Source organism: Mauremys reevesii, unplaced genomic scaffold (assembly GCF_016161935.1).
Source record: "Mauremys reevesii isolate NIE-2019 unplaced genomic scaffold, ASM1616193v1 Contig21, whole genome shotgun sequence".
Taxonomy (NCBI): Eukaryota; Metazoa; Chordata; order Testudines; family Geoemydidae; genus Mauremys; species Mauremys reevesii.
The window spans coordinates 399,748-520,934 of NW_024100831.1; the positions used below are offsets into that span (position 1 = coordinate 399,748).

At 53.1% G+C, this 121,187-nt stretch overlaps 3 protein-coding genes, 1 long non-coding RNA gene and 1 pseudogene across 5 annotated transcripts; 4 read left to right on the forward strand and 1 right to left on the reverse strand.

Annotated features, from left to right (window-relative positions):
* Positions 1-9,974: 9,974 nt before the first annotated feature.
* LOC120393508 lies at positions 9,975-27,431 on the reverse strand. Of its 2 annotated transcripts, XR_005592055.1 has the most exons (3): positions 26,949-27,431; positions 11,847-14,606; positions 9,975-10,279 (listed from the first exon to the last, which is right to left on the reverse strand). XR_005592055.1 is itself a non-coding variant. In XM_039518105.1 (2 exons), the coding sequence occupies exons 1-2, from the start codon at positions 27,249-27,251 to the stop codon at positions 13,284-13,286; spliced, it is 1,626 nt and encodes a 541-aa protein (XP_039374039.1). In that variant the 5' UTR covers positions 27,252-27,431; the 3' UTR covers positions 11,302-13,283. The 2 variants fall into 2 exon arrangements, 1 of the variants encoding a protein (XP_039374039.1); XM_039518105.1 differs by lacking the exon at positions 9,975-10,279 and having other exon boundaries at positions 11,302-14,606.
* A 9-nt stretch (positions 27,432-27,440) lies between these two features.
* On the forward strand, positions 27,441-28,382 carry LOC120393498 (annotated as a pseudogene).
* A 22,097-nt stretch (positions 28,383-50,479) lies between these two features.
* LOC120393516 lies at positions 50,480-55,827 on the forward strand. Its single transcript, XR_005592057.1, has 3 exons — positions 50,480-50,870; positions 51,383-51,565; positions 55,711-55,827. It is a non-coding gene; the product is annotated as an uncharacterized LOC120393516 (long non-coding RNA).
* Positions 55,828-58,798: 2,971 nt separating this feature from the next.
* LOC120393512 (zinc finger protein 250-like) lies at positions 58,799-76,460 on the forward strand. Its single transcript, XM_039518110.1, has 5 exons — positions 58,799-58,839; positions 59,884-59,977; positions 68,793-68,919; positions 70,535-70,648; positions 75,024-76,460. Exons 2-5 carry the CDS (start codon positions 59,954-59,956, stop codon positions 75,956-75,958), a joined length of 1,200 nt encoding a protein of 399 aa, XP_039374044.1. The 5' UTR covers positions 58,799-58,839; positions 59,884-59,953; the 3' UTR covers positions 75,959-76,460.
* A 16,632-nt stretch (positions 76,461-93,092) lies between these two features.
* LOC120393511 (E3 ubiquitin-protein ligase TRIM39-like) lies at positions 93,093-105,151 on the forward strand. The gene is made up of 6 exons (XM_039518109.1): positions 93,093-93,485; positions 95,040-95,135; positions 102,279-102,509; positions 103,372-103,394; positions 103,483-103,586; positions 104,330-105,151. Exons 1-6 carry the CDS (start codon positions 93,099-93,101, stop codon positions 104,887-104,889), a joined length of 1,401 nt encoding a protein of 466 aa, XP_039374043.1. The 5' UTR covers positions 93,093-93,098; the 3' UTR covers positions 104,890-105,151.
* The last annotated feature ends 16,036 nt before the right edge of the window (positions 105,152-121,187 follow it).

Below are 121,187 nucleotides of genomic sequence, written 5' to 3' on the forward strand. Positions count from 1 at the left end.
CCGCCTATGGCAACATGAGGCAGAGCTAATCCCTCGACAGGCAGGAGAGGTGCCACCAGCAGTGAGTGAACCCCCTGAGAAGCGCTACAAGAACTGGGGAGGAGAGGAATGAAAATTGAGAACACATAGAAACTGTGTCAACATCTAACTCAGAAATGCAAACAATCCCAGGCCAACCGGCTGAGCCCACTGGTGGTCGGCTCAAATACAGGAATAACCAATGGGACACTGCTACTCCTGCTCCTGCCTCAAGGCAGAGTGATAAGACACCTGCTAGAACAGAGGTGAAGAGATCCAGACTCTGAAGGATTCAGATCAGCGTTATAGAAGCCAAATTGAGCTGAGAGCGTTCAGTATAAAAGTTGCAGTTCAGTGAAATGTCCCGTCTCTAGTCTATATACTTGTCTCCAATGCAGGGACCGTGGGAGCTGTGGAGTAGGAACCAGAGTTATCCATTGTGTTGGATGCGGGGGGGATCATTCTGTGTGGAGCCTTATCAGCCGAAGCCCCCTGTTTGCAGTGGGAGCCAGGCAGGGGAGCCAGCAACAGCTACTTGTCTAGCACTCAGGAATAAGTTACGCATTCACTGCTACCTAAAGTCTCCAGTATCTTTTCTGGTGTTACAGTGGCTCTGAACAAGACTTGGATAATCAGCTGAACATGAGCTCCCAGGGCAGCACAGTGGCCAGAAGGGTTAATGTGATCCCAGGATGTATAAACATTATTGTCTGTATTATTGCTAGTTATTGTCTGTAACAAAGGTATAAATGCTTGCTGTAATTGTTTACCTGTTAAGAGACCTGTCCGGGACTGGGGCAACCCTGTGTCCTAGGGCACTCTCTCCCTCTATTGTAATTACTAAAGAAATAAGAAAGTATTTGATTTTGCTGCACCCAAAGAAAAAGCGAGAACTGAGTTTTTCTCCGACAAGGGTAATTAACCATTGGAACAAGTTACCAAGGTTTGTGAGGGAAAATTTTTAATCAGGATTGGCTGTTATACGCTGTAGTTCTAATGGGAATTAGTCCAGGGAAGTTCTCTGGCATGTTACACAGGAGGTGAGACTAGATTAGCGCAATGGTACCTTAGAATCTATGAATCGGCGAGTCATCGTTTTCTGGCCTAGATTTGCAGCCTGAGATGCAGTTTAAACTCCAGGCTCTGGGAAAACAGGTGTGGCTGGAAAGTGGCTCTCTGTGGATCTGACCATTCTGCCCGATCGCGGAGTCACTGCTGTCTGGAGGCGCAGGGAGAGGTCTCAGGTTAACTGTGCAACCTCCATATGATCACAGCAGGGCCGTCCTCCTACCCATACGCAAAGCATGCAGCTGCGTAGGGCATGTTGCCTCAAAGGGGGGAACAAGTAACCCTTAAAATAAATCAGGTGTGGTAGAGGGAAAGAAAATGGATACCCCTTTTCCTCAGAAGTGCAGATACAACCCACTCTGATATCTGATCACCCAGTGGACCAATACCCCAGGTGTGGTGTGGTGTAAAATGAAGAGGAGACTGGTAAGTAAGGTAAAAACAAAGAGATGTATTAGGGATAAAAATACAATTCATAGGGATGGGGAAGAAAACCACAAATGCAAACAGCACTAGAACCAATGACAATAACAATAGTGACAGTGACTTCAGTGGGGCCCGGACCCAGATAAATCCCTCCCTTGGCCAAATACCCTATAACATAATAGATGCCTTCCTACTCTGTTGAGGTGCTGAGTTATGTGCGGTGGTGATTCTCAGGACCTCTACTCTCGGGCTAGTGGAAAGCCATCAAGGAGGAACTCTGAGGAGCCCAGCGGATGGATGATGAACTCTGTGGAAGGGTGGATGGGTGGTGATCTCCGTGGAAGGGCGGATGGATGGTGATCTCCGTGGAGGAGTGGATGGATGGTGATCTCCGTGGAAGAGAAGCCCTCTGGAGATGGAACAGCAGGATAAGGTGGGTGCTGAAGGTCGTCTCCGGTGTTTTCAGGTAGGTGTCACTCTCGTCTATTTGGTCAGAATCACGATGAGAACCACACCGCACCGCGCACAGGCTGCCGCTCGGATGGACGTCAGCCTCATTCGCACAGGAATCACTGATGTCAAGGCAGGGAAAAGTGGGCTTTCTGACTGGCCATGCCAAACATACCTGAGGCAACTCTGCGGTGATAGACCCTATGACATTATTGATATAATCTGGGACCATATAGAACATGGTTGCAATCAAGGTCCTGTAGTGGCACCAAATCTTACGTAAAGAGGGTCATATAAGGTGTCTAAGACCAGGTTATGGGTTGCTGGTTATGATTGTGCTGTCTGTATGAATGTGTCATTTTGTAGTTGAAGTTATGAGTATTGGCTCTATACTGTCTGTATTTCAAATTTGTGCTGTGTTTCTGGGAAACATCCCAGACAGGTCGGTGTTAGCTCTTCTTCCTGTTGGCCGTGGGCCATTAAGGACCATCACATCAGCAATTGAATGGAGAGAGGAAGACACGCCTAACTCAGCAGCCAGGTAACTCAGCAGGGTGTGTGTGCAGACTCCATTTTGCTGTAATTTTTTTTTTAGTAAACACAGAGAGTCTTACACCTGGGTTCTATACAAGGCTGATGCCTCATCTCCATCTTGTCTTCAGTCCTGCTTCTTACCTCTGGAGGGACTTTGCTACAAACTGAAGCTCTACACACAGTACTGAATGACCCATCCCAGCTGGGGATGTACCCCAGAGACTTGATTTGAACCTGCAGTTTATTCTATCACTGCTACAAGCCTGAACTAAGAACTTTGCCATCATTGTATGTAATTGATTCCATTTAACCAATTCTAGCTCTCATCTCTATCTTTTTCCTTTTATGAATAAACCTTTAGATTTTAGATTCTAAAGGATTGGCAACAGCGTGATTTGTGGGTAAGATCTGACTTGTATGTAACCCTTCTGCCGGGCCGAAACGATAGCAGCAAGGGCTGGATTCAATACATAGGGGTCCCTTCCCCTCAACATAATGCAAAACCAGCTCGAGCCCCCACCCAGTGACCTGGGAAAATCTTACACACACTCCTGGATGCCTCGAGGAGGCAATACTTCCCCTCTTGCAAGCACAGAGTCTTGGTGTAGCAGAAAAGGTTTAATTACATGATAAACAACAAACATTAAATTGGGAAAATACCTCAGCTAGAGTTCATAGGTCAAACCGCGAGCAAAGACCCACCCCAGCAAATTGGGCCATGTCCTTCTCTCGGGGCCCTTGAGTCCAGCAACCCCCAAATCACCCACAGTCCCAAAAGTCCCACAATCCCAAGTCTCTGTCCCGGGTCAGTGCAGCCCCAGAGTTCAAGAGTCTCTCTGCAGAGGTCCCCCTCCCCAGCCTGGGTAGAAAGGGGCACCTTACGTGGTTTCGGGGCCAACTGCCCTGCCTCTTTGTGGGGTTCTGCTTCCACTAGTCGTCCCCGCAAACAGCTCAGCTCCACTTGCTCTGTGGGCTGCTCCGCTCTGCCAGCTGCTCTGGTCCACCAGCTGTCCTGTGAGCCACTCCAGCCATCCTCGCGAGCTGCTTGGCTCCACTCACCCAGTGGCTGCACCAACTGCTCCACTCCGCTCTGCCAGCTGCTCTGCTCCACGGTATTGCTTCTGGCTCCCCCACTCATTAGCACAGTACTCAGTGCTCTCAGCTCAGCAAGTCCAGCTCTTCAGTGATTTCAGCTCTTAGTGATTCCAGCTCATAGTAGGGGAGCCCCAGTGCCAGTGAGTTCAGCTCAGTAACCTGTATCTAGATTCTTAAGGGAATCAAAAATTAACTCTGACATTCTACAGTGGAGAGAGGCATAGGGGGGAACTGGTGCTTCTGGCTCACACAAGAAGCCTGCACCACCAAGTACAGATATCTGTCCCCAGCCTCTCTCTCCTGACTGGGTTTTGGAACCCATGTCCCTTGTCTAGCAAGTGCTACTTAGTTGATAATGAAACCCTCTAGCATAAGACGGTTTAGTAGTTCCTCATTTACTTAATTGGGGTGACAACATTTTATTGCTCCTGCCCCAATAACAATGAAATTGGGGCTCCCATAGCTGTGAAAATAACCATCCCAGGCTGCTGTGCGGTATACTAAGTGGGGTGGGAGTGCCAATGCAAATAACTGAAATGCTAATGTGACTACTTGAAACTTCTTTCTGCACTCCCCATAATCTACCACCAGATGTCAGGGTAGAGCTCATCCTGACTCTGTTTACATGTATATTGACCTGGGTCTGGGGCTTGATTCTTTGGGATCGAGAGAACCTTTTTCCTTTTGTTGGGGTGTTGGTTTTCATAACCATTCGTCCCCTGACAAGTGGCGCTGGTGGTGATACTGAGAAACTGGAGCGTCTAAGGGAATTGCTTGTGTGACTTGTGGTTAGCCAATGTGGTGAGACCAAAGTCCTCGTTGTCTGGCTGGTTTGGTTTGCCTTAGCGGTGGAAAAAACCCAGCCTTGGGCTGTAACTGCCCGTTTTAAGTGATTTGTCCTGAATTGGCACTCTCAGGCAATGGCTACACTTGCAAATTTGCAGCGCTGCAGCAGGGTGTGAAAACACACCCTCTCCAGCGCTGCAAATTGCGGCGCTGCAAAGCGCCAGTGTGGTCAAAGCCCCATAGGGATACGTTATTCCCCATAGGGAGGTGGAGTACGGACAGCGCTGGGAGAGCTCTCTCCCAGTGCTGGCGCTTTGACTACACTTAGCGCTTCAAAGCGCTGCCGCGGCAGAGCTTTGAAGTGCAAGTGTAGCCATAGCCTAAGTTGGGTTCCGCCAGAACCACACCGTCACAGTGGCATAGTTGTGCTAGGATCCACAGAACCAGGCCAATTAAGTTTTGGGTCAGAGCCCCACGCTATCCAAATTTGAAATTTGGGATTGAGAGTTTGGTTGGTTAAAGATCAGTGACCATGAGCCAGAAAGCATCAGCAAAAGCAATGAAATTGCAAGCCCGGATGGACTGCTTGCAATTTGAACATGAACAAAACCTGGCAGAAATTCGAATGAAAGAGACGCAAGCCTTGGCCCAGCTGGAGAAAGAGGCTGCTGAGAGAGAGAAAGAAGCTGATAAAAGAAAGAAGGAGGCAGAGGAGAGAGAGAAAGAGGCTGCTGAGAGAAAGAAGGAGCTTCTGGCTGCTGAGAAGGAGATGGCTAGACCCTAGCTCCACGTCAAAAAAGCAATGGCAGAACAGCAGAAACTGTATCCTGTTGAAAATCCAGTTTATAACTGTGTTGATATGTGGTATTACTCTGGGCAGTTTTCTCTGTTTAACCAGTTTTGCTATAGCCATGGAGAGGGGGATTCTAACCTGGTGGGTAATAGCTGTTTGTCTGTGCAAGAAAGCAGTGTGTCTGTGAATGGAGTTTCTGAATGTCTGTCTAATGTCTCAGAAGTGAATCTGGAATTAGATCAAGCACAGAAAGATCTAATTGGTCAGGAAAATGTTTCTCAAGAGCAGATGAAAGTAAATGGTTGGGTGGAAGCCCTAACTGAGGCAGGAAAGGGTAGATTTTTGATGGGTGATGGATTGGTGGCTAGTGCAGCTTGTAAAAGTGGACCTGAAATGGGTAACTGTGATTTGCTGGAAGTAGCTCAGTGTAGTGAAAAAAGCAGCAGCTTATCCATCAGGAGTGGTGATGTGCCTGGTAAGGAAAGTTTGGAGGAGCCTAGGCAGCCTGGTGAGCTGATGGCTTTGTCTAGTCAGCAGTGTGGAAAGACAAGGATGGTGGAAGATGAGTGTCCCTATCCCTTGTTACCTGTGTGGAGAATTGTGACAGTGAAGGGAATGTGCCTGTGTCTGTCAGGGGTATTGACTTGCCTATGGAGGGATCTACCTCGGTCTCCAAGCAGTTGTCTGTGAACAGCCCTGTGTGCTGGGACAAGGGAAATGAGATCCCAAGCTGTGTGTCTGGGGAAGGAGAATGTGTCTCCAGCTCTTCTGTGGAGCAGACAGAAGGTGCCTTTCAGCCTGTGAGGGTTGAGAATAGTGCAGTTGTCTCAGAGTTGGTTGTAAATACAGCTAAAGCCCAGGAAGGGAATGGTCCTGAGTTTGTGTCTGCTGGGGAGAATGGCACTGTGACTAGGTTGCATCCAGTTAGTGTTGTAGCAAAATCCCAGAGACCAAACAATTCTGGTGCTTGTAGTTTGCCAGTTGCTAATGTGTGGTTGGAAAAGGGTGCAGCAACTCTGTCTGATCAGGGTGATACCCCAGCCAGGGCACAAGGAGAGCATGAAGGTGATTTAATTGTGTTACCTACTGACAGTTTGACAACTTGTAGCAAGAAGGAAAAGATTCCTGAACTTATGTGTGGCAAAGGGAAGGAGAATGCTTCTGACTTTTTATCTAGAAAGTCTATAGGTTTGCCTGAAAGGGGATTGTGTAGAAATCTGCCTGATGGGCCAGAGGTGATTCTGAATGTAAGTGAGACCCAGAAAGCGGCTGTGGTTGCTCAGGGAAGTGTTCCTTTAGAACAAGCCCTAGGTGGAGAGGGGAAGGGCAAAATTTCTGAGAGGGGTGAATTGCTGCTTAGAAAAGCTCATAGGGAAGAGAATCCTCATGGTAGCCTGTGCAAGCAGTTTACTGCAACTGAAGGGTGTGAAAGTGATTTAATCAAGAAAGTTTCAGTTCCTAACAGCCAGAAATTTTCTGTTGTGAAGGGATCCACTGACTTTCCTTTTGAAAGATCCAATGTGGCTAGCTTTGAGAAGGTCTCAGATGGAGTATCAGAGGGGTAGCCGTCTTAGTCTGGATCTATAAAAGCAGCAGAGAGTCCTGTGGCACCTTATAGACTAACAAGTTTTGGAGCATGAGCTTTCATGACTGAATACCCACTTCGTCAGATGGAGTAGAAGCTGTTAAGAAAGTTGAGCAGCCCTATAACCAAGTGGCTGCGTGTGGCCAGCTTGTTGGGGAGACAATGGTGTTGGGACAGGAATGTCTCCATGCTGATTCTGTAAGTGAGCAGTCTGTGCTTCAGGGTCTGAGGACAGATTGGGTTACTGGTATTTCAGAGCAAAACAGTTTTATGGCTGAATGCTTGAAAATGCAGGGGAGAGCAAGCAAACTCTCACCCTCAGACCCTTTGGATTTGTGTAGTATCTTTGTAAGAGTCCAGCCTTGGAATTGGTAGCAGCTAAGAAGTTAAAAGCTGGTGTTTGTGTTGATGCAAATTACCTGACTGGCAGGGAGAAGAAAGACTTGCTAATAGCTGTTAGCACAGAGAGCCCACCCCATCAGCCAGTGAATTTGGTTAAGCAAGAGAAATCAGGGTTTGATTCTGCAGGACAAGGAGGAAAGGGAAAACTGAATTTTGCAAAGGGAAGCCACAGGGGAACCCTAAAATGCCCAAACCCCAATGGTACTGAGCCAAAGCTGTGGCATGACAAACATGATTGTAAATGGACACTTGCAATGAATTTGTTGTTATTGCTAATGATGAGTTTTGTAACTAATGTGTTGCTATTACCAAGAACTGTAAGAATGTACTAAGTGCCTAATCTTTTGGAAAATCCTTTGAACATGTTAAGATCAATGCATAAAGACATACTTTATGTTAAAAGGCCTTGCTATACTGATGTTTCACAGTTGAGGCCTATAAACAGTACTGAAACTTTTCACAGGGGAAAAGACATTCCAAACCTGATGTGCTATATGAAAAGGAAAACTGAGGCACACTACCATATTGCTTTCATTGCTAAATGGCAAAGTTCCTGTACTATGAACAACATTAATAGCTACATTGGTTTGCTGTTAATTGGGTTCCAAACATTGGCCAGAGCTGGTATGGATAAAGTAGCTGTTTTCTTTAGCTCTTGGCAAGATCACATGAAACATACAGGAACCATGCTGCAAAAGCTAACCAAGTTATACCTTGAGTTTGTAAAGAAATTCAATCGTGTTATTGAACATGACTTTGATAAACCATTTCTGTTGTACACTGGTACGGCCTCTAGCCCAACACTAGCTGTAGTGAGACAGACACAAGGATGGGGAGCTCTTGGGATGCAGTCAGTGATGTTTTGTCATCCATTCCTGCATCAATTTTGCATTGGGGGTGTGACGTTATTGATATAATCTGGGACCATATAGAACAGGGTTGCAACCAAGGTCCTGTAGTGGCATCAAATCTTATGTAAAGCGGGTCATATAAGGTATCTAAGACCAGGTTTGGGATGCTGGTTATGATTATGCTGTCTGTGTATGTGTCATTTTGTAGTTGAAGTTATGAATATTGGCTCTATACTGTCTGTGCTTCAAACTTATGCTGTGCGTCTGGGAGACATCCCAGACAAGTTGGTGTTAGCTCTGCCTAGCCATTAAGAACCATCAGCTACACAACTGACCCATTGAGAGAAGGCAGACACGCCTTGTGACTCAGCAAAGTATGCAGGGACTGGCCCATGGGACTCCAGACTCCATTTTGCTGTAATTTTCCGCAGTAAGGACAAAGAGGTTCTTACACCTGAAAAAGCTTATATAAGGCTGATGCCTCATCTCCATCTTGTCTTCAATCCTGCTTCTGACCTCTGGAGGGACTTTGTGCAGAGCTTCAGCTTGTAGCAAAGGACTGAATGACCCATCCCAGCAGGGAATGTTCCAGAGACTTGATTTGAACCTGCAGTTTATTCCATCACTGCTACAAGCCTGAACTAAGAACTTGGCCATTACTGGATATAATTGAATCCATTTAACCAATTCTAGCTCTCAGCTCTACCTTTTTCCTTTTATGAATAAACCTTTAGATTTTAGATTCTAAAGGATTGGCAACAGCGTGATTTGTGGGTAAGATCTGATGTGTATATTGACCTGGGTCTGGCGCTTGATTCTTTGGGATCGAAAAAACCTTTTTCATTTATTGCAGTGTTGGTTTTCATAACCATTCATCCCAAGGACGAGTGCACTGGTGATGATACTGGGAAACTGGAGCGTCTAAGGGAATTGCTTGTGTGACTTGTGGTTAGCCAGTTGGGTGAGACCAAAGTCTTTTTTGTCTGGCTGGTTTGGTTTGCCTTAGAGGTGGAAAAACCCCAGCCTAGGGCTGTGACTGCCCTGTTTTAAGCAATTTGTCCTGAATTGGCACTCTCAGTTGAGTCCCACCAGAACCGCATCGTCACAGACCCGTCCAGGATTTGGGTGGGAAAACATATGGAGTGTCCGGAGCCCAAAGATGGGAAAATCCAGTTCTAAGCAGTTGGGGCTAGCTGAGGTAAAGAAGGATTGAATCCTGAAGTCACATGTCACAGACTCCATTTTGTATTTCTTACTTTTCATTATCCCATCAGGCACCAGGAGATTTGAGGCACCTGCGCAGCTGGTGCTGCTCCAGCCCCAGCTCTGGCTCTTCCCCATGGCCCCCACCCCTGCTTTGACCTGCCCCACCTCTTCCAGACCCTGCCCAGCCCCACGGGCCCCACTCCCCTCAGCTCTGCATTGCTTCCCACCTCACATTGCCTCAGTGCCTGGCCCGGATCCTGGAGCTGGCAGCCAGTGGCGGGAAGTGCAGACCCGGCCCCAGCTGCGCCGCTGGTGAGTGCTCGGGAGTGGTTCTCTCCTCTTCCCCAAGGCCCCCCATCCCATGGAGGCCTGGGACCCACCCCCCACCTTGCGGAGGCCTGGGGCCCCGCAACCCGCTGCCCCATGGGGGGGCTGCGTAGGGCCCCAGAATAGCTAGGGACGGCCCTGATCCCAGCATAGCTGCCAGCTCCAGGATCCGGGCCAGGCACTGAGGCAATCTGAGTTGGGGAGCGATGTTTTGCAACCTGGCAGCGTTAACGCATTATTAGCATTGCTGTTATTTAATGTATTAATTGTTCAGCTGCGTTAAGATGGAGGAGAGGTGACAAGAAGAGTCGGGGCAGGGACGAATTCCCATTGGAGTGGAACTGGCCAAGTCTGTCCCAGCTCTCAGACTCCTCGGCAGCAATAGAGACTCCTTGGGAGCCGGCTGAAAGGCCATTGGGCCTGGAGAGGAAAGCTCCAGGGAGGTTGGGATGGGAGTGAAATGGAGTTGGGCTGGTGATGTGAAAATGTCCTGATAGAAAGAGCCATGTGAACAGGTGACTAGTCGTGCTGGTATAAATTGTACTTGGTTATGTTATTTCTTTTCTTCCTGTCTAGGGAAAGCCAGTCATGGGGGCATCATCTGAACCTCCATCAGGACAGTGGGTGGAACCGGTGGGGTGTTGTTATCCTGAAATGGGTTAGTGGCCGTCTCTAATCACCAGCAAGTGTTTGATCCCAGGAGGAGAGGTGCCATCGAGGGCAGCTGAGAAACATGTTCTGTAAAGATAGGATGGTAACAAGCATGGAGTCGAGCTGGAGACGATATGGGGAGCGATGTCATTTTGCCTGCAAGTTCCATAACTGGGAGGGACTTCGTTATGTCAGCGATTGCTGTGCTAATGGATGAAGAACTCCCTAGTGTGGAAGGTGATGCCGTTCTGAGCTTGGATTTTGGAATTGTCCAAAGCAGGACAAATGTGATGGGAAAGGTCACTTTCCCAGTGATGGGCTGGGATCGTCAACACAGCCTAAGGAAGCCGGGCATCCAGCTGTTGCTGAATTGCAATGATTATTGGCCCCTAGCTCAGAAAACCACACAGTCAAAGTCATAGAATTTATCCCCAGAAGGACCCACCAGCTCAGCTAGTCTCACCCCCAGTAGGCCTCCCCCCAGCACCCACACACTACACCCAACAATCAGTGTCACAGCTCACAGAAGACTCAACTGACATGCCATGGGGAGTGGCTAGGGGGAACCGAGATGCATCAGTGCCTGAGTTCACTGCAATGGCAGGGAACTGGTTAAGGGAGAGATGCCCAGATAATCCTGGCAAGTGACCCTCATCCCTTGCAGCCAAGGAAGGGAAACTGCTCCCAAGGTCACTGCCAGTCTCACTTGGGGGGGAGGGGAATTCCTAGCCATCCCCAGAGAGGATGATCAGTCAGACCCTGCGCTTGTCCCACCAGGTGCTTGTTCTGCTGGAGGAGCGACACTGGATTATGTTGTGGTAACTGGGCCCACGGCCGGCTCCAGGCACCAGCATCCCAAGCATGTGCTTCCGACGACACTTCTCAAGGGGCAGCACCTTCGGCGGTGGCACTCCAGCTTTTTTTTTTTGTGCTTCGGCGGTGGCGGCACTCTGTGTTTATTTTTTTGCTTGGGGGCAGCAAAAAACCAAGAGCTGGCCCTGCTGCTCAGACCCACGACAGACACACTAGCAAATCCATGCCACGGTTAATATAATTGATTGATTAAGCTACACATGAGAAAAAGGATTGAAATCATTCTGGGACTGAAATGGAGCATTAAGGACGAGAAGCCTAAGCAAGCCCTTCTTTCAGCGTGAGGATCTGGGTTACAGTATCTCGTCCTGGTGAGCAACCCTTTGTATTGGGGACAAAAGGACTAGTTCTGTGGTGGGACTCTGAGCTGATTCTTGTGAATGACGGTTCCCTGTCCTGCTCTTGGCAAGACAGACAGACAGACACAATGCGGGAGAAGAGACAGCACAGTCTGAGTGGGGGAAATGCAGCTTTGGTCGATGCTCTCAGCACTAGGTGCCTGGTCAGTCACAGACGTAGGCTTTGGCGCTGGGCTGGCAGATTGGCCATGTTACTCGTTGTTCTTGCCCCTGGCTCAGGCACCTCATCTGACTGGTATGGCCTGGTCCCTCCCCTTCACTGGCCCGTCTCAGACAGGGCAGAGGCTCCTGTCGTGCTGGTGCCCTGTCATGCAGCTGGCTGCAGGGTCAGGGGAACAGCGGAGAGAGAGATAGCAGAGGAGGAAGAGAGTGGAGAAGGGAAAGAGGGACGTGAGGGGAGGGCAGACAGAGCAAGAGCTCACCTGTCTCAGGCAGGGTGTTTGCTGGTCCAGCAGTGATGGCCAGGTGTCCTCGCCAGGGTGCTGGCCTGGATGTCCTGGTGATCCAGGCTCACCCGTGAAGGAGAGAGTCTCTGGAGTAAACCAGGGGCCTGCTGGCCTTCCCCCCAGGAGTCCATTCCACACTTCCTGGTCCCCAAAGTCTCCCTTTGAAGCTCTAAAAAGGATGTGTGGGGGAGGCGGAATGGAGAATCCCCTCATTAGTTCATTCAATAATTATCCTGATTTCTGACATACCATGTTTGGTCAATTGACCTCTGAGTCTGTCCTCTCTTGCTTTATCAGTCATGAGCCTAATACAGTGCTGGGACTGCATTTTTCTTTGGACAAGTCCTGTCTTTCTGAGCCCTTCTCATAACCCTCCTATCAATTATCACTGTTACAGGTTATTGCAATGTTTTCTGAACTTCCACCCACGCCACGTCCCAGCACGTGATCTGCAGGCCCCAGTTACTCAAGAGTATCTTGGTAAAAGCGAATCTGATTGATAAATTAATGTACAGCAATGAGCCAGAAGGGACCTTTCTAACCATCGTGTCTGAGCTCCAGTCCCACACAAGCCAGAGAACTTCACCTAGTGATTCCTGCACTGAGACCAATACCGGGTTGTTGAATGAGAACAGATCTTTTACAACGATATCCTAGCCTGATTTAAAGACCTGAAGTGACAGAAAATCCATCACATTCCCACTACGTTGCTCCAATGGCTAATCCTCTCACTGCTTAAAATTTGAGCCAATTTTGATTTTAAAAAAAAATCTGTGGAAAATTCCTGCACAAAAGGACTTTAAAAAACCATCTGAATGATGCCATCATTGACTTTACCGTCTTTTCCCCCCAACCAATTCTAATGACAAAGCTGAGATGCCTGTGTTTTGGGTGCACAACATGAGAAGCTTTAAAGGGGATACATTTCAAACCATCTGGGAGATTTAGGAGCACCACTTCCAGTGACTTCTAATGAGACTTGTGCTCCTAAACTCCTGAGGCACCTTTAAAAATGTCCCCCTATGGTGGCTTGTGTCGGAGAGGCCAGGTACTCAGCATTTTGTGCAAACCCACCTTCTTTATAGTGTCTGAAGTCAGGCATCCAAAGTCTGTAGCTGGTTTTAAAGATGGAGCCCAGTCCTGTTACATGGAGACCTTTGAACCCAGGGCAGGTGGTGGAAGAGACTCTCCTGTGGAAATTGCTGTCTAAAATTCTGGGTGGGAGGGAGATTTTTTTTTTAATGGCATTTTAAAATCTAAAGAGACAGATGGAGGAAATGGGCGGAGTTGCTGCAGCCGAGGGGTGGGGCCTGTAGCACTAATAGATGAAGGCAGCTGATTCATTTCTTCTCGGCTTTGGTGTGAAGGCGTCAGACAAGCATCCACTTGCCCCTTCCCTCCCCAGTGGGCATGTCACAGGGTGCAGTACTGCCAGGACTTCTCCGGGTCCCGGATGTAACACCACAGGTAATCATAGCCATGTTTCCCACATCGGTGCTGTGGGGAGCAGCAATAGTCCCAGTTTTTTTCATCATCTGTGTAGCACCAGAAGTATCTTTTCCCATAAAGGCCACATGGATGGTCAGACCGACAGGCCTTCCTGGAGATGGTCTGCATAGAGTAACCGTGGGGTGAGCATTTTGTGATGGAGCCATCTCCTCGTGAGCACTCATATACTTTAGACACTGGATTCACTGTGCACTCCTCTGTACAGCAGTAATCCCAGTCATTCCTGTCAGATGTGTAACACCAGCTGTAGGCGTATCCTTGACACTCACAGCGGGTCTCCTTAACACAGCTCCACCCTGTGGCTGTTACTACAAAGTTCAGCTCCTTGAAGGGGCAGACTCTGTCCAAAGCCTCAGCAGCTCTTGCCAGTCTAGCTACAGCAGGGGCCAGGTTGTCCTGTTCGTACGTCTTCTCAAACTGGCTGTGCCCATCTGCCAGCCTGGAAATACCCACCCGGAACCCAAGGCCCATCAGCTGCATCTTCTTCTGATCCAGGGTCTGGCTTGTCATCATCTGGCTGGTCTCCCTGTCCAGTTTACTCCTCTTCACTAGCTGGGAATAAGGGTCTGTTAGCAAGATCTGGAAGGTATTGTACAAGGCTTTCTTCATTGCTGATAAAACCTCTTGTCCTTTCTGGCTCTTGGAGCCACAGTCATCTGCAAAGACCTCGACTGGCCCAGGAGTCTTGTACAGACGTGATAGCTCTGTGTTTAGCTGCTCCACAGGGATGATTTGAAGACGGGATGCCTCCTTGTTCTCTCCTATGAAGGCGAAGGAGAATTTGCGGTTGTTGTCCCCATGGTCGCAGCAAACAGCTGTCCAGATGTGGCTGGGCACCGACACCTGGTTGTATGGCCGGTTACGGTCCCCTTCTTTGTCCTCCCCCTCTATGGGGATTTTCTCACTGTCGCCGGGAACAGCCCCTGTCACCAGGTAGGGTTTGCCTCCCACATTTCTGCAGCTCCCAGTTAGCTGTGCCTTGAGGGTTTTCTCCAGCTTGGACCAGTGGACAAGGTTGAAGTAGGGGTTCATGGGGATGGCGTTGGTGAGGGTGAAGGTGGCTGTGCGTCCGACATTACACTGGAAAGCGTTTGGGTTCAGGTGGCCCCGGTCGTATGACATATCTTCATAGTCCTTACTGATGGCCTGGCTGGATCTCCACTCCACCAGGCTCAGTGCTGACTCAGACTCCATTGCCATTTCTGGGGACTCATCTGGATGAGCCAGCTGGGGACACACAAGGTCAAAATATCTTGGCTTTGTTTGGGCTTCTCCTGCCTCTTGTGGGATCTCACACACACCCTGGACCCTCCTCTCCCCTAGGATCTCACCCCTGTCCCTCCCTCCCTGGGGTCTTCCTTCCTTTCCTCCATCCCCCAGGACCCCCCTTCCCATGCCTCATCTGCCTCTCCCCCCTTTCCTCCCGGAAGATCACCTCCTGCCCCTCACATCCCCAGGATCTCATCCCACTGCCCCCATACTCCATGCAGCAGGGCAGCCCATGCCAGGGTGTAGTGTAGGAATGTGCTACTTAGGGTGCACTGAGCATGCTCACACAGACTGAGCATGCTCAGTAATATCTGCTGAAGCCACTGCCCTTCTCATTGCCCTTAAGTGGCATAAGTTTCTGCTGACGGCTTTTTACAGGGGTTAATAAGGGGCAAAGGAGGAAATCAGAGGAGAGGGTGGCCAGGGTCTGAGCAGGGCGTGGAAATTGACTGGCCCGGGGGGGGGAGGGGGTCAAGCAGCTGGAGGCAGAGTTAGGGTAGGGGCTGAAGGCAAAATTAGGTATGGGGGCGAAGGAGCTTGGTTATGCTCAGGGGTGAGGCACTGCCCGAGGGTGACCCAGGGCAAAACCTGGCACATGTGGGGCACAGCGGGCAGCAGTTACCCCAGTGGACCGAGACACCCGTGTTTGCAAAAATAGTGTGAGTGGAGCAGAGGAGCAGTTTTATTCCCTTCCCACAGTACGGTGCATCTCAGCCTGGGCTTCCCAGGGCTGGGTTCTTAGAGGCGCTGGCAGCCCAATGCCTCGTGACTGCTGCTCCGCTCTGTCTGATCTCACCTACTGAGGTGCGGCAGGAGACTTAATTCAGTGAAACCGGGCCTTCCCTACACCCCCACAAGGGGCTGTACACATCCCCCCCCCAAATTTCCCCAAGGCCCCCTCCCCTCATGGTCAATTAGTTACATGCAGCGTTGCCAATATAGTCATTGGTTGGAAATTTGAATTGAAATTGAAACATTAATACACATTATAAAAACATATGCAGTGTATGATAAAATACTTGTTTCTGAAAAAGTATAATAGGTTTGGTGTGAACCAAGACTAGCTTCCTCACACAGCTGTTGTTTTTTCTGACAATGTTGGCACATTCATTTTGGCAACGTTGGCCAATATTATCATTTAAAATTATGTTTTGTAAGTGTAAGCCTTCTGCCCGTCTGAGTTGGCAGCAGCAAGGGCCGGGTTCAGTCTCCAGGGGTTCCATTTCAATAACACAACGCAAAACTGGCTCGAGCCCCCACCCAGTTACCTGAGACAATTACATACCACCCCCACCCCCAGGCACCTCCAGGAGGCAACACTTCCCCTCTCGCAAGCACAGAGTCTGAGTGTAGCAAAACCCTTTTAATAAAGGAGGGAAACAATGTGGCATTACGTTGGGGAAACACCACAAACAGGATTCATAACACAAACCATGAGCAAAAGACCCACCTCCAAGTAAGTTTTGACAGTGTCCTGTTCCCCTCAGGGTCTTAAGTCCAAATCACACCAAAGTCCAACAACCCAAAAGTCTCTGTCCCTGGTCAGTGCCACCCCAGAGTTCAAAAGTTCATCTGCAGAGTTTTACCTCCCCAGCCTGGGTGGAATTGCAGGCGGGGGGGGGGGCACACACGGTGTTAAGGGGCACCTTACTTGGTCCAAGGCTCACTGCCCCGCCTCTCCGTGGAGTTCTCCTGCAGCCTTCACCACAAATACCTCTGCTCCACCAGCTGCTCCACTTGCTGTTCCGTGGGCCGCTCCAACTGTCCCACAAGCTGCTCCACTCCACCAGCCATCCCATGAACTACTCCAGCTATCCCTGCAAGCTGCTCTACTCCAACCACCCTGCAACTGCTCTGCTCCCCCACTAGTTAACACAGCACTCAGTGATCTCAGGTCAATAAGTTTAGCTCTTTTAATAATTTGTGCTGGTGCACCATTGGCCCAAAGAGAATTCTGCTCAGCACCCTCTAGCTAGATTCTTAATGGAATCAAAATTAGCTCTGCTATTCAGCTGTTGAGAGGGAGGTACAATTCATAGAATCATAGAACTTAAGATCAGAAGGGACCATTATGATCATCTAGTCTGACCTCCCGCAAGATGCAGGCCACAAAAGCTGACCCACCCACTCCTGAAATAATTTTCTCCCTTGACTCAGCTGTTGAAGTCCCCAAATCCTGATTTAAAGACTTCAAGTAGCAGATAATCCTCCAGCAAGCGACCTCTGCCCCATGCTGCAGAGGAAGGCGAAAAACCTCCAGGGCCACTGCCAATCTACCCTGGAGGAAAATTCCTTCCCGACCCCAAATATGGCGATCAGCTGAACCCCGAGCATGTGGGCAAGACTCTCGAGCCAGACACTCAGGAAAAAGACTTTCAATATCCCAACATTGACCCTCGGTACTAATTACCAGTGGTGGCACGTTATTGACCTATTGACTAAATCACGTTATCCTATCAAACCATTCCCTCCATAAACTTATCAAGCTTAATCTTAAAGCCAGAGAGGTCCTTCGCCCCCACTGTTTCCCTCGGTAGGCTGTTCCAGAATTTCACTCCCCTGATGGTTAGAAACCTTCGTCTAATTTCAAGCCTAAACTTCCCGACTACCAATTTATATCCATTTGTTCTCGTGTCCACATTAGTACTGAGCTGAAATAATTCCTCTCCCTCCCTGGTATTTATCCCTCTGATATATTTAAAGAGAGCAATCATATCTCCTCTCAACCTTCTTTTGGTTAAGGAAAACAAACCGAGCTCCTCAAGTCTCCTTTCATACGACAGGCTTTCCATTCCTCGGATCATTCTAGAGGCCCTTCTTTGTACCCGTTCCAGTTTGAATTCATCCTTCTTAAACATGGGAGACCAAAACTGCACACAATACTCCAAATGAGGTCTCACCAATGCCTTATATAACGGGACTAGCACCTCCTTATCTCTACTAGAAATACCTCGCCTAATGCAACCCAAGACCGCATTAGCTTTTTTAACGGCCACATCACATTGCCGACTCATAGTCATCCTACGATCAGCCAGGACTCCGAGGTCCTTCTCCTCTTCCGTTACTTCCAACTGGTGCGTCCCCAGCTTATAACTAAAATTCCTGTTAGTCATCCCTAAATGCATAACCTTACACTTCTCACTATTGAATTTCATCCTATTACTAATACTCCAGTTTACAAGGTCATCCAAATCTCCCTGGAGGATATGCCGGTCCTTCTCCAAATTGGCAATACCTCCCAACTTCGTGTCATCCGCAAACTTTATCAGCCCACTCCTACTTTTGGTTCCGAGGTCAGTGATAAATAGATTGAATAAGATCGGACCCAAAACCGAACCTTGAGGAACTCCACTGGTAACCTCCCTCCAACCCGACAGCTCACCTTTCAATACGACCCACTGCAGTCTCCCCTTTAACCAGTTCCTTATCCACCTCTGGATTTTCATTTCGATCCCCATCTTTTCCAATTTAACCAGTAATTCTTCATGCGGTACCATATCAAACGCCTTACTGAAATCAAGATATATTAGATCCACCGCATTTCCCTTGTCTAAAAAATCTGTTACTTTCTCAAAGAAGGAGATCAGGTTGGTTTGGCACGATCTACCTTTCGTAAAACCATGTTGTAATTTGTCCCAATTGCCATTGACCTCAAGGTCCGTAACTACTCTCTCCTTTAATATTTTTCCATGACTTTACATACTACAGATGTTAAACTAACAGGCCTGTAGTTACCCGGGTTACCTTTTTTCCCCTTCTTGAAAATAGGAACTATATTAGCTAATCTCCAGTCAAATGGTACAACCCCCGAGTTTAGAGATTCGTTAAAAATTATCGCTAACAGGCTTGCAATTTCACTCGCCAATTCCTTTAATATTCTAGGATGAAGATTATCCGGGCCGCCTGATTTACTACCGTTAAGCTGTTCAAGTTTGGCTTCTACCTCGGATACTGTAATTTCCAACCCCGCACCTTCATTCCTATCAGTCACTCTGCCACTATTCCTAAACCCTTCATTAGCCTCATTAAAGACCGAGGCAAAATATTCATTTAGATATTGTGCCATGCCTAGCTTATCCTTAATCTCCACTCCGTTTACAGTTTTAAGCGGTCCCACTTCTTCTTTCTTGGTTTTCTTCCTATTTATATGGCTAAAAAACCTTTTACTATTGGTTTTAATTCCCTTCGCTAGGTCCATCTCTACCCGGCTTTTGGCCTTTCTCACTGCATCCCTACACCCTCTGACCTCAATAAGGTAGGTTTCTTTGCTGATCCCTCCCATCTTCCACTCCTTGTACGCTTTCTGTTTTTTCTTAATCACCCCTCTGAGACGCTTGCTCATTCAGCTCGGTCTAAAACTGCTACCTAAGGACCGTTTTCCCTTTCTCGGGATACAGGCCTCTGACAGCTCCTGCAACTTCAACCTGAAATAATCCCAGGCGTCTTCCGCCTTTAGATCCCTAAATATGTTAGTCCAATCCACTTCCCTAACTAGTCGCCTTAATTTAGTAAAGTTAGCCCTTTTGAAATCGTAAATTGTTGTGCCAGGCACTCAGAAGGATCCCATATGATCAGGTACACACCCCTGTCCCAACCACCCTCCATTCACTGGGTTTTGGAACCCATGTCCCTTGTCTAGCGAGTGCTACTTAGGTGATGGTGAGACCCTCTGTCATAAAACAGTTTCATAGTCTCTCATTCACATAATCAGGGTAACAACACTTTATTCCTCCTACCCCAATAACAGAGAAATTGGGGATTGCACAGCTGTCAAAGTTACCATTTTGGGCTGCCATCGACGCATGCTAGGTGGGGTGGGTATGCTTATGCAAACAAGATCAGCCCCCAAAGTTCTTTTCCACACTTGCCATAATTCACCACCAGATGTCAGGGTAGAGCTCATCCTGACTCTACTTACATAAGCAAGGTCTGAATGAGTTCTCTGCTGACAGCTAATGATGAGCCGGGGTAGGGAAAAATCTTCAGGACCAGACTGTATTTACATGAACTCACTACTCTGCTTAGGTATCCATCAGAGAGAGCTGTGTTGTCCCAGTGACCAATTTTGGCTGGTGTTGGGAGTTCCTGGCTAATAGCCATTGATGGACATATCCTCCAGGAACTTATCTAGTTCTAGTTTTGGCCTTCACAACATCCCCTGGCAAAGAGTTCCACAGGGTGACTGTGCATTGTGTGAGGACATTCTTCCTTTTGTTTGTTTTAAACCTGCTGCCTATTAATGTCATTGGGTTTGGATGACTCCTAGTTCTTGAGTTATATGAGGAAGCTTTTCACTTTCTTCATACCCAGTCAAGATTTTATAGATGTCTATCACATCCCCCATTAGTCGTCTCTTTTCCAAGCTGGAAAGTCCCCCAGGTCTGTCTAATCTCTTCTCATATGGAAGCTGTTCCATAGACCTAATCATTTTAGTTGCCCTGTTCTGTACCCTTTCCAACTCCAACATATCTTTTTTGAGATGGGGCGACCGGGACTACATGCAGTATTCAAGATGTGAGCGTACCCTGGATTTATACAGTAAAAGGGAAGAAGTTTGGTTGGCCAGACTGATCAGCAAAGCCAATGCTGACAAACTATGTGAAAAGACTGCAACACACCCAGCCTCAGGACTGCACCAACATGCAGAAAGCCTTATAAGCCAGTCACTGTCAAAGCCAATTTTAGAATACTTAATGAGGCTGTTAAGAATTCTGGAGACACAACACAGTTTATACAAACAAACGTGGATGTCACATCAAACTTTCTATTTAAACAAGAGATACCACACACTACAAACTGGAGGCCAATGTTAAGTTCATTGTCACATATTAATCCTGAAGCTGAACACTGGTTCCGAACAAGACCGACAAATGCTCACTAGCTTTCTGCAAGAAACTCAACTGACTGGCTAGAAGCATGTGGTGCAACAGTGAAAGACTCAGCAGTTAAAAAAATGAAGACCTCTCTCGCCGCATTTAAAAAAATTCCACACATGGCTGATGAACGCACTGATGCAAATGGGTGTCAAGTATTAAGTCATTGTGTATGTTATTCTGATATCAGTGGTAGGTTAGTAGATGAATTTCCAGATGTTCAAGTTATAGAAGACACATCAGCTTCAGCTGTGATAACCCACATCTTAGAAGAGTTAAATGTTTGTCGGGTGAACCCCAAACAGATGGCTGCTTGTGCATTTGATGGAGCTGCAAACTTCTCTGGAAGACATGGTGGAGTGCAAGCTTTGCTCAGAGAAAAGTGTAACCCTAATCTCTCCTATACACACTGCAGAGGCCATCTACTCCAGCTAGTGCTAGTATGAGCTGCGGAATCTTCAAAAGGGATTAAAAAAGCTACAAATCTAACATCTTCATTATACTCTTTTTCAGCAAGAGTCCAAAAAGACTGAGAAACAGGGATTTATATAAAAATAGAAATACTATATAAACATTTTTAAATATGAAACTAAAACAAACAGCAGTCTACACAAACAGCAATGGAGCAATAGTCCTCTGGGATATTTCGGTGATGTCGTTGTGGAAGTGCTGCATCTAATTAGTGGAATTTAGTGTACTGTTACTATTGTGCATTAGACCTCTTTCTTTACAGCATCAACCAGTCCCAACTCCAAGTTCAACCCCCACTGTGTTACACATTTTAAAAAAGCGTTTGTTACTGACTGTTTCTTCGTCCGTCTGGTGTGGTGTCAGACTCTCTGTTGTTGTGTGGGGTATTGTGTAATGTCATGCATAGCCCAGTGCCAGTGCCCTTGGACAGGGTGGGCTGCAGGCAGCACAGAGCACACACACAGAGGCACAGTCACTAGGGGCAGTGGGTGTGGTGTGTGGTGCCTGCTTTCCTGTATGCTTTGTTGTGTGCAGTGCTGGTGCCTGATCCTGCCCTGGATAAAGGGCAAAGGCAGGCTTCATTCTTTCCATGAGGGTCCCGAGGATCACTGTAGGCATCTGCACATCCCCAACCGTTTATTTTGTGGTCCGGGAAGAAAGTGCCTGCCTGGGCGTCTAAACAACAGACAGAGTTCCTGACACACACGCGCGTCATTTGCCTGCCCCCCCCCGTTGATGTTGGTAAAGCAACCCCCCCCCTCCACACACACCATGCAGCACATTTGAAAAGTAGCCCTTAATGTTAATGTACTGGGCTGGGCTGGTGTGTGGGTGATAGGATGGATCTCCAGCCCCCACCCAGCCCCACCCCCGTTTGGGATTCGAAGCCATCTATGATGCCCTGGACATTGGCCCAGTCCTCACCTTTGAGAGCAGTTGCTCAGCTTGCTCGTGGATTGCGGCTGAACAGCACAGCAAACAGCATTTGCACATCGCCAAAAAGTGGTGCCAAAGTGGTTCGCTACTGACCGGTGCAAGTTTCCAGAGCCAGATGGCCACTCCAGCTGCCACAGGCGGGCTGCTCGCATCCTTGTGTCCTGCAGCTGGCAGGGCAGGGCAGGGCAGTCACAGCAGTTCAACACAGTCAAAGTGAAGTTTCGCAAGTTGAAGTTCCACTCCAGACCTGCAGACCTGCAGCCTCCCACCATATGCGGTCTTGCAGCCTGCCCCAGAGTCCAGCTCCCAGAATTCCGTCCACACCCAGAACCACACCCATTGCCACCACTTCCACTGCATGCATTGGGGTGAAATCCACAAATTCATGGGCAGCATTTAGTATGGATACACAAATTCGACTTATTAAGGTCGAATCCACAAATTCGACTTAAGTAGATTCGAAATAGTCCTGTAGTGTAGACAAGCCCTGAATATCTTGGAAAATATAGAAGATACACTGGGACTGAAGTTCAAATTAGTCCAACTTGGGAAAATCCACTGGCTTTCTTATGAGCAATCCTTGGCTGTTGTTTTAAAATTATTGTTAGGATATCGATATTCAGGCCAGTTTGCAAAGGCCTATACTTTAAGAATTTAGTTGTATTCTTATCACTTAGCTAGTTATAGAGATATAAAAGAAAGAATCAAAAATCACTGTCTGTCTGTGTAATGGTCTTCTCTTACTGTGACAGTCTGAGGCCCTGTTTAGTCATATTGTAATCAGGCAATCTGGGGCTGTTAGGAAGGTGATCCGATCTATCACCTCCAGAGAAATGGAGGAGCCTAAAAGATGTAAAAGGAAACTTAGTTTGATAGCAGCCTGTATGGCAAGAACTCACTTATCAATAGACACAGCTGGAAAAACCTTCTGTCTGTATAGATGTAGTTGTGAAATCCTCACTTCTTTATTGTTTTGTATGTTTATTTGCATGGTCTCTGTCTGGTTCTGTGATTGCTTCTGTCTGCTGTATAATTAATTTTGTTGGGTGTAAACCAATTAAGGTGGTGGGATATAATTAGTTAAATAACCATGTTACAATGTTAGGATTGGTTAGTTAAATGTCAGTAAAATGATTGGTTAAGGTCTAGCTAAACAGAACTCAAGTTTTACTATATAGTCTGCAGTTAACAGGAAGTAAGGGGGGGCGGGGGATGGGAACAGGGACTTGGGATGGGGATGGGGATAGGGGAATTGGGATCATGTTTTGCTAAAGTGGGAAATGGGAACAGGGGATGGGAACAGAAACAGGGACACAGGCAAGGCTCTGTGGTGTCAGAGCTGGGAAGGGGGACACTAAGGAAGGAAACTGGAATCATGCTGGAAGTTCACCCCAATAAACATCGAATTGTTTGCGCCTTTGGACTTCGGGTATTGTTGCTCTTTGTTCATGCGAGAAGGACCAGGGAAGTGAGAGGGTGGAGGAATAAGCCCCCTAACAATTACTGCAACTGTTATTACTGGCTTTGGAAAGTATTTACCAAGATGGGACGGATCTAAGTGAGGCTGGTGGATTATTTTTGCTACTAAGTTCAGAGAACACAATTGCCACTATTTCTTGTAAGTCTGTTGTTGAAACCCCTTGGGTCATTAAACCATGCCATCCAGGCACCTGCTACAACAGTAGTAGATCTCTGTCCAGCAATGGAAGCTACACTTGGATCAATCAGAGCTATCCATTGAAAACTTACTGGAAGAAGCAAAGACTTCAGTCCAGAAGTTGACTAATTAGGGCACTGTAGATGAGCAGACTCACTCCTGCGGCACCTCCTGCTGGTCTGTTCCAGGAATTAGCTCATTCCAGCTCTGGAGCGCCCTCTGCAGGCAGTGATCCGCCTGTCCTCTGGGCCCTGTGTCCCTCCCTGGACCCTGGTGCCCTTTTACCTGGGGTGCTGCTCCCTGGCAGTAACCCCTTTCTCTCAGGGTCTCCTCTCCCTGGGAAACCCCCACCCTCTATCCCCACCTCACCTCAGTGTATGGCTACTGCCAGTCATTGTCTAGCCCCGAGCCCTGGGGCAGGCTGCAGTACCAGCCTACTCATCACTGGCAAGGAGGGTTTGGACCTGCTGCCTTAGCCTACCCCTGGGTTACCCCCTGCAACTCCCAGTACCTGTTAGCCCAGTGCTAGGCCACAGCCTGGGGCTTTCCAGGCTGGAGCTCCCCAGCTCCTCTGCCACTCCCCAGGCCTGCTCCATTCAGGTAATTTTGCCTCTAGCTCCCTGCAGCCAGGCCCATCTCCCTCTACAGCCAGAGAGAGACTCCTTAGCGCCTGGCTCCCAGCCTCTTATATAGGGCCAGCTGTGGCCTGATTGGGGCATGGCCCAGCTGTAGCCACTTCCCAATCAGCCCAGCTTAGTAGCTCCCAGCCACAACCTTCCCCCAGGGCTGTTTTAAGCCCTTCGGGGCAGGAGCAGGGTAAGCACCGTGCTACAGGCACGTATATTCACTCCTTAAACGACAAAGACAAGAAGTCTTTGTTAAGCCAGCTGAAATATAGAATCATAGATTCATAGAAGGGACCTCAGGAGGTATCTAGTCCAACCCCATGCTCAAAGCAGGACCAATACTCCGCTAAATCATCTCAGCCAGGGCTTTGTCAAGCCAGGCCTTAAAAACCTCTAAGGAAGGAGATTCCCTCACCTCCCTAGGGAACCCATTCCAGTGCTTACAACACTCCAACTAATACAGCCCAGAATAATGTTTGCTTTTTTTGCAATAGTGTTTCTGTTCAATATATTCATCGATGATTTACATAATGGCATACAGAGTGCACTTATAAAGTTTGCGGATGATACCAAGCTGGGAGGGGTTGCAAGTGCTTTGGAGGATAGGATGAAAATTCAGAATGATCTGGACAAATTGGAGAAATGGTCTGAAGTAAATAGCATGAAATTCAATAAGGACAAATGTGCTCCACTTCGGAAGGAACAATCAGTTGCACACATGCAGAATGGGAAATCACTGCCCAGGAAAGAACACTGCAAAAAAAGTGTGGGGGGGGGCATAGTGTACAACAAGCTAAATATGAGTCAATAGTGTAGTTGCAAAAAAAGCCAACATCATTCTGGGCTGTATTAGCAGGAGTGTTGTAAGCAAGACACGAGAAGTGATTCTTCCGCTCTACTCCGCGCTGGTCAGGCCTCAACTGGAGTATTGTGTCCAGCTCTGGGCACCACATTTCAGGAAGGATGTGGACAAATTGGAGAAAGTCCAGAGGAGAGCAACAAAAATGATTAAAGGACTAGAAAACATGACCTGTGAGGGAAGATTGAAAGAATTGGGTTTGTTAAGTCTGGAGAAGAGAAGACTGAGAGGGGACATAACAGTTTTCAAGTACCTAAAAGATTGTTACAAGGAGGAGGGAGAAAAATTGTTGTTCTTAACCTCTGAGGACAGGACAAGAAGTGATGGGCTTAAATTGCAGCAAGGGAGGTTTAGGTTGGACATTAGGAAAAACTTCCTGTCAGGGTGGTTAAACACTGGAATAAATTGCCTAGGGAGTTTGTGGAATCTCCCTCACTGGAGATTTTTAAGGTTGGACAAACACCTGTCAGGGATGATCTAGATGGTGCTGGTCCTGCCATGAGTGCAGGGGACTGGACCAGGTGACCTCTCGAGGTCCCTTCCCATCCTGTGATTCTATGACCAGTTACCAGCAGATGTGCTGATGAGAAATTATCTGGATGACTGGCCAAATGGTGCCCAGAGCACCCTGGACCTTACCAGGGGCCAGAGCCACAAAGCGCCACCCAGCCCTCATTAGGGCCACAGACCGTCACGCTTGGGGCTAGCGAGCTGTCACCTCCGGCTTGGGGGAACTGTGCTTCCTGGGGCAGAACTGGATGGGGCTGAGGCTGAGACTATGATGTGGGGAAACTGAGGCCCAGGCAAGCAGTGCTGTGACTCCAGTCCCCATCAGCGAGGAGGGGAGGGATGGTTCACACTCCCTGCCCCAGCAGTTGAATTTCAGATGGAGCTGCAGAAGGATCCCTCCTCAGAGACACTGAGGGCCCTGTCTGGTTGCAGAGTGGCACGTGCACCCCCTCCCCACCCCCGCTTAAGGAGGATGGCAGGGAAGGATTCCTGTACCAGGAGTGGGGTACCACCTGAGGCAATCAACTCTTGGGGGGTCAGGAGGCAGCTGGAGGTCCCCCAGAGGTACCGCCGCGGGCCACTGTACCTGGCCCATGACCTCCCTCTCTCCAGGGGATCCAAGCAAAGGCTGCTGCCAAACTTCTACTGGCCTGGAGACTTTAACTCTGTCCAGCAGCTCTACAGGTCCTGCGACCCCTGCCAGAGGGTGGGGATGGCCCGGGACAAGGGGAACGCAGCCCTGCGAGCCCTCCGCCCTGCCCAGCAGAGAGGCACATTTTCAGAAGGTGGCTATGGAAAGAGTGGGGCCCCTCAGCAAGGCAACCCGGGCAGGGAAGAAATGCATTCTGGGGGTGACAGATTTCATCACCCAGTACCCCGAGGCGGTGGCTCTGTCCTCCAGCGAGGCTGAGACTCTGTGGCAGACGTGCTGCTGACCATTCTCAGCAGACTGGGGTTCTCGCGATGTACCTAGGGGGCTCGTTACATGTCAGCCCTGCTCCGGTGCTTGTGGGCGAAGTGTGGGATCCGGCACACCTGGATATCATCCTATGTCTAATGAATCAGCTAACACACTACCCTTCCCCCACCCTTCCCCCAGATCTCACCCTCTGCCCTTCCTCCTCCAAAATCTCCCTCCCTCCCCATGGATCTCACCCCCTCCCCCTGGGACATCATCCCCCCGTGCCTCCCTCCCCTGTCCCCTTCTACTCCTCTGTGCACTGCAGCTCGGTGTCACTTTCAATTTCTCACTTGAGGAGGGACTCCTTCCCCTTTTCCTTCTCCACCCCTTCCCCTTGCACCCCCTTATTCACAGGCTCCTGAGCGATTCCGACCCCTGAGTGCATCGTGCAGAGCGCTGGGACTGACCTGGGGCTCCACGAACCACTGGCTCCTCTTCTGGGCCTGCCCTGGGCAGTTAGGCTCACCCAGGGTGTACGCCGACCAGCGCGGGATCCGGTTGGACCTGTCATAGAGGGTCGCAAAGTGGTACAGATTGCTGTACCTCTGGCAGATCTCGGCCGTGTCGGCCGTGGCAAAGCCACGTGGCTCAGCATCTCGGTAGAAATACTTGTTGCAGCCAGAGAATGACCCCACTTCAGCCAGCGCCAGCCCCGGCCACAGCGAGACGCAGCCCAGGAGCATCAGCCAGTCCATGGTTCGATGAGACATCAGTGCTGAGTGCTGGACACCTGCAATCTGTCAGACCCCAGCTAGGTCCCCTCCTGTTTATAGGCTCCTGGGAGCTGCGCCTGATTCTAGTTCATTGCAGGCCTCCTGCTAGGGGCTGTCCAAGAAAACACAGTCACCCCCCTGCCAGGCCTGCGCCATCTGTTCACAGATCAAGGTGAAATCTGAACCATGCCAATTTTTGGAGCCAACGTTAACATGCACCCAGGGGATGTTGGTCTCTGTCCGCCTGCCCAGGCTATTGCTGGTGAGACTTCTGCAAGAAGAGTAGAAATGGATCATGGGACCAGCCTTGCTCATTGTGGGGAGACAGATCAAAGCGTTTTAAGCAATGAGGGATGTCTGAGAGAGGAACAGAGTGGCGCAGTGGCCGAAAAAGAGATCCTTAAACACAAGATGTCGCGGATCCACAGGATCAGGGCTACCCCCAGCTTTTAAACAGTCCCTTGGAGGATCCCCATGTCAGTGGGCCAGACCCCAAGGGGTCCCACTCGTCCTTCAGGATGGGTGATGTGGTCTCACCACCTCCTGGCCTGAGCTTTTGGGCTCCAGCCCTCCAGCTTCACACTGTGAGATCTGCCCGGCAAGGCCACTGGAAAGAGGAGCCATGCCAGCCAAGGGGCCCCGCAGAGCACCCAGGTCTTCAGGCAGAAGAAAACAGCTACTGCTGTAGCTCACTGCAAAAGAGGAAATGGTCTCATTAAAGTGAATGGAAGACCCCTGGAAATGATTGAGCCTAGAACCCTGCAGTATAAACTGCTTGAACCTGTTCTCCCCCGGGCAAGGAATGCTTTCCTGGTGTTGACATCCGAGTCCGTGTTAAGGGTGGTGGCCGTGTAGCAGAAATCTACGCAATTCATCAAGCTGTTTCCAAAGCATTGGTGGCTTATTATCAGAAGTATGTTGGCGAAGCTTCCAAGAAGGAAATCAAGGACATCTTAATCCAGTATGCTGGGACCTTACTGGTTGCAGATCCTTGTCGTTGCAAGTCCAAGAAGTTTGGTGGACCTGGTGCTCATGCATGCTGCCAGCATTTGCCGTTACACCTGGCAGCCCTTTCCCAACACAGCAGGGTTTATTTGTCACCTGGGACCCAGCACAGGGAAGCCCTGAGATTAGCAGAGACAAGCCGTGGTTAAGGTTAAGCCAGAGCACATCCTGGCCAATGCCAGGCCTCCCTGGAACTATCTCAGCTCTCGCTGTCTGTCCCGGTGCCTTTGTCTGTCAGTCCCAGGTGCGAGCTCCGTGTGTCTGTGAGCTCAGCACTTAGCCCCTCCACCTGGTACTTTTCCCCTTCGCCCTCCTGCTAGGGGTCATAAGAACATAAGAAAGGCCGTACCGGGTCAGACCAAAGGTCCATCTAGCCCAGTATCTGTCTACCGACAGTGGCCAATGCCAGGTGCCCCTGAGGGAGTGAACCTAACAGGCAATGATCAAGTGATCTCTCTCCTGCCATCCATCTCCATCCTCTGACGAACAGAGGCTAGGGACACCATTCTTACCCATCCTGGCTAATGTTCTTATGTTCTTATGGGTCTTTGCTGGGCTTCCCTGCACAGAGGTGGGGGGACCTCCTTCCTCCTGGTCCTTGGTAGCTAGGTGGGAATGAGAATTCCTTTGTCTCTCCCGCTCCTCCATTCACTTGTGTGCATGCTGTCTGTGTGTTAACAGCTCTGCTCTCCAACCAGGTGACTGCATGTGTCACACCCCTTGTCCCTTCCCTTCACACTCAGTACGTAGCTGTGCAAAGCCCACAGATACACACAGGAACCTGAAAAATATGACCAGTATTCTCACATTTGTCACACCTCTTCCCCCTTCCAGGCCAAACTGAGCAAAGCCCCTTTAACCAGCAACCACAGGCAGTTTGAACCCACAAGCACTATCCAGAGATGCCAACAACAATTTCCCATCCCAGGGGTGTTGTGTATTTGGTTGTCATGGGTTTGGTTACTATGGCAACTGAGTTAGACTATTAAGGGATAGCTCAGCCGGTTTCAACCGGCTGAGTGAGCTCTTTGTGTCTGTAAATAAAATGGAGGTTTTGGTTAGCTGTCTGCTCTCTGGCCTCAAGTGATTGCTTCCTACACCGGCTGCCCCAAGGATATAACAAGGGGTGTCTGTCCTACCAGGCCCTTTCAGGATGCTTACAGCCCAGTTTCCAGTGCACGGTTCAGAGCAGTTCTAGGTCTGGGCTGTCAGATAACACTTGTAGGGTGCACATGGGGAGTTTTCATGTGGCTCTTTGGCCACCCTGTGACACTGGCAGACCAGATGCCAGCTCATGCGAGAGCCCCAGGTCAATCTTCAGAGGTTCAGGAGTGGGACTCGGGGTGTCAGCCCCATGACGGGGTGGTGGGGTAGGGGCTTCTGCTCTGTGGGGTTGCCACATGGGGAGTGCCTGCCAGGGCTTGGGGCTGACGCTCCTCTCCCACTGAAGCCCCGAGCCCCAACAGTTGCCTCCCATGAGGCTGAAGCCCCAATACCCCCCTCCCTGCTGAGCAGAAACCCCTACCCCCCACCCCTGCCACAGGCCAGAAGCCCTGAGCTTCCCCCAAACAGTCTGGTAGGCAGAGAATGGGGGAGTGTGTGGGGGACTTTAACTATAAAAGAGCCGCATGTGGCTCACAAGCTGTCCCCCCCCCCCCCCATAGATCAAAGTGACTGTTAACTGTATAAAAGTGTATTTGGTGTTTAAACTTCAAGAAAACCAGTGGGGTGTTTTGTGCATTGTGTTCACTGATCTGCACCCATTATAACGCAGCAGCGAATATTTACATTGTGTTACCCTGGTAACTAAATGACCCACCAAAGATGCAAATGAAGAACATGAACAGAAAAGTGCTAATTGCAAAGCAAGTGGCCACTGTGTGTGACGCCTGGAGGTCAAAGACTCAAAATCCATCCCTCACTCTCCGTGGAGGAAAAGTCCCCGTGGGGAGTGACACTGTCGGCTTGTTCGCTCTCAGAAGAAACTAGAAGTGCGGATTCAAGGCAGGATCTGGCTCTCCAGACTGTTTGGACTCTCACAGGGAAGGGTACCAGATGCAAAGGGAGATCCCCGGGGTAGTCTGGGGACCTTGAAAAGACTGTTGGGAAAGTGACAGTTTATTCCAGCACTGCCATCGTCTGGAATTACAACCCGTGACTCACTTGTACATATATTTTACCTGCTTTAAGTATCAGAGGGGTAGCCGTGTTAGTCTGGATCTGTAAAAGCAACAAAGAATCCTGTGGCACCTTATAGACTAACAGACGTTTTGCAGCATGAGCTTTCGTGGGTGAATACATCTCTTGCATCTGAAGAAGTGGGTATTCACCCACGAAAGCTCATGCTGCAAAACATCTGTTAGTCTATAAGGTGCCACAGGATTCTTTGCTGCTTTTACCTGCTTTAACCTCTCAAGAACTTTCATTTCCTTTTCTTAGCTAATAAACTTTTAGTTAGTTTGCTATAGAATTGGCTGCCAGCGTTGTCGTTGGTGTCAGATTTGGGTACCAGTTGATCTGGGGTAAGTGACTGGTCTCCTGGGACGGGGCCAACTGGATGTGATATTTGGTATAAGTGACCTTTTCTGTCTGGGTGGCAAGAGAGACGGGAGAGTCTCAGGGGACTGTCTGTGACTCCCTGGTCAGACTGGTACTGTGACCCAGGAGTTCATGTTTGTCACTGGCGTGGTGAAATCTATAGAACCCACCACCAGTTTGGGGTGTCTACCTTGTTTTCTGACAGTGCCTTGAAGTCGGCCCTCACGGCTGTGAGCCACTGCAGACAGAGTGACCCCCGCCCCCCCCCAAAAAACACCTTTGGGTTTGAAACTGGGCTAGGGTCCTCTCACTACCTCCTCCCCCTCGTCTGCCAAGGAGTGCGAAGGGGGGGCCATGAACCCACCTTCCTCCATGTGTCAGCCGGCTTGGCTGCAGCCTGGGGGGGTCTTTACCCCTTGGCTGGGGGAAGGATTGACCCTATGAGTATTTGGGAGATTCAGTGTGGGTTTGTCCCCCTGCAAGAATTGTCTTAACCCAGTTGCAGGGGTGGCAGGTTTGTAGAAATTTTGGTGGTGCCCAGAACCCACCCCCGCCCAAACTCCGCTCCCCACCTGCCCAAGGCTCTGGGAGGGAGTTTGGGTGGGGAAGGAGGTCTGGGGTGCAGGCCTTAGGCTGGGTAGGAGATTGGGGTGCAGGGTGCAGGCTCTGGGAGGGAGTTTGGGGATGGGATGGGGTGCCGAGGTGTGGCTGCAGATGAGGGGTTTGGGGTGTGGAAGGGGTTCAGGGCTTGGGCAGAGGATTGGGGTGTAGGGGGTGAGGACTCTGTCTGGGGCTGGGAATCAGGTGTTTGGGGTGTTTGGAGCGGCTCAGCGCTCGGGCAGGGGGTTGAGGTGCAGGGGGATGAGGGCTCTGGCTGGGACTGGGGATAAGGTGTTTGGGGTGCTGGAGGGGCTCAGGGTTCGGGCAGAGGGTTGAGGATGCGGTGGGGGGCGCTGAAAGCTCTGACTGGGGGTATGGGTTCTGGAGTGGGGCAGGGCTGGGGATGAGTTTGGGTGCAGGGTGCTGCTCCGGGACAGGGGCCAGAGAGGAGGACTCCCCCCAGCCCTTTCCCTGCCGGCAGCAGCGAGCTCTGGGGGAGGAGCCCCCCTTTCCCGCCTCCCCCAGCAGCACACTCACCCCCACCACGGTCACTGCATGTGCTCCTGGGGCCCCTCTCAGGTCCAGGAATGTCCCTCACCTCCCCCGTGGTGGGTGCCGGGGGGTGCTGTGTGCGCCTCCTCCCCTGCTGTTGCCCCGCACTGTAGCTTCACTTGGGGGTGAGGGGTGGGGCTGCCTCTTGCCCAGCCTGGGGCAGGAGCAGTGACTGCGGGGCGGCGGGGGGTCGGGACACCTGTGCTGCTGGAGGGTGCTGCCGGAAAAGGGAAGGGTCTGAGGGGGAAGGGCAGGCTCAGAGTCAGTCTGCCCTGGCAGTGAAAAGGGGGCGCTAGGACCCTGAGGCTGCAGTTGCTGCAGGGCGACAGCATGGAGCTGCAGGGAAGAGGCAGCATGTCAGTTTTCAGAGTAGCAGCCATGCTCCGGGCCCCGGGGGCAAGAGGGGGACAGGGGAGGCACGGGGGGAGGGGGGGACACCCGGCCCCAAATACTGGTGGAGCTGGGCCCCTGGGCTCCAAATACTGCTGGTGCCCGAGCACCACGTGGCTATGGAACTCGCCGCCCATGCCCAGTCGTATCTCTGCGGCTCTGGCAAAGGGGCCAGCAATGTGGGGATCCACGGGGAAAACATGGTGGGTACTGAGCACCCAACGGCAGCCAGCCCCTCCCTCCTCCCAGCACCTTCCTCCCACAGGTGAACCCACCGCTCAACTCCTCCCGTCCCCTCCAGCACCTCCAGCCCACCACAATCACACTGGCGGCTCATAGTCATCCTGTGGTCAACCAAGACTCTCCAAGGTCCTTCTCCTCCTCCGTTACTTCCAGCTGATGCCTCCCCAGCTTATAACAATGGTTCTTGTTATTAATCCCGAAACATAGGCGGCGAGTTCTATGGGCCCATGGAGCCCAGGCCCCACCAATAATCCCGAGGGTGGGCCCAGCTCCACCAGTGTTTGGGCCCCAGGCCCTGTGCTCCGGGGGTCCCCGCGCCAGCAATGTGGGCGCTCTGACCTCAGCGCAGCTCTCCCCAGCCCCGGAGAGGCTCCGGGGCTGACTTGGCTCACAGCCCATTGGCCGGGAACCCCAGCCAATGGGAGCTGCCGGGGGCGGTGCCAGAGCTGCCTGGCCGCGCCTCCACAGCAGGGAGGGGGAGGGAGCCACAGGCAGCGGCTCTCAGCGCTGGGCAGAGTGAGCAGCAGGGTCTGTCGCTGTCAGACAGACACAGCCGGTGAGCTCTGGGGGCAGCCAGACACACACACACAGCTGGGGGACAGACACACACACGGACACAGCCAGGGGGTTGTGGGACAGACAAACACAGCCAGGGATGATGGAGACAGACACACACAAGGACACAGCTGGGGGTTGTGGGCAGGGCCAGCTCTAGGTTTTTTGCTGCCCCCCGTCCCAGCCCTGGGCTCCCCCCTGTACCCTCCTGCTGCCCCAGTCCTGGGCTCTCTCCCCACCCACACACACCCCCTGTCACCCCAGCGCTGGGCTTCCCCCTTTCCTCCCCACCAGTGCCCTCCCTCCACCCTGCTGCTGCCCCAGCCCTGGGCTCCCCGCCACCAGTGCCCCCCCACACCTCCTGCTGCCCCAGCCCTGGGTCACTGGTAACTCGCTCCCAGGGTGGGTCGTACAGCCGGAATTTTGGATGTGCACAAAACACAGACAGGATTGGTTCCCATATGCTTACAGAGCTGCAGTAAAGTGGAACAATTTTCAGCTTGTGTGATTGGAGGATATCTGGATGCATATTATAAGACTGTCCTCCATAAATGAGGAAAAGTTGAGGAGCCTTTATTATTCTTTTGTTCCACTCTTTCTTTCTATGGGGAATTTGCCTATGCAATATCACTGTCTTCCTTTCAAACAAACAAAAAGGCAATGGCTGTTGAAAATAGCAATTCCAGTGCTAATAAGCATTTCTTGCTCAATTTTATCCCTTTAAATCCCAGCCGCCGCCGCAAAGCCTGCGGGCAGCGCAGAGCCCTCTGACTCCCGGCCGCGGCTGGGATTTAAAGGACTCAGGGCTCCCCGCGGCTGCCAGCAGCCCAGAGCCCTTTGAATCCCAGCCCCTGGCCGCTGATTGCCCCCTCCCCAGACCCCTGCCCCAATTGCCCCTCAGGACCCCCACCCCCTATCTAAGCACCACTGGTCCTTGTCCCCCGATTACCCCCTCCCGAGACCCCTGCCCCTAACTGCCCCTTGGGACCCCAGCCCCTATCTAAGCCTCCCTTCTCCTTGTCCCCAACAGCCCCCTCCTGAGACTCCACCCAACTTCCCCCCAGGACCCCACCCCCGACATGTCCCCTGATTAACCACCTGGCCTCCCATGCCTATACAATTGCTGCCTGTCCCCAGCCTGCCCCTCCGAACCACTGCCCCCACCAACCCCCTGCTCCTTGTCCCTTGACTGCCCCCCGGAACCCCCTACCCCTTCTCCAACCCCCAAACTGCTTACTGTGCCACTCAGACCAGCGTGTCTGGCTCCATGCAGCTCCAGACAGTTGCTGCCATGCTCCCCCATGGAGCCCACAGCCCTCTCCCACCCCCAGCACCTGCCTTCCAGATTTGAACACCTCAAAATTCAAGCTCCATTTGGGCAGCTTTTACTTCATTTCTCCCAAATCAGTTTCCCCTGCAAGGTGCCAACTGAAGGTGTTGGAAAACAGAGAGATCGGGTGGCCTCCTAATGCCTGGAAAAGAGACAAAGGCCAGAGGAGGGAGTGTCAGTGCCTGTGCGGACTTCTGGGAAGTGCACGGTGTGGAAGGGGATGCTGGGATGCTTTGGAACATCTCCATACAAAGCCAGTCAGGACTCTGGGGGAGCCTCCTCTCTGAGCAGACTGTCTCCAGGGCAAGAAGCTTACACCTTCCTGGGTCTGACCTCGGAGCATTCAGCATGCCCTTCCACATCATGCACTTTCCACAGCGAGTCTGCCCAGGCGGGTCCTGGGGCAACCAGAGGTCCCTGCACCCCAACTCCGCAGTCAGATGTGACTCTCAGCCAGACAGTAAAACAGAAGGTTTGCAGGTAAATATGCCCAATGGTCTGGGATGAGATCTGAGTTACTACAGAGAATTCTTTCTTGGGTGCTGGCTGGTGAGTCTTGCCCACATGCTCAGGGTTTAACTGATCACCATATTTGGGGTCGGGAAGGAATTTTCTTCCAGGGCAGATTGGCAGAGGTCCTGGAGGTTTGTTGCCTTCCTCTGCAGCGTGGGGCACTGGTCACTTGCTGGAGGATTCTCTGCACCTTGAGGTCTTTAAACCACGATTTGAGGACTTCAATAACTAAGACATAGGTTAGAGGTTTGTTACAGGAGTGGGTGGGTGAGATTCTGTGGGCTGTATTGTGCAGGAGGTCAGACTAGATGATCATAATGGTCCCTTCTGACCTTAAAGTCTATGAGTCTATGAGATGACGGGAACACAGTTTAAACAGAGCTTGTTGGTACAGAAAACAGAACCCCTCTGTCAGGTCTATCTTAGGGGGTGGGGAGCCCAGAACCAAGTTCTGGGTCTCCCCCCATTTCCCCAGCCAGCTCCAAACTGACACTCCCTCTTCTGGCCTCTGTGTCTCTTCCGGACAAGGAGGCCACCTGATCTCTTTGTCCCCAACACCTTCAGTTGGCATCTTGCAGGGGAAACTGAGGCACCCACACAGTATTCAGAGAAAATATTAACATTCCCACTTCATCACAACAAGTGCAACAAAATATAATACTGTATATTGAAGTAGGCAAGTGCTGCTTCTGACTTTCCACTTTTAATTGACCCTTGTAATCTTGTGGCACTGACGCGTTATAGCTTCATTTTACATCGGCTTACAGGGCGGGAGCGGGGGGGGCACCACCATTTTGGGCCCCACCAAAAATTATACAAACCTGCCGCCTATGTCCCGAAATGCACGACCTTGCACTTTTCACTATTAAATTTCATCCTATTACTATTACTCCAGTTTACAAGGTCATCCAGATCTTCCTGTAGGATATCCCGGTCCTTCTCTGTGTTAGCAATACCTCCCAGCTTTGTGTCATCTGCAGACTTTATTAGCACATTCCCACTTTTTGTGCCAAGGTCAGTAATAAAAAGATTAAATAAGATTGGTCCCAAAACTGATCCCTGAGGAACTCCACTAGTAACCTGCTTCCATCTGACAGTTCACCTTTCGGTACGACCTGCTGTAGCCTCCCCTTTAACCAGCTCCTTATCCACCTTTCATTTTTTAATATTGATCCCCATCTTTTCCAATTTAACTAATAATTCCCCATGTGGAACCGTATCAAATGCCTTACTGAAATCAAGATAAATTAGATCCACTGCGTTTCCTTTGTCTAAAAAATCTGTTACCTTCTCAAAGAAGGAGATCAGGTTGGTTTGGCACGATCTACCTTTTGTAAAACCATGTTGTATTTTGTCCCAATTACCATTGACCTCAATGTCCTTAACTACCCTCTCCTTCAATTTTTTTTCCAATACCTTGCATACTACCGATGTCAAACTAACAGGCATGTATTTACCCGGATCACTTTTTTTCCCTTTCTTAAAAATAGGAACTATGTTAGCAATTCTCCAGTCGTACGGTACAACCCCTGCGTTTACTGATTCATTAAAAATTCTTGCTAATGGGCTTGCAATTTCATGTGCCAGTTCCTTTAATATTCTTGGATGAAGATTGTCTGGGCCCCCTGATTTAGTCCCATTAAGCTGTTTACTCTCCTGTGTGTGTTGGGTGGGGGGAGGCGGTTTCAACAATCCTATCAATGTGCTGCTTGTGTCCCTTGTGTTTTCACATGGAGCTCTACTCCTCCCTTCCCCAAGTCCCCTCCCGATGGAGCTTCCTGCAGGACCGAGGTCCCCCAGGGCTGGGGTCTTCCTGCTCTAGATCAGATGAGCACACACACATTAACAGAGCGTGTCTGAGAGCACTGGGTAATCAGCACTCACAAGCTGATCCCTTGTATGTTCCTGGGTTGAACAGCAAGTTCAGACTGTTACTCCCGTAGGCCTTTGGACTCAGAGGCTGGGCTAAACAGCACTTTTTAACCTGCCACCCTCGTATGCCAGGCTCAGCACCTCCTTCTCCCCACTTTCATGCCACTTGATGAGCAAACCCCACAGGATTTTTGGGCGCTGCAGGGATCTTTAGCTTAGGTACAAAGTGTGTTGCTGCAGAATGAACGGGGAAGCCAAACACACCCACGGGACGGGGATGGGGATGGGGGGGAAGAGAGACGGGGTGGGGGGGGGAGAGAAAGAGAGAGAGGCAACCAGCTTAACCATGTACGTTATTTATCTCCAGGTAGTAACCATACCAGGGGAGCCAAACAACAAAACAGTTACAATATTAAATCTAACTGAAATGTGATTACAAAAGTCAGGGCTAGCAAACCCTCACCCATCCCGTACGGCAGGGTCGGGGGCTACACCTAGAGAGCTGGAGCTCACCGCTCCGTGACGCTTGGACCGATCAGGGATCCCAGGTGCTGTTGGTAGCTGAGAGTCCAGAGGGCTGGAGACAGGCAGAGCTCCCAGCACAGTTATTAAGGAAAAGATGAATTCCCCATGGAACTGAGGCAGAGTTTGTAGCCAGGCATGAGAACACCTACTTGAGCCTGAATAGGGGTTTCATAGCTAACAAACAATGGATCAAGGGAGACGACTAGATTTGTTTATGGGTAACCTGATGACTCACGGGAGTATCCCAGAGTTGTTCTGTTCAGGCTAGATGATAGGAGCTGATCATTCCTGGCTATGGGCAGTGTTGCTTCCAGGGAGCTCATAATGCAATTAGGCAGCTTCAGTATTTTGGATACCAACAGAGGATTTATTACTAGAATTGGCCTGGTAATTACTGGGCTGGGTGCATGCAGGTGTGGGTTCATGAACTTCTGGAGCAGAGATTTCCCATCATGCAATGCTTCCCCGCTTTTCGGGTCCCAGAGTTCAGTGTGGTTCTTGCCTTGGAGTTTCTGTTTTCCATTCCGTATGCTAATGGGGATGCCTCCCTGTCCCATCTTTGATGCATATGAGACTAGGGGAGTCTCCTCAATCCTACCACCCTTGTCTGGAGGGGCTTAGGTGTGTCTCCCACCACCTTTTCATTGCTTTTTGTAAGTCTTTCTTCTGATCAAGCAGAGGCTGGGGACGGGGGGTCCTTCCTGAGTCAGACAGGCTGGGTACAATGCCCTGGTTCCCCAAGAACACAGAGCTGGTAGGTAACACACCCCAGCACCTCCAGTTTCAATGCCTCCAGACACACGGGAGTGACTGATGTGTAAATATGTCGCTGACATAGATTTCAAGGCCAGAAGGGACAGCTGTGAGTATCTAGTCTGACCTCGTGTACAACACATGCCAGAGACCTGCCCCAAAAGAAATCCCAGGGCAGATCTTTTAGAAAAACATCCCCTCGTGACTTAAAAATTGTCAGTGATGGAGAATCCACCATGACCCTTGTTGTTTAAGTTGTTCAAATATATAATTATTCTCACTGTTAAAATGTTATGCCTTATTTACAGTCTGAGTTTGTCTAGCATCATCAACTGTCAGCCTTTGGATCATGTTTCACCTTTCTCTGCTAAATTGAAGAGTCCATTATTAAACATTTGTTCCTCCTGTAGACACTTATAGACCCTATGTCATAAACAGATAGTTAAGGGTTAATGCCTCTTTTATCTGTAAAGGGTTAAGAAGTTCACCTAGCCTAGCTGACACCTGACCAGAGGAACCAATCGGGGAACAAGATGTTTCAAAAGGAAGGAGGGAAGGTTCCTTTGTTTAGTCAGTTTCAGTTTCAGCCGGAGTGAAAAAGATCAAGGAACCAGCCTCTTATCAGAGTAGTAAGTTTTAGAAAGGAATAAATAGGTTTATGTTTATTTTCTTTTGTAACTTGTCTTGGTGCAATTAGGGGAATTATTAAATTGGGTATTCTTGTGTGTATTAAGGGTTTTGCCCAGGGGAACATCCTGTGTTTTCTATCTATTGTCTGTGAGATTAGCTGGTATGCTGTCTCCCAGGTTTTTTTTTCCTTTCTTTTACCTTTCTTTTCTTTAATTAAAAGCCTTCTTTTTAAGAACCTGATTGATTTACCCCGTTTTTTAGATCCAAGGGAATTGGATCTGGACTCACCGGGGAATTGGTGGAGGAGTCTCTCAAGGCTACCCAGGGAGGGGAAGGTTTTGGGGGGAAAGAGAGTGTTCCAGGTACACAGAAATCTGGATGGTGGCAGCGAGACCAGATCTAAGCTGGTAATTAAGCTTAGAAGTGTCCATGCAGGTCCCCGCATCTGTACCCTAAAGTTCAGAGTGGGGGTGAGACCTATGACATGGTGAGCAACGGAGGGATTTTAAAGGAACCTAGACAGATTTTTTCCCCCCTCCTTTGAGATGCTGGAGAAGCAGTGAAGGAGAGATACCCTGAAGGCAAACAGATAAAGTTTTTCTAACAAGGCTTTGGTTCCTCTGGTCAGGTGTCAGCTAGGCTAGGTGAACTTCTTAACCCTTTACAGATAAAAGAGGCATTAACCCTTAACTATCTGTTTATGACACCCTAATCAAGTGACCCCTGAACCTTCTCTTGGAATGAGCTCCTTGAGTCTGTCGCTATAAGGCAGGTTTTCTAACCCTTCAGTCATTCTCTCATGGCTCTTCTCTTACCCCTCACCAGTTTATCAATCTCCTTCTCGAACTGTGAGCACCAGCAGTGGACCCAGGATTCCAGCAGCAGTCGCACCAGTGTCAATACAGAGATAAAATAACCTCTCTCCTCCTACTCGAGATTCAGGCCTAAGAGCAGGAGAACTGTGTAGTCCCATGCCAAGGTGGGGAAGGGGACAAGGTCTGACGCAGAGGAGGTGCACTCAGAGAGACTAGGGAGAGGACAGCATAGTCATCGGCCCTGTGATTATGAATAAAATGCAAGGCCTGCTCCAACCAAAACACAAGTTGAAAGCCCTGAAGTTGATTTAAATCTTACCATTTAATGAGGGCTCCTACAGTAATTGTGTCATGCTCTTTTTTCTTTCTAATGGCTTTTAAATAGTGATGATTTGAAAGCACAGTGCTTAAAAACCAACAGCATTACGTATTTTAACTTGATTAGAATTGGGTGAGTAATTGCGTTTGGGGTTCAGTGGCTGTTCCAAAAAAAATCAAAAGAAAAAAAATCAGTCCAGGTAAAAAATAATCCACATTTTTTCAGACTTTTTGGTGAACCAAAGAAGTTTCTTCAGAGTGCTCCAAAGCAGGGATTCGAATCTCAGAGCTTGTCTATACCACGCAGCTTTTAGCAATGAGGCTGTGTCGACACACCTTGTCGCTAAAAGTCAGCGTGTGTGAACACTCTGTGTCAGCACTTTGTCGACACTTTTGTCAATAAAATACTTCCAGCCCCACGAGTGGCGTCAGCAGGAGAGCACTTCCGCCAACAAACCCGCTTTCACATTGCTGCTTGCGTTGAGCAGAATGTTTGTCTTTTGTGGGCACTTTTCTAAGCACCCGCAAAAGACAAGTTTTGTTGACAGCTTGCCAGTGTAGACAAACCCTCAGGCTCCCATATCTAAGGCAAGAGCATTCACCCTTAGGCTAAAGGTCAGAAAGAGAGTGTGAAATGCCACCAGCCCCACCTCCAACTCCATCTGCTCCTCCTCTGTCAGTTTTGTCACTGGTCAAAACCATTCCTGTGAAATGTACAGATTGTTTCGGGTTGACCAAAGCTGCATTTTTTCAGTGAATAAACTATTTGTCTGGGTGTGGGAGGGGAGAGGGGAAGCACCCTGCTCTGATTGTGATACTAATGTGTGGACATGTCAGCAGGACAGGGGTGCAATGCAGAGTTACCTCTCAACAGGAGGAAATTCATCAGGAATTGTCTTGGCTGTTAATAAAGCAACACAGGCCTTGAATTTTTGTTTATTGCCTGTGATCTGTTCATGACTTCTACTAAAAATACCTGTGACTAAATCTTAGCCTTACCCAGGAATCAGTGCAAACACTTCTAAGCGCCATAGCTAGAGGGCCGAGCTCTGTTGTGGTCCCCAACCTTTTCACTGCAAATGGATTTTCTGGTGATTCCTCTGTGGGGCTGGGCTGCTTCTGACCTGTGCTGCGGCAGACATGTGCAGGGGTCATGTACAATCCCGAAGGAGGCCTGGGGTGGGTGGCAGAGGAGACGCTGCCATGAGGGGAGATGGGCCGGGCTGGGGCTTTTACGTTCCTTCAAATGGCTTTTCATGTTTTTTCATTTTCCTCAGCTTCGGCCAGGTCCTGCCCATTGACGCCCAGAACTGATCGGCTGCGATGTTCAAAGCTGTTCCCATTACCGACAGCCAGAGAAATGCCACTGAGTGGAGCCTCGGAAGGACAACACTTTCGGGGGTACAGGGTGAATTGCAGCTTCCTGCTTATAGTGCAGGGGAGCCCTGTCTGTGCCCACTCCGGGGAAATTGGTCCCAAATCACCTGCTGTTCTTGGCTGCCTGACCAAGCTGGAAAGCAGCACACTGCTGCCCACGGCCCTCTCCCCCACCTCTCTCTACCCACGGAGCAGGGCTGCTTTCGTCCTCACCCCGACTCAGACCACCCCTGGGCCGTCTCGGGGGCTGCAGGCTCAGCGCTGCACTGACACCCAGGTGGCCAGGCACTCACAAACCCACCAGTGTCAGCGGGGCCATCAGCCCTCCAGCCACTGCCTGATCTGCTGAGCCAGTGCGAACGGCTGCAGAGGGGCCCCCTCTGGGTATGTCTACACTGCATTGTGAAGCTGGATTTCTGGGACCCTGGCTTGTGGAGTCAGTTTTTCCAAGCTGGACGTCAGTGTCCACACTGCAAACCTGGGTTTTAGAATTGCTGGATCCAGGTCAAAGCCATATGAACAAGTCCATACTGTTTGGGAGGAGGGATGGCTCAGTGGTTTGAGCACTGGCCTGCTAAATCCAGCGTTGTGAGTTCAGCCCTTCAGGGATCTGGGGCAAAACCAGTACTTGGTCCTGCTAGTGAGGGCAGGGGGCTGGGCTCAATAACCTTGCAAGGTCCCTTCCAGTTCTAGGAGATTGGTATATTTCCATATATTAGCATATTAACCAGCCAGAGCTTCCGGCTTGGGTCTGTGGCGAGAGCTGTGTCCACACTGCAAAATGACAGGCCTTGGACCCAAGTCACAGTGGATCACAGGCTCTGATGCACCCCCCAGCAGGGATCTAGCACCCAGATCCCGAGTGCTCGCTGACCTGAGTCAGAACGATGTCCGTGTGTGTGGATAGAAGGGGGGCTTGGCATCAAACCGGAGTCAGAGCCCAGGCTTGGTGTGCAGTGTAGAGATACACCCCACTGGCTTAGCTTCCAGCATCCCACGACAGCTCAGGATGATCAGTCAGTTTCATTCAGGGCCCAGACCCACCAGTGGTGTAACTTGGATTTAGCTCCATTGCCTCCAGCAGAGCTACAAGCATAAACCTCTGTGTGCCTCAGTTTCCCCTATATTTATGGCAGCCGGGATCTCGGGTGGAATAGCTGCCCACCCAAAAGAGGAACTGGTTTTATTGCAGCTGCAGAAATAGTTCAATGCCCCAGAGAACACAGACATTGCTGGCCAGAAAATCAATCTTGTGTTGTTCAATTTTTGTGTTTATTTGAACAATCCACAGTGCACTTTGCTTTGTAGGGGCTGGACTTCCCCGAAGTGGGCTGGTTTACAGCCAGGAGAACTGGCACAAGCTGAAATTGCAGCACAGAGTATTTCCAAAAGAAAACATGACCCGTGGTGCCCTGGCTACGCTGCATCTGCCATGAATCGATTGCCCAGCTAAATGAACCCAACATGGAGATTTCAAAGGAACTCAGCTGGGTCTTGCAGTGCCTGAGGGGACCACAGCCTCCCTCTGATGGTACCCAGCAAAGCCTGTTTCCAAGGGGACCCATCACAGCCTCTCTCCAATGGCAGTCTTGAAACCAGCCCATGCAGCCTCTCAGTGGCCCAGCAGTAGATTGACGCAGACCAGCCATCACTAGGTAGCGGTTTGTCCCAGCTGGACATGGCACCTGCATCCCCCCTGAGCTCACATTTGGGCCACTCCCCTGGCCAGACACACTGCGGGAAAAGAGTGACCCACGGCACCAGCAGGGCTGTAATAGTCCCTGAGGCCTCAGGCCTGGTAGGGAAGTAGGCACAACGGGGCCCTGATCTCACGTGTCTGTGCTGCGCCTGGCGCCATGGGGCCCTGATCTCAGTCACTAATAATTAATTATTAACTAGTAGGGCTGTCGATTAATCACTAAACACCTGCGATGAACTGAAAACAAAACGGACATGTTATTTTTTATTGCGTTAGTCGCATACCGGTGGGTGGGGAGGGAGGCATCGGCAGCAGGGGGACTGAAGCCCCAGCCCACAGCTCTGTGGGCTTTGGGGGGCTGGAGCCCCATGCCCCGAGAGTGGCTGAAGCCACAAGCCCCACAACCAAAAGGGGCTGGAGCCCCATGCCCTGAGGGCTGCTGAAGACACAAGCCCAGCATCCTGAGCTGGGCTGAAGCCCAGAGCCCCCATCCCTGAACCTATATTTGAAAATAGAGACCCCCCCCCCAAAATATTTCAATAAATGGTATATTCTGATATTGTTTAACAGGATGATTAAAACTGCGATTAATTTTTTAATCACCTGACAGTCCTATTTACTGGTGAGTGAGACTCATAACCCTGGGACACCTTCCCCAAACCCTTGACCATGGCTTATTCCATTTTTCTCTTCCAAAGACACTGAGGTGCCCCGGTGCCATGCAGCAAATCACATCGAGGCCTGGGACTTTGCTCTTCAGCAGCCTGCTTTTTAAATGGCCTGTATACCATGGATTTCTACTGAACCTGGTCCCCATGTTAGCAGGGAGGGGAGCAGGGCTTGCAGCCGTGAGCCGTGGGTGCCAGTCACAGTTCCAGAGTGAACGTTTGTTCAGAGTGGAGTTTTGCATCTGTAACTTACCCCTGGGTTGGGTCTGGCTGCAGGGACTGAATTTGGAACTGCGTTAGCTTGAGAGAGGAGCTGTAGACACAGATAACACCTATACCTCTCCTAGCCACTAGAGAGAGTGATGGTCACCCTTGGGTACCATGGGCTCCCTCCCTCCTCCCAGTGCCTCCCGCCCGCTGCGATGAGCCATTTTGTGAAGCGCCGGAGGCTCAAGTGGGGGGGGGGGGGTGAGGATATGGCTCACTCAGGGGAGGGGCAAGAAGAGGCAGTGGTGACTTGGGGAAAGGGGTGGAGTGGGGGGCGGAGCCTGGGACAGAGCCAGGGGTCCAGAACCCCCTGACTGGCACTGGTGTCTCCTAGAATAAAGGACACGGCGACTAGCTGGTGTGGAAATTTTTAATAAAAATGTTTCTGACACCATCTAACACTGAGTGGCAAATGCAACTGGGAAAGAAAATACACCGGTGAAAATCGAGGCTTCCAACAGGAGGTGGAGAATAAGTACTTTCCCCTTGAACGTAATGGTGAGGCCGTGTGTCTTCTTTGCCACATGTGTGTGTCTCAGTTCAAATCTTCAAACTTGCAGTGTCATTTCGCTTCTAGCCATGCACGTGTGGATCAAGAATTCCCACCAGGTTCTGAACTCTGCACTTTGCAACTGAAAACTTTGAAAAAACAAAAAGATGTAGAAGCCCAGTTCTGTCTGAATTCCGTCCGTCTGCCTCCTGTTCGGCACCGTTTCCCATCAGCCTTTCCTGTAATTGGTCACTGTGACGTTTTATGATCTTTTCCTCACTTTTCACTGCTCAGCCCATGGTTAGGGTAGGTTTGAGGCCCAGTTACCACAACATAATCCAGTGTCGCTCCCCCAGCAGAACAAGCATCTGGTGGGACAAGCGCAGGGTCTGACTGATCATCCTCTCTGGGGATGGCTAGGAATTCCCCTCCCCCCCAAGTGAGACTGGCAGTGACCTTGGGAGCAGTTTCCCTTCCTTGGCTGCAAGGGATGAGGATCACTCGCCAGGATTATCTGGGCATCTCTCACTTAACCAGTTCCCTGCCATTGCAGTGAACTCAGGCACTGATGCATCTCGGTTCCCCCTAGCCACTCCCCATGGCATGTAAGCTGAGTCTTCTGTGAGCTGTGACACTGATTGTTGGGTGTAGTGTGTGGGTGCTGGGGGGAGGCCTACTGGGGGTGAGACTAGGTGAGCTGGTGGGTCCTTCTGGGGTTAAATTCTATGACTTTGACTGTGTGGTTTTCTGAGCTAGGGGCCAATAATCATTGCAGTTCAGCGACAGCTGGATGCCTGGCTTCCTTAGCCTGTGTTGATGATCCCAGCCCATGGTTAAAGTGACCTTTCCCATCACATTTGTCCTGCTTTGGACAATTCCAAAATCCAAGCTGAGCACAGCATCACCTTCCACACTAGCAGGGCCGGCTTTAGGCCTATTTCACCAATTCCCCTGAATCGGGCCCTGTGCCTAAGAGGGCCTCGTGCCCAGTGAGAATCCCTTCCCTGGCTAGAGGTGCCTTTTTAATTTTTACTCACCTGGCGGCGCGCTGGGTCGGCGGCGGCACTTCGGCAGTGGGTTCTTCGCTTGTTCTGGGTCTTCAGCAGCGGGTCCTTCTGTGCCGCTGAGGACCTGGAGCGAGTGAAGGACCCGTCGCCGAAGTGCCGCCGAAGACTCGGAGCACTGTCCAGTGAGTACAAGCCCCACATGTTTTTTTACACGTGTGGTTTTTTTTTTAAGTCATCCCTGCCGGGGGCCTGTCGAAACTGTTCAAATTGGGCCCCGCACTGCCTAAAGCCGGCCCTGGCTGCAGGGAATACATCACCTCTCTCTATGTGAGACCGATGCATGTGTATCTATCATTCTCTATAGAGATAGAAAGAGAGTCAGGTACCTTTATTTGCTATTTTTCTCACTGTCTCGGATACTATGGGATAGTATTAAAATGGAAAAGAGTCAGTGATGGTTATGAAGGAGATTAGAGCGAGACAATGGCAGATAGGAAACAGTCAGTATGAAAGTTTGAGAGTTCACTGAAATAGCTGAAGGCTAAGAAATAAAAACGATGACACAAGATGACAAAGCGCCAGGTTTAATTTTTAAAGCAAATTTTACTGAACATTTTCTACTGATGCCCAGGCAAATTTCCGTCTATGCAGAGCCCTTCCCTGCTATGGTGACACTGAATGCACGATGTCAAGTAACACACAGACTGAAACAATGTTAATGTAGCTTTTGCCTTGTGGCCCAGCTCCCCCGGCCAGAGCCCCGCAATCCTGTAGTCCTGCTTCCCCGGCTGGAGCCCCACAACCCCGCTCTCCTGGCAGGAGCCTGGAGGCCCCGCTACTCCGGCTAGAACCCCGCAACCCTGGAGCCCCGCTCTCCTGCCCAGAGCCCTGCAACCTCGTAGCCCCGCTCTCCCGGCCGGATCCCCGCAACCCCGCAGCCCTGCTCTTCCGGCCGGAGGCCCACAACGCCACAGACCTGCTCTCCCGGCTGAGCGGGGCAAGTCCTGCGGCCCTGTTACCCCGGCCGGAGCCCCGCAACCCCGCGGCCCCGGTCCCCTGGCCCAAGAGTGGCAAGTGCGGCTGCCCATCTCCCGCGGCCGGAGCCCCAAAACCCCGTGGCCCCACTACCACCGCCAGAGCACGGAAATCCGAAGTGCTGCCCAGAGAGAACATGCCCCACGACTCGGGCCCCACACTGGCTAAAGCCAGCCCTGCATACTAGGGAGTTTTTCATCCATTATCACAGCAATCGCTGACATAACGATGTCCCTCCCCAGTTATGGAACTTGCAGGCAAAATGACATCGCTCCCCGGATCTTCTCCTTCTCCACTCCATGCTTGTTACCATCCTATCGTTACAGAACATGTTTCTCAGCTGCCCTCGATGGCACCTCTCCTCCTTGGATCAAACACTCGCTTGTGATTAGAGACGGCCACTAACCCATTTCAGGATAACAACACCCCACCGGTTCCACCCACTGTCCTGATGGAGGTTCAGATGATGCCCCCCTGACTGACTTTCCCTAGACAGGAAGAAAAGAAATAACATAACCAAGTACAATTTATACCAGCACGACTAGTCACCTGTTCACATGGCTCTTTCTATCAGGATGTTTTCACATCACCAGCCCAACTCCATTTCACTCCCATCCCAACCTCCCTGGAGCTTTCCTCTCCAGCCCAATGGCCTTTCAGCCGGCTCCCAGGAAGTCTCTATTGCTGCCAAGGAGTCTGAGAGGTGGGACAGACTCAGCAAGTTCTGCTCTAATGGAAATTCGTCCCTGCCCCAACTCTTCCGGCCTCGACTTCTACACCCACGTTCTGTTCCCGCTGCCGAGCACCCTCTCCCCTGGTATTGTTATTATTTTAAATCAGTGAGCTGGAAGGTTCTGCAGGGTCACTGCAGGCCCACAGCCCAGGTGTCTAACACACCAACCCCCCCATTATCCATTGCACCACACAGCCCTTCAGAGGGACTGAGCCAGGTTGGGTTCTCCTGTCTCTCACCGCTAGATCCCACACTCCTCTCCCAGGGACCTGGTCATCGCAGGCTACAGCTGACACGTTAATGCTGAGGAACCCGCTGGGAAAACGTGTGCCGACTCCTTCTCCAGAAAGGCGCTAGCAGTGACCGCTGCAGCTCAGAGAGTCAGAGGCTACGCCACAGGATCCTGCCATTTCAGTGAGGTTTTCACAAGGATGTTTTTAGCTCATGTTTTTAGCCCAAGCTAAAAAAAAAAAAAAAAAGCCCTGGCAGCACAATCGTGCCGCACCACTCTTCGGCAAGTACTTCGCTCTGAGAGGGACTGAGGAACCTGCCACCAAATTGCCGCTGAAGACCCCGAAGTGCCACCCCTATAGAGGCGGGAGGGCCGCCCCTTGGCAGGGCTGGCTTTAGCCAGTGCAGGGCCCTATTCGTGGGGCATGTACTCTCTGGGCAACACTTAGGATTTCCGCGCTCCAGCAGTGGTAGCGGGGCCACATGGTAGCGGTCCGTGGGGTTGCAGGGTTCTGGCCAGGGGAGCAGACCATGGGGGGCTGGGGCAGCCAGAGAGAGCCTGGGCGGTTTGTGCCGGGCTCTGGCAGCGGGGGGCAGAGGCGCAGGACTTGCCGCTGCCGGGAGGCGCGACCGCAGGGATGCGGGGCTCTGGCTGGGAGAGCGGGGCTGCGGGGTTGCGGGGCTCCGACCGCGGTAGCGGGGCCATGGGACTTGCCGCGATCAGCCGGGGGAGCGGGACCGCGGGGTTGCAGGGTTCTGGCTGGGGGAGCAGACCGTGGGGTTGTGGGGCTCCAGCCAGAGAGCGGGGCTGCGGGTTGCCGGGCTCTGGCCGGGGTAGCGGGGCCGCAGGAGTTGCCGGGGTACCAGGGCCCTGGGGCTCCAGCCAGGAGAGCGGGGCTGCGGGGCTCTGGCCAGGGGAGCGGGACCGGGGGGTTGCGGGGCTCCAGCTCGGAAAGCGGGCTGTGGGGCTGCAGGGTCCCAGCCACGGTAGCGGGGCCACAGGACTTGCCACGCTCAGCCGGGGGAGTAGGACCGCGGGGTTGCAGGGCTGCGGCCGGGAGCGGGACCACAGGATTGCGGGGCTCTGGTTGGGGGAGCGGGTCTGCAGGACTTGCCGGGCTCCAGCCGGGGGAGCGGGGCCACGAGGTTGCAGGGCTCCGGCCGGGGGAGCTGGGCCAAAAGGCAAAAGCTACATTAACATTGTCATGAGGTTGTATCCCTGACCATCTTGGATAACAGCCATTGATGGACCTATCATCCCTTTAATTATCTAATCCCTTTTTGAACCAAGTCATACTTATGGCTTTCACAACATCCTCTGGCAAGGAGTTCCACAGGTTGCCTGTGTGTTGTGTGAAGAAATATTTCCTTTTGTTTGCTTTAAATCTGCAGCCTATTAATTTTCTCGGGTGAACTCTGGATCTTGTGTTATGTGGAGGGGTAAATAACACGTCTCTATTCATTTTCTCCACACCAGTCATGAGTTTGTAGGTCTCTGCTGTTCTATAGACCTTATGGTGCTCACTGTGTCTTCGCCAACTGCCCTCTGTGCTCATCTCCACCACGTCTGTACACACACACACCTGCCCAGGGGCTGGAGGAGTTTGTCACCTCTCCTCCACCTTAATGTAGCTGAACAATTAATACATTAAATAACAGCAATGCTAATAATGTGTTAACGCTGCCAGGTTGCAAAACATCTCTCCCCACCTCAGATTGCCTCAGTGCCTGGCCCGGATCCTGGAGCTGGCAGCTATGCTGGGATCAGGGCCGTCCCTAGCTATTCTGGGGCCAACTCAGCTGTGAGTGGGCCCCAGGCCTCCACGAGGGGGGGGGGGCTGATTTGGGGAAGAGGGGAGAACCACCCCCCAGCCCTCACCAGCGGTGCGGCTGGGGCCTGGTCTGCACTTCCTGCTGCCAGGAGTGCAGGCCCAGCCATGCTGGCTGCTGCAGAGCTCAGGGGAGTGGGGGCCATGGGGCTGGGCAGGGGTGGGGAAGAGTGGAGCAAGGGTGGGGGCATGCCCAACCATGGAGAGAACCCAGGAGTCCTGGCTCCCAGCCCCCCGCTCTAACCCACTAGACCTCAATCCCCTCCCGGAGTCCAGGAGAGAACCCAGGAGTCCTGGCTCTCAGCCCCCCCGCTCTAACCACTAGACCCCACTCCTCCCCCAGAGCCAGGGAGAGAACCCAGGAGTCCTGGCTCTCAGCCCCCCCGCTCTAACCACTAGACCCCACTCCTCCCCCAGAGCCAGGGAGAGAACCCAGGAGTCCTGGCTCTCAGCCCCCCTGCTCTAACCACTAGATCCCACTCCTCCCCCAGAGCCAGGGAGAGAACCCAGGAGTCCTGGCTCTCAGCCCCCCCGCTCTAACCACTAGATCCCACTCCTCCCCCAGAGCCAGGGAGAGAACCCAGGAGTCCTGGCTCTCAGCCCCCCTGCTCTAACCACTAGATCCCACTCCTCCCCCAGAGCCAGGGAGAGAACCCAGGAGTCCTGGCTCCCAGCCCCCCGCTCTAACCACTAGACCCCACTCCTCCCCCAGAGCCAGGGAGAGAACCCAGGAGTCCTGGCTCTCAGCCCCCCTGCTCTAACCACTAGACCCCACTCCTCCCCCACAGCCAGGGAGAGAACCCAGGAGTCCTGGCTCTCAGCCCCCCTGCTCTAACCACTAGACCCCACTCCTCCCCCAGAGCCAGGGAGAGAACCCAGGAGTCCTGGCTCTCAGCCCCCCTGCTCTAACCACTAGACCCCACTCCTCCCCCACAGCCAGGGAGAGAACCCAGGAGTCCTGGCTCTCAGCCCCCCTGCTCTAACCACTAGACCCCACTCCTCCCCCAGAGCCAGGGAGAGAACCCAGGAGTCCTGGCTCTCAGCCCCCCTGCTCTAACCACTAGATCCCACTCCTCCCCCAGAGCCAGGGAGAGAACCCAGGAGTCCTGGCTCCCAGCCCCCCGCTCTAACCACTAGACCTCAATCCCCTCCCGGAGTCCAGGAGAGAACCCAGGAGTCCTGGCTCTCAGCCCCCCCGCTCTAACCACTAGACCCCACTCCTCCCCCAGAGCCAGGGAGAGAACCCAGGAGTCCTGACTGTTACAGCTGCCTCCAGGCCCAGAGGCACAAGCCGCCGCTATCTCAGCGCAGGGAATTAGCTGTCTCCTGTACCCAGGATTGCCTTGTCCCGAGCGCGATTAGATGTGACCTGTGACTGGGACGAAAGTCCGCCCTCCTTGTCGCGTTGCACTTTGAGTTGTTTTCCAGGCAGCTGGCAGCCCCCTCGGAGGGAACAGGACTGAACCCAGCAGGGTGGGAGATTGCCTGGCCCCCAGCCCCAAACCTTATTCCACAAGGCCGGGCACCCAGCCCCATCTCGGCAGGCGCTTCAGGGGCTGGGAACACGTGGGGATTGGAGAAGCAGCCCCCAAAGGATCTGTACGGGCCAGGAGGGGACAGGCGGCAGCTGGGCCTGAGCAGGTAGGAAGGAATGAGGAGAATCCCTCATAATCCACAATTTGCCTGGGTGGACAGGGTGGGTCAGAGGATAGGGACTAGGCTGGGAAGCAGGACTCCTGGGGTCCATCCCGGCTTTGGAGAGGGGAGTAGTGTGGTCTAGTGGGGGCCTGGGATCCAGGACTCCTGGATTCTCTCTCTGGAAGGGAAGTGGGTCAGAGCAGGGGAGCTGGGAGCCACGACTCCTGAGGTCCATCCCTGGTTTGGGGAAGGGAGTGGGGTTGAGCAGGGGGAGTTGGGGTCAGGTCTCCTGTGTGATCATAGTTAGTCTGTCTATGCCTCAGTTTTTCCTCCATAAAATGGGTGTCGTGGTCCCATGCCCTTATACGGGGGTTGGCTAAATTTAATCTTGGCTAAAGGTGGTTGGATAGTCTGGCAGCGGGGCTGGGGTGGCTCAGAGACATACCTACAAGTACAATAGAAAGGACAGTCCCATTTGGGATGGCGGCACAGAGACTGAAAGTTCTGTCTGGCAGGTTCGTTCCCCAGCAGCGGAGATTCTCCTCCAAGGATCCACTCCGGAGAGCAGCTTTAGCGCCTGAGCCGGAGGCTGGTTGGTCACTGCAGATCCCATATCCCCCTTCGCCTGCCCACATCCGTCCTCATGGGCTCCAACTCCCGGCTGGGTTACACCAAGATGAAGATCTACGCAGAAAAAGGTAAATCCTGCATGGTACCCAGGGTACCAAAGAAACACACCCCGTGGGCCCCGGGGCAACTTCACGGTCCCTACACACCAGCTAGCCACACCGTGGAGACACCCCATTCTCCCACCCACTGCAGTTCTCACTGCACTCTGCTGCCCTGGGCCCAGGATACTGCATAGCCATCCCAAAGCCTGACCCTCCCTCTCCCCCTCCCCAACCCATCCCACCCTCTGCTACCCGGTGCCCAGGATACTGTATAGCGACTCCAAGAACTGCCCCTTCTCCACCCCACCCCACCCCACCCAACCTATGTTACTCCTAGTAACCATTATACAGTATAGCCGCCCTTCCCCACTTCACCCTCTGCTGCCCCCTAGTGCTCATTATACAGTATAGCTGCCCCATTCCCCACACTCACCCTCTGCTGCCCCCTGGTGCCCATTATACAGTATAGCCGCCCTTCCCCATCCCACCCTCTGCTGCCCCCTAGTGCCCATTATACAGTATAGCCGCCCTTCCCCACCCCACCCTCTGCTGCCCCCTGGTGCCCATTATACAGTATAACCGCCCTTCCCCACTTCACCCTCTGCTGCCCCCTAGTGCCCATTATACAGTATAGCCGCCCTTCCCCACTTCACCCTCTGCTGCCCCCTGGTGCCCATTATACAGTATAACCGCCCTTCCCCACTTCACCCTCTGCTGCCCCCTAGTGCCCATTATACAGTATAACCGCCCTTCCCCACCCCACCCTCTGCCCCCTGGTGCCCATTATACAGTATAGCCGCCCTTCGCCAGCCCACCCTCTGCTGCCCCCTAGTGCCCATTATACAGTATAGCCGCCCTTCCCCATCCCACCCTCTGCTGCCCCCTAGTGCCCATTATACAGTATATCCACCCTTCCCCACCCCACCCTCTGCTGCCCCTAGTGCCCATTATACAGTATAGCCGCCCTTCCTCACCCCACCCTCTGCTGCCCCCTGGTGCCCATTATACAGTATAGCCGCCCTTCCCCACTTCACCCTCTGCTGCCCCCTAGTGCCCATTATACAGTATAGCCGCCCTTCCCCACTTCACCCTCTGCTGCCCCCTAGTGCCCATTATACAGTATAGCCGCCCTTCCCCATCCCACCCTCTGCTGCCCCCTAGTGCCCATTATACAGTATAAGCAACTTCCCATCCCACCCTCTGCTGCCCCTAGTGCCCATTATACAGTATAAGCAACAGACGTTCTGCAGCATGAGCTTTCGTGGGTGAATACCCACTTCTTCAGATGCAAGAGATGTATTCACCCACGAAAGCTCATGCTGCAGAACGTCTGTTAGTCTATAAGGTGCCACAGGATTCTTTGTTGCTTTTACAGATCCAGACTAACACGGCTACCCCTCTGATATTATACAGTATAGCCGCCCTTCCCCACCCCACCCTCTGCTGCCCCTAGTGCTCATTATACAGTATAGCCGCCCTTCCCCACTTCACCCTCTGCTGCCCCCTAGTGCCCATTATACAGTATAGCCGCCCTTCCCCATCCCACCCTCTGCTGCCCCCTAGTGCCCATTATACAGTATATCCACCCTTCCCCACCCCACCCTCTGCTGCCCCTAGTGCCCATTATACAGTATAGCCGCCCCATTCCCACCCCACCCTCTGCTGCCCCTGGTGCCCATTATACAGTACAGCCGCCCTTCCCCAACCCCCCCCAAGGGTGCCCCTAGTGCCCATTATACAGTATAGCCACCCTTCCCCACCCCACCCACTGCGGCCCCTAGTGCCCATTATACATTACAGCCGCCCTTCCCCACCCGCACCCTATGCTGCCCCTAGTGCCCATTACACAGTATAGCCACCCTTCCCCACCCCACCCTCTGCTTCCCCCGTGGCCATTATACAGTATAGCCGCCTTCCCCATCCCCATGCTCTGCTGCCCCCAAGTGCTCAATACAAAGTATAGCTGCCCTTCCCCACCCCACACCCTGCTGCCCCCTAGTGCCCATTATACAGTATAGCCGCCCTTCCCCACCCCACCCTCTGCTGCCCTCTAGTGCCCCTTATACAGTATATCCACCCGTGCCCTCCCCACCCACTGCTGCCCCCAGGTGCCCATTATACAGTATAGCCGCCCTTCCCCACCCCCACCCTCTGCTGCCCCCTAGTGCCCATTATACAGTATAGCCGCCTTTCCCTGCGCCAGGCTCTGCTGCCACCCAGTGCCCATTATACAGTATAGCTGCCCTTTCCGACCTGTCACAATCTGGGTCTTGAGGATACCTGCTCTCTCACAAGTGCTGTCAAGGAATTGAAAAAATTGTGATTAATTGTGGAATTGTAGAATTATGTACAAAAAACCTGCACTCAAAACCAAAATAATGAAAACTAGAGCCTAAAGTCCACTGAGTCCTTCTTGTTGTTCAGTCAATCACTGAGAAAAAGAAATTTGTTTACATATTCAGGAGAAAATGCTGCCTGCTTCTTGTTTATAATGTCACCTGAAAGTGAGAATAGTCATTCACATGTGACAGTTGTAGCCGACGATGCAAGATATTTACATGCCAGTCGTGCTAAAGATTCATACGTTTCTTCATGCTTCAACCACCATTCCAATGGACATGCATCCACACAGATGACAAGTTCTGCCTGATAACAATCCAAAGCAGGACAGACCAACACATGTTCATTTTCATCAACTGAGTCAGATGCCAGCAGCAGAAAGTTGATTTTCTTTTTTGGTGGTTTGGGTTCTGTAGTTTCCATATCAGAGTGTTGCTCTTTTTAAACTTCTGAAAGAATGTTCCACTCCTCGTCCCTCTCAGATTTTGGAAGACACTTCAGATTCTTAAACCTTGGACGAGTGCTGTAGCTATCTTTAGAAACCTCACATTGGTACCTTCTTCGTGTTTTGTCAAATCTGCAATGAAAGTGTTCTTAAAACAAACATGTCCAGTACATCCGAGTCATCATCTGAAACTGCAGTAAGATGAAATATATGGCAGCATGCGAGTAAAACACAGAGCAGAAGACATACAATTCTTCCCTAAGGAGTTCAGTCACAAATTTAATCAATGCATTTTTTTTAACGAGTGTCATCAGCATGGAAGCATGTCTTCTGGAATGGTGATCAAAGCAGGAAGGGGCATAAGAATGTTTAGCATATCTAGCATGATGTTGTGAAGGCTAGGACTATAACAGCATTTAAAAGAGAACTGGATAAATTCATGGTGGTTAAGTCCATAAATGGCTATTAGCTAGGATGGGTAAGAATGGTGTCCCTAGCCTCTGTTTGTCAGAGGATGGAGATGGATGGCAGGAGAGAGATCACTTGATCATTGCCTGTTAGGTTCACTCCCTCTGGGGCACCTGGCATTGGCCACTGTCGGTAGACAGATACTGGGCTAGATGGACCTTTGGTCTCACCCGGTATGGCCGTTCTTATGTAAATACCTTGTGATGACAGCTTCAACAGTCCCATGTGAACACCTGTTCTCGCTTGCAGGTGACATTGTAAATAAGAAGTGGGCAGCATTATCTCCCTCAAATGTAAATAAACTTGTTTGTCTTAGCGATTAGCTGACCAAGCAGTGGGACTGAGTGGACTTGTAAGCTCTAAAGTTGTACATTGTTTTGTTTTGGAGTGCAATTATGTAACAAAAAACCCCAACATTTGCAAGTTGCATTTTCATGATAAAGTGATTACACTACAGTACTTTTATGAGGTGAATTTGAATATACTATTTATTTTGTTTATCATTTTTACAGTGCAAATATTTGTAATAAATAATAATATAAAGTGAGCACTGTACACTTTGTATTCCGTGCTGTAATTGTAATCAATATATTTTAAAATGTAGAAGAACATCCAAAATATTTAATAAATTTCAATTGGTATTCTATAGTTTAAGAGTGCGATTAAAACTGTGATTAATCAAGAATAATTTTTAAATCACATTTAATTTTTTGAGTTAATCGCGTGAGTTAACTGCGAGTAATTGACAGCCCTAATTGTAAATGTTTTTATGTTCTATGAGAGTCTCTGCCCAGGGTCCCTGTCCTCCAGAGCCCGAGAAAGGGACATGGAGCAGCTCTTGTTTGAGCAACTGCAGTAGGCTTTGCTGTGTCTACCTGTTTGCCTAGGATCTCACCTGCTGGGTTGTCTCTCTCCGCAGAGGATGTCACTCTGGACCCAGACACAGCTCACCCCAGTCTGACCCTTTCCAAGGACAGGAGAAGTGTGACAGTCACAAACACAAGGCTGGCTCTGGCCAATGACCCGGGGAGATTCGACGTTTACTCCTGCGTGCTGGGCTCTGCTGGCTACAGATCAGGGACACATTACTGGGATGTGGAGGTGACCGGCACGGGGGGCTGGGCTCTGGGTGTCACCAGGGAGTCCGCCAGCAGGAAGGGCTGGTTCAATTTCAGTCCTGAGCAAGGCACCTGGGCCATCCAGCTCTCCATGGGCCAGTACCGGGAAGTCACCTCAGAATGGAGCCCGCTGGACCCACCACAGAGCCCCAGCAAGATCAGAGTGTATTTGGACTATGAAGGGGGGGATGTGTGCTTCTATGATGCAGACAACATGGCCCCCATCCACGCCTTCACCTCCTCCTTCCAGGGGAAGATCTACCCCTTCTTCTGGGTCTGGTCTGTAGGGGCTTCCCTTAGACTGTAACCGTAACATGTCTGGATTTTAGCCTGTAAACCCCTCTGTTCTGCCTGCCACGCTGCCCCTTGTGCATGGATGGGACATGCCCCTTAATAAAACCAAGCAGCCGCTACCTCCTCCTTCCCCTTAATTGCCGTCTCTGCCACGATGCTTCCAGAGCTCAGGCTGGCGATCAGGGCAGGAAGGTGATCTGCTGTGACTATGACTCTTCTTCATCTTTCCTATCCTACGCTACCTCCAACTGAAAATAAATGCACCTGGTCCCCCTGGAGCTAGCTAAGCTGGTCCAATCCTTCCCTGCGCCGTGGAGACATGAGAAGTCTGGCTTAGCACAAACATTCCTTGTTTTGTTCTAGAGGGAATTGATATAGATCACATGGCAATGGGGTATAGGGTATAAACTGGCAATAAATACGCTGAGGCTGGAAATAAGGAGTGAGGTTCTGGAACAGCCTCCCAGCTGGAATCAGGGGGTGGGGAGGACAAGCTATTCAAGAAGGGATTGTGAAAATTTGTGAACAAGATTATATATGGAGTTCTCTGCGATAGCACATACCAAACCCTATCACCCAGGAGGTCCTTTCCAGTCCTATGTCCATAGGTGAAAAGCAATGAGCCATGACCTTTAACACATTGGCTGTCTCCCTAATTTAGTTACTAGAGGCAAGGATGCGACCATCTGTCATGGGATAATTACATTTCCGGCGTGTTGAGACGGTACGTGAATGGGTGAGAGCAGATGCTGGGTCGGCCGCTGGCTGTTTTTAAGAAACGACATAGGCCTATAATGGATGCTGATGGAGGTTAGAAGTAGTCCCTGCCTTCTCCTGTTTTGAGCTTTTGAGAAAACATGGCATGTGGTTGCAATGGCAGATCTTTCCAGGGATCAGTCACCCCTGAGCAGGACTTTCCAGAGTGACCTCAGGTGCCCACCTCAATGAGGATTGGACCATGGTGACTGTGTGTAGGGGTGTATGGACTTGATTGGCCCCAAGGCTATGACGGCAATGTCATAAAGTGGAGTAAGTGAGAGTCACTGCCTAGACCCGTGAGGCAAGGCAGAAGGCCTGTGTGCTTTCCTGGCCCACCAGCTACATCAGAAGGACATACCCCTCTGATCTCCCTCGGCAGGCCTCCTAGGTGGTGACGTTTCTGGTCTTTGGCTCTGCCAATCCGACCAGCCTGGTATTATCCAAGGTCCTGCTATGGGAGTCAAGCGTAACCAGGTCCTCCATTGGCTGCTTCCAGCCCCTGCAGTCACTGCCCTGCAAAGCATGAGGCAAAGATCCCAAGGCCACGAAGCAGAAGACATTCAAATCTTTTATTTTGTTAGGTAGCTGGTTTTACTTTTATTTATGGAAAGATGTTTCCATTCTCTTAGCTTCCAGTTAGAGAGAGAGAGAGAGAAAGAGAGAGAGTGTGTGTGCACCTTTTATTTAGCAAAAAACCAAACAGCCATGCCCCGCCCCTTCTCCAAGGCCTCATCCCCCACTCACTCCATCCCCCTTCCCTCTGTTACTCATTCTCCCCAGCCTCACTCACCGGCTCATTTTCACCGTGCTGGGCAAGGTGGGGGGTTGAGTTGCTGGAGCAGGGGAGGGCTCGGTCTGGGAGTGAGGACTGTGGTGTGGGGCTGGGGATGAGGGATTTGCGGTGTAGGAGGGGGCTCCGAGCTGGGGATGAGAGGTTGGGGTGTGGGGATGAGGGCTCCAGCTGGGGGTGCGGGTTCTGGGGTGAGGCTGGGGATGAGAGGTTTGGGGTGCAGCAGGGGGCTCCGAGCTGGGGATGAGAGGTTGGGGTGTGGGGATGAGGGCTCCAGCTGGGGGTGCGGGTTCTGGGGTGAGGCTGGGGATGAGAGGTTTGGGGTGCGGCAGGGGGCTCCGAGCTGGGGATGAGAGGTTGGGGTGTGGGGATGAGGGCTCCAGCTGGGGGTGCGGGTTCCGGGGTGAGGCTGGGGATGAGAGGTTTGGGGTGTTGCAGCGGAGACCCGGACACCGCCCTGGGACCCAGCCCCTGTAACAGTCCGCACTGGGGAAGGCGCCGGCCGGCGATGAGTCCCCGCATCCCTGCGCTGCGTCCCGTCCCGGCTCTGCCCTGCTCGGGTACCCGGCTCGGGCTGGATGGATCCCGGGGGTCATCACTCGCCCCCACCCGCCTGGATTCCCGGCGGGCCGGCGCCCGGGAGCGCGGGGCAGAGCTGCGGGGGGGGGGACACGGCGCCTCGTTTCGCACAGCGACTCCGCGGGCTGGTGCGGGGCACGGGGCGGGGGTGAAGGATCCTGCAAAGTTGCTCCCCCCTCCCAAAGGGCGCCCCAGCCACGCCCACTGGCTGCACCGCCCCCCCCGCTGGGGCCCGACCCTGCCCCCTCCGGGCCCTTCCTCCGCCTGAACCACGAACCCCCCCGGGGCAGGTGGGAGCTGAGCGGGGAGCGGGGGGGGGGCACCTGCAGCGGGCGCGTTCGCCACGAGGGGGCGCGGCGCTGGCTGAGCCGGAGCGCTCAGGGCTGCAAGCGGCAGCCAGAGACGTCGCCCGGCGGCCGAGCAGCTCGGCGCTCCGCTTGTCAGGCCTGGGCCAGGCGGGGGGGCGGGGCTCGGCCTGGCGGCGCGCGGCACGGAACGTTGCGGAGCGGTGAGTGCGGCCCTTCCCCCTCCCCTGCCTGGAGAGCCTCGCTCAGAGACCCTGCCCCGCCCCCCGCCCGAGGAGAGTCCCACAGTCCCCGCCCCCTGCCCCTCGCGCGGGGCGAGACTCCCTCACTCAGACCCCGCCCCGCCCCCACTCCCCACAAACCCCGCCCCTCTCCCCACAGACCCTGCCCCGCCCAGACCCTGCCCCTGCCCCTGCGGGGCAGAGACTCCTCACTCAGACCCCGCCCCGCCCCACTCCCCACAGACCCCGCCCCACAGACCCTGCCCCTGCCCCCCGCGGGGCAGAGACTCCCTCACTCAGACCCCGCCCCGCCCCCACTCCCCCACAGACCCCGCCCCCTGCCCCTCGCGCGGGGCGACACTCCCTTACTCAGACCCCGCCCCTGCCCCTCCCGCGGGGCAGAGACTCCCTCACTCAGACCCCGCCCCGCCCCCCCTCCCCACAGACCCCGCCCCCTGCCCCTCGCGCGGGGCGAGACTCCCTCACGCAGACCCTGCCCCGCCCCGAGCTCTGCCCAGCCCCCACTCCCCCCTGCCCGTAGGGAACAGACCCCCCCAGAAACCAGAGGCGAGCCAGACCCACGTGGCCCCGGAATGCGGTGCCCAGAGCTGCCCTTGTGCTGCAGACCCATCTGCACCTTCACCTGGGGATGGATGGGCAGGGGAGGGTGCCTGGAACCCATGGTGGGAGCAAGTTCACAGGGGGAGCCCGCTCCACAGCGCAGTTGAAATGAGTGAGGGTTTCCCAGGGTCTGGCTTTGTCTGCACTGACAGCTTGGTCGGTGCCAGAGCTTTCCCAGCGCTGTAGGAAAACCACCTCCAGGAGAGGCGCAGCTCCCAGCGCTGGGATCCTGTCTACACTGGCGAGTTACTGCGCTGAGACTCGCTGTGCTCACGGGGGTGGTTTTTCAGTGCAGTAACTTGCCAGTGTAGACAAGCCCCACGTGTGCAGGGCCTGGGTGGGAGAATCAGGGGGTGAACTGAAGCCCCTTCTGAAACCTCTTCAATGCCCTTCTCACCCTGACAGGCTGCAGAGTAACAACCAGGTTTCACTCCAGATTCACTCCAGATTGTCACCTTGTCCCAGGGGAAGGGAAATGGATTCTGTGAAGCAAGCTCAGGTAGGGGATTGTCAAGGGGTTGTAGAGGCGGAGCCTTTGCCTTTGCCAGACTGTGCAGTGGAAAGGGGAGGGAGCAGGACATGCAAAAGTGGGGGGAGACATCACAAGCTTTTAAGCAATAAAATACCCCCTCCTTGTTCAGCCGCCTGTCCCCTCCCCAGGTTGCCTTTCACTCCCCCTCCCACACCCCAGCACCCTCCTCAGTCTGCTGCCTGTCCCCTCCCCACTGTGCCTGTCATCACCCCCCACACACACGCATCCCAGGCACCCTCCTCAGTCTGCTGCCTGTCCCCTCCCCACTTTGCCTGTCAGCACCCCCTCACATCCCCAGCACCCTCCTCAGTCTGTCGCCTGTCCCCTCCCCACTGTGCCTGTCATCACCCCCCCACACGCATCCCAGGCACCCTCCTCAGTCTGCCACCTGTCCCCTCCCCACTGTGCCTGTCATCCACCCCCCCACACGCATCCCAGGCACCCTCCTCAGTCTGTCGCCTGTCCCCTCCCACTGTGCCTGTCATCACCCCCACACGCATCCCAGGCACCCTCCTCAGTCTGTCACCTGTCCCCTCCCCTGTGCCTGTCATCACCCCCCCCACACCCGCATCCCAGGCACCCTCCTCAGTCTGCCACCTGTCCCCTCCCCACTGTGCCTGTCATCCACCCCCCCACATCTCCAGCACCCTCCTCAGTCTGCTGCCTGTCCCCTCACCACTTTGTCTGTCATCACCCCCTCACATCCCCAGCACCCTCCTCAGTCAGCGGCCTGTCCCCTCCCCACTGTGCCTGTCATCACCCCCTCACATCCCCAGCACCCTCCTCAGTCAGCGGCCTGTCCCCTCCCCACTGTGCCTGTCATCCACCCCCCACCCACGCATCCCAGGCACCCTCATCAGTCTGCCGCCTGTCCCCTCCCCACTGTGCCTGTCATCCACCCCCCCACATCTCCAGCACCCTCCTCAGTCTGCTGCCTGTCCCCTCACCACTGTGCCTGTCATCCACCCCCCACACACGCATCCCAGGCACCCTCCTCAGTCTGCCACCTGTCCCCTCCCCACTGTGCCTGTCATCCACCCCCCACATCTTCAGCACCTTCCTTAGTTGCTGCCTGTCCCCTCCCCAGCGTGCCTCTGTGGCATTCTGTACCTCAAGGTAGCACCCTGGAACCTCCATATTCACCCCTGTGATAAGAGTAGGATCACTATTTTGTACAAAGTCTGCCTTGTGAGGTTTCATTTTAAAAGCCTTAATCTGTTGAACATTAATATCCTGTGGGATTGGATGTGCTATTGTTACATATGAAGTTATGAAGTATTGCTGTATGCGTCACTGACATATGTTGTGAAGTTGGGAACACCCACAGCCAGCCTTTCGGTTACAACAAAGGAGTAGCCATCAATACCCTGAGGACGTTAATGACTCATCAACGCCTGGGTCAGTAGCCCAGAGGAGGCACATACACTATAGGAGGAGACTAATCCACATTCCAGCAAATATCTTTCCAGCAAGCTGGAAGAAAGCATAAAAGAGACCCAGTGACATTATCACTTGACCCCTTCCCCCCATCTTAACATCTGGAAGCATGTCTGAAAGACAAAGGCCCCAGGCTGGAAGATGGTCCCAGGCTTTGCATTGAGGAGCTGTAACCTACTTTGACCAGCTGTCAGAGTGAGAAAAGCTGTTTGATTCAACTCTTCCTTAGACTAAGGCTGTGTCTACACTGGCAACTGAATGACAAAACTTTTGTCTTTCAGCGGTGTTAACCCCGCACCCCCCACCCCGAAAGACAAAAGTTTTGCCGAGAGAAGTGCCTGTGTGAATGGCATGTTGTCGGCAGGAGCACTCTCCTGCCAACAACGCAAACACAGCTCATTGAGGGTGGACGTTTTTTGTCGACAGGAGAGCCAACAAACAGCGGCTGCACTGCACGACTTTTAGTGGCACGGCTGTAGCGACACAGCCATGTTGGTAAAAGCTGTGTAGTGTAGACGTAGTCGTAAAGTTTAGGATTTAGAGTGCGTGTTTACTTTTGATTCCCTTAAGGTAACTCTCTCTGACATTTACGCCTGCCACTTATAATCACTTACAATCTCTCTCTCAGTAGTTAACAAACTTACTTTAATGTTCTATCCTTACCAGTGAGTTTGCTAAAGTGCTTGGGAAATCTCAGATTCCAAAGACTGTTGCATTTCCCCTTTCCTATGGAGAAGGGGCAAACTAGGTGATGAGTTTGCAGGCTGCTGGTTCAGTTCGGGGGTGCAAGACTGTGGAGTTGGGGGGAATTGGCTGGAGTCTGTTGATGGTTCGTGAGTGGCTGGGAGATCATTCATGCAACACAGCTGGGTGTGTCCCTGCCTGTGGGTGGCTGTGTAAATGCAGTGCCTGGCAGAGGCTTGTAGCCAGACATCAGCATCACAGCGCGAGGCAGCCCAGGCTGGTGGAACAGAGGGCTCAGCGGTCCCACAGCCCAGCTTGTACCCCAGGACCCTGTCACAGCCTCTCAACCTACCATAGGCGCCGACTTATATGGGGCTCTGGGGCTTTAGCCCCATGAATAAATCCCAAGCAGGGGCTCTGCCCCACCAATGTTTTTTCTCCCCTGCTTAGAGCGCCCCCCCGCGGCTGCCGCCGCCGCCAGGGCTGCCCAGAGCCCTTAAAATCCCAGCCGCGGCTGGGAATCAGAGGGCTCTGGGCTGCCTGCTGCTGGGATTTAAAAGGCTCTGGGCTCCCTGCGGTTGCAGGCAGCCCAGAGCCCTCTGATTCCCGGCCGCGGCTGGGATTTAAAGGGCTCTGGGCTCCCCGCCGCAGCAGACAGCCCAGAGCGCTCTGATTCCCGGCCGCGGCTGGGATTTAAAGGGCTCTGGGCTGCCTGCTGCAGCGGGAAGCCCAGAGCCCTCTGATTCCCGGCTGCGGCTGGGATTTAAAAGGCTCTGGGCTCCCCGCGGTTGCAGGCAGCCCAGAGCCCTCGTTGTCCCGGCCGCGGCTGGTATTTAACGGGCTCTGGGCTGCCCGCCGCAGCAGACAGCCCAGAGCCCTCTGATTCCCGGCCGGCTGGGATTTAAAGGGCTCTGGGCTCCGCCGCAGCGGGAAGCCCAGAGCCCTCTGATTCCCGGCCGCGGCTGGGATTTAAAGGCTCTGCGCTCCCGCGGTTGCAGGCAGCCCAGAGCCCTTAAAATCCCCGCCGCAGCCGGGAATCAGCGGGCTCTGGGCTGCCTGCTGCAGCGGGAAGCCCAGAGCCCTCTGATTCCCGGCCGCGGCTGGGATTTAAAAGGCTCTGGGCTCCCCGCGTTTGCAGGCAGCCCAGAGCCCTTTAAATCCCAGCCGCGGCTGAGATTTAAAAGGCTCTGGGCTCCCCGCGGTTGCAGGCAGCCCAGAGCCCTCTGATTCCCGGACGCGGCTGGGATTTAAAGGGCTCTGGGCTGCCTGCCGCAGCAGACAGCCCAGAGCCCTCTGATTCCCGGACGCGGCTGGGATTTAAACGGCTCTGGGCCCCCCGCGTTTGCAGGCAGCCCAGAGCCCTTTAAATCCCCGCCGCGGCTGGGATTTAAAAGGCTCTGCGCTCCCCGCGGTTGCAGGCAGCCCAGAGCCCTTTAAATCCCAGCCGCGGCCAGGCATCAGAGGGCTCTGGGCTGCCTGCTGCAGCGGGAAGCCCAGAGCCCTCTGATTCCCGGCGGCGGCTGGGATTTAAAGGCTCTGGGCTCCCGCGGTTGCAGGCAGCCCAGAGCCCTCTGACTCCCGGCCGCGGCTGGGATTTAAAAGGCTCTGGGCTGCCCGCCGCAGCAGGCAGCCCAGAGCCCTCTGATTCCCGGCGGCGGCTGGGATTTAAAAGGCTCTGGGCTGCCTGCTGCAGCGGGAAGCCCAGAGCCCTCTGATTCCCGGCCGCGGCTGGGATTTTAAAAGCTCTGGGCTCCCGCTGCAGCGGGACGCCCAGCGCCCTCTGATTCCCGGCTGCGTCTGGTATTTAAAAGGCTCGGGGTGCCCCGCGGTTGCCGGCAGCCCAGCCCCCTTTAAATCCCCGCCGCGGCCGGGAATCAGAGGGCTCTGGGCTGCCTGCTGCAGCGGGAAGCCCAGAGCCCTCTGATTCCCGGCTGCGGCTGGGATTTAAAAGGGTCTCAGCTCCCCCCGGTTGCAGGCAGCCCAGAGCCCTTTAAATCCCTGCCGCGGCTGAGTTTTTAAGGGCTGCGGGCTCCCCGCGGTTGCAGGCAGCCCAGAGCCCTTTAAATCCCAGCAGCGGCTGAGATTTAAAGGGTTCTGGGCTCCCCACGCAGCGGGCAGCCCAGAGCCCTCTGATTCCCGGCCCGGCTGGGATTTAAAGGCTCTGGGCTCCCTGCGGTTGCAGGCAGCCCAGAGTCCTCTGACTCCCAGCCGGGCTGGGATTTAAAGGGCTCTGGGATCCTCGCGCTGCCAGCAGCCCAGAGCCCTTTGAATCCCAGCCTCTGTCCGCTGATTGCCCCTCCCAGACCCCTGCCCCAACTGTCCCCCAGAACCTCCACCCCCTATCTAAGCCCCACTGGTCCTTGTTCCCCAATTACCCCCTCCTGAGACCCCTGCCCCTAACTGCCCCTTGGGACCTCAGCCCCTATCTAAGCCTCCCTTCTCCTTGTCCCCAACTGCCCTCCTGAGACCCCACCCAACTTCCCCAGGACCGCACCCCTACCTGTCCCCTGATAAACCTCTTAGACTCCCATGCCTATCCAATTGCTGCCTGTCCCCTGACTGCCCCTTCGAACCTCTGCCCCATCCAACTCCCCCTGCTCCTTGTCCCTTGACTGCCCCCCGGAACTCCCTACCTCTTCTCCAACCCCAAACTGCTTACTGTGCCACTCAGACCAGCGTATCTGGCTCCATGCAGCTCCAAACAGTTGCTGCCATGCTCCCCATGGAGCCCACAGCCCTCTCCACCCCCAGCAGCTGCCTTCCAGATTTGAACACCTCAAAATTCAGGAGTGCTCAAGCTCGGTTTGGGCAGCTTTACTTCATTTCTCCCAAATCAGTTTCCCCTGCAAGGTGCCAACTGAAGGTGTTGGAGAACAGAGAGATCAGGTGGCCTCCTAATGCCTGGAAAAGAGACAAAGGCCGGAGGAGGGAGTGTCAGTACCTGTGCGGACTTCTGGGAAGTGCACGGTGTGGAAGGGGATGCTGTGATGCTTTGGAACATCTCCATACAAAGCCAGTCAGGACTCTGGGGGAGCCTCCTCTCTCGGAGCATACTGTCTCCAGGGCAAGAAGCTTACACCTTCCTGGGTCTGACCTCGGAGCATTCAGCATGCCCTTCCACGTCATGCACTTTCCAAAGTGAGTCTGCCCAGGCTGGTCCTGGGGCAACCAGAGGGCCCTGCACCCCAACTCTGCAGTCAGATGTGACTCTCAGCCAGACAGTAAAACAGAAGGTTTATTAGATGACGGGAACACAGTTTAAACAGAGCTTGTTGGTACAGAAAACAGAACCCCTCTGTCAGGTCCATCTTGGGGGGTGGGGAGCCCAGACCCAAGTTCTGGGTCTCTCCCAATTTCCCCAGCCAGCTCCAAACTGACACTCCCTCCTCTGGCCTCTGTCTCTCTTCTGGACAAGGAGGCCACCTGATCTCTTTGTCCCCAACACCTTCAGTTGGCATCTTGCAGGGGAAACTGAGGCACCCACACAGTATTCAGAGAAAATATTAAGAACATTCCCACTTCATCACAACAGATGCAACAAAATATAATACTGTATATTGAAGTAGGCAAGTGCTGCTTCTGACTTTCCACTTTTAATTGACCCTTGTAATCTTGTGGCACTGACGCGTTGTAGCTTCATTTTATATCGGCTTACAGGGCGGGAGCGGGGGGGCACCACCATTTTGGGCCCCACCAAAAATTATACAAACCTGCCGCCTATGCAACCTACGCCTCCCATGTCCCAACATCCTCCTCAGTCTGGTACTAGAGAAATTCTCCAGCCTCCATTTTGTCTGCCTCACCCCTATTCAGAACAGACAAGAGTGGCTCCACTCTATGCTGCCGATTTTAAGCATGCTCAGTACTGAGGTAGGGTGAAAAGTTCAGCTAATTGGCAGAAAGTCCAGGGTTTCTAAGATGGGGTCCCAGCAAAGAGACAGCTATGAGTGTGCGTGTGTGTGTATGAACAGAAAGAATCACACCTCTGACTGGTAAAGAGTAGCAGCAAGTATGTGCAAAATGGATAGCTACTGAGCATGTCTAGTATGGGGTGAGGAAGAGAGCTGTTAGCTGGTCAGCTGACTGGCTACAGCTCACTCATATCAGTTTTACAGCTTGTCCTAAAATCAGAAATCCTCAGTCACAGCTCTGAGGTAGTGGTGAATACTGAGCATCTGCGAATGAGGTGATGGCTTCCAAGGCTAGAAAGGTTCACTAGAAGAGAGCCAGCGTGCAGGAGGGTTTGGATTAGAAAGAAAGAGAGAGTCGACCAGGAAAGTGGGACAAATTAGAAGCCAGCCAGGGAAGAGCTACTGGAAACATATTAGAAAAGGTGCTGCAGAGAGAGAGAAAAAACCGGAGCGGAGCAGAACTGACTGACCAGGAACTGAAAAGCAACAGTGATTAAAGAAAAATACTGAAGTATTTATAACAGTGATTTAAAGTGATACCAACGGATTTATAAAGTAAGCCTGCTATTCTTTTAATTATAGCAGAGAATAGGCACAGTGTAGGATAGTATAAAGGATTAGTGTGTGTGTGAGTTTATAAGAATGCATACGATTGTGTTACCCATTGCAAGCTAACTATGTAAACTTGAAAGCAATTTAAGAAATGCTGTCTGCAATTTGCTACAGATGGCCAGTTTGGAACAAAGTGCTTCCCTTATAATCATGTAAACTGTATGGCGGTTTCAATGCTTTGTAATTTGCAGTAGGGGATTTGTTTGATTCCTGTCTCTAGATTAGTTGTAGTGAGGATTGTTACTTTAATAAAAGGACACTTGTTTAGGAAAGAATACTGCCCCTGTCAGTTCCTTTATGTGCAGGTTATATTGTGTCCTTAGTGTTTTCCTTAGCAACCCTGGGAATTTATACCTTGGGGAGGACAGATTAAGGGAGCAATAGGCAGGTCATTTACCTAGGGGCACCCAAAATCTGCCAGGACGAGTATCTCACAGCCAGGATTTGCAGTGACATCCAGCAGCCCTTTCCAAACAGAGCAGGGTTTATTAGTGGGCTGGGACCCAGCATGGGGACGCCCTGAGATTAGCAGAGAGAAGCTTTGGTTAAGGTTAAGCCATAGCCCGTCCTGGCCAAGCCAGTGCAATCAGCCAGCCAAGCTGTGATGGATTCCATTACTGGCTCTGGCTCTTTGGGTGTGTCTACATAGCAACTAGACACCCACAGCTGGCCTGTGCCAGCTGACTCGGGCTGTGGGGCTGTTCCATTGCTGTGTAGCCATCTGGGCTGGAGCCCAGGCTGTAGGACCCTGTGAGGTGGGAGGTTCCCAGAGCTGGAAGTCTACACAGCAATGAAACAGCCCCTCAGCCAGAGCCCCATGAGCCCAAGTCAGCTGGGCCAGGGCAGCAGCGGGTTTCCCTTTGCTGTGTAGACAGGCTCTGCCAGTCCAAAGCGAGAGCTCCATGTCTCTCCAGAAGGCAGCACCTAACCCTGCCACCTGGCACCTTTCCCCTTTGTTCTCCAGCTGGGGCCTCTGCTCAGCATCCCAGCCCAGCCATGGGGGAGGAGAGGGGAATCTCCTTCCTGCTGGTTGCCAGGGGTGAGTGTCCCAGCCGCTAGGGCTCCCACTGTCCTTTCAGATTCTCCATCGATCTGGGGGTCGGTTTCCAGCCAGCCCTTTAATGGCCCTGTCATTCCACCCCAGAAAGCGAGGTGACCACACCCCCCACACTCCCGGCCCCCCCACATGTCTTCTGTGCTGCTGCGGGAGCAGTGTTAACCCTCCTGCACCCACTGCGTAGCTATGCAAAGTAGAGAGGGAAACTGAGACACACACACATAGGAATCATAAAAAATATTAAAGAAAATTTCTGCTTGGTCACACCTACCCCAATGCGCATTGGTCTGCACCCCCTGAGCCTGCCCCCACCCCAGTGACCCTGCACTGTTCTTGGTTAAGCTACTCCCCCCCACACACACACACTTCCCTTTTCATTCGTTTTCACACATCCTCTTTCCCCCTCGGACTGACTCCCTGTTGTCCCCCTCATCCCTTCTCAGTTTGCCACCCCCAACATGTGCCCTCCACTGCATCCCATCCCGCCACACACACGTTCCCTGTGACCTTCCCAGTCTGCTCAGCTCACCCCCCACACACATGCCATCCACCTACTTCTGCCTCTCCCCGCCTCTAGCTCTGTACACAGTCTGCCAACCCCAGAGCCCCAGCCACATCCCCCGAGGAGAGTCTGGCTTCAGCCTCCCTGAAAACAGTGGGAGCTGGTGGCCCCCTTCGCTAGGGGCAGCCTCTCTTCCACGCGTCAAATGGTGGGGAAATGGCAGCCATCTTGAGTCAGGGCTTCTTGGCATCAGGCCGTCCTCTCCCACAAAAGCCATGGCAGAGGCCGGCCATGTCGAACATGTGCGATTTCACTGCCAGGAATGCTGAGACCACACGTGTCAATTCACAGATAAATATTGTGAGACCCGCAATAAAATTACTGGAGTTGTGGTTTCATCACAGTAACCACATGTTTTTAAACTAATCTTTCAGAAATGACCCCCCTCCCCATCTTCCCCAAGGACTGTTCCTGCTCTCTGTGGACGTTCCCAGCTCTTTCTGTGACTGAGTTGGGGGGTGGGGGGGGCTGTGGCTGGGACAGCAGGTTGTAAGTGGGGGACTCTTGTTGTTGATACAGATGCCGGTGACCTTCGAGGAAGTGGCTGTGTATTTCACCCATGGGGAATGGGCCTTGCTGGACCCAGGTCAGAGAGCCCTGTACAGGGATGTCATGCAGGAGAATTACAGGAATGTGACCTCGCTGGGTAAGGACCCCTGTCCCCTCGGTGTTAGAAACTGGCATCTTTGACATGCCCAAGTCAGCTTCTGCTCAGGGTTCTTCCCTGATCCCTTAGATTTCAGGGGAATCAGCCCCATAGTCCCAGGCTCAGCAGGGTTAGGAAGGAGTAAAGCGTTTGCAGTGATGCTGTACCAGAGTCATAAAATCCCCCATTCAGTGGAGATCCCAGAATCAAAGCTTATTAGGGTTGGAAGGGACCTCAAGAGATCATCTAGTCCAACCCCCTGCTCAAAGCAGAACCAATCCCCAAATCCCTAAACGGCCCCCTCAAGGATTGAACTCATAACCCTGGGTTTAGCAGGCCAATCTGCTTCTGCCCTCCCAAAGGCTCTCCAGGAATACTTCCCATCCCTTTGGTTTATACAGGGCCGCCCAGAGGGGGGGGCAAGAGGGGCAATTTGCCCCAGGCCCCGCGTCCCGCAGGGGCCCCCACGAATGTTTTCCGGTTGAGCTCCCGCAGGCATGACTGCGGCAGGTCCACCGGAGCCCGGGACGAGTGGACCTGCCGCAGTCATGCCTGCGGAGGGGGCGCTCGTCCCGCGGCGCGGCTGGACCTCCCGCAGGCATGACTGCGGCAGGTCAAGCGGAGCCGCGGGACCACGGCACCCGCCGCAGTCACTCGTCCCGGGCTCCGGTCGACCTGCCGCAGGCATGCCTGCGGGAGCTCAACCGGAGCCAAATGCCGCCCCCCAGGTCTTCGGCGCGCTCGGGTCTAGAGCCGCCCCTGAGCGGGGGCCCCCCGCCGCCGAAGACCCCGGGCCCCCGGAATTCTCTGGGCGGCCCTGGGTTTATACAAGGACACTGTAGTGGGGAGACGACTCACCCCTGTGGCGCATCCTTCTGGTCATCCTCGGGAATTAGCTCTTCCAGCCCGGAGCTCCCCCTGCAGGCCGGTGTCTCACCTGTCGCTGGCCCCCGTGTCCCTCCCGGACCCTGGTGCCTTTTACATCAGGGTTCTGCCCCCAGCAGTAACCCACAATTTGGGTCTCCTCACCCAGGGGAACCCTCAACCCTCTATCCCTACCTTGCCTCAGTGGCCACTGCCAGTCACCATCCAGCCCCCGTTCACTGGGGCAGACTGCAGTCTGCAAAACACTCCTCATCGGCAAGGGGGGTTAGGACCGGCTGCCTTTGCCTATCTCTGGCTGCCCCTCTGCAGCCCTGGTACCTATTTGGCCTTTTTAGCAAGGCCACAGCCTGGGCTTTTGCCAGGCTGGAGCTCCCCAGCTCCCTCTGCTCTTCCCCAGCACTGCACCACCTCAGGTACCCGCCTCAGCTCCCAGGCAGTCAGGCCCTTCTCTCTCAGAAGCTAGAGAGAGACTGTCTTTTTGAGCTCCTGGCTCACAGCCCTTTTATAGGACCTGCTGTAGCGCGATGGGGGCGTGGCCCTAGCAGTGGGTCCTTCCCCAGTCAGCCCAGCCTTTACCCAGCCGCAGCCCTCTCCAGAGCTGCTTGTGACCCCTCTTTACTGGAGTGGGGCGGCTGCACTACAGACACCCACCCAGCCAGCGCATCTGGAAACAGCTGTCTGAGAACAATGGTAAAACTCAGCTTTCACTTCGTTTCTTTTCCCGGAGCAGGTTTTCCAATTCCCAAGCCCAGCGTGATCTCCCAGTTGGACAGAGGGGAAGAGCCATGGGTCTCTGATCTCCAGGGGTCCCAGGCTAGAGAGATCCAGAGAAACATCCCCAGAGGTGAGAAATTGGTTACACGGATGTGGAAACCGTCCGTCATTGACTTACAGTGCTGGGATTCCCATGCAGGCCCCTTGTGCTCCTCCGGTTCTAACTCATTACCCCCAGGTCAGGATTGTCCTAGCATGTGTCATGTCCTGCTGGCAGACATAATTCATGGCTTTCCACGCACCCTCACGGACTCCTGACAGTAGCTCCCTCCCCCCTGAGTTTTCAGATGGGATGTGGAGGCAAAATTGGCTGTTCTCCTTCCAGGTGTTTAAGAGCTGAGTAACCTATAGCCAGAGAGTTTTCCCTGGTGGTACCTGTCAGTTTGCCATGCATGTCTTCATGTATCCAGGCAAAGGAATAAAAGGTGGCACCACCCAGCACCCAGACAGCTACTTCTCACCCGCAGTGGCTGGTGGTCAGAGCTCTCCATCGGCTGTTGTTCACGGGTTCCCTTTTTCTTCCGAGGAAACTTTTTTCTGTAAATAATTCTAGTAGCTTATTGTGTACCCATGTTTTTCCCACGGGAGATTTGGTTCTTTCTTATTTTATAAAGTTGTTTTTTCTTGTTTTTGTCTGGCGCTCTGTTACCTGGAACTGGGGGGTGTGGTTATGTCAAAGTCTCCTAGAGTTCAGCACTGACTCACTTGCAGGGCATCTCATCCACTGAACAGCCCTCACACTCGGTGAGGGGCACATTAGAGACAAATGCTCTATTTGTAGATCTTTCAAGAAAAGAACACAAAAATATAGGGCGCGTGCTGTACATCTCTTCTCAGACCTCAGTCATCTGGAGTCCAGTACTTTGTCCTAGGCCAGGAGTTTTCCTATGGATCTTTGTTCCCCTTCTCCCACCATATCCTGTAAGAGCAGTAAGTCAGTCTCATGGCAAGACTTGACTTATCAATCAAAGAGCTTTTCTTCTTCAGAACCAGATTCTGGGAGCTGGAAAGCCTCAGCAGAGTCCTCATGGGAACTGTCAGGTACCAAGGTTAGAGCTCAGGTAGAGACTAGCTGCCCCCCAGTGCTGACAGTGAATCAGAGCAGGAAATCCAGCCATTGATTCCAGGACCAGAGCATGGTTCCTTGAGAATGGCTCTGACAATGTATTAAAGGCATCAACTTCAGTACTGCCAGAAACATTATTGTGACCCACGACACCTGATGCTCATGCAGTGTCATGAGATTTGTCATGCAATGTCTGTCTGTGGGTGCAGGATTCCCCTTTGGTGCAACAAGATCCAACTCTGACTGCTCATAGGGTACAGCCTTTATTACACTCGGTGATGCCCTCATCACTGGCTAGAACATCTGTAGGATCAATACCATCAGCCATGGCATTCTCGGCATCTTCAAAGCCTCCAGTACCAGTTTCTTCTACACAGATTGTTCCTATAGGACTCAAGCCATCAGTACCAACATTTAAACCTACTGCCAAGAGGCACAGATCCAAAGGCTGTACTCCGGTGAGTCCTAGTATCGCACCACTGATGGCCACCGACTGCCCATATTCATTATCAGATTCAGAAGAAGAACCCCTGAGTTCTAAAGAGGAGATCTAGATTTTCTCCATTACATTCCTTGGTGACAAAATAGAGCATTCAGTGGAGATACCATAACGGGAGATCTAGACATAGATCTCCATGATGTTGCTGATGATCCCCGTGTTATATGGGTCCATGCAGTAGCTGTACTGCAGCCCATGCAGCATCCCTCCAGCCTCAAGGCTGGCTTCTCCAGACTGTGTTTCAGGGAGTTGTGTGGGCGGGAGTTGAGTAAGGGGTAGGATTCACGTTATAGCTCAGGCTAATTGTGCTGTGAAGACACACTCTGCCAATAAGAAATAACTAATCTTTTTTTTCAAGTTACGGTGCCAGCTACCCTGAGATTAGTGTTATCTCCTCCACAGGTTCTCTCTTTGAGCCTATGGCTTTTGTCCTCTTCAGTACTCATCCTAGGGTGGCCACTCATGCACTCCCAGAAAATGGGACATTCTGGTACTTCCCAGAACGTCATGAGCCTGTTCTTGCTGACATGACCCCACCCCACCAGTGTGACTTCTCATGCATGGTGTGTGTGAGCTCACTGCACGTGGGGGGCAGAATTTTTAAGAACAGGCCACCGCACGCTCACCAGCATGCAAGGACACACTGGCAGGGGTGGAGTGGTGTGCTCTTCAGTATGTCGGATACTGGACAAAACCAGTTTTGTCTGAGTGCTGGATGGGGAAATGCTCTAGACAAGCAGGACTCTCTGGTTTAATACCAGACCAGTGGCCTGCCTAATTTATCAGCCAAGGTCACCTTTCCAGTGGCAGTTACTTCTACTAGAAGGGTTTGGAAGCCACAAGCATGAATTTCATATCACTCCCCCAACCCCTTGGTGTACTCTCTTTATAAGACTAAAGTTGCTTTAAGGTTTCATCCACAGTTCTTCATCAAAGGCGGTTACTGATTTCCATCTCAATCAAACCATCTTTTCCCCTCCCTTTTCCCCCAAACCACATTCACGAAAGGTTCAGGAGAAACATCATTTGCTGGACGTCTGCTGGCCCTTGCCTTTTATCTGGACAGGGCAAAACAGTTTCAGTCTTTGCCACAATGCTTTGTTTCCTGTGTGGAGAGAATGAGAGGACAGGAGGTTCCCATAGGGTGAATTTCTGGGAGGATCACCTCTCGCCTCACTACAAGTTATGATCTTGCAAAATTAAAACCTCCTTCCAAGCTGACGGCACTCTGTGTGAGAGCCTCAGCAGCTTTCCTACAGGACATTTCAATCCCAGATAACTGCAAGGCAGCAACCTGGTGTTGAAATCACACTGTTCCCAAGCATGGTGCCACTTCAGCCACTTCTAGAGACTGCGCTAGCTTTGGAAATTCTGAAAAGCAATTGCAGAGCAGCTAGACTCCAAACCCTCCTCCATAGAACACTGTTTGGGAGTCACCTGAAGTGGAATAGACGCACAGAATGGCTCAAAGAAAAATAAATACATACCTGTACTGTCTTGCACATGTCTATTCCAGCACCCGCCCTGCTCCCTTCTCCTTCAGAGTCCATTATGATAGGATGCTGGTGCAAATGAACTGAGATGGTGCAGGGGGAGCTGTACCCTTCATGTCCTCACCTGGATGCCTGAGGGCATGCATGACGCATGTGCCACCCCAGTGGGTACCACTGCAGAAACTCCAATTACAGTGCATTCAGCATTCACACCCCTTGTCAGGGGTCTACCCTCACTTGAAACTGGGGGGTTTCAAAGTGAGGACCCGCATGCCTTCCCCCACCCCAAAATCCTTAGGGTAGGTCTCCTTTGCGCTGCCACCAGTCAGGTTAAAGTGTCTGACACACTGCCTGTCCCCCAAGCTTCCCCTGGGGAACCCAGATTCAAACCCCTTGAATCTCTACACACAGGGAAGCAGCCCACTTCCCCCCTCTCTCTCTCCTAGCCACTTTGGAGAGATATACACCGAGTCAAATCCTTGACTCAACACAAAGAGGGACTCACTTCCCCCCTCCCCTTCCCTAGTCCTGGAAAGAGATACCTGATTCAAACTGCTTGAATCAAACCCAGGAGGAACTCTCTCTTCCCCCTCCCTTCTCTGCCCAGAGATAAGCCGTCTCACCACCGAGAGAGAGTTTCTCAGCCCCCACTCTGTATCCACAGTGGAGGGATTTAATCAAATCTTTATAGAAAGAATTTATTAAAAGAAAAACAAGAAAATACAGAATCTCTATGAGTCCAAGCTGGCCACTCATAGGGTATAACTCATAAGTTCTGGAGAGAATCCTCTCTCTTTCTCAGTACAACGATACAGGTAGAATTAAGAATAATCAATAACAAACACACAGAATTGCAAGCATAGGATTATTAGGTGAGGACACAAAGTATCTTTCTAATACTCACTATCTTGACTAGAAGAAAGTAGTTCAGAAACGTGGAAGCTGGTAGACTTGATTAAAACATCTAGACTCTTGTAACTCCAGACGGCTAAGAACAATACACACACACACAGAGGGAAAAAATTCCCTCCCAGGAATTTCAAATTATCTTCCCTGATTGGTCCTCAGGTCAGGTGCCTACCAGGTACTATTTTTAACCCTTTACTAACTAATCATGACACCCCTAAATTGGAATAGACATGAAGTGGAATAGACATGTGCAACATCTTGAAAGCATCAAATACAGTACATGTAGGTAGCTGATTTTTCCCTTCTCTCTTTCTTCATGGAAAGGGTTGGGGGGGGGTTGAAAGAATTCAACTCTTGATTTGTCAGTGTTCCCAGCCATTCTTTTGGTTTGTTTCTGCACTTTCCTGTTCTCCTTTTCTGCCTTCCTGTTCCCCCGGCACAGGGACTGACTCCTGTCCGGATTCTCTCCTTGTCCCAGCAGGTGATGAAACAGTGAGTGAGAGCAATGAAGAGAATTCTTGTCCCGCAGGTCCTGAGCGAATGGAACCAAAGGGGACGTTGCTGGGAAGGTGTGAAGGGGATGATTCACAGAGTCCTGGGCAGGCCAGAGAAACTCAGAGCAGGCCAGAGAAGCAGCAGGGAAACCCCCCAGGGAAGACACTGGGTGAATCCGCTCACCGAGAGGGATGTTTGGAAGATCCCAATGTGGCCACGATCCAGGCGAGAATCTGCACTAAGGAGAAGCGGTTCGAATGTGCCGAGTGCAGGAAACGCTTCAGTTCTGGATCACACCTTGTTAGACATCAGAGATCTCACACGGGAGAGACCCCCTATCGCTGCCCTGAGTGTGGGAAACAATTCAATGACCAATCAAACCTTATTAGACATCAGCGAACCCACACAGGAGAGAGACCCCATAAGTGCCCTGACTGCGGGAAATGCTTCAGTCAGAGGTCAGGCCTTATTGTACATCAGAGAATCCACACGGGAGAGAAATGCCATAAATGCCCTGACTGTGGACAAACCTTCACTCAGAGTGCACATGTAACTAGACATCAGAGGATTCACACGGGCGAGAGACCCTATGGATGCCCAGAGTGTGGAGAAAGCTTTGCTTGTACCTCAGACCTTATTATACACCTGAGAGTCCACACGGGGGAGAAACCCTATAGCTGCCCCAACTGTGGACAGAGCTTCACTCAGAGTCATCACCTTACTGACCATCAGAGAATTCACACAGGTGAGAGACCCTATGCCTGCCCCGACTGTGGGAAGAGCTTCAGACAAAAATCTGGTTTCAATGTCCATCGGAGAAGGCACACAGGAGAGTGCCCCTATCAATGTTCCATCTGTGAGGAAAGGTACAAGACCAAGACTTCCTTAATATTCCACATGAAACTCCACATCGACTAGTGCCAGCCACTTCCCCTCCTCTTCTCTCTGCGTCTGTAGAGATGGGGGGACTCATGAGGATAATAAAGAGTTGGCCAACGCCCTAGGGAGCCAAGTGGCTCCACTGTTGACGTGTGTGCTGTGTGTCTCAGGAGGATGGAGGCACCGGGAGCGTGACATTATTATTACTGTATTGCATTGTTCTCTGACCCTCTCCCGTCCCTTCCCGGCGCTCTCTGTCAGGGGCAGGCCGAAGGGTTCAGCTGGGTTTCCTGGTCCCTGTTTTCAGCTAGAGGCTCAGTTCACATTGTTGCACACTGGGATTATTCTGGAAATTGCCGCCCTGGGAGGCATTTTACCCCTGTTTCGGTGTGAGGCAGTGGGGAGAGGAGGGGTCTGAAATTTCTGGGAAGTCGGGTGTCTGTGGAGTCTTTATTGCTCATTGAATGATTTTGTCAGTGTTGTTCAGTTATTTGTTCCCTCCCCCCAAATAAGATGCAAATAAAACTTCTGGCAAATCCCATTTTCCTGAGCAGCCTGGGAATTTCATTGGTTCTTGAGCTCTGGGAGGGGGAGAGGCCAAGTGTCCCAGACTGGGCGAGTTGCCTCTCTCTGCAGGAATCACTCCTTCCCCCATGTTCAGCCCTTTCACTGATGTCTTGGCCCATCCAGCTTTAGAAGTGAGAATGCAGATGCATCCGTGTCTTGGCTCTTGCAGCTCTGACGGCCTCTGAGCTCGATCTTTGGGTCTCCCCTGCCTCTCCACAAGGGCTTGAGTTGGGGTAGGGGAGAAACAGCCTCAGAAGCAGAATCCAGGATCCCTGGCTGGGTGGCAGCCCCAGAGGACAGGCACAGCGGGAGACGATGGGTAGATTTCCAGATGGGCAGCAGCCCGTCTCCGTCTCTCCAGCAGCGTCTCCAGCATCGGTGTGTCCAGCTCAGTGAGGAATCCAGTGACATTTCCCATGGACACAGAGCAGCCGCAGGGCCAGAACATCCCATAGGTGGTCTGGCCCTGCGGCTGGCAAAGCTGGGTAGGTGGGGGTGAGAATAATTTGCCATGCAGAGTTCATATGGGAGGGAAAACACGGGCAGCACGAGTGGCTGAGGGAGACGGACAAGAGGCCGGGAGTTGGAGCCAAGGACCCAGGAGTTTGCCACGTGATAAAACAGCAGCAAAGGCCAGTGTGAGTCTCAGGCAAAGGCGGCCCACAGCGTGGAGCAGGGAGGGGAGAGTCACTCTCTGCCCAGCTCTGGGGACACCCACCTGGGAGCCTGGACCCAGCTGGCTTCCCAGGGCCCTGAGCTGCTGGGATCCTGCTAGTCCTGTTTCATGGCTCCTAGTCTGGGAGATTTCTTAATGAAACAGGATTGTGCCCAAGAACTCCTGGAAGGGGAAAGCTGCATGTCTTGGCTTGAGCCTGAGACACTCTTGCATGGGACTGTAGAGAGTCGGGAATCTCCCAGGTGTTTGCCAGATCAAATTCATTAGTGCCGTATCTTCGTAATTTACCATGCTGCTCATGAAATACGCACACTTTGCAACAGCAGTAGAAAAGGTAACATGGATAGAGACCCAACCCTGCTCCCAGGTGCAAATTACATGTAGAAACAGCCCCTGAGACAGTAAAAATACACCTACAGAAATGAATAAGTGGATCCATTTAGTGTGTGAAACTAGAATGAATTAGATTGTAAAAGTAGAATGGATTAAAGAAATGCTGTGTGTTCCTTTAAGCAGGAATGAGGAATGTTGAGATAAAGTTGTCAGGAAGAGAAACATTAAGGTATGTGTCAAAGTTAGACTCAGGACTCACAGTTTGTCAGACCACTCTGTTTTATTAGCACAGCGCTCTGCTAATAACACCCAGATAATGTGAGCACCATGCAAGACACAAACTATCTTATTTATACAGATAAAAGGGTGAGAACTTAACAAGCTAACAAAGGAAGCAGAATCAGATAAGTTTACCTGGGCTAGGCATGCATATCTTATTTCCTTACTAAATATTACCCATCTTCTGTTAATGTTTCGCCATTAGCACCATTGTTTATGCCTAATGTTTCTTTTCCTGGCACCTGTATTTCAACATTTCTTATTTCTGCTTAAAGGTACATACAACATTTCTTTAATCCATTCTTATTTTTACAATATAATTCATTCTACTTTCACATATGGAACAATGGATCCACATAAGCTAATGGTGGGACATTAGCAGGAGATCAGTAATAGTTAGTAAGGAAATAAGGTGTGCCTGTCTAGCCCCAGGTAAACTTATCAGTTCTGTTCCCTTTGTTATCTTGTTAAGTTTGCGCCCTTTTTATCTGTATAAATAAAGTTGCTTAAGCCTTGCATGGGACTCACACACTATCTGGGTGTATTGGCAGAGCGCTTTGCTAATAGAACAGAGTGATCTGACAAACTGTGAGTCCTGAGTCTGACTTTGACAATTTGGAGGTCCCACTGAGATGGCAACCGTCTTCACTGGGGCCGTGTGATTCCTGACAGTTTTTGCAGGATGACCGTGGCAGCCGGCACCTGGGCATGTGGCCCAAGCGGTCCTCCGCCGGATCGGAAGGTTGCACGATCACAGTGACGTCTATGCCATCAAACCTGTTGGTTCCCACTCTGTTCTGGTAGGGCTCCCAGGATCTGACATCAGGAATCTGGTCAGGTAATTATTTCTGTGTTTTGTCCTGTCTCTGTGTCTATCCATCCTCCCTGTGGAGTGTTTGAGTCTGGGTGCCGTCTCTGTCCGGGGATCGGCCGACCAAGGGGTTCCTGTCCCTGCAGTCTGAGTGAGTGAAATCTGCACAATCGCAGCTGCCCCGTGCCTTGGGTAAAACCCTTGGTGTGAAAGCAAGGGCGATTGAGGCAGTAGCCTGTGGGCTCCTTTTGTGTGTTGCACCGGGCATCACTCTGACGAACCCGAATTTCCTTCTTGTGTGATTGGTGTGTGTGAAGTCCTCCTGTATGGGTAACCAGACATCTAAGTCGGGACAGTTCCCTAAAGGAACGCCAGCTCATTTTATGTATTTTAGGAAGGGTCCGGACTCCTGTAAATTTCTGGAAAAATGGTCTAGGTTAACTCAGAGGGATCTCAAAACTCATAGACTTTAAGGTCAAAAGGGACCATTTTGATCATCAAGTCTGACCTCCTGCACAATGCAGTGGCCACTGTTAGGATCTTGGGACAAAGACCGAGTGGACATCTTAAAAGACAAACTCGGCCAACCTAAAACTAAATTGGCTAGAGGAGAGGTTGATTGTTTCATGCAGTGGTGGGAAGAGGCAAATCGTAGGTGGACAGAATCTAAACTCGCCTCTCTCAAAGATTCAAATGATAAGTTAAAAGCTTTATTGGAAGCCTCCTCTCCCACCACCAAACTGAGTGCTCCCCTTTACCCTGTTCTCCGAGAAGACTCGGATCGATCCCAACCCCCTTCATACTCCCATCTCATTGTGGAAGAGGATGAAGAAAGCCCCTTGTTAAATTCTGGGGACGACGATGAGGAAGACACATTAATTGGCTTGGCAGCCTTGTGTCAGATCAATAGACGGTCACCAACCTCCCCAGTTCAGGAACAAGTCTCAAAGGTCAGCAGTTCAGGCCAGTCCGGATCATCCGATACTGCCCAGACCCATTCCTCTGGTACCCTTCAGACCCCGTTCCCCCGAAAACCTCCAGTCTGCCTGACTCCTCTGATTTCCCTCATACATACGCAGATAGCCTAAATAACGATTGGGTCCACCACTTGTGCTCTGGCTCTAAAACTCTCCAGGCTCCCCTCCGAATCCTGCATACTGGGGGCCAACAAGAAGGTCCCACTGGGAGCTATAAACCCTGGACTCACACAGAGCTCCATTCAATTGTAAAAGGCTTTCCAAAGACCCTGGAAAATCCTACCAAATTCGCAGAGGAATTTTTGTTAGTGTGCGACACCTATGAACCCTCTGAGGCAGACCTCCTGCAGCTGTGCAAGCTACTTGTAACCCCTAGCGAGCATGGAAAATGGCTCACAGCAGCAAATTGGCCCGTCAGTGAGCGCCACTCTAATTTGCCAGACACCGGTCCTGATGCTGAATACCGGAAAAAGTGTAAAGACTGAGCTAAACACCTACATGAGGCCATCCCTCGAGTATTGACTCCTAAAACCAACTGGATGGCCATACACTGCTGTAAACAGTGACAGGGAGAAAACCGGAGCAACTTGCACCCAGCTGACTGATGTTTTTCTGCAATATTCTGGTATACAGCAACTGGGTGAAAATGGACAGGGCACCCTGGCTCAGGCATTTGTTAATGGCCTCCTACCTGCTATTGGCAGTATGCTAAAGCGAATAAGTGTTGGGTGGGAGACTGAAACCATGAACAAATTGCAAGCAGTGGCAGAGCACTGCCACCACACTCTGAAAGGAAAGGAAGAACAGTCCTGCCAAAAATTAATGGCCCTGCAAATACAACATTATTCAGGGCAGGGTGAACAGTACCGGGGACGGGGAAGGTTCCAGGGACGGGGACGTGGTCACAGGAGGGGCTGTGGAACTGGATTTTCGGGTTTTGGGGATGTTTGTAATTACTGTAAGCAGCCTGGACATTGGAAGAACAAGTGTCCGCACCGGCCTAATAGCTCTGTAGGCAACCAGCTAGACCCGCCGGTTGGCACAGCCAGTCAGCCCCAGCCTTACTTTGTCCCACAGCAATGATGGGACGCCGGGGAACCTCAGGAAATTTTAGCTCTTTTACTACCTCTCACTCCCACGGGTGAGTGTGTTTTGACTATCAATGATCTTTCTCTCCCTTTCCTTGTTGATACGGGAGCTTCGCTCTCTGCAGTTTGTACGACCGACCTGCCTGCGGTTCCCCGCTCTGGAAGAACCGTGTCCACTGTGGGCATTACGGGAGTCCCAGCCCCTTATCCCCTTTCAAAACCTCTACCAGTCCAGGTTGGTCCCCTTTCCGTGGATCATGCCTTCCTTCTCTCTGATTCCACTCCGGTAGACCTTTTGGGTCGGGATCTGTTATGTAAGCTTGGCTGCACCATATACTGTTCCCCGGATGGTGTCTACTTACAAATCCCCCACTCCTTTCTGAGTGATTCTGTGGCCTCCCTGCTGTCTGACACTCCCCTTTCCACTCCGGTCCCCTGTTACCCATTGATCCCATCCCTTGAACATGTAATTTCGCAGGTCCCATCCTCTCTGTGGCCAACCCACCCATCTGAAGTGGGTCGCTTAAATACTGACCCCATCTGCATTACTGTTGACTCCTCCAACCGCCTGCCTCACCTGTCTCAATACCCTTTAAACCCCGAGGCAGAGGCTGGCATTGCTCCGGTCATAACCGCCCTGCGGGAACACGGCATTATTGTCCCCTGCTCCAGCCCCTGTAACACCCCTATCTTCCCAGTTCGAAAAGCTGATAGCAAATCATGGCGATTTGTTCAGGACCTTAGAGCCATTAACTGCATTGTTATATCCGCTTTTCCTGTTGTCCCTAACCCAGCAACAATTCTGGCTTCTAAGTTCTGTCCCACCAGGTGCAACTCATTTTACTGTTGTTGATTTGTGCTCTGCTTTCTCTTCTGTCCCGGTTCACTCTGACTCCCAGTATCTTTTTGCCTTTTCTTACAAGGGGCAGCAATATACATGGACCACGCTCCCCAGGGGTATACGGAAAGCCCATCTTACTTTTCCCAAGCATTAGCCCAAGACCTCGCTGACCTTGTTTTCCCGTCCGGGTCCACACAAGTCCAATATGTAGATGATCTACTCTGTTCCCTTCACTGTCTGCCTCAGAAACTGATTCTTTAGTGTTCCTTACTGCCCTAGCAAACAAGGGTCACAAGGCTGCTCGCTCTAAGCTACAGCTCTGTCAAGCCTCTGTCACATACCTTGGCCTGCTCCTCTCCCAGGATTCCCGTACACTTTCTCCCACCCGCGTCCAGGCTATCCTCAGCTTTCCCCGACCCCGCTCCCCACGCCAGGTCCGAAAGGTTTTGGGCATGGCTGGATTTTGCAGGCAATGGATTCCCCAATATGCCTCCCTTGCAAAACCTCTCCAGGAACTCACTCGACTCTCTGTGCCTAACCCCATGCCATGGCCCCCTGAAGCAGACTCTGCCTTTGGGAGTGAGAGCACCAGGACCCTGCTGTACGGGGCGCTCTGCGTGTGTGGGGGGGGTGGGGGGAGCTGGGGAAGGGGATTCGGTGGCTGGGCCAGGGGACGGGGAGTGAGAGCCCAGCCCCAGGGCTGTGTGAGCGAGGGGCCCAGGCTGGATGTATGGAACCCACTTGCTGGAAGGAGCCCAGGCAGCTTCTCCCCGTATTCCCTTGTTCCTCCCTTGTGCCGTGTGACAAAGGGCTCCCAGCGCAGGGCGATACTGGTAAGAAATACTGACCGGCAGCTAGTGGTTGTTGCTGCCTCTCAGACTACCCCGTCCCCTGTCGCAGGGTAGCAGATGGTGACGGACAGGGATCGGTCACTCCTGTCAGAATTTCTACCCCTGTGAAATCTCAATGGAAAATATGGAGAGAAACAAAAATGAGAAATTGTTCTAATTTAGAAAATGTAAGTATGCAATTACATTCATCTGATTTGTAACTTTCTAGCTACATATAATCGGTAATCAGGATATGATCCCCCTTCCTTGTTCTCCTTCTCACATCAATTAACACACCTGGTCCCCAATCTCAAATGCTATTTTCCTATATATAGAAATCTCTTCTACCAGATCCCTTTGTGTTTGTTTGTCTTAGCCAATGTGCTCTCAGTGTCCACTGTTGATTTTAATGGGCTCTTTGTGTTCTTGGTTATCAGGACACAACAAATGTAATCTGGTAAAGAAATAGAGAAGGTGATGGGGGAAATACGGCTTTTGTTGATGTTCTCAGAATCCGCCGGCAGGTCAGTCACAGATGGATGCTCTGGGTTGGCAGCTTAGCCATGAAAGTCATTACCCAGGGCTCAGGCTCCTCTTCCGGTCTGTGGTCCGGGACATCATCTGGCAGGTCTGGCCTCTCTCCTCTCCAGTGTCCCTCAGGCTGGGCAAAGCCAGATGAGGCGTCTTCTCTTACTGTGCTGGTGCTGTTTGGGCGGCTGGTCTTAGGATCAAATGGAAAGCCAGGAAAGAGCTCGGGGGAGAGATAGGATGACAAGTAGTGGGGGTAGAAGGACCACACAAGGGAAGGGGAGACAGAGCAAGATCTCACGTGTCTCCAGCTGGTGTGTCTGCTGGTCTGGCAGTGATGGCTGGGTGTCCCCACTGATGTGCAGAGGTCTGGGCTTCATGATGATGTGATGAGTTTTGAGCTCCCTGTCTGAAGGACAAAATGTCTGAGGTGGAGTGTGACAGTTGTCCCCCTCTGGGAATTCCACAGTCCCTCCACATTTTCCTGCCCCACAAAGTATCTTTTGAAGGGCCCTGAAAGAGGGTGATGGGCAAAATTGTCCCCCCTCTTGTTATTCTGTTCACCCATTAAACCTAAATTCTGATTTTTGGCCCTTTAACTTCTGGTCCCCACACTCTTTGCCTGCCAAAGATGGTCTCAACACCATCCTTTATGTGCATCAGAAAAGCCCTGCTTAATATAACATGGAGATATGCCTATCTCATAGAGCTGGAAGGGCTCCTAAGAGGTCATTGAGTTGAGTCCAGCCCCCTGCCTTCACTAGCAGGACCAAGCACTGATTTTGCCCCAGACCCCTAAGTGGCCCCTTCAAGAATTGAACTCACAACCCTGGGTTTAGTAGACTAATACTCAGACCACTAAGCTACCCCTCTCCCCCTGCTTATTTAGGCTCATTTAGTTTTTCTGTTTTTCACAGTCTCAAATAACAGGCCGAGTTGGACTTTCGTTACCTTTTCCCTTTGGTGTTTATTATTGCAGGTGATTAAACTATTTCAGAAACTTCCACCCACTTTCCCATAGTTAGGCCTATCTCAGCTGTGAGCCTAATAGGCCCCAACTATTACAACAGCGTCACCTCACCCGTCTGGGTCCTGGTCATGGATCTACAGGATCTGTGCTGTGCACCCCACAGGAGCCCCTTCTGTGTGGCAGACCCCCAGGGGGTCTCACTCTTCCTTGAGGGTAGATCACATGGCCTCACTGCCTTTGAGATGCCACCTCTGGCTCCAGCACTCCCATTTCATACCAGGAGCTCTGCCCAGTGAGGCCAACTGAGACAGGCTCCTCGTCAGAGGCTTGTGCACTCTACAGGGACCAATGCCCCTCAGCAAGTATCTGCAGTGACACCTGGCAGCCCTCTCGTAATGGAACAGGGTTTATTAGTCAAGCAGAGACAGCAGCAGGATTCCTTAGGTTGGCAGAGACGTTGTCCACCTGGCCAAGCCAGTGCAATCAGCAGCCAAGCTGCTGTGGCCGCCGTTTCAGGCTCTGTCTCTGTCAGCCCAAGGTGAGAGCTCTGTGTCTCTCCAGAGGGCAGCATTTAACCCCTCACCTGGCACCTTTTCCTTTGTTCTCAGGCTGAGGCTTTTCTCTGCAGAGAAGTGGGGAAAAACCTGGTTCCTCTTGGTCACTGATTGCCAGGTGTGAATGTTCGGGTCCCTGTGGTTCCACTGTCTTTTTCGGGTTCTCCATGGATATGGTGGGCCTTGGGCAACCCTTCACTGACCCATTCAGTCCACTCCAGACTGCTAGTCACACACACACACACCATGTCTCCTGTGCTGCTCCAGAAGCACGTTAACCCTTTCCCCCGCACTGGGCAGCAATGCAAAGCACAGAGGGAACTGGAGACATGCATAAGCTTTATAAAAACATTACAGACAATGCCCGGGTCACCACAGACAGTCCAATCTAAGGGAACAGGGCCAGAGCCCTCCCTCCCTTCAACCCTCTCCCAGCAGCCAGGGGAGCAGAGGCTGCAGCCCGCCCCAGCCCTGCTCTGCATCAGGGAGACTGGCCTGCCCACCCGAAGGGTTCAGCAGGAGGTAAGTGTCAGGAGGTGCGTTTGTGGGGGCAGCTCAGTGTCTCTAGGGCTCCCAGAGTTTCCTTCTGTGGCTAATGGGGCCAATACGGAGGGGCTGATTCTCTGGGGACTGGCCCAAGCAGGTGGGGAATCAGGAACAATTCCCAGACTGTGCTGGGGAGTAGTTATGACACTGGGGAATTGGGAGGGTTTCCCTGATTCCTATAGGGTAACAGCTGGGGCCAATCAGGCCCAGCTAGTCCCTATAAAAGGCCAGTGAGCCAGTGGCCCAGAAGGAATCTCCCTCTGCCTGTAGTGTGAGCTGGGCCTGGCTGCAGGCAGCTGGACACAGGATACCTGAGTGGAGCAGGGCTGGGGAAAGGCAGAGGAGCTGGGGAGGCTCCAGTCTGGACAGCCCCAGGCTGCGGCCTAGCAGAAGGCAACAGGTACTAGGGGTTGCAGGGCGGCCCAGGGGTAGGCTAAGGCAGCAGGTCCAAACCCCTTTGCCAGTGGTGAGTGGCTGATGCTTCAGCCTGCCCCAGGGCGTGGGGGTTAGACAATGACTGGCAGTAGCCTGATACTGAGGTGAGGTGGGAATAGTGTGTGGGGATCCCCTGGGAAGGGGAGACCCTGAGACTGAGGGGTTATTGCCAGGGGGCAGCACCCCAGGTAAAAGGGCATCGGGTCCAGCGAGGGACATGGGGCCCAGAGGACAAGCAGATCATCACCTGCAGAGGGTGCTCTGGAGCTGGAAGAGCTAATTCCTGGATCAGACCAGCAGGAGGCGCCGCAGGGGTGAGTCCCACTCCTCTACACGTCACCGCACAGATCTAGCTGGTGGGGAGTGACCTTTGCAACGGCTTCCCTGTGCGTCAGAAAGGGAACACACCTGTGTGTAACTTCTCTGACTGTCTGGGAGTCGGGGAGCAGGAAGATAATGTTAGTTTTGCAGACGTTTATGGGGTGGTTTTCCCAGGCATAAGGGGCAGCACAGGAGAAAGCAGGAAGGAGCTTGTCTGAATATTTAACAAGAGGTCGATGGAGGCCGGGATCATGGGCTGACTGGAGGCAGGAGTCGACTTTTTGATCCTGAGTGGGAGAGGAAAGGTGGGGTGGGGACAGGGCATACAGGGCTTTGAAAATGTTGCTACAGTACAGGTAGGGGAGCCAGTGAAGGGAACCCAAGAGAGGGGTGACCTAGTCAGGGCAACTGGCTTGGGAAACGAGATCCTCTCCACCTGCCCTGGGGGGACAGGGGACTGGCCTGGGTTTGTGGGGCCTCAGTGGGGAGATGGGAGTGGGGGGCATGAAGGGGGTGGGGCTTTATGCCCCCCCACTCTTAGGCAGAATATGTCACCCCTGCTATAGAGTGACACTTTTTGCTACACACACCTCTAGCAGGGGTAACACAGATTCCTTTGCCCCAATACAGCACACAGCCCCCGCCTCAACTCTCTGCCCCACCCTCTCTCTCTCTCTCTCACACACACACACACTCTCTCTCTCTGTCTCTCTGCCCCACAATAATGCAATCCTTTCCTCTCTTTGGGACAGCCCAGTCTGTCCGTGCACTCTGCTCTGATGCTCTCATGTGATGTGAGCTCAGGATGGTGGGTCCGGTTATGTGGTCTCAGATGTCCTGCCAGCTCCAGATTGTGCATTTATAAGAGTCCCCTTTGCAAGCAGCAGCTCTCCTCCAACAGCTCCCAGTTCAGTCTGCCCTCCATCTCCCTGTCCTGCTGAACCTGCTTCTTTCTCACTCTCGGAGCCCTCTCCTGCCCCCATATGCTCATTGCCTCCAACCCTCCCGGGGCCAGAGTTAATTCATTCCCACCAGCCACTCAGCTGTGCAGAATAACAGGGAGGGGGAAGGGGAGGAACTTTCTGTCCAGCTACACAGTACATGCATTGAAATTAGAAAACAAACATAAAAGGTTCTTGCCAGCAGATTACAACGTAATGACTTTAATGTCTAGAATTCCAAATGGTAACTCACAGGCACGAACAGAGAGAACCAAAACCGTCTGCTCTCTAAGGCAGAGGGACACAACTCACCCCATCTTCCTCTGGGTCGGCTGTCTGCTGACTGACGGCTACAGTAACAGAGCCCACTAGCCCTCAGAGAGGCACCCCATCCCTGTCCTTAACATAGAGCCTGCTATTGCAACACAGTCAGCACATCACAACTGCCTCAGTTTTGGAAGAGTTACCAAGTAGAAAAAGGAAAACAGGAGAAAGTACCAGAAAAAAACCCATTCCTGGATATTATTCATTTCATTGCACTGTTTATTGTTACCCCAAAGTTCTCTGGAGACTTAAAATCCCCACTGAGCACAGTGCCCTGAGACCCCCGTTTCCAGGACCCCCTTCTCTTCCCGTGCATCTGCCCAGCTGTGGCAGGTGGGCCCACTGAACTGGGGACAAGGCCTTCTCAATAGCAGGTGCCCAGCTGCATAACCCCCTCCTTCCCCCCATGCCCAACGGTCTCACAGAAGGTGCACGGACCTAGCCACTGTCAGAGTAAACTGCCTGGCCCAGCTCGGCACAGCAGCTCCTTGCAGCGACCCCGATGGAAAGGGCAGGCTGTGTGCGCTGGTGGATGGGACCTAGCAGAGATATCAGGTGTCCTGGGCTCCCTTCCAGGACAGAGACAGGTTTGTTCCTTGACTTTGGGTAAGTCACTGCCCCTCCATATGCTCTGACATGGAGATTGGGGATACAGCCCTGAGCACAGGGGGACCCTGGGCAGAGCTGGGGTCTCTGGGTGCCCTGTAATACAGTGATAATGGAGGGGAGGTAGAGGGAGAGGAGATTAGTGCTCACGCGTCTCGGCACGTGATGGGACGAGGGGCGAATCCTGATCCTTAGACTGAGCGGGTGCTTAGTAACTTGGCAGTCGAGATCCTGCGGTGATGGGCACAGGGTCCCATAGCTAGACAGACACGGGAGGTGTGTGCTGGGATAGCCAGGCCTGTGTGTGAGAGGGATACGATACCGACATGCACCGTTGTTCCCTGTACCGCGTCCTCGCCGAGAGCAGATGGAACAACTGGCTGGAGCTGAGGAGAGGCCAAGCTGTGGGAACTGGCTGCCATTAGGATGGGACAAGGCTCCTCACCCCAGTGTCTATTCTGAACTCACCCGCGGCAGCAGGAAGTTGGCAGAAGGAAAATGGCTGGTTGCTGTTAGGGCAGCACTTTTATGGGAACAGGGAAATGAAATTAAACCTGTTATTCCTGGTTCACATGGGGGTGAGCAGCAGAAAATCAGGCCAAGTGAGCATGAGGGAGCCTGTAATGGCCTGTGTCATTTTCCAAGCCTGCAGCAGCTGCTCCATGCAGAGCAGGGTGGGGAGGACACACCCTGACAGGGGCGGTTTCTCTCCGCAGGCCCCAAGGGAGATTGGCACCTTTGGGTGGAGATGACACAGGGCTGCTTGCTCCGGGGCATGCAGAGAGGCACCGAGCTCGGGGGAAGCCCAGGGGACCTGCCAGCTCCCAGGGACAGCCAGAGCCTGGGGAGACACCGAGCCCAGAGACGGAGGGTAAGGACTGACTGGCCCCACCCCCACCAGCTCTTCAATCAGGCCTTGAGTCGGGACAGAGCCCCAGCCCCAGGGAGACGGATTCAGGCCCCGTGTGTCTCTGACTGTACCCAGGATACAGAGCGATTTGTCTCCGTGCAGCTGGGCCAGGGCTGCTGGGGGATCCCACTGCTGCCTGCACACCCCGGAGGGGGGAGAGCTTTGCTCTGGGGCAGGGAGGGGGACAGCTGGGCTCACCAGAGCCAGGGTAGGACAGCAGCTGGGCAGGGCCCGTCAGTAACTGGGGGCTGCGCGTGGCTCAGGCTCAGGGCTTGTTTGGGGCCACCAGGGTTTGTGTCCTCAGGGCGAGGGGTTTGTACAGATGGGGCTTCCCCTCTAGGTAACAGAACCCCCCCCCCAACTGTCTGAGTTGTCACATGTGGGGCAGGAGGTCACGACCCCCGATTCTGTTCTGGCACCTCGGCTGTGCTGAGAGGCTCAGCTCCCATTGACACCGAGGTGGATGGCAGGTTCAGCCTCAGAAAAATCCGGCCACGAACCATCCCTGGGAGCAGGTCCGGGGGCCTGTGCCCGAGAACCTGCCCTTGCAGCTCTCCTGACGGCAGCTGTCAATGGCTCCGGGTGGGGGGTGGGCAGGCACCGGCTTCTCCCTTGGGATCTGTGCTACAACTCCAGCCTAAGAAACTCTCCCTTGGTGGTGCTGAGAACCGTCCGACCCCATTGCGAGGGACCAAGGCACAGGCAGCCTGGCCTAGGCATCACGGATGGGTGGGGTCTGCACATGAGTGACAGCAGTTGGTGGGCAGGAATGAGAGGAAAGCAAGACATGGACAGAGTCAGGCCGGGGTCGGAGACCTGAGGTCACAGCAGGGCACAGCGAGGGGCAACCGGCCATCAGGAGACAAGGCAAAGTCTAGAGTCACAGCAAGCCAAATCCAGGGGGGTTCCCAGACAAGTTCCTGGACAACGCCGGGGTTAAATAGGGTGCTAGGCGAATCAGAGGGCAGCAAGGTGCCGTCACCCTGGCTCCCTGGGGTGGTAATTTCTGCCGCATCATCGCGCCAGTGATCCCCGGCTGTGCCTCTGCGGATCCAGGCTCTAGGTCACAGGCCCTGACCCACCACCGACACCTAATCTCTTTTGGCTTTATTACACCAATATAGATAAGGCTGAGATGAGCTTATTGTTCCATAGCTGGTCTCTGAAGTGCTCTAAAATCCACATGCTGCTTTGGGCTCTCTTGAAAGCTGCGGTGCCCTGTCGAGGTCTGCGGCAGGGCCGCCCAGAGGATTCCGGGGGCCCGGGGTCTTCGGCAGCGGGGGGTCCTTCCGTTCCGGGACCCGCCGCCAAAGTGCCCCGAAGACCCGCGGCGGGGCCCCCCCCCCCGCCTCCGAATTACCGCCGAAGCGGGACCCACCGCCGAAGTGCAGCCTGGTCTTCAGCGGTAATTCGGCGGAGGGGGCCCCCCGCCGCGGGTCTTCGGGGCACTTCGGCGGTGGGTCCCGGAACGGAAGGGCCCCCCGCCGCCGAATTACCGCCGAAGACCGGGCTGAACTTCGGCGGCGGGTCCCGCTCCGTCTTCAGCAGTAATTCGCTAGCGGGGGGGTCCTTCCGCCCTGGAGCGGAAGGACCCCCCGCCAGCGAAGACCGGGAGCAAAGAAGCTCCTGCGCCCGGCCCCGCAAGAGTTTTCCAGCCCCCCCGGAGCGAGTGAGGGACCCCGCTCCAGGGGCCCTGAAAAACTCTTGTGGGGGCCCCTGTGGGGCTCAGGGCCTGGGGCAAATTGCCCCTCTTGCCCCCCCTCTGGGCGGCCCTGGTCTGCGGTAGTGTTCTTGGTCCAAATTTAAGGTTATCTGAGCAAGGGGTTCCCAAGATTCAGTCTCTCATGTTATCTGCGCACTCTAGGGGCACCCACCATCACCCTTCCATGGGCTCAGGGTGTAACCTCACACTCTGTGGGTTTGTGGGGTCTTTTACCAGGGAAAGAGCCTTACACAGCAATATCCTACTTAACCTCTCGTTATTAACAGTCACCAAAACAGAAGACACACACTAAGCATATATTGCTCACCACTCCCAATAGACAAACTTTTTCTGCTGGCCAGTAAGGGTCTGGTCACCTGGGGACTCCAGTTTCTGCACGATATAGTTGGCAGGATGTTGAGATCTGGCAGCTCTGATCTGGGGCTGTGTCCTGGAGTTGGTTCCCCAAAGAACTTCCTTTTGGACCCACTTTAGATAGTGAAACTTGAGTCCTGCTGAGCTGGACCTTAACCAATCATTTACTGAAGTATTGCAAAGTAATTCTTTGACCAATCCCACCATATTGAGAAAAAATTCTCTACCCAACCAGACCCCACCACTTTAGCTCATTTACAAACTTGCAAAATTAGTAGCTATGTCATAAACATAAACAACCAAAGAACCGAACAGAACCATGCAGCAAAACAATAGAGAAGTAGGGACCATAAAGGCAAAACAATAGAGAAGTGGAAGTTTCACACCCACAACTGTTGCTAAGCAATTCCTTGCCAGATGGAATGCTGTCAAACAAGGTTTTCTTTAAATGTCTTAAGATCTGTTTCCTTATCTGATGATGGTGGGTGCTATGAGGGCAGGCTCACCTCCTTAACAGCCCAATATTCCCTTGTTTTAATGCAAGTTAGATAGAATGTGAGGATGTGACTTCCTGCTTTCTCCTAATATGGCTGCAGAAAAAGACCTCAGACCTTACTCACCCGCTCCAAAAAAGGGACAGGGACATTTCCTGCTCACTTCTTAGATTTTTGCACAAACCTGCGGCTCTACCTGTGGCTCTGAACTGCTCCACGTGGCTCTCAGCTGGTCAGGATTGAGCTGAGCCAGCACCCACAGCCCCTGTGGGGAAGCAATACTGGAGTTGTTAGGAGGGGTTAAAATTAGCGCTAATCGCCAGCTCAGGCCTGCCTGACACACTGGCTGCTGCTCGGTGGCCGACAAGCGTGTGGAGAAGCACAGCTGACATCGGTCCCGGGGTACCTCAAGGCACTGTGCAGTACAGACCAGAGACTGCGAGTTGGAGCCGGTCCCTTGACAGCGGTCTGAGGCTGTGTGACTGCAGTGCTCCAGGAAACAGGCGTTTGCTGGAAGTTTTGCCTCAAGGGCAGAGCTTTCCTCTCAAAGAGCCGAGAGTTCCAAGTGCTGTAAAATCCCCCTGCAAACTCAGATACTTTAAATATTGTTGTGTCGGGTTAGGGCTGAGGTACAGTGAGTGGTGCTGTGACATTGCACTCTATATGATTATATGCAAATACACTAATGAGTGTGAATATAATGTAACTGGAATATGCTTCGTGCAAAAGGTCTCTTGTAAGGTGTCATTACAAAGCTTATAATCTACTGAGTGTGATCATCCTATTTGTATAAATGTACCACTCTTGTATCTGAACCTAGAAATCTGAAATATAACTCTGAGGGCCTATTGTAATTAAGCAAAGTGTGGGCCATTAATGGTGCTTTGGAATCCTGATGACTCCCATAAACTCGGACAATTGTCTGCAGATGGGTGTGTTTGACCTGTAAGTCTTCCTGTAGACGTGTGTGCTGGCAAGTGGGCAATGAAGTCTTGCAGTGACATGTGATCTTGTCACCTGAACTGGAATCCATCTTTAACCTGGTGCCTTTCCATTGAGAAGGAGGGGTGGGAACCCAGAGAGGGACAAAGGGTTCCCGCCTTATGCAAAAGAGATATAAGGGGGTGGAACAGAACAAAGGGGGCTGCAGTCATGAGAAATCCCCTAGCTACCACCTGAGCCGGAACAAGGGCTGACCCAGGGGACAGGATTGGACCCTGACTAGGAGGAGGCTAGTCTGTCAAAGAAGCTGATTGGAACATCTCTGAGGGGTTCTCTACTGTATTAGGCGTAGACTGGCGTGTTTTATTTTATTTTGCTTGGTAATGTATTTTGTTCTGTCTATTATTACTTGGAACCACTGAAATCCTACTTTCTGTATTTAATAAAATCACTTTTTACTTATTAATTAACTCAGAGTACGTATTAATACCTGGGGGGAGAGGGGAACAGCTGTGCACCTCTCTCTATCAGTGTTCTAGAGGGTGGACAGTTTATGAGTAAAACGGATTTATTTGGGGTTTGGATCCCATTGGGAGCTGGGTGTCTGAGTGCTGGAGACAGGAGAACTTCTTAAGCTGTTTTCAGTTAAGCCTGCAGCTTGTGGGGGACGTAGTTCAGACTTGTACCTGGGTTTGCAGCAGGCAAGTGTCTGGCTCAAACAAGGCAGGGTTCTGGAGTCCCAAGCTGGCAGGGAAAGCAGAGGCAGAAGTAGTCTTGGCACAACAGGTGGCAGCTCCCAAAGGGGTTTCTGTGACCCAGCCCGTCACAGGTGAAAGTTGGAGTCATTTGGTGAAGGGGCTCCTCTGATAATAGCTGCCCAACCCCAAAATAAAGAGTTAATGTTAACAAAGTGCTGTCAAATCCATATCCATATGAGGCTCTAAAACCTGCAGAAGGTCAATAATCGTGTCTTACCTGTTCTCTTCTCTCCATCTCACTGCAGTTCACTTTCCCACCTTCTCTGTGACACACACACACACCCCGTCCTCTTCTCACCTTATTCTGGGCATGTGAAGAGCTGATTCAGGCAGCAAGGGGACCGCCCATCAACAAGACATAGAAGACAGCCATGGCCTCAGCAGTGCCCATAGGGAAAGCATTAGAAGAAGCCACGTGCTCCATCTGCCTGGAGTGTCTGACGGAGCCAGTGACCATAGACTGTGGGCACAACTTCTGCCGCGCCTGCATCACCCAGTACAGTGAGCGAAGGAAGCGTCAATCAGGCACAAAGTTCCCCTGTCCTGAGTGCCGAGCACTGTTCCAGAAAGGGAATTTCAGGCCCAACAGGCAGCTGGCCAATATCATAGAGAGCATCAAACCACTGAGGTTACAGCCTGGGCAAGCGCAGAATGAGAATCTGTGTGAGACGCACAAGGAAAAACTCCAACTCCTCTGTCAGGAGGACGGAAAAGCCACCTGTGTGGTCCCCATAGAGGAAGTTGCCCAGGGTTATAAGGTAGGAATCACTGCTGCTCATGGTGGAGGAACCCCGTAAGTGCCCCGTTGTGTTTCTCCAGAGCGGGCTGCTGGGGGGTGAGTGGGAACTCACACGATTAAGGGAGGTGGATCCAGGTGCTGCCAGGCAGGGCAGTGAGGGGTCCATCTGGGTCCATCTCTCTGCCAGGCAGGGCTTTCAAGCAGGGGCGGCCCTGTATATTTTGCCACCCCAAGCACGGCAGTCACCCCACCCTTGCTTGCTGCCCCAGGCACACGCTTGCTGTGCCGGTGCCTGGAGCTGCCCCTGCTTCCAATGGGAGGTGACCATGGCCACCTTATGGCATCTGAGTGGAGGAAACCAGGGCCTGTGCTCTCCTTCAGTGGGTGGGTGAGGGCGGAGGGGTTGGCTCAGACTGCGGGTTTGGGGCTTGCTTGTAACTTTGCAACATGCGGCAGGAAAGGCCTTGGATTCTCCATTCTGCAGGCACCTCCCGTGGAGACCCGGGCGTATTCCAGCATGGGTGTCTGTGTGGGAGGGTTGTTTGAAGAGGGGCCCAAAGGGGAGGGGAAGTGGAGTGTGTGAGAGCAGGAGAGGGAGGTATGTCCAGTGTGGGACACTGGGAGCTGGCCTGAGATAAATGACACCCCCAAACAAATGGGGAAAGGGGAAGAGATGGGGCTGGATCCTGGGCCCCATGGTCAATGCTGGGTGTTGCACCACAGAGACATAGACCTGCACCCATGTGAGGATTCCCCTTCCCACGGGAGCGCTAGGGGCTGCAGGGCCGGGGCTGGGCTCAGCATCCTGAACCGTCAGCTGAACTGCTGCGTTCCAGAGGCTCTGAGAGCAGCAGCCGGGTGGGGGAGAGTCTCCCCCAGCCAGACGATGCCCCAGGCCCTGCAGCGCTGACCCTGCTGCCTCTGCCCAGGGCATTCACCTGGCTTTGTTACTGAAATGCTCATTGCACACAGGGTTGGACTAAGGCCTCCCAGGGCCCAGGCTCCACACACTGCCACACTGGCTGCGAAAGGGGTCACCCACCCCAGGGTGTCTGCTGGGGGTGGGGCCTAGAAACCCCCTTGGGCAGACAGGGGGAACAGCTGGGGGCTCCCTCCCCTTGGGGACACTGAGGGCAGGAGGAGGGGGGTCCCCTCTCCCTAAGAAAGAGAGAGACAGGATCAGGGAATCCCCCCTCCCCGCAGTACTGTCTCTCTTTTGGGGGGAAGAGCTCTCCCCTTCTGGACACACACACACGCCTCTGCGGGGATACGGTTGGCAGGTTAATACCCCCTAGAGACACGTGGCGTTACCTCTCCAGGTGATTGGCTCAGGCTCTCTGCAGACTCAGGCAGGCGTCACTGTGTCTGTCACACTCGGGACATGTTTTCAATATTTAATTTGCAACCCCGAGGGTTTGAATCATGCATTTATAATGGCTGCCAAGAGCCTGAGGTAATCACATGACTCCACTAGCTGGAGTCTAGACTCTGCTTCCACAGACCCTGCCTCCTGCAGCCCTGCCCGTCAGACAGGCAGACTAATGGCTGTTTATCTCACATGATGCCCCTGAAGGTGAAACTCCAGGAAACCCTGGGCCCTCTGAGGCAGGAGCTGGAGGAGGCCCTGGCGCTGGTGTCTGAAGAGGAAAAGAAAATCAGGGAGTGGCAGGTGGGTGTCTGGGTTCATTCTTCCCGGAGCCCTTCCCGCTGCAGCGTTCCGGGGATGCGGGGCTGTCAAGCTGCAGGCTGAGGTTATAACCTGCTCCGGCTGTTTGCCCTGGGATGGTGCCAGGAGCAGGAATCCCCTCTGGTGGGGATCCCAGTGCAGCAGCCCTGGGGGGAAGGACAGTTCCTGGCCCATGGGCAGCGGCACAGACTCACCTCAGGGCTCCCCATCCACCCAATCCCCACTCACTGCACAGCCACTGCCACTGCACCCCGATCTCTGCACCCCCAACTCATCCTGCACCCCCCACCCACTGTCCTGTGCACACAGACCCACTCGCTCCTCGTGCAGCCAGAGCAGTGAGTTCGGGGGCGGGGTCCAGACCCTTCTAAAGAGTGGGCAGGAGACACCCCTCGTTTGAGGGGAAATCCCCTCTGATTGGCTGCCTTTCCCCTCCCTGATAGCGAGGTGCAGCCAATCAGAGCTATGATGTATCTTGATGGAGAGCCTGGTCCCTCAGCTTGTACAGCAAGGAGAGCTCCTGCCCCTATTCCCTCATGCCTCCATATGCTGACCCCACCCACGTACCCCTGCCCCGTGCTGAGCTTTACCCGGCGCCCACGTACCCCTGCCCCGTGCTGAGCTTTACCCTGCGCCCACGAACCCCTGCCCCGTGCTGAGCTTTACCCTGCGCCCACGTACCCCTGCCCCGTGCTGAGCTTTACCCTGCGCCCACGTACCACTGCCCCGTGCTGAGCTTTACCCTGCGCCCACGTACCCCTGCCCCCGTGCTGAGCTTTATCCTGCACCCACGTACCCCTGCCCCCGTGCTGAGCTTTACCCTGCGCCCACGTACCACTGCCCCGTGGGGAGCTTTAGCCTGCGCCCCACGCACTCCCCTGCCCCGTGCTGAGCTTTACCCCTGCGCCCACGCACCCTGCCCCGTGCTGAGCTTTATCCTGCGCCCACGCACTTCGCCCCCGTGCTGAGCTTTATCACCCACGCATTCCCTGCCCCGTGCTGAGCTTTACCCGCGCCCACGCACTTCGCCCCGTGCTGAGCTTTACCCTGCGCCCCACGAACCCCTGCCCCGTGCTGAGCTTTACCCTGCGCCCCACGCACTTCGCCCCGTGCTGAGCTTTACCCTGCGCCCACGTACCCCTGCCCCGTGCTGAGCTTTACCCTGCGCCCACGCACTTCGCCCCCGCGTGCTGAGCTTTATCCTGCACCCACGCACCCTGCCCCCGTGCTGAGCTTTACCCTGCGCCCACGTACCCCTGCCCCCGTGCTGAGCTTTATCCTGCACCCACGTACCCCTGCCCCCGTGCTGAGCTTTACCCTGCGCCCACGTACCACTGCCCCGTGCTGAGCTTTACCCTGTGCCCACGTACCCCTGCCCCGTGCTGAGCTTTATCCTGCACCCACGCACTTCGCCCCGTGCTGAGCTTTATCCTGCGCCCACGCACTTCGCCCCGTGCTGAGCTTTACCCGCGCCCACGCACCTGCCCCGTGCTGAGCTTTACCCCGCGCCCACGCACCACTGCCCCGTGCTGAGCTTTACCCTGCGCCCACGCACTTCGCCCCGTGCTGAGCTTTATCCTGCACCCACGCACTTCGCCCCGTGCTGAGCTTTACCCCTGCGCCACGCACTCCTGCCCCGTGCTGAGCTTTATCCTGCGCCCACGCACTTCGCCCCATGCTGAGCTTTATCACCCACGCACTTCTGCCCCGCACTGAGCTTTATCCTGCACCCACGCACTTCGCCCCGTGCTGAGCTTTATCCTGCGCCACGCACTTCGCCCCGTGCTGAGCTTTATCCTGCTCCCACGCACTTCGCCCCGTGCTGAGCTTTATCCTGCGCCCCACGCACTTCGCCCCGTGCTGAGCTTTATCCTGCGCCCCACGCACCCCTGCCCCGTGCTGAGCTTTACCCTGCGCCCACGCACTCTGCCCCGCGTGCTGAGCTTTATCCTGCGCCCACGCACCCTGCCCCGTGCTGAGCTTTACCCTGCGCCCACGCACCTGCCCCGTGCTGAGCTTTACCCTACACCCACGCACCCTGCCCCGTGCTGAGCTTTACCCTGCGCCCACGCACTCTGCCCCGTGCTGAGCTTTATCCTGCGCCCCGTGCCCCTGCCCGTGCTGAGCTTTACCCTGCGCCCACGCACCCTGCCCCGTGCTGAGCTTTTCCCTGCGCCCACGCACCCCTGCCCCGTGCTGAGCTTTATCCTGCGCCCACGCACTTCTGCCCCGTGCTGAGCTTTATCCTGCGCCCACGCACCCCTGCCCCGTGCTGAGCTTTACCCTGCGCCCACGCACCTGCCCCGTGCTGAGCTTTACCCTGCGCCCACGCACTCTGCCCCGTGCTGAGCTTTACCCTGCGCCCACGCACTCCTGCCCCGTGCTGAGCTTTATCCTGCGCCCACCTACCCCTGCCCCGTGCTGAGCTTTACCCTGCGCCCACGCACTTCGCCCCGTGCTGAGCTTTACCCTGCACCCACGCACTCTGCCCCTGTGCTGAGCTTTACCCTGCGCCCCACGCACTTCGCCCCGTGCTGAGCTTTACCCTGCGCCCACGTACCCCTGCCCCGTGTTGAGCTTTACCCTGCACCCACGTACCACTGCCCCGTGCTGAGCTTTATCCTGCGCCCACGTACCCCTGCCCCCGTGCTGAGCTTTACCACCCACGTACCCCTGCCCCCGTGCTGAGCTTTATCCTGCGCCCACGCACTCTACCCCGTGCTGAGCTTTATCCTGCGCCCACGCACTTCGCCCCGTGCTGAGCTTTATCCTGCACCCACGCACTCTGCCCCGTGCTGAGCTTTACCCTGCGCCCACGTGCCCCTGCCCCGTGCTGAGCTTTACCCGCGCCCACGCACTCCTGCCCCGTGCTGAGCTTTATCACCCACGCACTTCCCCTGCCCCGTGCTGAGCTTTACCCTGCGCCCACGTGCCCCTGCCCCGTGCTGAGCTTTACCCTGCGCCCCACATACTCCTGCCCCGTGCTGAGCTTTATCCTGCGCCCACGCACTGCCCCGTGCTGAGCTTTACCCTGCGCCCACATACCCCTGCCCCGTGCTGAGCTTTACCCTGCGCCCACGCACCCTGCCCCGTGCTGAGCTTTACCCTGCGCCCACGCACCCTGCCCCGTGCTGAGCTTTACCCTGCGCCCACGCACTCTGCCCCGTGCTGAGCTTTACCCTGCGCCCACGCACTCCTGCCCCGTGCTGAGCTTTATCCTGCGCCCACGCACCCTGCCCCGTGCTGAGCTTTACCCTGCGCCCACGCACCCCTGCCCCGTGCTGAGCTTTACCCTGCGCCCACGCACCACTGCCCCGTGCTGAGCTTTATCCTGCGCCCACGCACTCTGCCCCCGTGCTGAGCTTTACCCTGCGCCACGCACTTCGCCCCGTGCTGAGCTTTACCATGCGCCCACGCACCTGCCCCGTGCTGAGCTTTACCATGCGCCCACGCACTTCTGCCCCGTGCTGAGCTTTATCCTGCGCCCACGTATCACTGCCCCGTGCTGAGCTTTACCATGCGCCCACGTACCCCTGCCCCGTACTGAGCTTTATCCTGCACCCACGCATCCTGCCCCGTGCTGAGCTTTATCCTGCGCCCACGCACCCTGCCCCGTGCTGAGCTTTATCCTGCGCCCACGATCACTGCCCCCGTGCTGAGCTTTACCATGCGCCCACGCCCCTGCCCCGTGCTGAGCTTTATCCTGCGCCCACGCACTTCGCCCCGTGCTGAGCTTTACCCTGCGCCCACGCACTCTGCCCCGTGCTGAGCTTTATCCTGCGCCCACGTACCCCTGCCCCGTGCTGAGCTTTACCCTGGGCCCACGTACCACTGCCCCCGTGCTGTGCTTTACCCCTGCGCCCACGCACTCCCCTGCCCCGTGCTGAGCTTTACCCTGCGCCCACGCACTTCGCCCCGTGCTGAGCTTTATCCTGCGCCGCACCCCTGCCCGTGCTGAGCTTTATCCTGCGCCCACGCACCCTGCCCCGTGCTGAGCTTTACCCTGCGCCCCACGCACTCCTGCCCCGTGCTGAGCTTTATCCTGCGCCCCACGCACTTCGCCCCGCTGAGCTTTATCCTGCGCCACGCACCCTGCCCCGTGCTGAGCTTTACCCTGCGCCCACGCACTCCCCTGCCCCGTGCTGAGCTTTATCCTGCGCCCACGCACCTGCCCCGTGCTGAGCTTTACCCTGCGCCCACGCACCCTGCCCCGTGCTGAGCTTTACCCTGCGCCCACGCACCCTGCCCCGTGCTGAGCTTTACCCTGCGCCCACGCACCCTGCCCTGTGCAGAGCTTTATCACCCACGTACCCCTGCCTCCGTGCTGAGCTTTATCCTGCGCCCACGTACCCCTGCCCCCGTGCTGAGCTTTACCCTGCGCCCACGTACCCCTGCCCCCGTGCTGAGCTTTATCCTGCGCCCACGTACCCCTGCCCCGTGCTGAGCTTTACCCTGCGCCCACGCACTGCCCCGTGCTGAGCTTTACCCTGCGCCCACGCACCCTGCCCCGTGCTGAGCTTTACCCTGCGCCCCACGCACTTCTGCCCCGTGCTGAGCTTTACCCTGCGCCCACGCACCCTGCCCCCGTGCTGAGCTTTACCCTGCGCCCCACGCACCCCTGCCCCGTGCTGAGCTTTATCCTGCGCCCACGCACCCTGCCCCGTGCTGAGCTTTACCCTGCGCCCACGCACTCTGCCCCGTGCTGAGCTTTATCCTGCGCCCACGCACCTGCCCCGTGCTGAGCTTTACCCTGCGCCCACGCACCCTGCCCCGTGCTGAGCTTTATCCTGCGCCCACGCATTCTGCCCCGTGCTGAGCTTTACCCTGCGCCCACGCACTCCCCTGCCCCTTGCTGAGCTTTACCCTGCGCCCACTTACCCCTGCCCCGTGCTGAGCTTTATCCTGCGCCCACGCACCTGCCCCGTGCTGAGCTTTACTCTGCGCCCACGCACCCTTCGCCCCGTGCTGAGCTTTATCCTGCGCCCACGCACTCTGCCCCGTGCTGAGCTTTACCTTGCGCCCACGCACCCCTGCCCCGTGCTGAGCTTTACCCTGCGCCCCACGCACTCCTGCCCCGTGCTGAGCTTTACCCTGCGCCCACGTACCCCTGCCCCCGTGCTGAGCTTTATCCTACGCCCACGTACCCCTGCCCCGTGCTGAGCGTTATCCTGCGCCCACGCACCTGCCCCGTGCTGAGCTTTATCCTGCGCCCACGCACCCTGCCCCGTGCTGAGCTTTATCCTGCGCCCCACGCACCCCTGCCCCGTGCTGAGCTTTACCCTGCACCCACGTACCCCTGCCCCGTGCTGAGCTTTACCCGGCGCCCACGCACCTGCCCCGTGCTGAGCTTTATCCTACGCCCACGCACTCCCTGCCCCGTGCTGAGCTTTATCCCACGCCCACGCACTCCCTGCCCCGTGCTGAGCTTTATCCTACGCCCACGTACCCCTACCCCGTGCTGAGCTTTAACCTGCGCCCACGTACCCCTGCCCCCGTGCTGAGCTTTATCCTGCGCCCACGCACTGCCCCGTGCTGAGCTTTATCCTGCGCCCACGCACTCTGCCCCGTGCTGAGCTTTACCCTGCGCCCACGCACCCCTGCCCCGTGCTGAGCTTTACCCTGCGCCCACGCACCTACCCCGTGCTGAGCTTTAACCTGCGCCACGCACCCTGCCCGTGCTGAGCTTTACCCTGCGCCCACGCCCCTGCCCCGTGCTGAGCTTTACCCTGCGCCCACGCACCCTGCCCCGTGCTGAGCTTTACCCTGCGCCCACGTACCCCTGCCCCCGTGCTGAGCTTTACCCTGCGCCCACGCACCTGCCCCGTGCTGAGCTTTATCCTGCGCCCACGCACTCTGCCCCGTGCTGAGCTTTACCCTGCGCCCACGCACTTCTGCCCCATGCTGAGCTTTATCCTGCGCCCACGTATCCCTGCCTCCGTGCTGAGCTTTACCCTGCGCCCACGCACTCCCTGCCCCGTGCTGAGCTTTATCCTGCGCCCCACGCACTCTGCCCCGTGCTGAGCTTTACCCTGCGCCCACGCACCCTGCCCCGTGCTGAGCTTTACCCGCGCCCACGCACTCTGCCCCGTGCTGAGCTTTATCACCCACGCACTCTGCCCCGTGCTGAGCTTTACCCGCGCCCACGCACCCCTGCCCCGTGCTGAGCTTTATCACCCACGCCCCTGCCCCGTGCTGAGCTTTATCCTGCGCCCACGTACCCCTGCCCCGTGCTGAGCTTTATCCTGCGCCCACGTATCCCTGCCCCCGTGCTGAGCTTTATCCTGCGCCCACGCACTTCGCCCCGTGCTGAGCTTTATCCTGCGCCCCACGCACTTCGCCCCGTGCTGAGCTTTATCCTGCGCCCACGCACTCGCCCCGTGCTGAGCTTTATCCTGCGCCCACGTATCACTGCCCCCGTGCTGAGCTTTATCCTGCGCCCACGTACCCCTGCCCCGTGCTGAGCTTTATCCTGCGCCCACGTACCCCTGCCCCGTGCTGAGCTTTACCCTGCGCCCACGTACCCCTGCCCCCGTGCTGAGCTTTACCCTGCGCCCACGTACCCCTGCCCCGTGCTGAGCTTTATCCTGCACCCACGTACCCCTGCCCTGTGCTGAGCTTTACCCTGCGCCCACGTACCCCTGCCTCTGACCCCTGTTCCACGCCCCATGATCGATCCTGTCCTCCCCCAGTCTGTTCCCATACCGAGTCCCTGGTCCCAGCTTGCCCTTCTTACCACAAGGGTCCCTCTGATTTCAGGGAGAGGCCAGATGCTCCCACTCCAGCATCGCTGTTCAAGGGGTCACCAAGGGTGGCCACTTCCTGCTCCCAATCCAGCAAGAGCACCAGGATCTACAGGAGAGGGACAGGACCCTCCCACCCGGCTCCTCAGACTCCCCCCCACAGATCAGGGGAGGGGCTGGGGATGGAGATACAGGAGCAGTGACTCAGAAGGGCATTTTGCATTTTCTATATGGTGACTCATTACTCAAAAGCCTCCTATGGATGCTGCATGATCCTCGCAGCCCAAGCCTAGCAGCCCTGCTCCCGAACCCCGAGGCAGACTCGGCTTAGTGTGTGCCCAGCTCTGGCTCCTGCGGTTTGTTCCTTCTCCATTTTCTACTAAAGGGCAAAGTGGAGAATCGGAGACGGTCGATCACACGTGAATTTAGGACGCTGCACCAGCTTCTGAGTGAGGAAGAGCAGCTGCTCCTGCGGAGGCTGGCGGAGGAGGAGAGGGAGACTCTGCAGAGACTACAGGACAATATCACACAGCTCTCGGAGCAGAGTGCTGCACTGATCAATGGCATCACAGAGCTAGAGGAGAAGTGTCAGCAACCGGCCGCTGAGCTGCTGCAGGTGAGACTGTTAACAAGCCCCCCATCATCCATCCTGCAGCACTAAACTCTCCAGTCAGTGACCGGATCCCAGGAATTAGTGACCAATCCTATTTCCAGTGCCTGCTTTGACAGTTTCCCGACACAAACAGAAGCCCAGGTGTTACATCCTGTCACACCAACACGCTCACTTTGTCTTAGAGGGAAACGCAGACACGGCGGAGGCTTTGCCTGTCAAACGGGTGGAGCAGAAGGGGCTGACGTGGTCCCTGCTGCAGAGATTCTCAGCGGTGACAGGGGGATGGAAACACGAGACAAAGTGAACTCTCAAATTCATGAAATGAAAGGGCCGAGACTCTCATCACTGGCCATTGGAGCAGGGGGCCTCCATCTCTGGGTGCCAGCCTGGGATCCCTGGGCCTGATAGGGAGAAGTGCTGAGCACCCAAGCAACAGCTGAAGCAGTGGGAGCTGCAGCTGCTCCAGCTGAGGATCTGGGCCCTGTCGCCTTTGATCTGCAGCAGGAAGCTGCACAGGTGTGAGGCTAGGGACAGCTGGGTGGCAGCTGGGTGGAAGGGGAGGGACAGAGAGGTGCATTAGGGATGCTGCTGCTTTCCTTGTCCCAACAAAGCTCCTTGTTCAGTGTTCGCAGAGCATCACATTCCCCCCCAGTCTGTGCCATTGTCACATGACACTGAGCTCCTCTGAGAGTCAGAGCCAGGGCGATGGGGCACCTGAAATCGGTGATCGCTGCCGAGTGTCCTGCACAGAAGCCGCTGCCCTGACGTGCTAAATGTTGTGGATTCAGTGTGGTAGAGAATGGAAAGTCACTCGTTGTTTTTGCATGTGGTGTTAACCCAGCTCCCTGTCTCTGTCTCCTTTCAGGGTGTGAAAAGCACATTGATCAGGTCTGTTCCCATTTCCTTTTCTCCTTCTGAGCCCGTGAGCCATGTGTGTGCAGAGCAGCCGAGTGATGTGGGGACCTTTTCTTCACAGGAGTGAGCGTGTGAAACTCCAGCCACCAGAAGCCGTTTCTCCTGCCCTGAAGAGCGGGTATAAAATCTGCCTTGACATGAGGGGAATGCTGAAGAGATTTACCCGTGAGTGAGAGTGCGGGGCTGGGTTTCCGCTACATGTGGGTGGGGAGGAGAATCGACATGCGTTGTGCATGGGGACAAATGGCCACATTGTGACCGGCAGGCTGGTGTGGCAGCAGCCCCAAAGCCAGGACCTGGCCTCCCTACCCCGGGAGAAAGCCCGTGCTGGGGATGTTGACAGTCATTCACTGCAGGTGACTGGGATCCAGGCTCCCTCCTTAGAGAAGTTTGACGTAGAGCTGGGCAAAATGTTTTTGGCAAATAGTTAATTGGCCAGAAAATTATATTTCGGGTTGACTGAAACTATTTGTGAATTTGTGTTGAGTTTTCTGAATAGTTTCAAATGAACAGAAAAGTGCTGTGATGGGCTGTACTCCGGGGGTGAGCCTGGAAGCTACTGGAACCGCTGCCCCCACCCCCCCGCCCCCCAACTATTCATCTGGGTTGGCCTCTCACACTGCTTTGGCTGATTGCACAAAGCCAGCCCCTCCGGGCCCTGTTATCACCCAACACAACAGCAGGTGGCGCCACACCCCTGGCTGAGTTACCCGAGTGCTTTACCTACGCCATGGAGGCACCAGCCAATTTCCAAGCTCCCAAGCTCTGCCCTCCAGAGTATAAACCCAGACTGACGCCACCTTGCAACAGCACCCAACACAGCGATTAATGGGGACGCGGGTTAATTTCCCTTAGATTCCAGTGACCAGCCCCTGCCCTCAGCACTGACTCTGTGACTCTCTCCCCAGTGGACGTGACTCTGGATCCAGACACGGCTCATCCCAACCTTGTTCTGTCTCAGGATAGGAAACGTGTGAGGCACAAAACCAAACGACAGAATCTGCCCAATAACCCTGAGAGATTTGATCCCTGTGTCTTTGTCCTGGGCGCTGAGGGATTCACGGGCGGGAGGCATTACTGGGAGGTGGAGGTGGGAGACAAGACTAGGTGGATCCTGGGGGTTTGTAAGGAGTCTGTGAGCAGGAAGAGTCCAGATCACCTGTCACCTAAAAACGGATACTGGACTGTGTGTCTGAGGGATGGGGAATACGAGGCCCTCACCTTCCCCGCAGCCCCCCTCCACGTGGGCATCAGGCCCTGCCAGGTGGGGATTTTCCTGGACTATAAGGCAGGTGAGGTCTCCTTTTACAATGTGACTGACAGGTCCCATCTCTTTACTTTCACTGACACCTTCTCCGGGACAGTCCGCCCTTTCTTCAGTCCCTGTGCCAACGCTGGAGGTAAAAACGCAGCTCCCCTGATACTCTGCTCAGTCCCAGCTCAGGCCAGAGGGAATCTTGGTCCCTGAAGGTGACACCTAAGCTGGCCATTCACACATTGCCGGAAAACCAGCCTTCCCCACCCTTCTGGAACAGCGTGACCCTGCCTCCACAGGTGTGATGATGGAAAGGTCATCGCCTTCCCCCACTTCCCACCTTCCCGACACCTCCCGAACCCAGCCTCTGACGGGGGAGAGGAGATAGGGGTGCAGATGTGAGGGGCGGGGTGCAGGCTGCTGGGCTGTGTAGGGTCCAAGGCAGGGAGGAGTTTATAGAAGCAGGAAGGGAAGAGCCCAGATCATAAGAGGAAGGCTGGGGGGAGGCAGGGCCACCCGGGGGGGGGGGGGGGCAAGTGGGACAATTTGCCCTGGGCCCCCAGGGCCCCGCACAAGAGTTTTGGGGCCCCTGGAGCAGGGTCCTTCACTCGCTCCAGGGGCCCCGGAAAATTCTCATGGGGCCCAGGCCCCTGGAGCTTCTTCCGCTCCGGGTCTTCGGCGGCAATTCGGCAGCGGGGGGTCCTTCCACCCTGCCCCCCCCACGCCGAAGACCCCAGGCCCCCTGACTCCTCTGGGCAGCCCTGGGTGGAGATGGTCGTAATGAGGGGGGAGGGGAGAGAGGCCCCAAGGAGGAAGAGCCCCTGGCGGAAATGACAGAGGGGGGCAGAGGAGCCCAATGAGTGCGAGGGGGCCAGTGAGCGACAGGAAGGTCCCGGCCTTTCCTGCCCTGGGGGAGTCTCTGCCCACGGAGGGCAGCAGTGAGAGTGTCGGGACCCTGCTGTGGGGGACGCTCTGCGCTGCAGACTCAGCCGTGTGGGGGGAGATGGTCCCAGTGCTATGGAGGGGGGTGGGGGGAGCTGGGGGAGGGATTCGGTAGCTGGGCAGGGGAAGAGGAGTGAGAGCCCAGCCCCAGGGCTGTGTGAGCGAGGGGCCCAGGCTGGGCAAATTGAAACCACTTGCTGGAAGAAGCCAGGCAGCTTTTCCCCCTATTCCCTTGCTCCTCCCTTGTGCCGTGTGACACACAACTCCCAGCAGGGGCGGCTCTAGCGATTTCGACGCCCCAAGCAAGGCGGCACGCCTGCGGATTCTCCACCGAAGCCGCGGATCCAGCCGACCCTCCGCAGGGACGCCTGCGGGAGGTCCACCGGAGCCGCCTGCTGCCCTCCCGGGGACCGGCAGAGCGCCCCCCGCGGCATGCCACCCCAAGCACGCACTTGGCGTGCTGGGTTCTGGAGCCGCCCCTGACTCCCAGCACGGGGTGATACTGGTGAGAGAGACTCACATACAGCTCTGGGTTTGGCTGCCCCAGCACGGTTTGCTCCCCCACTTTACCCATCCCCTGGCCCGGGGGTTGCTGATGGTGATGGACGGGAATCATTCACGCCTGTCAGAATTTCTACCCATGTAACATCTCAATTTTAAATACTGAGAGAAAGGAAAAAAGGGATTTTTCTAATTTAGAAAATGCTGTGATTGTAACAAGATGTAAATACAAGAATATTTTAATTTACATTTCAACAGTATTTCAGAAACATGCCTCTAAAGATACTCTTAGAAATGGAATTAACATGTATTGTTTGAATGCTCATTGTCATGTACATTCAACTTTAACTTCTCTAAATAGCTGATTGTTGTTGTTTTAACTGTTATTTCAAGAAATCCCAAATGTTTATCATTACAAAATAATTGTAAAACTGTCAGACCAGTTTATTCAATGCTATGTGCAGCACAATGTTCACGGGTTATAAACATCACAACTACACACACGTTCAGGTCTTTCAGAACTTTCACTGCACCTTTCAAAAGTAAGATGGAAAATTGATGCCACAGAACTAACGATGCAAAATATTATTTCAGTTCACTCCCACAAGAGTATAAAATAATATTCCTTGAACTTCTGCTAGACTTCATGTGATTTTTAACTCTCTAGCTACATATAATACTCCCGAGGGAATTCTGCACCCTGGCACATGCACAGAATTCTTGTCAGATGCAGATTTTTTTTCCTGCAGAGAAAATATTCTGCAGAAGAAATGCTGCAGTTCTTCCTTTCGCCTAGCAGAGGCCGAGGTGGCACCAGCCCAGCGGCTGATGGCGCTAGCCCGTAGTTTGCCCACCCCTGAAACGGCCAAGGACTAATCTAAGCAGTGTGTGAATCGGTGGCTAGGCCTTGCAGGTCTGTGTCTAGTTAGTAACCAGGTTAACTGGAACCCAGCTGTGCTCCTGCGGCTTCTCCATATTGTGTTTGTTGTGCGAAGAGCAAAAGACACAACCAAAGGTTTGTTATTTCCCATTCAGCTTTCCTCCCGTATTTACTGTCCCTCCCTCACCCAGACCATCACCCCCCCCCACCTGCCAATCACGTACCTGAGCCAGCACCACTCAGCCATGTCCCTTCTCCGGCCCTGGGAGGATGGGATGCCCTGGAGCAAGACATGGGTGTCATTCTGCAGCCTGTCAAGGCGAGAAGGGCAATTGGGCAGGCTCCAGAAAATGGCTTAGTCCATTTCACACCCCAGTTTCTCCTGGGCTGGGGCCCCCCTCACCTGCAGGACCTGAAGCCAGGTCCTAGATTCTGCCAGGCTGGAAAAACACTTGGTCACGGTATTGCAGCGCAGCCCCAGCGCCTCCCACCAGGACTAAACCCACTGAGACATTCTTAGAAGTTCCTGAAGGAAATCTCAGGGCAGGTCTCCTGTTGGCATAGGAGGCCCAGGGGAGAATTCTCCTGTCAGCTCAGCACTGTCTGCACCGGGGGTTAGGCTGGTTTCACGGTGTCGCGGAGTGACGTAGCGATACTGACCTAGTTTCCTAGTGCAGACTTGGCCTTAGAAAAGAGCAGAATCAAAGGAGCCAGTTTGGGGGATCCCCCGACCCTGTCCCAGGGCAGCGCGTCCTCCCAGCAGCAGGGGGACCAGGCGGCAGCAGCAACTGGCTTCCCAGGAGAGTCTGTCTGTCCTGGGGGATTCATGTAGTGACTGGAGCTGGGCCGGGCTGGGAGCCTGGAACCTCCCTCCCCACTTATTGCTCCTGCTGCCCCTTTCGGCCTGTTTTTTTCTCCCCTTCCAGCTCCTTCCCCCTCTGCCCAGCAGGAGTCGGTCCCTGGGGGCATTTGCTCCCCCGGAGGGGCCGTTGGGGCAGAGTCTCTTCCCTCCCAGCGCCAGCCCTTCCCCCGGGCCCCTCACCCACAGGCTCCTGCTCCGGGGCTGGTGTGGGCAGAGCTCGGGGCTGCCCCACCTGGGCTGGGCACAGAGGGGGCTTGGACAGACCCCACTGGGGAGCAGCAGCAGCTCGGCCCAGGCAGCTCAGCCCCTGGAGGGAAGGGGCAGGGGACCCTGCAGGAGATTTCCCACACCGCGGAGCTCTCCTGGAGCAGGCTGGAGCGAGCTGGCCATGCCCAGTAACAGCTGCTCTCACTTGCCATCAGACGCTCCTCCCAGCTGAGGGGCACAGCGGGAGGAATGGGGAGAATCTGTGCAGGGACCGAAACGTGCCCAGAGGCGGGTGGAACAGCTGGTGGTGGCAGGGGAAGGGGGGAGCTGGGAGAGAATCGGGGAGAAGACGCAGGAACCCAGGTTGGGGTAGGGGGAGATGCGCTGCCAGACAGGGGCAGAGGGGGAACCCCGGGATAGGGAGGGGCAGAGGGGATACGAGTTACCACGATGGGATGAGCCGTCTGCTGTGGTTGCCAAAGTAGGACATGGGGGCAGAGGCTTGTGTTCTTGGCTGGCCCATCGCAGCACCCCCTCCCCAGGGCTGTGGTGTTAAAGCACATTGCCCTATATGTCTTGTTACATAATAATCCATTGTTGCTTTATGTGGGTCTGATCTGCTGTTCTGATGGCCTGACAGTTACTCTGTTTCCCAAAGCCACTGGGAATGCAACTTCATTTTATTTATCTATTTATCCATTCATTTTTCAAAGCAGTGTTTTGGTTACTCTCATTTTCCTTGGCACGCCTTAGTTAACACTGTGCACATGGGTGTCACTGTGCTACTTAGTGTACAGTTTTGATCATAAATAATCACAGAAAATAATAAATTGATGCTAGTATTTAAGCAATCACTTCCCGTGTTTGTAGCAGAACATTTCCTATGTTCTTACCATGAATGTGTAATTAACAAGTGTTATTTCACAATTTTTGGTCTTTTTATTTTTCCTCTAGCACAAGTTTACTCTTTATCGTAAGATTTCATAGATATCATAGACATGTAGGCCTGGAAGGGATCTCAAGAAGCCACCGAGTTCCTCACCCTGTAGCTGTGGCAGGTTCAGTATATCTAACCATCCCCGACAGGCATTTGTCTAACCTGTGTAGAGATTTTGGAAATCCTACAGGCACCCACCTGCATCTTGAGGTGCCTAGATACTTTTGAAAATTTGTCCTGCAGAATGGACAGAACGGGGACTGTTTCCTGGAAAGCAGTGACTCTGGAAAGGACTTAGGGGTTCTAGTGGACCCATAACTAAACAGAAGCTCTCAGTGCGATGCTGTAGCAAAAAGGGTTAATGTGACCCTTGGCTGTATAAACAAGGTTGTAGTGACTAGGAGCAGGAAGCAGAATGTAGCTCTGCATATGGCATCGGTGAGACTGCTACTAGAACACTGTGCAGAGTTCAGGTGCCGGTGCACAGCTCAGGGTCGTAGGAGCAGCGAGGGGGAGAACAGTGGGAGAATTTACCCCATGTCAGAGACGTCTATATATATACCAATGCAAGGAGTACAGGGAACGAACTGGAAGTGTTAACATATTAGCTAAATTATGACTTAATTGGCATCCCAGAGACTTGGTGGGATAAATCTCATGCCTGGAATACCAGTAAAGAGGGGTATGGCTTGTTCAGAAAGGACAGGCAGGGGAAAAGGGATGAGGTGTTATGTTGTACATCAAGAATCTATTCACTTGTTCTGAGGTCTAGAAGGAGATGAGAGGTAGATCAGTTGAAAGTCTTTGTGTGTAAGGACCAAAGGTGCCGGAAAAGGGGAGGGGACAGCAGGGGCCACTGCCTGACCTGGACTCTTTTTTATGGATCTTGGCTTTGTGATTCCTCTAACTTGACCCAGCGACTCTCTTCCCTGGTAGGCAGACCTCATTCCAGCTGTGACTTGTAGGCAAGACTGCCTATGCGCTGATCCCTTACAATGGGTTAAGATAAAAGTGGGGGAAACAGATGCTATGTCATGATAGGGGTCTATAAGTGACCCCCAAATCAGGAGAAGGAGGTAGGTGTGGCATTTCTAGAATAACAGAAATATACAAAACATAAGACCTAGTATTAATGGGAGGCTTTAGCTACCAAGATACCTGTTGGAAAAGAAATACAGCAAAACACAAAAGGTTCCAATAAGTTTTTGGAATGTATCCAGGAGAACCTTTTGTTTTTGAAGGAGGAAGTAACCAGGGGAGTAGCTATTTTCTACGTGACTCTGACTAATGGGGTGAAAGGAATTGGTCGTGAATCTGAAGGTTGGAGGCAGTGTGAGTGAAAGCGACCCTGAAATGGTAGTTGCCATGATTGTACGGGAAGGAAGGAGTCAGAGTAGCAGAATAAGGACAATGAACTTCAAAAGCCGACTTTAACAAATCCAGAGAGCTGGCAGCTAAGATCCCACGGGGAAAAAATCTACAGGAAAAAGGAGTTCAGGAGAGCTGGTAGTTTGTCGAAGAGACACTAATAAAGGTCCGACACAACAGCAGGCTACCCCGATGTGAAGGAAAGCCAGGAAGACTAGAAAGAGGTCAATATGGCTCCATCAGGAGCTCTGCAATGACCTGAAAACCAAAAGGGAATCCTACAAAACGTGGAAACAAGGACAAGTTGCTAGGAATGAGTCCGGACGACTAGCGTAAGCACATAGGGACAAAATGGGAAAGGGTGAGTCAGAGACTTAGCTGCACCTAGCTAGGGACACCAAAGGCAATAAGACGAGGTTCTGTAAATAGGTTAGGAGCAAGAGAAGGATGAAGGAAAGTGCAGGCCCCCTACTTAGCAAAGGAAGAGAGGGCTAATAACTGACAACCTCAAGAAGGCCAAGTGTCAGGAACCAGACCCAGTCTCTGGGCAACCTGATGAGCACAGCTGGCAGGCAGTGGGCTGCTTGATTGGCCACAGCACCTGATTGGCTGGAAGAGTCAGCAGAGCAGCTCTTCAGCCCAGCAGTCGCAGCAGTAGTTCAAAGGCTGCTCAAAGCATCACCCATGGCTGTGATAGGCCTGCCCCCGCCTTGCCTCATTCCAGCTAATCCAGTTCTGACCCCTCAATTCAGATTCCTGATCTCTGACATCATGTCTCTGACTCCACTTTTGACCCTGGGCTCTGATGGCTGGTTACTGACCCCTGCTTTGACCCCTAGGCATGATTGCCCATGTCCCAGGCACTGACACTGGGGTGTTTAATGCCTATTTAGCATCAGTCTTCACTAAAAAGGTTAATTGTGACCGGGTACTCAACCCAATTCATATTCACAACAAGGGGGAAGGCACGTCAGACAAAACAGGGAAAGAAGGGGTTAAAGAATATTTAGATACGTTCGATGTATTCATGTTGGTGGAGGCTGATGAAATTCACCTGAGGGCATGTAAGTAACTAGCTGACACACTCTCAGACGCAGTAACGATTATCTCCCAGCAGAGCCGTCTCATCCATAGGACGGTTTGAGCCGGGGCAACTCTAGGCATGCCCCCCCCCCAACAGTTTTGACATTTTACCTGGCTTTATTGGGGGCCCCCCATCCATTCCTCCCCCACGAGTCACCAGCTCCACTCCGCTACGCCCCACCTTGCCAGGTCCCGGTGTTGCTCGGGAGAGAAGGGGGTGGGGGTTTGGGGGAAGGGGTGGAACGGGGCAGAGCAGGGATGGGAAGGGGTGTGGTGGGGGTTTGGGAGAAGGGCCTGGGGTGGAGGAGGGGGTTGTCCCGGGCCCTGCACCTCCCCCGCCTGGAGAGGGCCCTGCCGCTCAGAACTCATGGAGGACGGCTGAGGACCCCGGGCCTGGAGAAGGGCAAACGTTGCACCTATCTTTAAAAAGGGGAACAAAGAGGACACCGGGAACTACAGACCAGTCAGCCTAACTTCAGTGACTGGAATGAATATTGATTTTAGAGCAGTCTCCCATGCAGGGCCATCCCTAGTGGGGTGTGGGCCTGGGGTAACCCCCTCACCCACCCCAAGCCCTGTCCCACTCCACCCCTTCCCCCCAAGACCCCACCTCTTCCTGCCCTTGCTCTGACCCCACGGGTCCCGCCGCATCCCTGTGAAGCGAGGCCCCCCCAAAGCACAGGGCCCAGGCGACTGCCCCAGCCCAGCCTATGGACGGGCCGGCTCGGCTCCCATGAGGTGTGGGAGGCCCCCGTTTAACTCTTCTCTCCCTCAGACAGAGGGGAAGTGAACCTGGGTCTGTCTATACTGGAGATAAGTGCTGGAATCACGGGGCTGAAAGTGAGGGACTGGGACCAGACCTGCTGATTAGAGCCCCGAGGCAGGATAAACCAGGAGGCCCGCGGGGCTCATGGGCGCTAACTGGGCTTGGGCCGCAGACGGGGCTGGGGGTGCCGGGGGGGTGTGTGTGTCTCGCGGTGAAACAGGCACTTAGGGCGGGGGCTGCTACTGCATAAACTCAGGCTCCAAGTGAGTTTGGGGTTTTGCTACTTAGCAAGTTCGGCTGGGAAGCAGCTCCTGATACACTGAGCAGCTTCAGCTGCCTGGATCTCAGCTCCGCCCCCCCCCGGCTCCAGAGCTGGAGTCCCGCCCCTGGCCCAGCCCTTCCCGACTCCCGCCTCCTGCTGCAGGGACTACGGGGCGACACTGCAGGAGATCCCCCGGCCCGCAACCCCGCCGTCCCGTGTGCGTCTCGGGGCGCGGCTGGGGAGATGCGGGTGTTGCAGGCGGCGGTGCCAGCGGCTGGGATCATCTGCGGGGAGCAGCGGGGACCCCCCCGGGCTATTTGCTCCCCCCTCCCGCGCCTGCTTCTGTTTTCGGACGGGACGGGGCTGGGGGCGGGGTGCAGCTCATTGGGCCGCGGGGCGGCCGTGGCCTCCCCTTCTCCGGCTTTGCGCCGCCTCCCCGGTTACAGCTCCTCGGGGGCGGCTGGAGCCAGCCCCGGCGCTGCCCGCCCCCGCCCCCGCCCCCGCCCCGCACCGGAGTCTGCAGGTGAGGGGGGCTGGGGAAGGGCTGGGGCCGGCGGGGTGTGAGTCGCTGGCAGCTTTGCTGCCGGTCACGCTCGCTGCCACGTGTGAAACCAAACCCGCATGTCTGAGCCCATCTGCCGCTGGCACCTCGTGATCAGTCACTGATCCACCCGGTGGCTCCGATTTGCCGATTGTCCTAAGCCGCGAACCCTTGGCCGTGGTGTGCGGGGGAAACACCGACGCTGCAGCTCCCAGGGGACCCTGCCCGGTGCACGTGTGTGTCCCAGGCCTCTGCGTAAAGCGGGATCATTTACACGCCAGTTCTGGCGCCGCCTCCCGACGCGGACACTTCTGCCCCGCTGCCCGGGGGGCGGGTTCACCTTAGCGGGATGCCGAACATGCGGAGGATCATTTAAAATCCCCATGGCCTAGGGCTCTGCCTCCAGTCTCCTGCCCCGCGGGTGCGGGCTGGCATCCCCTCGCCCGCCGGGCGCAGGCGGCCATGCACTGGGCCGGCTGCCTTGGCTGAGTCGGGTTCCGATCAGGGGGGGAGATTCCAGCAGGCTCCTGGGGTCTGTCTGCCGGAGGCGAAAGGGCTCGTTCAGACGGACGCGCTGAGGTCGGTAGGGTGACGAGGAGCCGGGCGGGTTTCTCTCCGTGCAGGGGTGTGTGAGTGGCGGGGGGAGAAGTCGTTTGGATTCGCTGTTTCTCTTACTGAGGGCCCGCTAGGCAGCATCAGACAGAGCGGAGCTGCGGTGACGAGGCATTGGGGCGCCTGTGCCTTTAAGAGCCCGGCCCTGGAAGCCCCTGCTGAGGTAATGTCGGTGGGAGGGAGAATAACCCCCCCCCCCCCCCAGTATTTTTGCAGCATCAGGGCTGGAGGGGAAGGCGCCGGGGTTAAGCCCAGGATCGAGGTGACTGAGGAAAACCCCGGCACAGACAGGGCAGGGCAGAGGGGGTAACGGTTACCCCCACATCCCTGATTTTGCCCCTCAGCCCTTATCCTAACCCTGCCTCCAGCTGCTTGACCTCCTGGGGCCAGTCGGTTTTCACCCCCTGCTCAGACCTGGCCTCCCCCCTCCTCCAGTTTGCCCCTTTTAGCCCCTGTAAAAAGCCGTCCACGGTGTCTGGTCCCAAGTAAGGGCGGGGTGAAGCGATGCCTCAGCAGATGTTACTGAGCAGGCTCAGGGCACCCTAAGTAGAACATTAAGGCCGAAAGCCGTTTTTCTCATTGCACCTGGCAGGAAAGTGACTTTGCACAAACAGCTCCTCCTCACCCCATCTCTGCTCCCAAGGGTCTGAGTCCCAGAGCTGCTGCTGCCCCCACTGGCACCCCCAGGCTCTGCCCCCCGAGTGCCTGCCGGAGCTGCGCCAGCTACGGTCCAGTTCCCGAGTTACATTCAGGTCTGTTCTGAGCTCCCCCTTCCTACGACTGACCAGCTGTTGCTTCCCGCCCAGTTCCCACTCTGGATTTCAGCTCCCCCTCCCCCTACAGTGCCCCCCACTTCCGCCTTCCTCCTCCTGCCTTCCCAGGGTAGGGGGCGCAGGGTAGTGAAAACTGGGTGGGGCTTTTTGCTGGTGCTACAGCTGGAGAAAGCTGCGACGGATGGTGCTGTGCAGAGGGGAATTACTGAGAACTTGGTGACCCCTGGAGAGCAGGAACAACAGCTTTGGGGGGCACTGACACCCCTACACTCAAGAGCGGCACCAGGGTTTCTGGTGCCCTAGGCAGAGTTCAGGGGGCGGCATTTTGTGCGCTCCCCACAGGGCGCACGAGAGCTTCCGGTTCTGCTCCCATTGCGCCGCTGAAGAAGGACCCTCCGCCGAAATGCCGCAGGTGACAGCGGCAGTCACTGAGCTGCTCAATTGCCTGCCACTGTTTCCTGCGGCACATCAGCAGAAGGTCCTTCTTCAGCAGCGCGACGGGAGCGGAACCAGAAGCTCCCACGTGCCCCGTGGGGAGTGCATAAAATGCCGCCTCCTGAATCCCGGCGCCCTAGGCGACCGTCTAGGGTCGCCTAATGGAAGCGCTGGCCCTGCCTACACTGGCACCCCCAGCAAACTGCCCCTACCAGGCTCATCCCTGCCAGCTCAGGTCCCTGTGGGTTGGGTTTGTTGTGGAAAAATCGACCACACCTTTGAATTTTGGATCAGGCAGCCGGAGGCACTTTTATTATAGTACAAGCATGCATGCAGGGAGAGGGTTAAGCTCCCCTCTGCCTGTTACAAATTTTACCAGGCTTATAAAGGTTAAAACTGCAAATTAGCATTTACTTAAAATTCCCTTATTTGGGAGTATCCATTGTACCATTAGCAAGCTACTTCAGTTTTCTCCCATATATGGTGTTTCCTTTTATTGTTTCTGGGCAGTTTTCGTTGGTGGTCTGCCAGTCTTAAGACCCTTTCTTTGTGGTTACATTATACAGGCTAAAATTCATAAAGCAATCTAAAAACAAGCTGAACACTCCTTTCTTATTTCCTTCTTTTGGTTCCTCATTTTCCCTGAATGCCCTCTGTACAGATAAACATATTAAAAGCAGAAATGCAAACCTTGGCTTTATATAGAACAGTTGTCTAGACTATAGGCCTTTGGGCCTAATACAATAAATGCTGCAAGCAAATAATAACCTAGGCTGGACGGGGGGGCAAATTTTCCCTATCACTCCCTCCTTTTTGATGCCAATATTTCCTTTGGCATCAACATATTAAATTTGGATTTGCATTAATTCCTGAATTTCGGAATCAACGACTTCGGTTTCCCGGGGGTTTTCTAAGGAGTTGCATTTATTAACGGAAGGCATGTTTAGGTAATTATAAAAATGGGAGTCAGGAGAACAGGGGTCTACATCTAATCCTCTTAATGGGACAAGGGCTATTTGATGAGGGGGTTTTAAGGGCCATAAATTCATTAACAATCATAAGCTTCACTTGCTCTTATACATTAAAGCTAACAGGTTTAGGACTAGGCAAGCAATAATAAATGCATCCATTACAAAAGCAACAATAACATAACCCCATACCAAACAATAATAATAAAACAATAACATTCCTATGGCAATTAAAACGAGACACAAAACATCATAATTCGTATATAAAATAAAACCCTATAGGCTATATAAAAAGCATTATTTTTAATTTAATATATATTCTAAAATATATAAATTTGCCATTGAAGTTCAGAAATTTTGTACTTTTGGTAAGACTACAAACAAATTCTGGAACCAGTCAGGCACTAGGGTAATCCAGCTAAAGGGCATTTAAGGATCTAAGGGTATCTAAAGGATTAGTTACAAAATTACTCTTTTTAGGCCAAATACAATATATGACTGCCTGCAGCAGTGGTGAGATTAAATGTATGTCTTGTAAATGGTGGTCTCTACAAGCACACAACTATCATTAGCTTAGAGAAGCAGGTGTCCTGTCAGGATAGTTTCTTGTTCTATACCCTTCCAACAAAAGTTATCATTAACTGTGACAACTTCTCCTGGCTTCAGTTTACATACACACTAAAGCTGTGGGGGTTCTAATGGCGAGAGCGTCCATTGGTTTCCTATCCTAATCCAAATATTGTTATTTTACGAGCACTGACTATGAATTGGCTAGGCATATCAGGTGGCTTGATTTCCCAAATGTCTTGGTGAATCACCCAATCTTACATGCATCCTTCCCACGGGCCTGGCAGGATTCGGTATGTGGAAGCCCACACTTCCTTTAACCGGTCCATATGCCTGGAAGGAGCACTGTGAATGCACACACTTTCACCCAGAGAATTTCCAATTATGCCTCTATGACCACAGGTCAGCTGGTACTCCTGAGATGTCTGTAAGGGCCGTGGGCCAAGCCTGGTGCTCAAGATCACTCTGAATGGCCATGAGCTGGTCACTCAGGAAATCCCAAACTTCTGAGCATGCCTGATCCCACTGCAATGCCTTCCCAGCATCAGAGACACGCTGGATCATACGGCTAAACACGCTTTGGGTGATGACACTAAGGGCGGAGATTAAATGCAGTTCTCCAACCCCAGCCCCGACCCCAGTGATCTGTGCCTCGGAAATAAATCCTGCCGCTTGTTCCAATTGTCCCAATCTGCTTTCATATTGATGGGGCTTATAAACACTCCAAGCGGAGGCAACACTAACTGCCCCTTTCCGCAATGTGTTAGCAAGATCCCTCCTTTTTCTAGACTTACGAACCCAAACGCGTTGTAACAATAGTTGGATGGCTGCCCCCCCCCCGGGAACAATTAGGATAGATGGCAGCAATTTGAAAATAAGGTAAAGACAATATAAACCTAATAGTCCCTAATGTGGTATTAAGTATAGTCCATTTAAATCCCGCGGGGTCAGTAGTTTCTAAGGTTTCATACCACAACTGCTGGGGGTGGACTTGGACACCCTGCTTGGATATGGTCTCGTTAATAGTATGTGTGGGGGTCAACTGGATAAAAGTACATGTAATAAAATGGATATATACAGTTCCCAAAGGTTCCCACTCCACTATCCGTTGATAGAGGCGGCCTTAAGCGAAACAAAATAATTTGGTTAAACAATAAGAGAATAAATTGTTAATAAGACAGGGCCTAGGCCATGTAAAACTGTCAAAGGTCATTTTCTTTTCCCGGTGGGGACGGGGATGGAATATAGGAACAATTTTTCTAGTTGGGGCTGCTGGAAGAGAAGGTTTAGGTTCTAACAACAATTCGGGGATAGTTTGATATGGGTATGGTACTTGGCCCCTTTTACAATTCACAGCCTGTGGAATAAACCCTGCCAGCCATTCGGTACCACATTCCCAAGAATATGTCCCCCCTGCCAGTGGACTGTATTGCATCTTTTATACCAATTTTCTATATCATTAATGGTCAAAGGCTTAGTTCCCTTCTGTACCTCAGCCGACCGCACTATCCTTTTCTTTACTGGGGCTGGGCATGGCTTCGTGGGTGGGGTTGGTTTTGTTTTATACAAGGTTGGTTTGGTCTTTCATAGGGGGGGACTTAAAGATGTTAAAGGGATCGGGATAACGGGAGCACTAGCTTTTTCCAGCATTTAAAAAAAACATAAGGGTATTATGAAAATTTAAAAGCAACAAAAAAACATGGTTACACAGATAAACCAAAGGGACGGCATAAGCTACTTTCGCACCATGGCTGGTTTTTTTATTTTTGCTTTGGGATCAGCCATTGCAATAAGTTTTTTAACAGATCGGAAATAAGTTTTTTTTTTAGTTTTTTTTTAGAGTTTTTTTTTTGAGGTTATATTTTGGCTTTTTTTCCTGGGGCTTAGGTGTTAAAGAATTTTTTACTGGATTATAGTCCCTTTTAGTGAATTGGTTTTGAATTTCAGGAACGAAGGGTGCCGTAGTGGGGTCCAAAGGTGGGGTAACCTTTTTACAGTGAGAGGCGTGGACCCAACGTGGGAATCCCTGGTACTTGACCGCCATGTGAGTAACCAACAGCACCTGGTGAGGGCCCTTCCACCGAGGTTCCAGGGAGGATTGCCGCTGGTGCACTTTAAGGTAGACCCAATCTTCTGGCTGCAGCGGATGGCACGCAGTATCCGCAGGTTTAGGCAGGGCGTCTTTAACAAGTTTCATTTTCAGGTAGTTTTGGCTAGCTTCCGCAAGCTATTCTTTGAGATTCCGTAGTCTTAATTCACTTAGCTGTCCGGCAGTGAGGCGGCAAGGGAGAGGTTACTAGCACAATCACCTTGCTTGCTTGGAGGCTTTATTATGTCCTCAGGTGGAGAGGTTGTTTTCTCAGTAAGATTCCAAGGCTCAGTGGGTTTGTCAGCAGACAAAGGAAAGGTTGCCACATCTTTACCTTGTCCTTCACTCCTGTTGTCTAGAAGGAGCAACAACGCCAGAAGGAAAGATAGACCGATCATCAGTCGGAGAGCCATTACAGTGAGAAACATGGGCAGGTAGTCAGTTCTCGACACTTCACAGCGGTGTTGGCAATTAACAGGATTTGATAAGGGTCTTTCAGAATGAGGCCAGAGTAGTTTCTCACTGGTGGACCTCCATGTAGATTCAGCCTTCTGGTTTCAGCAAGCAGCAGAGCTACTATATATAAAAAGACCTAACACATTTCATTAGTCTCTTGCAATAATTAAGCATTGTGTTATTTATTAAATGAATGTCCATCTGAGCCAAAGCCAGCAGGGCGCTGTTGATAGTTGCATTAGGTGCCCTGGTACAAATTGTAGAAAAGCTTAATTAGGCCTTTCAATTGGGAGTGGCCTTCAAAAGGCATGTTACCATACTAGATCTATGAAGCTGCACATAACTTATTACAATTTGTCCAATATATTAAGTTCACAATCACTGTTGTTACTCACAGGTATGCCAAAGTTTTACAGCAGTTTTGGCATTTGTCTTTTTACAAAAAATACTTTACTAAAATTAACACATACTTACAATTACAACATTTAAACATATAATTAATCTAAATAATTTTCCTTTATAAATACCCTTACCGATTGCAGGCAAAACTGAGGAATTACTCAAATTATTCCCCATATTTCCTGTATTTGTTTTATAGACAGGTCAGGTTTTAATGGTTTTTATCTTTTAACTTCTGTTTTTAAATACATGTTGATTTTTAAATGGAAAACACAATCCATTTTGGCTTTCCCTTGACAGCGTAACCGTTGATTGCATAGAGCCACCTTAAGGCTTAGTGTGGGGTACTTACTACAGCTTTTATTTGCTATTTGTTACCAAAACAGATTTAAAATCTTTTACCAAAATTTTATAACACATTAAAGTACCTTAAGGATTAAATACTAAATTCCAAAATTAACACTAGTTTCTTTTTGTTTGTTTTTACAACCCCAAAACAACACCAATTTATTATAAAACAAAGATTGTACCCACCATACGCGTTTTTAACAAAATTGACTATCTTTTATAGTCAAATGATTTTACTTAAATAACCTCTTGCCTGGATTATTCACAGACAGTCTTATTGCTTAATTTCCTCCAATAACTACAGAGTTAATTTTTAACTTTCCTTCTTTTAACTTCCTCAAACTGCGGTTGCCTGCTTGTATGGGCCCGATCCTTTTTTTCTTGCTACGTTAGTTCTTTTCATGGGCACAGGCATTGTTTCACTACCAATTTAGCAAGGAGGGTGGGCCTTTTGACTGAACCCCCATTTATCTATTTATATACAGCTATTTACATACCCACATTACATCTTGATGCATTTTATTTAATAAAAACGTTTTTCTATGTCCGGACTTGATACAATCCTCTTTTGAGGCGATAACAACACCGGTACATTATAAGAAAGAATAATAGCAGGGCTACAGACAATGGGAAAGGTAGAAAAAACAACAGCATCAACAGCATAGTAAAATTCCCTTCTCGGTCTACTTTGAGAGAGGGTTCTACTACACTTTGGGAAATGGTCTTGCTGGGTTTAGGCAAAATTTCAGCCAGTTGGGCAGCCCCAATGTGCCCAACCTGGTTGGCATGATCAGCTCACAATGCCCACAGGGAGGGAGAGACCTTAACCAGCTGTTCCTGTTGCAACGAGGAAGGGCTGGGGTAGGTCTGCTCCTGTAGAGTATCCTTCTGAAAACCTGCCAGGACCTTATTGTGAGCGGGATCAGACACATCCAGATACACACCATTTGGTGATTACAGAATTTAATTCACAAAACAAATCTTTTTGATATTTCTTACCCTCGGGGCCTGTGGGGGCTGGGCAGCAGCTTCCTATCTACTTCCTAGGACCATAATTTGGGTATATATACGTGGCAGGAGTGCCCTTCTCTGGCATGGGAATCTGCTTAGATTCCCCCATGCCCCCTGTATGGATACCGTACAGACAAGTACAACCCAGCTGAGAGGCATCCCCAAAGGGCTAAATATAAAACACCTAACAGACAGGCTAGCACAGTGGACAAAACATACAACAAAACACACCACACCCCTTTTGCCCCTCTCACCATCAGTCAGGGTGTAACTCTTAATTATTTCAGCATTCACTGGCACTTAGCTCCAATTACTGGCAGCTAGTTTTACGGCCCCTCCACTGTCTGCCTATTGCTGACGAGAGCCTTGGCCAACCTTATCTCTAGGGCCACTCTGGGGTTACTCACTTCCCAGGGTCCATAGTGGCTTCTACCTTGGGGGATCTAACCCCAAACCTATAACCGACACAAAACAACCTTCACAACACAGGCATGGCGTTGACAA

Excerpts from the sequence above, each read along its gene's own strand:
- LOC120393508 (XM_039518105.1), bottom strand. The coding sequence starts at position 27,251 with ATGTCTCATCGAACCATGGACTGGCTGATGCTCCTGGGCTGCGTCTCG. Across the intron at positions 14,607-26,948 it reads AGTGGTTCGTGGAGCCCCAG|CTGGCTCATCCAGATGAGTC; the intron begins GTCAGTCCCAGC and ends GTGTGTCCCCAG.
- LOC120393512 (XM_039518110.1), top strand. The coding sequence starts at position 59,954 with ATGGATTCTGTGAAGCAAGCTCAG. Across the intron at positions 59,978-68,792 it reads ATTCTGTGAAGCAAGCTCAG|ATGCCGGTGACCTTCGAGGA; the intron begins GTAGGGGATTGT and ends TTGTTGATACAG. Across the intron at positions 70,649-75,023 it reads CCAGAGAAACATCCCCAGAG|CAGGTGATGAAACAGTGAGT; the intron begins GTGAGAAATTGG and ends TCCTTGTCCCAG.
- LOC120393511 (XM_039518109.1), top strand. The coding sequence starts at position 93,099 with ATGGCCTCAGCAGTGCCCATAGGGAAAGCATTAGAAGAAGCCACGTGC. Across the intron at positions 95,136-102,278 it reads AGAAAATCAGGGAGTGGCAG|GGCAAAGTGGAGAATCGGAG; the intron begins GTGGGTGTCTGG and ends TTTCTACTAAAG. Across the intron at positions 103,587-104,329 it reads AATGCTGAAGAGATTTACCC|TGGACGTGACTCTGGATCCA; the intron begins GTGAGTGAGAGT and ends CTCTCTCCCCAG.